The sequence below is a fragment of the Ovis canadensis genome, chromosome 21, assembly GCF_042477335.2.
Source record: "Ovis canadensis isolate MfBH-ARS-UI-01 breed Bighorn chromosome 21, ARS-UI_OviCan_v2, whole genome shotgun sequence".
Taxonomy (NCBI): Eukaryota; Metazoa; Chordata; class Mammalia; order Artiodactyla; family Bovidae; genus Ovis; species Ovis canadensis.
In genome coordinates this window covers 16,836,487-16,980,122 of record NC_091265.1, presented here as the reverse complement: position 1 = coordinate 16,980,122, position 143,636 = coordinate 16,836,487, and the positions used below count along the sequence as shown (strand labels likewise).

The following is a 143,636-nucleotide window of genomic DNA, read 5'->3' as shown; positions in this document are numbered from 1 at the left end:
TTCACCATTGACGTCAAGGACAGACACGTGGAGGGTTATCCTGGGGCCCCTTCCCCTCACCGACCCCCGTCTCCTTTCATTATCTTTCCCTCCAGTTACTCCGGCTCTTTGGCGAAGCCTGATACACCCATTCATTGGCTCTTGGGTGATGATGTTGTAGAAAGGGAAGGGTTTGGACAGCAAAGGGCATGTGAACACTGCCCACTTGTACTCCTCAGTGATGCCCCACACAGGGGCAGCATCCTATGGGAGGCTTATACCCTGGGTAAACCAAGAGCGAGGTGACCCACCTCAGAGCTAGGACGTGGTGAGCACAGGTGGCGCTGGTAGTGTTCAGTCCTTAAGTCGCGTCTGACTCTTTGAGACCCCGTGGGCTGCAGCACCCCAGGCCTCCCTGTCCCTCGCTCTCTTCCTGGGGTTTGCTCATGCTCATGTCTATTGAATCTGTGATGCCATCCTCCTCTGCCGCCATCTTCTCCTTCAGGAGGACAGGTGAGCAACATGGAAACGATAATCCCGGTGACTCGGGGGACTTCAGGGGAGGATCTTGATTTTGGGGTTATAAGTATGGGTTGCAGGTGTGAGAGAAAAAGAGAATTGTCCTAACAAGCCTTTTCAAAAGTTGGCTGAAACTCCCTCCTAGCCCTCACTCCCTGAATGGAAAGAGCTAGATTTAAGGTGACTTGTTTCTCCTGGATGTCTGGTAGTCTACTGCCTGGAAGTTTTCAGAACAGCTCTGTTCAGGAGAGGATGGAGGCCCCAGAAGCACATTGCTCCCCAGGACTTGTGCGTAAACCCTCACTCAGTCACAGGTGGCCAATGGGGTCCACCAGGTGCCCTTCTCTGAGGCCTGTCTGGACTCACAAATGCAAGATCCAGCAACAGCATCCACTCCACAGACACCCAGCCATCTCCACAGCCCTGATCCTGACCATCCGGGAATTAGCAAAGATTTGTGCTGGCTTCCACTGTCCCCCTATTCTTTCTTTCCTCTTTCTATTGCTGTAAAACTGGGTAATCTTGTGTAATGCTGGTCCTCAATAAACCATATACTTTATGTCTTCCATTTTTAGGGAAAAGAGGCAAAGCACAGGTAAACAAGTTAAGATCAGAAATTTATTATTTTAATAATTTTTTCAGGGCACAAAAGAGGGCAGAAATAATACCTTACTTTACAAAGCCTGTGCTTAACAGAATGCTTTCATATCTGTTAGCTCATGGTCTTCACGGTCTTCCAAGGTTAGATGTCTCCATGTAACAATTAAGGAAACTGGGGTTCAGAGAAACTGACAGATTTGTGCAGGCCACGTGGTTGGAAAATGATAAACTGGGCCTCAAATCCAGCAATGTGATTCCATGTTCCACACTCTTTAATATTATATGAGCATTGGTTGAGTACCTACTATGTGCCAGGCTTCCCACTGAAAGTGTGGCTTATTATCTCATTAAATTGTGCATACCTCTCATTACAAACAGAACCTTAAGGTCACATCCAAGATTAGCAGCATTCCAAGAGTGTGCCAGGGTAGCTCCCTATTCAGAAGCTTCTTTTCTAATGGCTCAGGGGAAAGAAACAATGCTAATTATCATGACTCCTGGGCTTTGAAAATCTGTTCTGGGCATAGGATCTTAAAGTTGAACTTGAGTTTAGACTTCAAGAGTTCAGATCAGTGCTGTCCAATGGAACTTTCTGTGATGATGGAAATGTCCTGAATCTGCAGTGTCTAATACAGTGACCACTAGTTCCACATGGCTGTTGAGCACTTGAGGTGTGGCCAGTGTGACTGAGGACCTAAATGCTTTGATTTCATCTGTATATATTGCTTTAAATTTAAATAACCACACCTGACTAGTGGCTGCCAAATTGGATAGCATAGGATTCCAGACTATCAAATCATGCCAGTTCAGTTCAGTTCAGTCACTCAGTCGTGTCCGACTCTTTGTGACCCCATGAATTGCAGCACGCCAGGCCTCCCTGTCCATCACCACCTCCTGGAGTTCACTCAAACCCATGTCCATCGAGTCGGTGATGCCATCCAGCCATCTCATCCTCTGTTGTCCCCTTCTTCTCCTGCCCTCAATCCCTCCCAGCATCAGGGTCTTTTCCAGTGAGTCAACTCTTCACACGAGGTGGGCAAATCATGCCAACTTGGATTCAAATCTCAAATCTGTATGTAACAACTTCTCCAAGCATCTAAGTGCCCTAAACTGAGCATAACAAGATCTGCTTAATAGAGACAACGCATGTAAAGTGTCCAGGAGAAAGCCTGGCACCTAGGAGGTGCTTTTTATTTGTAAAGAGTTGCAATCTTCTGGTTAATGTCTTTAATCCCTGCCAGATGGTAAACTCTATGAGAGCAGTGACTCTATCTTATTAACATATGCATCCCTAGCAATTAGCACAGCCTGAAATAATAAAAATAAATTTTGGTGTTTCTTCCTTTAAAGCTCAACATTCAAAAAACTAAGATCATGGCATCCGGTCCCATCCCTTCATGGCAAATAGATGGGGAAACAGTGGAAACCATGGCTGAGTTTAATTTTGGGGGCTCCAAAATCACTGCAGATGGTGACTGCAGCCATGAAATTTAAAGACACTTACTCCTTGGAAGGAAAGTTATGACCAATCTAGATAGCATATTAAAAAGCAGAAACATTACTTTACCAACAAAAGTCCGTCTCATCAAGGCTATGGTTTTTCCAGTAGTCATGAATGTATGTGAGAGTTGGACTATAAAGAAAGCTGAGTGCCAAAGAATTGATGTTTTTGAACTGTGGTGTTGGAGAAGATTCTTGAGAGTCCCTTGAACTGCAAGGAGATCAAACCAGTTCATCCTACAGGAAATCAGTCCTGGGTGTTCATTGCAAGGACTGATGCTGAAGCTGAAACTCCAATACTTTGGCCACCTGATGCAAAGAGTTGACTCATTTGAAAAGACCTTGATGTTGGGAAAGATTGAAGGCAGGAGGAGAAGGGAATGACAGAGGATGAGATGGTTGGATGGCATCACTGACTCAACGGACATGAGTTTGAGTAAACTCCTGGAGTTGGTCATGGACAGGGAGGCCTGGAGTGGTCCATAGGGTCTCGAAGAGTTGGACACGACTGAGTGACTGAACTGAGCTGAACTGAACTGAACCATGGCTGCTGACTCAGGGCTCCTGAAACCCTTGTAATTAACTTCTTAAGTGTTAAGAACCCTGGTGGCTCAGAGGTTAAAGTGTCTGCCTCCGATGCAGGAGACCCGGGTTGGATCCCTGGGTCAGGAAGATCCCCTGGAGAAGGAAATGGTAACCCACTCCAGTATTCTTGCCTAGAGAATCCCATGGACAGAGAAGCCTGGTAGAGAAGCCTGGTAGGCTATAGTCCACGGGGTCACAAAGAGTCGGACACGACTGAGTGACTTCATTTTCACTTTCACTTTAAGAACCCTGGGGGCATATTTTGTTCTAGTATTTGGTGTCTGGCCCTGTCCTGACGTACAGCCCCTAGATCCCACATGAATTCCTAAGGGAAAGGAGCAGAGCACTGGGTCCATATTTTGCTCTAATGGGCAAAATATGGGTGGGTTTCCAGATGGCTCCTGGTTGGGCACTGGTCACTAGAAAGATCAAGTCACAATTAGAAACTTGGAATTTTTAGCCCCTTCCCCTCTCTCCAGAGAGGGCAGAAGGGCTGGAAATGGAGGCAACAATAGACAGTGTTTACATGCGCAAGCTTCATTAAAATCCCAGTGGCATAGGGTGCAGGGGACTTCCAGGCTGGGAACAGATCCATACCAAGAGGGGAACAAACCCCAGCTCCATGGAGACAGAAGCTCCTGTGCTCAAGGCCCTCCCTGACCTCACCCTTCCCACCTCTTCATCTGGTTGCTCAACTGTATGCTTTATCACGGGCGTCCCCAAGCTACAGGCCACAAACTATTATCTCCTGTCAGATCAGCGGCAGCATTAGATTAGAAATAAAGTGCACAATAAACATAATGCACTTAAGTCATCCCGAAACCATCTCTCCAACCTCAGTTGGTAGAAAAGTTGTTTTCTGTGAAATCAGCCTGTGGTGCTAAAAAGGTTGGGGACTGCTGCCTTTTCATATCCTTTAATAAACTTATAAATGTGCTTCTCTGAGTTCTGTGAGCTGATGTAACAAATTAATTGAACCTGAGGAGGGGACAAGGGACACTCCAATTAGTAACCAAGACCGATAGAAGCTGTGGATAAACTGGAGACCTACTACTCGTAATCAGCCTCTGAAGGAGGAAGGGAATGTTCTTGGTGGCCTGAGCCCTTAGCTTGTGGGATTTGACACCATCTCCAGATGGAGAGGATTAGATATGGAGTTAACTTGTAGGATACCCGGCTGGTGTCTCAGAGAATCACTTGTTGACAGGGAAACCCCACATAGTTGGTGACCTGAGGCGTCAGCTCAGCTCTGAGAAGGAAGACTCACTGGGAGAAGGGAAAATTGTAGGTTTTTCTAGTATATACAGTATACATAGTTGATTGGGCTTCCCAGGTGGTACCAGTGGTAGAGAATCTGCCTGCCAATGCAAGACATAAGAGATGCAGATTCAATCCCTGGGTCAGGAAGATCCCCTGGAGGAGGGCCTGGCAACCCACTCCAGTGTTCTTGCCTGGAGAATCCCATGGACAGAGGAGCCTGGCGGGCTACAGTCTATTGGGTTGCAAAGAGTCAGACACGACTGAAGTGACTTAGCATGTGCCCCCCGCTCCACACACACACACCAATGTCCAATAAATATTTCTTGAAAAGAATTGAACACAGAATGTTAAACTGGGCTGAAGCAAGGCCACTAAAGGGTGATTGGTGCTCTCTGTCTCCTTTGCCTTCAACATGCATTTTTCCTGGGCTGCGCTCAAGGTAACACCATCTGCCAGTATCGGAAGGTATTACAAGAAACGATGCTATAAAATTTGCATTCTGCTGTTGTAAAGATGGAGCTGAGGATGTTGTTCACTCTGTTATGGTAAACTGTGAGATTTTATGAGGATATTCAGGATAAATCTCTGCCTTAGTAGACTATCACTTCTTGCATAGTCACATTCTCTTTATCTCATGACTCTCTCAACTATACAATGATGAAGCTTCCATGTTCACACTGGCTACCATAGGGTGTCTGAAAAGTCTGGGAATCTAAGATAAACTTATTTTTAAACCGTGTGTTAGTCATTTTTAACTAATATGCTTACTAATATGGATATATGTCCAAAATAAATGCACCAAAATTTTTCAGATTGTTCACCTGAAAAAAAAAGGAGAATAAATACATTGTCATCCCTTTGTATTGAAACCTTTATTTTTGACACTCTGTTTCATATTTATTGCACATTTTTCTGATTAACGATTGGACCCACTGCTTAAAATTTAGAGGTACTTCATTTACAAAGATGTCTGGAGCTTAAGCATATTACTTGAAAAAGTAGTTGACTTGCTGTATAAGAATAAGCTTCCTCTGCATTTCCCGACTTTGCACCTGCTATGGAAAGCTTGCCTCGGAACTGTGGGCCACTCGTGCCCTGCAAGTAGGACAGCCCCTGCTTGCAGAAACTGGAGAAAGCCTGCAGGCAGCAACAAGACCCAGAGCAGCCAGAAATAACTAATCAATTGATTGATTGATTAATTAATTTAAAAAATTTTAAACTGTGGTCTGGCTTATCAAGGATTTTGCTGTTGTTCTTGTAAAGAACAGAGAACACTCAAAATCATTTTTGTTGTAAAATGAAAGTATTTTATTATAAAATAAAATTTATAAAAATTATAAAGAAATAAAATATAATACATAGATAATTTATTATTTTATTACAACATAAATAAATATCAACCCTGTGGACTGTAGCCCACCAGGCTCCTCTGTCCATGGGATTTCCCAGGCAAGGATACTGGAATGAGTTGCCATTTCCTTCTCCAGGGAATCTTCCTGATCCAGGAATTGAACCTGTGTCTCCTGCATTGCAGATGGATTCTTTACTGCTGAGCCACTGTGTGTGAAGTCGCTCAGTCGTGTCTGACTCTTCGCGACCCTGTGGACTGTAGCCCACCAGGCTCCTCTGTCTAGGAAAATCCAAATAAATAAATTTATAAAAATATAAATAAATAAGTTATTATTTTATGATGAAATAAATATCCACATAATCCACTCAAACTAACTAAACCAAGAAAGAAGAGTTTCTAGAAGGAAGTGGCATCGCAGTGACACTGAGAACTGTCTCAGGAGAGTCTGATTAGCCCTGAACCCACAGCACTCTCCTGGCCCAATCAGCAGCGGCAGCAGAACAGGGTCCACCGCAGCACAAAGGTGGCTACAGCAGGAGAAAAGGGAAGAAGCGGCTGAGACTGATTTGTCCTTAAACGTTGTCTCCTCCATTCTCTGTTTAAGGCGTCCTCCCTCATAAGCTATCTTCAATATTTTGGGGAAAAGATGGAAAAGAGAGGTGGCAGGAGGGACTGAGGATTTGGGGAAGCAATGATGCAATTATCATTTATTTAACAAATATGTACTGAATGCCTACAATGTAAAACTGTATAAGACATGGTCTTAGCAAACCCAGGCAAAACTTACTCTCGATGCCAACTTTGAAACAAGTCAAAGGTTACAGCACCTGCTCTTCAGTCTTCATCCTTTCAGGCCAGGATGATAAAAGCCAACATTTGCAGTGATAACTCAGGAAGCCCAAGAGCTTCTATTATCACAGAAAGATGAACTTCTATGTTCATAGGACTGTCTGAGGACAGAAAAATGTCCTTGCTCATTTGGAAATATTTTCAACAAATCTGGACAAAAGAGGCTTCATAGTTAATTTTAAGTTAACCTTCTAATAAGTAGAACATGCCACCCTCCATCTAAGCCCTTTCTGTAAAAGATCCATGTCAATGAGAGTAGATAAGTAAAGAGCTGGGGAAAAAAAAAACAGAAAGGGACTCCATGGAGGAACATCATTTGAGGGTAGATATAATCTGAGAAAATGCTGCCTGCATGGTTTGTAGATTCCTGTAAAGCGTATGAAAGATAGGCCAAAATAGGGAAACATCAAACCGAGCCCACATTAGACTAAGAAACTTCAGGAAGATCTTACAGGGAGCTGCTGTTTGGTAATTACAATGACAGATAACACACCAGATACTACTATGCTAGACACTCGGTATGCATGCAAACTAAATCGCTTCAGCCATGTCCAACTCTGCGACCCCATGGACTGTGGCCCACCAGGCTCCTCTGTCCATGGGATTCTCCAGGCAAGAATACTGGAGTGGGTTGCCATTTCCTTCTCCAGGGGATCTTCCTGACCCAGGAATTGAACCCGTGTCTCTTATGTCTCCTGCATTGGCGGGTACGTTCTTTACTGCTAGCACCTCTAGAGTACAGGATCTTATTTAAATAAGATATATATGTATACACACACACACACACACACACACATATACACATATGCCTTGTATATAACTCTGGGAAGTAAGAGTTATTATCACTCTGATTTTATAGATGTGGAAACAGTCTCAGAGTGAATAAAGCCTTTTGATTTCTCAACCCAGTCTCTTTTTAAGAAATTTGCGGCCTAATTTAAAGTCTAAAGAGCAGAACATAACGTTGAAAGTATTTTAAGTAATTAGTTAGTAGTTGTCCAGAGACTCAATGCAGATAATTCTGCACTGGAAATAGATTCTGGCCCTAAATTAGTGATTTATCTAAGTGGGTTTTAATTCTACGATTTAAATCACCAACAACTTCCATCCAAACTCATGCAGAGTAGTCACCACCACTTATAAAAATCCATAAGGAGTCTGACTCATGAGTTTAGTTGTGGAACTCAGCCAAGAGGCTTTTTAACTCAAGCACACATGTGGTGGGGTAGTATAAACACACTGAGTCAAGACCAAATCTGACAACACAGAGGTCATCTATTAAAGAAAATCATTCAAAGATCACAGTAGAATTGTTAAAAATGACCATAAATCATGATGCAAATATTGCTGCTTATTAATGTTTTTATTATTGTCATTTAAAGTGAATGGCTTAGCAAACCATTTGTTTGTCTGGGGACACCCCAACTTGCCTCTAATAAGTTGACTTTGTAAAATTAGTGAAATCAACTTTGATATGGTAAATATTCATGGTATGTGAAGAAGTATGATACATAACTCTTCTCTTTTAATTACATAAAAATGGATGCTTAGTTGTGTAAATACACAAATAAGACCTAGAAGGACACATCAAACAGTAAACTGCTTGTAATTATAGATGACTTTGTTTTTTGCTTTTTGTGTTTTTTGGTTTCCTATTATGCACGTGTTAACTTTTAAGAAATAAATATTATTTTCAGAACCTTTTAAAAAATAAATTAATGAAATCAGACTATGCTGTAAAAACCAGGGCTGAGCGGCCCGGTGAGGGCTTCTCAGCAAAATGAACAATCAACAACAAGGTTGTGTAATGGACCAGGACAATGCATGCGGGACCCAGAAGGAATGAAGTTGCCTTTGGCAAGAATGTAAGATGAGGTAGTTTGGGAGCAACAAGAGAGGAAATAGCACTTGTGTTTTTAGTCTTGCAGTCACCAACGTAGGGGACACTATCCCCGGTACCCTTTTACTTTCTTTTTATTAACTTTATTTTTTTTAACACACACAAAAAATTTTGTATGGGGGTATAGCTTATTAACAATGATGTAATAGTTTCAGGTGAACAGTGAAGTGACTCAGCCACACATATACATGTATCCATTCTCCCCCAAACCCCGCTCCCATCCAGGCTGGCACATGACATTGAGTAGAGTTCCATGTGCTTTAGAATAGGTTTTTGTTGGTTACCCTTTCACTTTCTAGTTGGGTATTTCCTCCTGGCCTTATAGGCCTTTGCTCCACTCTTAAACAGAAGGAGTCTTTCCATTTCTCTACCATTAACTCTTGAGCGTGTTACGCTCCTCTCTCTTGGCTCAGTTCAGCTCAGTTCAGTCGCTCAGTCTTGTCCTCTTGTCCAACTCTTTGCGACCCCATGAATCGCAGCACGCCAGGCCTCCCTTTCCATCACCGTCTCCCGGAGTTCACTCAGACTCGCGTCCATCCAGCCCGTAATGGCATCGTATTAGTGTGATTCGGCGTTACCTTGCTTCACCGTGGTCCGCCCACTAGTGGGCACTCTGCCCCCCGCTTCCCGGCCTGGCGTCCTGTAGGTTCCTACTGCTCAAGTTCTCACACCAGATGTGCCCCTACTTGTGAGCAGCTGGCAGACACATCATCCGACTCGCTGTGACAGTCCTGGAGGTTGTCCCCAAAAAAGGATAAAAGAGAACATATTCAGTTAGTTTTTAATGCAGGCTCAAAGGACAAGGGGATATTATGAAACAGGTTTTCATAGGCTAGAACATTTAGAATATATAAGAAAATGGATATGGTGATGGCCCCTTAGGAGAGAAACCAAGACTGAATGGAGATGCATAAATCCTCTCAGACATTTTTGCTATTGTATCATTTTTTAAAAACAAGGTGTTTTTTTTTAATGAAGTATAGTTGATTTACAATGCTGTGTTAGTTTCACACGTTCAGTACAGTTCGGTCGCTCACTGTGTCCGATTCTTTGCAAACCCAGGGACTGCAGCACACCAGGCTTCCCTGTCCATCACCAACTCCGAGAAGTGGAGGTGGAAGTCACTCACTCGTGTTCAACTCTTTGCAATCTCATGGATTGTCCATGGAATTCTCCAGGCCAGAGTACTGGAGTGGGTAGCCTTTTCCTTCTCCAGGGGATCTTCCCAAACCAGGGATCAAACCCAGGGATCAAACCCAGGTCTCCCACACTGCAGGTGGATTCTTTACCAGCTGGCCCACAAGGGAAGCCACCAGCTCCTGGAGTTCAGTCAAACTCATGTCCATTGAGTTCATAAGGCCAACCAACCATCTCATCCTCTGTCGTCCCCTTCCCCCACCCTCAGTCTTTCCCAGCATCAAGGTCTTTTCAAATGAGTCAGTTCTTCGCATCAGGTGGAAAAAGTATTGAAGTTTCAGCTTCAGCATCAGTCCTTCCAATGAATATTCAGGATTGATTTCCTTGAGGATTGACTGGTTGGACCTCCTTGCAGTCCAAGGGACTCTCAAGAGTCTTCTCCAACACCACAGTTCAAAAGCATCAATTCTTTGGCGTTCAGCTTTCTTTATAGTCCAGCTCTCACATCCATACATGACTACTGGAAAAACCATAGCTTTGACTAGATGGACCTTTGTTGGCAAAGTAATGTCTCTGCTTTTTAATGCGCTGTCTAGGTTAATCATAGCTTTTCCTCCAAGGAGCAAGCATCTTTTAATTTCATAGCTGCAGTCGCCATCTGCATGATTTTGGAGCCCAACACAATAAAGTCTGTCACTAAAGTCTGTCAGTAAAGATTGTTTCCCCATCTATTTGCCATGAAGTGATGGGACCAGATGCCGTGATCTTAGCTTTTTGAACATTGAGTTTTAAGTCAGCCTTTTCACTCTCCTCTTTCACTTTCATCAAGAGGCTGTTTAGTTCTTCTTTGCTTTCGGCCATAAGGGTGGTGTCATCTGCACATCTGAGGTTATTGATATTTCTCCTGGCAATCTTGATTTCAGCTTGTGCTTCATCCAGCCAGGCATTTTGCATGATGTACTCTGCATATACATTAAATAAGCAGGAAGATAATGTACAGCCTTGATGTACTCCTTTCCCTATTTGGAACCAGTCAGTTGTTCCGTGTCCAGTTCTAACTGTTGCTTCTTGACCTGCATACAGATTTCTCAGGAGGCAGGCCTGGTGGTCTGGTATTCCCATCTCTTGAAGGATTTTCCATAGTTTGTTGTGACACACAACAAAGGCTTTGGCATAGTCAATAAAGCAGAAGATGTTTTTCTGGAACTGTCTTGCTTTTTCAGTAATCCAGTGGATGTTGGAAATTTGATCTCTGGTTCCTCTGCCTTTTCTAAATCCAGCTTGAACATCTGGAAGTTCACGGTTCACATATTGCTGAAGCCTGGCTTGGAGAATTTTGAGCATTACTTTACTAGCATGTGAGATGAGTGTAATTGTGTGGTAGTTTGAACACTCTTTGGCATTGACTTTCTTTGGGACTGGAATGAAAACTGACCTTTTCCAGTCCTGTGGCCACTGCTGAGTTTTCCAAATTTGCTGGCATACTGAGTGCAGCACTTTCACAGCATCATCTTTCAGGATTTGAAATAGCTCAGCTGGAATTCCATCACCTCCACTAGCTTTGTTAGTAGTGATGGCCCACTTGACTTCACATTCCAGGATGTCTGGCTCTTGGTGAGTGATCACACCATTGTGGTTATCAGGGTCATGAAGATCTTTTTTGTAAAGTTCTTCTGTGTCTTAATATCTTCTGCTTCCGTTAGGTCCATACAATTTCTGTCTTTTACTGAGCCCATCTTTGCATGAAATGTTCCCTTGGTATCTAGTTTCAGGTGTATAGCAAAGTTATTTAGTTATACATTTTTTCCATATTCTCTTCCATTATAGGTTATTATGAACCTGTGCTGTACAATAGGTTCTTGTTGCTTAATTTTATAAGCAGTAAAGGAGGGCATGGCAACCCACTCCAGAGTTCTTGCCTGGAGAATCCCCATAAACAGAGGAGCCTGGCGGGCTACAGTCCATAGGGCTGCAAAGAATTGGACACGCCTGAGTGACTAAGCACAGCACAGCAGAGTGTGCATCTGTTAATCCTAAACTCCTGATTTATCCCTCCACCACTCTTCCCCTTTGGTAACTATTAGTTTGTTTCCAATGTCTGTGAGTCTGATTCTGTTTTGCATAGTAAATAAGTTCATTTGTATTGTTTTTTAGAGTCCACATATCAGAGGTATCATGTAATATTTGTCTCTCTCTGACTCACTTCACTTAGTTTGATAATCTCTAGGTCCATCCATGTTGCTTCCAATAGCAATATTTCAGTCTTTTTAGGCCTGAGCAATATTCCATTGTATAAATATACCACAGCTTCTTTATCTATTCAGCTGTTGATGGACACTGAAGTCACTTCTGCGTCTTCGCTATTGTAAACAGCACTGCAATGAACACTGAGGTGTATGTATCTTTTCAAGTCAGAGTTTTCTCCAGAGATATACCTGAGAGTGGGATTACAGCATCAAATGGTGGCTCTGCTTTTAGTTTTTTAAGGACCTTCCATACTGTCCTCCATAATGGTTGTACCAATTTACGTTCCCACCCACACTGTAGGAGGATTCCCTTTTCTCTGCACCCTCTCTAGCACTTATTTGTTGATTTAGTAGGTTTTAAAAGACCTAGAGAGTCACCTAATTGAAGATGAGACATAAACCTGATTTTTTAATGGACTCCTGGACAGCTGTTGACCCGCTTCTCCCACAGGCCGTACTGGAGTCCATGACTGAGAGGCGACCCGTTCTCCTTCTCTGATATCTGCCCTCAGCCTGAAGGGAGTCGGGGGCACGTGTCGGTAGTGTTCATATTTCTTCTGAACCATTGCTCATGTGTCTTTAAATAAGAAACACTTCTTCAGAGCTCTTTCCCACCAGGCAGTAAATGCTAATAATATTTACCTTTATTGAGCTTTTACTGAACATATGGCGTTCTAAGTGCTCTGGATGCGTAATATAATTTTTTCCCATTTCAGGTGTCAGTGCTGTCATAAGAGAGGTCTTCCCTGGTGGCTCAGAAGGTAAAGAATCTGCCTGCAAACAGGAGACCTGAGTTTGATCCCTGGGTTGGGAAGATCCCTGGAGAAGGGCAAGGCAAGCCACTCCAGTACTCTTGCCTGGAGAATCCCACGGACGGAGGAGTTTGCAAAGAGTCGGATACGACTGAGCGACTAACACCTTCACTGTCACAGGTGCTTGCAGGCCTGCCGTGCGCTGACGCTGGGATTAGACCTAGCTTGTGTCTGAAGCCCACCCGGAATCCCACCCTCACTCTCCCCTCCTCCCCCTGTGTCACCCCCACAGCCACTGAAAAGACACGGTATCTGCAGCCACTCCTCACCGCATCCTCATCCTGGGGCTAAAGGAGGAAGCTAGCAAGGGCAGGTAGGGAAGCTTAGAAGGTCATTCTGGGGCTTCCCTGGTGCTCCAGGGGTTAAGAATTTGCCTTGCAATGCAAGGAACATCGGTTTCATCCCTGGTTGGGAAGATCCCACATACGGGGGGGCAACCAAGCCCAAGTTCTGTAACTAGAGAGTAGTCCCTGCTTGCTGCAACTAGAAAAACTCAGCACAGCCTCAAATGAATCAATAGAATTTTCACTAAAAAATGGTCACTCTAGGTAGGGACGGGGGGACAATCTAAACCATCAGGAAAAAAAAATAATCAGGGCGATACAAGCACTGACTCCTCTTCATTCTCTGTCACCACATCTTTCCCTCACACACACACTCACTCACTCCTAAACATAAACACACACACACACTCACTCCTAAACATAAACACACACACACACTCACTCACTCCTAAACATAAACACACACACACACTCAGTCCTAAACATAAACACACACACACACTCAGTCCTAAACATAAACACACACACACACTCACTCCTAAACATAAACACACACACACACTCACTCACTCCTAAACATAAACACACACACACACTCAGTCCTAAACATAAACACACATATACACATACTCACTCCTAAACATAAACACACACACACACTCTTGAATACACACACACACTAATGCTTGACAGTTATAGATCCCACCGTTGAGAATTTTGTCTTCTAAGAACCTTAGGTTTTGGCTTTTCATCTTTTGTCAGTAGCATCACTAGAAGAGTCATCAGAAGGGAAGTTAGAAGGACCTGCCTGGCGGGTGCCCGCTGAGTTGACAGAAAAGCAAGCCACTCTGTGGGGCAGCACAGTTCTCGAGGAGCAGGGCGTGGGGCTGGGCACAGCGGCCAGCTGCGGTGGGCGGGAACCCGAGAGAGGAGAGCGGGGCCACGGGCGCTCAGGAGGGCTGAGAGGAGAAGAGAGGATTTTTGTTTTCTGTTTTGAAATTTACAAAGCAGTCGTAGAAATGAGAAAGCTAATCATCTCCCTTCCCCTGCCCCTGGCTGGTGCCTTTGTGTCTTTGCAGTTTCCTACAGCTTGTATCCCAGGCAGAAAAGATGTTGTTTCAAGTTCTGACAGGGGACTGGCTTGAAAGAGGAACTCCGAAGGATTTAAACCACTTTCTGAATAAGGGAAAACTCAAACTGTCAACAGTTTCATATTTTTTTATTTCCCCTCACTTTTCTTCTATTTTTTTTCTTTCATTTCTCTCCCTTGATGCACCCCGATCTTTTCCTTTTTCCTGCCCTCCTTCCCCTTTTCCCCTTCTTCACAAAAACCATAAAGATGGAGCAGCCAATTAAGAGTGCTTCACGGTATCACAGCGTTTGGAGAATTAGGAAGAGTAAATGTCATGCCTCATTAGAAGATCGACAGCCCAGTGGGAAAATCCAAATAAAAGGCCTGGAGCAGAATTCCAGAAGCAGCTGGAGAACATCTCATCAGCAATAGAATGAGGAGAGGCGCATCTTTGGGGCTGGTTTTATAAAATCTGCTGCACTGACGGTGATTTTCACTGAGGTCAGCACCATAAGTACAGGGCCAAGCCTCCTTCAGTTCTCAGTAAATATTATCCCCTAGGATACTTTGGTGGAACATATCAGCAAAGTCTCTAGCATTATACACTGCCTTGCAGGCCAGTGTGACCCTTGCGTCAGAAGCATGGTCCAAAAAGGACGTGGGTAACTGTAGAGATGTCACTCCTAAGTGTTTGCGCTTCCACCTGGACACCTCAGGGGGTCAGTAAAGAACCTTGTACTAGGAGTTGGATAAAGCAACTAATGCCTACTGTGTGTCCAACCTAGGTAGGTAAGCTTAGAGCCTCTACCCTGGAAGCCTCCAAGTCTGCTGGGCGGGTAACACGAAAAAAAAATTACATATACCTATGTATGTATGTACATATATATATATATTTACACACACACACACACATGCACAGAGATTAATCCAACAATAAGGCTAAGAATATATATGGAAGGATTTACTCTGCTTTAAAAAATAGAAACAGCTTGCTAAGAATCTATAGCCTCTATTTTCCTTTCCCTTATCAGTGACTTTTCCTTCTCACCTCTCAACTCACATCTAGGCTCATCCACCCACCCAAATGTTGACCTTATTCCTATCAAGACAGCTGCCAAGGGGAGGTGGGGGAATAAAAAGAAAGCCAGCTGCCAACATTCCTCACCTCTCTGAACTCCTCGTCTGACCCTGACCTCGGCAGCTAAGAGGGTCATGGCTCTTTGTGATTCCCCAGCCCTCTCACTTTTAGCCTATTTCTGATCAGAAAATTAACCCATTTTCTCCCTGGCTCCTAGACTTCTGAGTCACCTGACTTCTGTCTGTTCCTGTCCACTGATATCCCATTCCCATGGGTCTTTGGCTCACCCTCACCCAGTGGTCTAGGTTAATGCCTAGACCCAGATGTTCCAGACTCTACCCTTCCCTTGGCCTGATGGAGTCCTACTCTGTGTCTTACTGAGTGGAAGGTCAAGATTCAGCATTCTTTCCCCAGTTGACTGAGCTACACTATAATAATGGAAAAACAGGGAAACAGTAGATTTCCTCTTGCTATGATGGATTAGCCTCACCTAGGTGAAGTGAACCAAACAGTAAGGCATGTGATCCAGAAGAGATCTCTGTGGCTCTAAGGGGCCAAATAAAGGATCACTATATCAGAGTGAGCCCCTTCCCCTTTCTCTTCATAAAGTGAACCCAGAGAACACCACAGAAGTTGTCAAGCATTATCACTACCTTGAAGAGCTCCAAAAAGTGCTGTAGCTAAACCCTCTCAGTGTCAGGAGGTACCAATAAGCTAGGTTTCTTGCAATCTGCTTCCTTATGTGGCTCAGGTCTCAGGAGGAGGGAGCCATGGAGAGCTAGCAAAGTGCATGCCAGCTACCTCCCTTCTCTTTCTCTTGATCAATAGCTAGGAAAATACTGCTCTTATTTTTCAGGGGAGGCTGAGGAAATATTGTGAGTCTTCCTGCTGGATTAGACACCTCTAGGATGAAGGTACCAGCAACTTACTTATCTTCATACCCCCATCTTTAGGTCAGAACCTAACACAGAGTAACAGCTTGGTTAATGTTTGATGAACATATGATTAGTCCCTGATCGCTCACTTGGTAAAGAATCTGCCTGCAATGCAGGAGACCCTAGTTCGGTTCCTAGATCAGGAAGATCTGCTGGAGAAGGGATAGGCTACCCACTCCAGTATTCTTGGGCTTCTGTTGTGTCTCAACTGGTAAAAAAAAATCAGCCTGCAATGCAGGAGACCTGGGTTCGATCCCTGGGTTAGGAAGATCCCCTGGGGAAGGGAAAGGCTATCCACTCCAGTATTCTGGCCTGGAGAACTCCATGGGCTGTATAGTCCAAGGGATTACAAAGAGTCAAACACGACTGAGTGACCATCACTTTCACGTTTACTCCATTTTGCATCTTGTAGTTAAATATTCTTTCAGTCAACAGTTCTTGAATTCAGTTCAGACATCATTCACAAAGGTTAAGGGACCTTCCTAAAATGTTGGCTTACAAGATCCAAAATGTTTAACTGAAGTAATGATTCTCCTTCTGCTTATGCAGCATATAATCTTTGGCTAAAAACAAATTCACCTGGACCCAGTCGAATCCAGATCTTAAGGTTTCCTTTCTCAAGGTTGGTGTCATTGAGCTAAGACCTTTAATCTGATATTGAAAGGTTGGAGTCTCAGGTTCAAGGAAGGTTGAGAGCAACCAGTTGAAGGCAACAGACTAAGAATTTTGCATTTGGGTAAATTTCAAACATTGTTGTAAAAATTGATACTGGGTTTTCTTCTAACATGGTCTGAATACTCATAGAGAGATGCAAGTCTCTCCCCACGCCTTTCCTTACAGGACTAATTCTGAAGCACTTAATTGTCATCTTAAATAATAATGATAACTTGGACGTGGCTTCTGGAAGCAGTGCAAGTGCCCAGCAATCAGTTTCCCTGAGGCTGAAACCTATGCGATGCTGCATGTGCACACGGGGCTCACTGAGGCCTAGAGGAGCCAGCAGCCAAGCCAAGGAGGAAAATGTGTTTCCCTCAATATACAAATCCATCCTCCCAGAGACCACGCTAGGCCTCAGGGAGTTAAGGCGTTTTTTAGCCTCTTAAGTAGAGAAGGAAATGGCATCCCACTCCAGTACTCTTGCCTGGAAAACCCCATGGAGAGAGGAACCTGGCGGGCTACTATCCATGGGGTCATAAAGAGTCAGACCTGACTGAGCGACTGAGCACGCAAACCTCTGAAGGGAGTGGCAGAGGATAAGACGGTTGGATGGCACCACAGACTCGATGGGCATGAGTTTGAGCAAGCTCTGGGAGCTAGTGAAGGTCAGGGAAGCCTGTTGTGCTGCAGTCCATGGGGTCACAAAGTGTCGGACTCAACTCAGTGATTGAACAACAAAAACTTCTTGATAATCTCCCAGTTGCAAGGCTACCCCCTATACAGTCTGGCCTGAACGATCACAGCTGCTTGCCAATGCTTGACTGCTTCCTAGTGCAGACTGACTCCAGGTAAAACTGTGAAGGTGTCCAAGTTTGTCTCTGTGATCCCCCAGCCCAGCTTTCTGGGCCTTCCCCTCCCCACTCTGCCGCCTCCCTCTGACCCGTCACCTGGAGCTACAGGCCCTCGGGCACAAGTTCTCAAGAAAGGCTCGACATGGACATTTAAATGACTAGACTCCCTGTTCTAAAAAGTGTTCACTGTGGAATGACAGTGTTTTTCCCTCCTAGCGTGCATTAGAGGGATGGGGAGAGATGTGTGTGGATGGATGTAGTTCTTCCCCAGCACCCTCGCGTTCGGTGGATGTGTTTTGAGCACTTCGGGAAGGCAGGATAGCGCTGGGCAGGGACTCTCAGCCTTGACTACCTGTTAGGGTCTCATGGGAGGCTTTTGAAACATAATGATGTATTGCCCTTTCTCCAGTCCAGGTAATCAGAATCTCAGTCAAGGCTTTTTTCGCTTATTTCATATTCTTTTCCATTAAGTTTATAACAGGATTTTGACTGTATCAATAGTTCCCTATGCTGTACAGCAGGGCCATGTTTCTTGTCTGTTTTATAAATAGTAGTTTGTTTCTGCTTAAGCCCAAACTCCTAATTTATCCCTCTGCCATCCCCTTGCCCCTTCAATAACCATAAGTTTGCTTTCTATGTCCGTGAGTCTGTTTTGTAAATAAGTTCATTTGAACCTTTTTCTTTTAGATTCCACATATAAGTGACATCGTATGATATTCATCTTTGTCTGACTTACTTCACTTAGTATGATACTGTCTGGGTCCATCCATTTTGCTGCAAATGTCAGCCAGGGTTTAGAACCATCAGCATGGCAGAACACATTTGGGCTTTGGCACTGACAGATACATGCGCTTCCCAGGTGGCGCTAGTGGTAAAGAACCTGCCTGTCAATGCAGGAGACAGGAGACCTAGGACCAATCCCTGGGTCAGGAATACCCACTGGAGGAGGGCATGGCAACCTACTCCACTATTCTTGCCTGGAGAATTCCATGCACAGAGGAGCCTGGTGGGCTACAGTCCATAGGGTTGCAAAGAGTCAGACACAGCTTAGCATGCATACGCTTGACAGATATGGGTTTAGATCCCATATCTGATACTTACAAGTTGTATGATTTTGCAAGAATTACTTAACATTGGTATGTCTCCATGCCTTCCTCTGCCAAATGACATAATATTAGTGATACCAGTCCTACTGAGGTATAAGGCAGTTAGATGACCAACAGAGCACCTGACCCATAACAGGGATGCTGTAACTTCGGTTTCCTACCCCCTCTACCTGGTCTTGAACGAGGTACCAGAAATCACACATACGAAGAACCAAGTACTACGACTATATCTATCGCTTCATAAACAGATACCTCTCTTTGACCAAAAAAAAAAAATATATATATATATATATATATATGTATATATATATATATATATATATATTTCCTCTAGCAGTTCCCAAAACCTATTCCTGTGAATTGACTTCTCACTTCTGGAGGCACATTAGAATCACTCTAACAATTTTTTTAAATGCAGATGGATTTTGGCTCCATCCCAAAGATTCTGACTTAGTTGATCTGGGATAGGACCTGGACACCAGTATTTTTAAAAAGCTTCTAATGTGAGTATAGGGTTGAACAGATATCTTTCTAGAACAAAGACCGATATATTATTGTGGAAAGAGCAATAAAAAAGTAGTCAAAAGACAGTTCTGCCTTCAAGATCTGCTCCTGCCAGTATGACCTTGGGCACATCACATAAGCTCTCCAAAACTGAAAATGAAGATAATATTATCTGGCTTAAAGCAGAGTCATAATGATCAGATAAGATAATGTAAAATTAAAGTGCTTTTTAAACCATAAAGCACTGTGCAATTTTGACTTATCATTCTGAAGATGACAGAGCCTGGGATTAGCGGCATGGTTGGCCTACAACCCTTCCCAAGATTGTCCTATGCCTAAGGGGTGGGATGGAGAATTTGGACGTGGAATACAAATGAATATGGTGTTGACCATAACAAGAATTTTGCTTGCTTCCTACAAATGAGGAAAGAGAAATTTTTTCTCTAGGCCCAAAATCCATCAAACTTTAAGGCAAATAGAAACAGCAAATTTCTTGCCATCCCAAGCAACAATTTATGTGACAATGTAAACTGTTGGTGGGACTTTTTAAAACTTTTTATTTTGTATTGGGGTATAGCCAAATAATAAACAATGTTTTTACAATTTCAGGTGAACAGGGAAGGGCCCAGCCATACATACACATGTATCCATTCTCCCCCAAACTTATATAGCATCCAGACCACCACACAACATTGAGCAGAGTTCCATGTGCTGTATAGTAGGTCCTTGTTGGTTATCCATTTTAAATATAGCAGTGTGTACATGTCAGTTCCAAACTCCCTAACGGTCCCTCCCCCCCATCCCTGCCAACAACCATGAGTTCATTCTCCAAGTGTGTGAGTCTTTTTCTGCTTGGCAAGTTCATTTGTATCATTTCTTTTCAGATTCTACATATAAGGGCTGCCATACAATATCTCTCCTTCTCTGTCTGACTTACTTCACTCAGTGTGACCGTCTCTAGGTCCATCCATGTTTGCCACAAATGGCATTATTTCCTTCTATTTAATGGCTGGGTAATGTTCCACTGTACATGTGCACCACATCTTTAGCCATTCCTCTGTCAGTGCACATTTAGGTTGTTTCCATGTCTTAGCCATTGTATCAGTTCAGTTCAGTTCAGTCGCTCAGTCGTGTCCGACCCTTTGTGACCCCATGAATCGCAGCACGCCAGGCCTCCCTGTCCATCACCAAACCCGGAGTTCACTCAGACTCACGTCCATCGAGTCAGTGATGCCATCCAGCCATCTCATCCTCTGTTGTCCCCTTCTCCTCCTGCCCCCAATCCCTCCCAGCATCAGAGTCTTTTCCAATGAGTCAGCTCTTTGCATGAGGTGGCCAAAGTACTGGAGTTTCAGCTTCAGCATCATTCCCTCCAAAGAAATTCCAGGGCTGATCTCCTTCCGAATGGACTGGTTGGATCTCCTTGCAGTCCAAGGGACTCTCAAGAGTCTCCTCCAACACCACAGTTCAAAAGCATCAATTCTTCGGTGCTCAGCCTTCTTCACAGTCCAAATCTCACATCCATACATGACCACAGGAAAAACCATAGCTTTGACTAGATGGACCTTAGTCAGCAAAGTAATGTCTCTGCTTTTGAATATGCTATCTAGGTTGGTCATAACTTTTCTTTCAAGGAGTAAGCGTCTTTTAATTTCATGGCTGCAATCACCATCTGCAGTGATTTTGGAGCCCAAGAAAACCAAATCTGACCGTTTCCACTGTTTCCCCATCTATTTCCCATGAAGTGATGGGACCGGATGCCATGATCTTCATTTTCTGAATGTTGAGCTTTAAGCCAACTTTTTCGCTCTCCACTTTCACTTTTATCAAGAGTTTTTTTAGTTCCTCTTCATTTCTGCCATAAGGGTGGTACCATCTGCATATCTGAGGTTATTGATATTTCTCTTGGCAATCTTGATTCCAGTTTGTATTTCTTCCAGTCCAGCGTTTCTCATGATGTACTCTGCATATGAGTTAAATAAGCAGGGTGACAATATACAGCCTTGACGCACTCCATTTCCTATTTGGAACCAGTCTGTTTTTCCATGTCCAGGTCTAACTGTTGCTTCGTGACCTGCATATAGGTTTCTCAGGAGGCAGGTTAGGTGGTCTGGTATTCCCATCTCTTTCAGAATTTTCCACAGTTCATTGTGATCCACACAGTCAAAGGCTTTGGCATCGTAAATAAAGCAGAAGCAGATGCTTTTCTGGAACTCTCTTGCTTTTTCCATGATCCAGTGGATGTTGGCAATTTGATCTCTGGTTCCTCTGCCTTTTCTAAAACCAGCTTGAACATCAGGAAGTTCACGGTTCACGTATTGCTGAAGCCTGCCTTGGTGAATTTTGAGCATTACTTTACTAGCATGTGAGATGAGTGCAATTGTGCGGAAGTTTGAGCATTCTTTGGCATTGCCTTTCTTTGGGATTGGAATGAAAACTGACTTCCAGTCCTGTGGCCACTGCCGAGTTTTCCAAATCTCCTGGCACATTGAGTGCAGCACTTTCACACCATCATCTGTCAGGATTTGAAATAGCTCTACTGGAATTCCATCACCTCCACTAGCTTTGTTCGTAGTGATGCTTTCTGAGGCCCACTTGACTTCACATTCCAGGATGTCTGGCTCTAGATGAGTGATCTAGCCCTGTATACAGGGCTGCAATGAACACTGGAGTGCATATATCCTTTTGAACCATGTTTTTCTCTGGATATATGTCCAGGAGTGAGATTGCAGGGTCATATGGTAGCTCTGTTTTTAGTTTTTTAAGGGGCCTCCATACTGTTCTCTATAACAGCCTACTAATTTACATTCAGTGGGAGGTATTTTTGAAATACAGTTTCCACTTCCCAAATTTGTCTTCTTCCTACTCCTACAGTACTTTGTACTGACAGGTCTTCCAGGGAGACTGAAATAGTTCATTGTTTTAATCACGCATGTCCTGGGGATTGAGTTTAATTTAACTGTTTGTGCAGTAGGATGCTAGGATATTGTCAAACCTTTAGCCCCTGGCGCTATAAATCAGTCTCAATGTCAGCCAAGGGAAGTGCTAGGGTGTGAGTTAGCCTTGTGTCCGCAACTACCACTCATTACTTCCATAATAAGAAAATATAAAAAATAAATCTATTTATACACTGCTCTGCAGCAGATCTTACATATGAATCAAGGAAGCTCTACAAATGCTGCTCTGATTCTCTCACCCTTCAGTGTTCGGACACTCACAGGTGCCTGTGGCCACTTGCTGGCCCAAGATTTCTTTAGACAGTGGTTCTCAGCCTGGGTCCCATCGCTTGAGAGTTTGGTAGAAATCAGATTCTCAGCCCTGGCTTCAGACTTAGTCATTCAGAATCTGTATTTTCAGCTGCCTTTCCCACAAGTGATTCACATACACATTAAGGTCTGAGGAGCCCCCGTGACAGAGCCTCCCTTCACATCCTCCCAGATCAAAGTGGCTGTTACTATTTCCCCATCACACGGAGGAAGCAGCTGAGACTCAGATGGAAGCATTTACTCAACTACATCAGGACCACACAGCTAGTCCCTGAGAGATGGAGACCTAATCCCGCCCCCGCTCTGCTGGTTCCAAGAGCAGAGTGCTGCCCCCAACCCCCACCCCGTGATATTGCCCTTGTTGTAGGAGCTGTTGGTTTTTCTTTTTTAAGTGTCATTGAGGACACAGGGCCTGTAATTTATTTTATATTCTCTTCTGCACAAAACAGCTTCTCAGGGATTATTCTTAACAAATTAATTGCAAGAACAAATAAAACAGAAAAGCGGTGCGAGACACACCATCCAGAAAACAAAAGTGGAGAAAAGTCAGATTTCCACTGACAAGGACTTTTACAAGAAAGCCAGAGAAAAGCTTCAATCTCTGGATTTCTGGTAACCCTGGAAACCTGCACCTCTATAGAACAGGGATAAAAGTCCTCAAAAGACTAGGATGAAGATTAATAACATAATTAGGTACAAGGCAGATGGAACCCTTTGAGAAGGAAGTCAATACCCACACAGATGCAGAAAACCAATATAGAAAGCAGTCCCTGTCCCTCCACCTCCAACCCCACTGCTGAGCTGGAGGAGGCCACACACCCCGGGCTCTGACTGATGACACCACCCCTACCATTTTGCACTTTGGCCCTGCCTGACCCAAATCCCAAGTGCCTGCAGTCCAGGTAGTGCCAGATGCTGAAAGAGCAGCACTGCATGAAGGACATGCACTGGAATAGGTATGGGGAGACCAGCTGTGTGACCTTAGAAAAGTTACCTAATGTCTCTGAATCTCAGTTCCTGCATCCATTAGATGGGAGCAACAAACCTGCCCAGTCCCCATCTTGCACTTTTTAAGGATCAACTATATTAATCCATGGGCTTCCCAGGTGGGAATCCACCTGCCAAAGCAGGAGATACAGATTCGATCCCTGGGTCTGGAAGATTCCCTGGGGAAGGAAAGGGCAACCCACTCCAGTATTCTTGCCTGGAAAATCCAGTGGACAGAGGAGCCTGGTGGGCTGCAGTCCCTGGGGTGGCAAAGATACAACTTAGCGACTAACATGCTAATCTGTAAGAAAGTGCTTAAGAGATCATGATTTTCTTGTTGTGAAGCCTGATGTTATGTATGCAGTTATAATTACTAGTTTCTTCCTGGCCACAGCACTTGAAATTCAGTCTGGCTGGAGGTAGCCCTGTACTGTGCAGAAGCCAACAGCGTCCACGCTGCTTGAATTGTGTGTCAAGCTGGGTGCCAACAAATGAGGATGTGATAAACACAGGTCGTTTAGAAGGGACTGGGAATGATCCAGAAATGACCCCCCTAACAAAAAAGATCCTCCCCAGGCAAGCCACACTGCCTCATATTCCACTATTATGGCACTATTTGTTTAGTCAAAGTGTTTTCCTGGGAAAGCTTTGAAATGCAAATATTTCTGGAAAAGGTTAACCTGTTAACTGATTACAGTCTCTTATACTTTAGTATGAATTAGTCTATCTACAGATTCCTTGGGTATTGCCCTTAAGCAAAGTCCCCAAACAAGGGAACTGAATGGACATTTTGATAGTGGAGAAGAGAGAATGTTAGAGACGAGACCCCAGCTTGAGAGGGTCTACCCTGGGTCTACTCTACCCAGCAGGTCTGAGTGAGCGGTGCAGGTCACATAAGAGGGTGCTGGGGGAGGAGGGCAAAGTGTCTCCAACTCGTGAGATGAACACTAAATACAGGAATGGTAGACAGTGCTGAACCAAACTCACTTTCTGCTTTTTCTCAAGGTCTAAAAGGCCAGTCATTAGATCCTGTTTTCCTCTCTCTGATCTGACTCCCTGTTTGCCTTTCCTTCTTTGAGCAGAGTATACCTTGCTATTGCTCTAGGTAATGGAAAAAGAAACAAAGCTCACAATCTTGATTACTGCTCATTGTAAATCATTATTTATCACAGACATGTTACTATCTACAAGTCTTTCCTAATTGCACCATCTTTTTGGGTTTCCCTGGTGGCTTAGATGTTAAAGAATCTACCTACAGTGCAGGAGACCTGGTTTGATCCCTGGGTCAGGAAGATCCCCTGGAGAAGGGAATGGCTACCCACTCCAGTATTCTTGCCTGAAGAGAAAGGAAGAGCCTGGCAGGCTACAGTCCATGGGGTTGCAAAGAGTTAGACGCGGACTAACACTTTCAGTTTATCAAAAACCCTTTAAGGTGAGTTGGAGCTCTCTTTATACATCATGTTGCTGCTGCTGCTGCTAAGTTGCTTCAGTCGTATCCGACTCTGTGCAACCCCACAGATGGCAGCCCATTGGGCTCTGCCATCCCTGGGATTCTCCAGGCAAGAACACTGGAGTGGGTTGCCATTTCCTTCTCCAATGCATGAAAGTGAAAAGTGAAAACTGAAAGGGAAGTCACTCAGTCGTGTCTGACTCTTAGTGACCCCATGGACTGCAGCCTACCAGGCTCCTCCGTCCACGGGAGTTTCCAGGCAAGAGTACTGGAGTGGGATGCCATTGCCTTCTCCGTATACATCATGTTACCACTAACATAATGTATAAAGGAAAAAAAATGTAAGGTTCTAAAAGGACCCTTTAAGGCTGTAGACATGGGGAGCGTTCTAGAACCCATCACTTGTGTAACAGTGTGCTGCCTCAGTTCCTCCAGGGTGATCCGTGTCTACAGAGCTGAAGACAAGACCGTGTGAGGGCAACTCTAATTTAGGCCAGCAAAATGTGTGGCTCACACTGCCCTGATGAACCCTAGTGAGTTCTGCTCCCCAGGCCTGCACATTCATCCAGTTCATCCATGTGCCACCCAGTCACAGGTCAGTGGATAAAAACCACCCAGGGTATCTATGGTCACCACCCTTGGGTCACCTTTGCTGTGAGTTCCTGTGTTCTTCCAGTTTTGGTGGAGTCCAGCTTCACTGGTCTTCCCTGCTAATTTGGCCTCCACTTTTACCCATTGCACATGGCTTCTGATTTTAGATCCGAATATGTCCCCTAGAAGTCTTGACTCATTGTAGTAGACTGATAGACTCATCACCAAATATTCTGACCCTTCTCCCTGAGAGGATTATAAAAGCCTGTCCTGTTGAACTCCAGAGCAGCTGTGGGCCCCCTCGGCCAACGGGAAGCGGGCGGAAATGACAGTAAGGACATAGTTTGCCATCTTTCTCTCCCTCTGTCTCACTGACCTGAAATATTCCCTGAAGAGGCTACTTCAGAAAACGCCTTTCCCCTGGAGAACCTGGTTTCAGTATGGAGAACAAATTGGCAGCTGACTCGTTTGGGGACATAGGAGTGAGAAGTAAGTCTTTATTATCATAAACATTGAAATTTGGTAGTCTTATTTGTTACTGCGTGTAGCATGTGCTAAGTCGCTTCAGTCATGTCTGATCTGTGCGACCCTATGGACCATGGTCCACCAGGCTCCTCTGTCTGAGGGATTCTCCAGGCAAAAATACTGAAGTGGGTTGCCATTTCCTCCTCCAGAGGATCCTCCCAACCTAGGGATCGAACCTGCATCTCATGCCTCCTGCACTGACAAGCAGGTTCTTTCCTGCTAGTGCCACCTGGGAAGCCCAAAGTTATGGGCTTCCCATAAGTTTCCAGTAGTCCCAGAGTTTTCCAGTAGTCCCAGAGTTTTCCAGTAGTCATGTACAATGTGACATGACTCACTGGAGAAGCAGTCGAACCCTTCCCAGCCCAGGGATTGAACCTGTGTCTCCGGCATTGGCAGGCAGATTCTGATTCACATATTCTTGGATTTCTACCACTTTCACCAACTTCAGACAAATAAACAGACTGACAGCCTGCTAAATTTAATTCTAGCCCCAACATACCATGATGTTCGGAGTGGGAGGATAGACCCACCAGCCAGGGTAATACAACATACTCAGGTGTTCTGTGACAACTCAGCCCCTGGAGAGAGCTGTGTGGTCTTGAGTCCCTTGATTTTGTCAGTGTTTCTGGGTTTAAGGCTCTAACAAAATCTCATCCCAGAATCTAGCAGTCTAGGGACTTCTCTGGGGGTCCAGTGATTAAGACTCCACACTTACAATGCATGGGGCAAAGGTTTGATACCTGGTCATGGAACTCAGATTTCACATGCTGCAGCCAAAAAGTAAAAATTAAAAACAACTCCCCCCCCCAAATCATGGCTGCTCACAGTTAGCACATTTCCCAGGGCCTGGATTTCTTGCTTATTGATGACATATATTCCAGGAAGAAATATTAGGGAGAAGGATTTCCTTCATTAAGTGAATGTGCTAAACTTGTTTATTTTTGTTTTCCCTCGTGTCCTCACCCATCTCCCCCAGGAGATTGTGGTACCTTGAGGATAGAAGACATGATAGACTCAAATACCTATCAAATGGCCTGGTGTGCGATAAAGGCTCAATCAGTTCAGTTCAGTCACTTAGTCGTATCTGACTCTTTGCCACCCCATGGACTGCAGCACACCAGGCTCCCCTGTCCATCACCATCTCCCAGAGCTCGCTCAAATTCATGTCCATGAAGTCAGTGGTGCTCAATACAGGCTATTAAAATAAAATATAGGCTATTAAATAAAATAATGAATGATTAGATTCAAAATAGGGGGTCAGAGAAAGACAGACATTACATGATATCACTTATACATCAGTTCAGTCGCTCAGTCATGTCTGACTCTGCGACCCCACAGATTGCAGCATGCCAGGCTTCCCTGTCCATCACCGTCTCCCAGAGCTTGCTCAAACTTATCTCCATCAAGTTGGTGATGCCATCCAACCATCTCATCCTCTGTCGTCCCCATCTCCTTCTGCCTTCAATCTTTCCCAGCATCAGGGTCTTTTCTGATGAGTCAGTTCTTTGCATCAGGTGGTCAAAGTTTTGGAGTTTCAACTTCAGCGTCAGTCCTTCCAATGAGAATTGAGGATTGATTTCATTGAGGATTGATTGCTTGGATGTCCTTGCAGTCCAAGGGACTCTCAGGAGTCTTCTCCAACACCACAGTTCAAAAACATCAATTCTTTGGTGCTCAGCTTTCTTTGTAGTCCAACTCTCACATCCATTCATGACTACTGGAAAAACCATAGTTTTGACTAGATGGACCTTTGTTGGCAAAATAATGTCTCTGCCTTTTAATATATTGTCTAGGTTGGTCATACCTTTTCTTCCAAGAAGCAAGCATCTTTGAATTTCATGGCTGCAGTCACCATCTGCAGTGATTTTGAAGTCCCCCAAAATAAAGTCTCTCACTCTTTCCATTGTTTCTCCATCTATTTGCCCTGAAGTGATGGGATTGGATGCCATGATCTTAGTTTTCTGAATGTTGAGTTTTAAGCCAACTTTTTCACTCTTCTCTTTCACTTTCATCAAGAGACTCTTTAGTTCCCCTTAGCTTTCTGCCATAAGGGTGGTGTCATCTGTGTATCTGAGGTTACACAGATGAGGTTAAATATTTCACTTATACATGGAATCTTTAAAAATGATACAAATAAGCTTATTACAAATCAGACTCATAGACTTTGAAAACAAACTTATGGTTATCAAAGGGTGGAGACAAATTAGGAGTTTGGGATTAAGAGAAATGAACTACTCTCTCTAAAAAAGATAAGCAACAATGTCCTACTGTATAGTTCAGGGAACTCTATTCAATATTCTGTAATAATGTATATGGGAAAGGAACCTGACAAAGAATGGCTATATGAATATGTATAACTGAATCACTTTGCTGTATACATGAAACTAACACAAGAAGTAAATCAACTATACTTTCATAGAAAATAAAAATCAAATTAAGAAAAAATTTTGTTGATTGGTGGGACTATGTTCCCTCCCTGTTGTTTCAGCTGAGACCAAACTATGGTGGAGGTGATGAAGATGATGGCAACCTCCTTTAAAAGGTCCCGTGCACACGCTGCTGCACTCGGTGCCCAGACTCTGCAGCAGGCCACCACCAACCCACGCCTCTGCCCGAGACTCCTGGACACGCACAGGCAAGTCTGGCTTAGTCTCTTGCGGGGTCACTGCTCCTTTCTCCTGGGTCCTGGTGCGCACAAGGTTTTGTTTGTGTCTGCCAAGAGTCTGTTTCCCCAGTCCTGTGTAAGTTCTGTAATCAAATCCCACTGGTCTCCAAAGTCAAATTCCTGGGGTTCCCAGTCCCTTTGCCAGATCCCCAGGTTGGGAAATCTATTGTTCATTCTAGAACTTTCTTAATCGTGTGAGGATTTATTTGGTATAATTATTCACAGTTTGTGGGTCCAGCTGAGACCACCATAGTCTGGTCTCAGCTGAGACAACAGGGAGGGAACACAGCCCCACCCATTAACAGAAAATTGGATTAAAGATTATCTGAGCATGGCCCTGCCCATCAGAACAAGACTGACCCAGTTTCCCTCATAGTCAGTCCATCCCATCAGGAAGCTTCCATAAGCTGCTTGTCCTTATCCATCAGAGGGCAGACAGAGGAAAACCACAATCACAGAAACTAATCAAACTGATCACATGGACCACAGCCTTGTCTAACTCAGTGAAACCATGAGCCATGCTGTGTAGGGCCACCCAAGACAGACGGGTCATGGTGGAGAGTTCTGACAAAACATGGTTCACTGGGGAGGGCAATGGCAAACCACTTCAGTATTCTTGCCTTGAGAACCCCATAAACAGTATGAAAAGGCAAAAAATGCAACACTGAAAGATGAACTCCCCAGGCTGGTGAGTGCCCAATATGCTACTAGAGATCAGTGGAGAAATAACTCCAGAAAGAATGAAGAGATGGAGCCAAAGCGAAAACAGCAACCAGCTGTGGATGTGACTGGTGACAGAAGGAAAGTCCGATGCTGTAAAGGGCAATATTGCAGAGGAACCTGGAATGTCAGGTCCATGAACCAAGGCAAATTCGAAGAGGTCAAGCAGGAAATGGCAGAGTGAATATCACCATTTTAGGAATCAGTGAACTAAAATGGACTGGAATGGGTGAATTTAACTCAGATGACCATTATATCTACTACTGTGGGCAAGAATCTCTTAGAAGAAACGGAGTAGCCATCATGATCAACAAAGGAGTCCAAAATGCAGTATTTGGGTGCAGTCTCAAAAACGACAGAATGATCTGTCAGTTTCCAAGGCAAATCGTTGAATGTAACAGTAATCCAGGTCTATGCCCCAACCAATAATGCCGAAGAAGCTGAAGTTGAACAGTTCTATGAAGACCTACAAGACTTTCTAGAACTAACACCCAAAAAAGATGTCCTTTTCATTATAGGGGACTGGAATGCAAAAGTAGGAAATCAAGTAGGAGTAGCAGGCAAAGTTAGTCTTGGAGTACAGAATGAACCAGGTCAAAGGCTCACAGAGTTTTGCCAAGAGAACTCATTTGTCATAGCAAAGACCCTCTTCTAACAATACAAGAGAAGACTCTCCACATGGACATCACCAGATGGTCAATACTGAAATCAGATTGATTATATTCTTTGCAGCCAAAGATGGAGAAGCTCTATACAGTTAGCAAAAACAAGACTGGGAGCTGACTGTGGCTCAGATCATGAACTTTTTACTGCCAAATCCAGACTTAAATTGAAGAAAATAGGGAAAACCACTAGACCATTCAGATATGAGCTAAATCAAATCCCTTGTGATTATACAGTGGAAGTGACAAACAAACAGATTCAAGGGTTTATATCTGATAGACAGAGTGCCTGAAGAATTACGGACGGAGATTCATGACATTATACAGGAGGCAGTGATCAAGACCATTCCCAAGAAAAAGAAATGCAAAAGGGCAAAATGGTAGTCTGAGGAGGTCTTACAAATAGCCAAGAAAAGAAGAGAAGCAAAAGGCAATGGGGAAAAGGAAAGATATACCCATCTGAATGCAGAGTTCCAAAGAATAGCAAGGAGAGATAAGAAAGCCTTCCTACGTGAGCAATACAAAGAAACAGAGGAAAACAATAGAATGGGAAAGAGTAAAGATCTCTTCAAGAAAATTAGTGATACCAAGGGACCATTTCATGCAAAGATGGGCTCAATAAAGGACAGAAATGGTATGGACCTAACAGAAGCAGAAGAGATTAAGAAGAGGTGGCAACAATACACAGAAGAACTGCACAAAAAAGATCTTCACAACCCAGATAACCACAAAGTGTGATCACTCACCTAGAGCCAGACATCCTGGAATGTGAAGTCAAGCAGGCCTTAGGAAGCCCCGCTATGAACAAAGCTAGTGGAGGTGATGGAATTCCAGTTGAGCTATTTCAAATCCTGAAAGATGATGCTGTGAAAGTGCTGCACTCAATATGCCAGCAAATTTGGAAAACTCAGCAGTGGCCACAGGACTGGAAAAGGTCAGTTTTTATTCCAATCCCAAAGAAAGGCAATGCCAAAGAATGATCAAACTACCACGCAATTGCACTCATCTCACAAACTAGCAAATTCATGCTCAAAATTCTCCAAGCTAGGCTTCAACAGTATATGAACTGTGAACTTCCAGATGTTCAAGCTGGATTTAGAAAAGGCAGAGGGACCAGAGATCAAATTGCCAACATCTACTGGATCATTGAAAAAGCAAGAGAGTTCCAGAGAAACATCTACTGCTTTATTGACTATGCCAAAGCCTTTGACTGTGTGGATCACAACAAACTATGGAAGATTCTTAAGGAGATGGGAATATCAGACCACTTTACCTGCTTCCTGAGAAATCTGTATGCAGATCAAGAAGCAACAGAACTAGACATGGAACAACAGACAGTTTCCAAATTGGGAAAGGAGTACATCAATGTTGTCTATTATAACCTACTTATTTAATTTATATGCAGAGTATATTTGTCAGATGCTGGGTTGGATGCAGAACAAGCTGGAATCAAAATTGCTTGGAGAAATATCAATAACCTCAGGTATGCAGATGACACTACCATTATGGCAGAAAGCGAAGAACTAAAGAGCCTCTTGATGAAAGTGAAAGAGGAGAGTGAAAACGTTGGCTTAAAACTTAAAATTCAGAAAACTAAGATTATGGCATCTGGTCCCATCACTTCATGGCAAATAGATGAGGAAGCAATGGAAACAGTGAGAGACTTTATTTTGGGGGTTCCAAAATCACTGCAGATGGTGACTGCAGCCATGAAATTGAAAGACCCTTGCTCCTTGGAAGAAAAGCTATGACCAATCTAGATACTATATTAAAAAGCAGTGACATTACTTTGCCACCAAAGGCATGGTTTTTCCAGTAGTCATGAATGGATGTGAGAGTTGGACTATAAAGACAGCTGAGTGCCAACGGATTGATGCTTTTGAACTGTGGTGTTGTAGAAGACTCTTGAGAGTCCCTTGGACTGCAAGGAGATCCAAGCAATCAATCCTCAAAGAAATCAGTCCTCCATTCTCATTGGAAGGATTGATGCTGAAGCTGAAACTCCAAAACTTTGGCCACCTGATGTGAAGAACTGACTCATTGGAAAAGACCCTGATGCTGGGAAAGACTGATGCTGGTAGGGAAGGAGACGACAGAGGATGAGATGGCTGGATGGCATCCCCAACTGGATGGACACGAGTTTGAGTAAGCTCCGGAAATTGGTGATGGACAGGGAAGTCTGGCATACAGTAGTTCACGGGGTTGCAAAGAGTCGGACGTGACTGAGCAACTGAACTGAATAAAAAATTTAATACAGAGTGTTACAAATAATTCACTACTATTTATTCTTCCCTATTCCTCTCTCTTAGTTCCCTTTCTGTTCGTATATCTATCCTAGGTGCACTTGTAGCAGTGACCAAATAACAGGAATATGAGTATGCATGTGTGTGTGTTACACCAAGGTGTGTTACACCTTGAGCTTTTGGAAGAAGAGGGTATTTCAAAAACACACCTATGGCAAAAAATGAACCCTGTTGAAATAAAATAGGAGACAAGAGCTGCCACGTCTTGTGGCAGGTTATTTGTTCATCATTCTTTAACTCTGCCACACCCCAAGGGGTTCGGCAGTGAACAAACTGATTCTGCTGTGCTGGCTGATTTTTATTGTGTTCAGGGTGTACACAATTTATTAGCAAGAGTTACAGCCATCTAGCGATCTAAATTATGCATAATAAAAATTCTAAAAGGTAACCAACATCCCTGCCTGCATCCAGTTTTGTAGACTGTGAAAAATAGCAAGCTTTTGGGTTGTTTTTAAATTGATTCTGGGTCTTTCCCCTCCCTGGCCTCAGGATCTGTCTGGTACTCAATCAACCCTTATCCACCTGTGGTGGGAATCCTGAATGCTCTCTCTCAAAGTACTGGAGTGGATTCCAGGGGCTTCCAGGGAATCTGGGTCCAATGAGGTAGGGAAAGTCTTTATTACTATCAACCTAGTATGCATTTTGAAGTGCTTTGGAAATACAGGGTGGTTTCCTCCCCCAAAAGTACATTCAGAAAGCCTAGTAAAATAAGTGAGAAATAAACAACTAAAAATAAATAAAGAAAGTATAGTAAATGCTAGTGCTTTGCTAATTGTGCTCTGTGACTACTTGCCTCGAAATCCCTCAGATGAGTGAGCTAAAATGTTGATTTCTGGACGCTGCCACAGATGGGCTGCTGGTGGGAACGTAAATTGGTGCAGTCACTATGGAAAAGAGTATGGAGATTCCTCAAAAAGTTACAAAGAGAACTACCATACATTGTGTAAATTATGGATATTTACACAAAGAGAATGAAATACTAATTCAAAAAGATATAGGTACCCTTAAGGGCATTGCAGCATTATTTACAGTAGCTAAGACATGGAAGCAACCTAAGTGTTGGAACCTATTGATGGAATCAATAGGTGAATGGCTAAAGAAGATGTGGTATACACACATATAAATATACATATACATATATAATGGAATATTAACCAGAAAAAGAAAGAAATATTGCCATTTGCAACAAATGGATGAACCAAGAGGGTATTATGCTAAGTGAAACAAGTCAGACAGAGAAAGACAAATACTATATGATTTTATCTATATGTGGAATCAACAAAACAAAACAAATGGACAAGCATAACAGCACAGAAACAGAGTTATAAATACAGACGGACAGGTGGTTGCCAAAGGGGAGGGATAAAGGGAAAGGAAAGAAATAGGTGGGGGAGATTAAGACGTACAAACTTCCATTTGCAAAATAAATGAGCCACAGATATTAAATGTATACTGTGGGAAATACAGTCAATAACTGTGTAACATCTTTGTATAGTGACATATTGTAACTATATGTTGATACATATAACTATCACCACCAGACATCCTGGTGATCATTTTGAAACGTACAGAAATATTAAATCACTATGTTGTGTAACAGGAACTAATGATACGTCACTGTACGTATGTACGTAATGTCAATTCTACTTCAAAAACAAACTCCGATTTTGTGGTTACCAGTGGTGAGGTCCAGGGAAAGGAGGAATTGGGTGGAGACAGTCAAAAGGCACAAACTTCCAGCTATAAGATAAGTTAGCACCAGGGATGTTATGCGCCATGTGATACATATAATTAACATTGCTGTATGTTATGTATGAAAACTGTCAAAAGAGCAAATCCTGAGTTCTCATCACAAAGGAGAATACATTTTTTTCCTGTTTAATTTTGTATCTATACGAGTGCTCACGAACATTATTGTGATAGTTGGCAAGAATGTAAAGTGATATAGCCACTATGGAAAGCAATATGGAGTCTCCTTGAAAGACTAAAAATAGAGCTACCCTGTGACCCAGCAATCTCCCTATTGGACATATACCCAGAGAAAACCATAATTCAAAAGGACACATGCTCCCCAATGACATATACCCAGAGAAAACCATAGTTTAAAAGGACACTTGCACCCCAATTTACAATAGCCAGGACACGGAAGCAACCTAAATGCCCATCCCAGAGGAATGGATAAAGAAGATTTGGGTGACTTCCCTGGTGCTCCTATGGTTAAAAACCTGCCTTGCAATGTGGAGGACAAAGGTTCGATCTCTGGTGGGGAAGCTAAGATCCCACAGGCCGTGGATCAGCTAAGCCCACATGCCGCAACTAGGAACTTCAGGCACCACAAGAATGTTGTGGCACCACAGTTGCCACAATGAGTCACCACAGCCAAATAATTAAAAAAATATTTTTTAAAAAAAGAAGATGTGGTACATACACACAATAAAATATTACTCAGCCATGAAAAGGAATGAAACTGTGTCATTTGCAGAGATGTGGATGAATCTAGAGAGTGTTACACAGAATGAAGTAACTCAGAAAGAGAAAAAAAATATCATATATTAACATGTATATGTGGGTCTCTTGAAAGGTAGAGATGAACTTATTTGCAAAGCAGAAATAGAGACATAGGGAATGAATGTATGGATACCAAGGAGGAAAGGGGTGGGTGGGAGGAATCAGGACATTGGGATTGACACAGATACACTACTGATTGTTGTTGCTCAGTTGCTAAATCATGTCTGACTCTTTGCAGACCCCATGGACACGGATATTTTATATAAAATAGATAACTGCTGGGAACATCCTGTATGGCACAGGGAACTCTGCTTATCCACTGTGGTGACTTAGTTCAGTTCTGTTCAGTTCAGTCGCTCAGTCGTGTCCGACTCTTTGCGACCTCATGAATCGCAGCACGCCAGGCCTCCCTGTCCATCACCAACTCCCGGAGTTCACTCAGACTCATGTCCATCGAGTCAGTGATGCCATCCAGCCATCTCACCCTCTGTCATCTCCTTCTCCTCCTGCCCCCAATCCCTCCAAGCGTCAAAGTCTTTTCTAATGAGTCAACTCTTCACATGAGGTGGCCAAAGTACTGGAGTTTTAGCTTTAGCATCATTCCCTCCAAAGAAATCCCAGGGCTGATCTCCTTCAGAATGGACTGGTTGGATCTCTTTGCAGTCCAAGGCACTCTAAGCGGGAGGGAAATCCGAAAGGGATGGGATACATGTATATGTATAGCTGGTTCATACATGCAGCAGAAGCTCACACAACATTGTAAAGCAACTATATGCTAATAAAATCAATAATAAATAAATTTATTGTGATAATCATTTCCTGATGTATGTAAGTCAAATCATTATTCTGTACACCTTATACAGTGCTATAACTTATGCACTGCTGTATGTCAACTATATATTTCAGCAAAACTAGAAGAAAAAATTGGCATGGCAAGTGTGGAAAGATGTAGAGACTAGCGTTTTTTTAAAATTCTGATCATCCATTACATTCACTTGTGGAAGCATGAAAGGATTAGTTGCTCAGTCGTTTCTGACTCTTTGTGACCCCATGGTCTGTAGGCCACCAGGCATCTCTGTCCATGGAATTCTCTAGGCAAGAGTACTGGAGTGGATAGCCATTTCCCTTCTCCAGGGGATCTTCCCCAGAGAATGAACCCAGGTCTCCCACGTTGCAGGCAGATTCTTTACCATCTGAGCCATCTGGAAAGTGCCTTATAATCACCTATGGTGCTTCAACAAATGCAGATGGTCTGGGCTCCCATGTCCAAAGATTCTGACTTTAGTATCTGTAAGGTGGAGCCCAAGAATTTATGTTGTTAAAATCCCAAAAGTGAGGCAGGGTTGAGAGCCATTGGACCTAAAGTAATTAATATATTGGATGAAATTTGTTTTATAGCCACTGAGAAAATGTCAAAATGTATCCCAAGTATAAAACTTTTAATCACCATTGATGGTAAATGAATATTTATATCTTCCTCAAATTCATAATCCTTGGAGGGTATTTGAAAGTGGGCCTTTGGGAGACGATTGGCTCATAGGGGTGGAGCTCTCATGAGCTGGATTAGTGCCCTGAAAGAAGAGGCCCCAGAGAGCTCCTTTGCCCCCTTCCACAGTGTGAGGACACAGCAGAAAAACAGGCATCTGTGAAGCAGAAGAGGAACTTCACCAGATAACAAATCTGCTGGCACCTTTATCTTGGACCCTCCAGCCTCCAGAACTGTGAGAAATAAATGTCTGTCTATAAGCCACCTAATCTATGGTTATTCAGAGCATCCTGAACGGACTATAGTGTACTGGAATGGCCATGAAAAGAGAAAAGAGAAAACTTTGGTCTGAACCCCGAGACAGCTCTGACCACTCATTATGGGGCCAGTCTCCATTGCTCTTCTGCCTCTTACTGCACAAAGAAAGAAGGGTTTCAAGAGGTGAACACCATGGGGAACCCAACTCCATCACTGATTAGCAGTAGGATCTTAGGCATAATAGTTTAACTGCCTGCTCCTCAAATGCCTCAGCTATAAAACGGGGATGACATTTAGCCAAGGAATCTCATAAGGTTGTTATGAGAGTTAAATGAATACTCTAACACCCTGATACTCAAAGTATGGTCCATGGACCAGCAGTATCAGAATCACCTGAAAGTTTCCTTGAAAAGTAGAGTCTCAGAACCACTGAATAAGAATCTGCCTTTTAAGAAGACATCCCTCCCCATGGCCACCCAGTGATTCCTATATAAAGTTTGCAAAACACTGCTTTACAGCACTAAAAAAAATTGTAGGGAAGTGTTACGAGGTGAAATAATCCTCGTCCTTAGAATCCTACAGTCTCATTGGAAAGAAGCAAGCCTTATATTAAACATGAACAGTTAAGAGATGGGGACAAAGCCAACAAAATCAGGTGCTAAGCCATGTCCACAGCTTTTCCATTCAAAAAAACAGCAGTAACAACATTATTTAACATTCTTTCTAGCTCTAATTATAATAATCAGTGCTCTCCAAATGTTTTCACAATCAAAAAACAAACAGTAATAATCTTTATACATCACAGTTATTGTGATAAAGGATAGGACTGTTCAAAACCAGAGTCCACTGGGCATAGCCTCTGAGGCTTAAATGAGCAGACAATCACTAAGGCATCTTGTGAAAATGCAGATTCTGAGATGAAGGCTGAAATTCAGCAGCTCGCAAAAGATGCTGCTTATCCATGGACAATTATTTGAGGCATAAGAGTTGGGGGCTCAACCTCAGGCACTGTACCAGCAGCCCGGTCCAGGAGGGAATAAATACCTCAGGACACCTCAGCACATCTGCAGCACTATGAATGTGAATTGCCATCCTCACTCACATTGAGTGAGCTCGTCATTTATATTGGGACCAGTGTTGTTTCTGCCCCAGGGATATCTTTAGTGCCTGATGCACATAGGATGAGGGCAGATGGGGAGACACCTGCTTCTGTGTATAAATATAGCACCACTTTGTGTTGAGGCATATGTCAGCCAATACCGCTTGCTGACAAGGAAAGGGAAATAGCTGGTGATTAAATGGCCCTGCAAGCAAGGAAACCTGTCAAAGTAACACTTTCTGAGTCTCCAGAACTGCGTATGTAGTTCTGTTCCTTTGCAGGAGCAGAACTGTGTGAGCTCACAGCTTCCAGGAGCTATGCAGTGTTCTTTTTCTGGGACCTGCTTTATGAATAGATGTTTAACAGCTGTAGTCAGTTTGTCCTTCCGTGAACTTCCTGGGGAACTGACTTTGTGGCATTTTGTCTTGGTATAACATTCCTTTACCCAGATTCCTGGAACCACATGTCTGATGGGCCAGGTAGTCCTAAACCATTTCCTTCTACCTGGACCCATGATATAATACTTTGGTGGGAAATTTATCCACAAGAAAAGAATATACTTAGTAGACATGTCCAAGAAAGCCTGAGCAAGCTCAATATAACCATATTCTTATTGGAGAAATAAGAAATCACCAGGGAAAAATGAATAAATCTGACTGCATAATACATTTTTAAATTTTCTTTTGCAAAAACACCAAAAATGAGGTTGAAAGACAAAAGAAAAACTGGGAAAAATATTGTCAATTCAAACAAAGGTTGAATATACAAAGAACAAATCAATAAGGGAAATAATCATAACAGAAAGGCAGACAAAGAACTTAATCTGGGGATCCACACAAATAATGCATGTGCAAATGGTCAATAAGTCTAGGCATAAAAACATGCAAATAACCCCAAAATGCAAATGAAAAGAAAATATTTTGCCTAAAAGATGACTAAAGATGAAAAGCATTGACAAAATCCCTTTTGGTGAGCATTGGTCAATAGCGCTATCACATACTCTGCTGACGGGAATATCAATTGTCAAATGTGTCAAATATGTCTTTAAAATTCATAACCTGGGAGTCAGCAATCCCCCTCCTAGAAATCTACCTGGAGATCATTGCCCTGGAAAATGAATATTCATTCATTCGCCAGATGTGTATTGAGCCCTGATAGGTGCCAGGCATTAGCTCAGGAGTTAGGCGCACACTGAGAACAAAACAAGTACAATGCTGGCCTTTACAGAACGCACATTATAGTCACGGGAGACGAGCGACAAATACATTGTGTGTGTGTGTGTGTGTGTGTGTGTGTGTGTGCGCAGGCATACGCACACGCAGTGATGATGGTAAGGACAATTAAGCAGAGTAAGGGCAATAGAAAACAGAATATGCTGTTCCCAATAGGGTGACTAGGAAAGCCTCACTTATAGAGACACTGAGCAGGGGTTTGAAGATGATTCCAGGCAGAGGGTGGGGTCTGGGAGGCGACCAGTGACACTGAGCTGAGTGTGGGGTTGGGTAAAGTGGTGGGAGCCAAGGGGCTTGTGTGCTGAGACCACACAGGACCTTGTCAATCACTATAAAACCACTGGATTTGACTGTCAGGGAAACAGTCAGGGTTGGAGGGCTTTGAGCAGAGCAGTGGTGGCAGACGACTGGAGTTTATAAAGGTTCTCTGGCGGCTGGTGGAGAAAAGGCTGGAAGTTGGCCCAAGCCTGAGCAGGAAGACCACTTGGGGTGAGGTTACAGTAATCTAGGTGGGAACTAACAGGGGAGGGGGACACAAAGTGGTTGAGTCATAGATATGTTTTGAAGGTAGAGCCAACAGGATTTCCTGAAGAGCAGATGTGAGTCATAAGAAAAATAAGGGAATCAAGGATGACTGAGATTTGGGGCTGAGAAGTTTGATATTTACTGGGGTGAGAAAGCTTGTAGGAAGAGGATGAAGTGAGGTCAGAGAACCCAAGGCTTTCAACCTGTCAGGTTTGAGATGTCTATTAAATGTCAAAGTAGAACTGTCAGGAAGGCACTTGGCTATGAATCCAGAGTTCAGGAGGAAGTCTGGGCATACACATAAGTATTTAGTCCTGAGACCAAATGAGAGAGAAGAGGTTTACTATCTGGATACTGGGATGTTCCAAAATTTGGAGATCAGGAAGACAAGGAGAAACAAGCAAAGGGGACTACAGCCAATCAAATAGGAGGAAATCCAAGAGAGTGATTTCCTGGAAGGCAGGCGAAGCGTTCTGAAAAAGGAAGGAGTGGCCAGTATGTCAAATGCTGCAAGAAAGATGAAGATGAAGGGCAACCACTGAGTTTGGCATCATGACAGTCACAGTGACCTTGACGAGAGCTGTTTGTGGAGGACTGTGAGGGAAAACCTGATTGGAGAGAAAGTGAGTTTGACGAGTCTAAACAACTCTTTCAGGAATTTTAGGTGTCTGGGGGAACAAAGAAAAAAGACAAAGGAATTTAGGGAGATGAGATGGGATCCAGTTAACAAAAGAAGGGGGAGTTTTGGAGACACGCAAACACAAAAAAATTGCTACAAAATTGTTCTAATGGAAAAAACTGAAAATTAATGAAAAGTTTATCAATAGGAACTGGATAAGTGATTTAAGGGGTCTAAATACAATAAAATAAAACACAACCATTAAAATTGATAGTTAATATTCTGTATTTACATGATAATGTGCACATGCAGCTACATGGATGCATAAAAAAATCATAAAACCAAACAAAATAAAAACAATATCATAGGAGCCTAACTAACTATGGTTAAAAATGCTTTATCTAGACAATAAGATCAGAAGGCAGTTTGTGCTTTCTCCTTTAGATATTCTGTGTTGAATTTTTTTTTTAATGGTGAATATACATAATTTGTTTAAAGGTATTTTCTCCACTTACAGTGGCTAGCAGAGGACAGTGCCCAGCCCTGAAGCCCTCTTAGAGGCTTTGAACAGTAATTTCCTGCTTAATTTCAGGCCATTTTGAGACTCCCCCCTCTTTTCCCATTGACCCCCTCCTTCACAAACATCAGCTCAAACTCGGTCTCTGTCACTTATTATTTACTTGCTTTAGAGCAACATATTTAACAAGTATATCTCTTCCCGTGTCGTGATCTTAAAAATGCGCCTCAGAAGGCCCTTGTGAGGCTCACAGAAGATGCTGTGGGTAAAATGCCTAGTAAGCTGCCTGGCTGCTGCTGCTGCTGCTGCTCAGTCGCTTCAGTCGTGTCCGACTCTGTGCGACCCCATGGACGGCAGCCCACCAGGCTCCGCCGTCCCTGGGACTCTCCAGGCAAGAACACTGGAGTGGGGTGCCATTGCCTTCTCCTATAACAGGCACTAAACACCAAGCTAGTATCACCCGGACGCTCCCTGTTTGTGGCCACAGGGCAAGTCCAGCGCGCGGCACACACAGAGAGGAGGAGGAGGACCGGCTCTTATCAGCAGCAGTTGCGCTGCCTTTGCTTTTTCCTATTTCTGATGACCTTGGTCCCTCTTCTCTTGTCTAATGGGGTTTGGGTGGGGGGTCGGAGGGTGGAGGGGACGTGAAACAAAAGTCCCCACAGCGTCGCAATGCCCCGCACGCATTTTAAATTTGAGCAGTCTGCCCTCTAGCGGTAGACATGATAATTTCCACCCCTTTCCCCTCAAGGGAAGTGAAGTCGCTCATTCGTGCCCGACTCTTTGCGACCCCATGGACAGTGGCCTGCACCAAGATCCACCGTCCATGGGATTTTCCAGGCAAGAGTACTGGAGTGGGTTGCCATTTCCTTCTCCAGGGAATCTTCCCGACCCAGGGATCGAACCCAGGTCTCCCGCATTGTAGACAGACGCTTTACAGTCTGAGCCACCAGGGAAGTCCCCTTTCCCCCCAAGTGGAGTTGAAACAGAAAACACCCATAAAGGCATAAAGGACAGCATCTGAGGTGTCGCCTCACCTCTCACTACTGGTCCTGCTGCCGCCATGTAAAGAGAGAAAAGTGACTAAAAGTTGCCCCATCGCTCACCTCCTTGTGTTAAGACTTTGAAGGGCCTTCTGAAAACGCACATCCGTGCCTTTGCCTGGGAGGAGTGGTCCGCCTGAGAATCCTTTAGCTTGAATGAAGCCAGCTTGAGGAATGAGACTCAGAGGGATGAGGTTAGGAAATCCCATGGGAAGTAAGCCCAAAAATGAGCCATGAAGGCGTCCCCTGGCTGTTCCAAATGTAAAGAACAGAGGCCAAGATGAGTAATACAAGCACACGCGTTCCCATCTGTAGCATGGGCATGATGCTGATAATTCTGCGGTCAGCGAAACACTTGCTAAACACAGATGATGTAATAGTTTCGTTATTTTAAGTCTCCCTGGACATAGCATGTTGGAACTGGTGTTGAAGGTGAAAATGGTGTATGTATGTAAAAAGACACCTTTGTTTTGACCCGGGCTAGATGACATCAGGGCATGAATCATGAAGTCATCAGGCTCTTTAGTAAAAGCTGCCGAGAGAGCGCAGGGTGAGTAGACACCGAATGGAAGGTTTGAGGGAAGTTCCAGCTGTGGAGTTCTAACAGTGAAGTCACAGGAACAAAGGTGGGAGGGTAGGGAGAGAAAAGGGAGGGGGAGAGCACAGAGATTTGACATCTGGGAAAGGCTGTTGGAGATGAGAGACAACTCAGAGAAATAGGACAGAGGCTCTTCCTTTTTAAAAAACTTTTTGGTGTGGACCGTTTAAAAAGTCTTTATTGAATTTGTTACAATACTGCTTCCGTTTTATGTTTTGGCCCCAAAGAATGTGGGATCTTAGTTCCCTGACCAGGAATTGAACCCACACCCCCTGCATTGGAAGGCAAAGACTTTAACCACTGGCCCATCCCCAAGGGGCTTTTTCTAAAGGAGAAAAGTCAATGAGTCCTCATGATCTAATCACCTCCCAAAGGCTCCACCTCCAAACACCACCACAGTGGAGGTTAGGATTTAGTATATGAATTTTCAGGGGACACAGCCATTCAGTTTATGGTTCACTGTCTGCTTGGTCATCTGACCACAGATGGGCTCTGCATCTTGTTTTTCTTTATTCTCATGGTCTAAATCCTCTGGAGATGGGCATGGCAATCCACTCCAGTATTCTTGCCTAGAGAACCCCATGGACAGAGGCACCAGGTGGGCTACAGTCCACAGGGTCGCAAAGAGTCAGCATGACTGAAGTGACAACACAAACTCAAGAAAGAACCTGGGCACAGCAGGTGTTCATTAAATGCTGAGTTAATGCATATAACTGGGTAATACAATCATATCATGATACAATAGTTAACCTGTGTGACATCACTCTAGGTATAACATTTCATAGGTAGGAGAAAACCTTCTTCAATAGGAGAGAAGACTTCATGAATGAGATAGGATGTAAGCTAGAAAAGGAAGATGTGACGTAGTCAAGTATGAAAAGCGCTTGCTACAACAGCGCCGCGAGTGATGTGATGTGCCAAACGTTCTAAGGGCTTTACCCCGGGAGCCCATTCAATCCTCACTACAACCTTGAGGGCAAGTGCTGACCCAGACCCCAAGCAGTCTGGCCTCAGTGTCTGCTCTCCTCCTCACCGGCCTGGGAACTCACATAAGCCCCAACTCAGAGACAAGACAGATTACAGCACATTGTGGTCCAGTTGAAGGATGACATGAAATAATGCTGGATGGATCAAAGCACCAACATCACAATAGCACCAACATCACAATAGCACCAACATCACAATAGCACCAACATCATAATAATCACATTTGCACAGTAACACTACACTGGTGGTTTGCAAAGTGCTGCTAGATGCATCATTTTGTTTAACACTGACACAGTCCTGTGAGTTTGATATGGTGGATATTATTATTCCTATTTTACAAGAAAACAAACAAACAAACAAACAAGGCTCAACATGATTAGTGATAAACTAAAACCCTGAGCTCTGCTCTCTTCAGTGCCATATTTTGGAGGTTCTGGAAAGCTAATAAGAGACATTAGTGTTGATGTAGTCTGTAAAAAGAAACACCGTAGGTTTCCAGCAGGGCGGGAATGCTTATAGAGGGCTGTTTGTCTCAAAGATTGTCCCATGCCACCACTTTCTAGAATGCTGAGGAGAAAAACAAGTCCAAATATACAGAGATTGAAGCAAGCACAAATTTGTTCTCTCAGCTGTGCTTGGCAGTATTATAGCAGTTCAGAATTCCCTTCAATATGCCTGTTTCACCACATTACAAGCATTTAAATAAAATATTTTACCCCATCAACACACAGTGACACCATATGCATTGTATTATCAATACACTGCTCCCTTTAAAATTGCTAGAATATCTTAAATTCCCACCTGTCTTCTTCCTGGTGCCAAAGATCTATAGCTGGAGTTCCTCTCTCTAGAAAGCATAGAGCGCTCACTATATGTGCTGGGTCTCTGGGGTAGCAGACACATCAATTGTATCCTCAGGAGTCAATGTTTCCTTCTTTCTGCTAATTCTTTCTGCCAATCTGAGCCTCAAGAAACCCATAGACTTCTGATGGCTGCCTCACTAGTTCACCGGTTATGTGGCAGCCCCATTTTTGGCTCAGACAGAGCTCTGGCTGGGAATGAAAGCGTGTAAAGAACAAGCAGGCTGTTGCACTTAATGTGAAGTATTGTGAGAGCCTGTTCACATGTCTGCACTGCCTTTTTGAGGGTAGGATAGCGTCTGTCTTGTGCATTTGTTGTATCCTCAATATCTGGTTTATCACTGTATCCTCAGCCAAAATGTTTGGTTGGCACTTAGTAATTGCTCAATGAATAGTCAATGAATGAATGAAAACAATGGAACCAAAATGGTTATAACTGGATGATTACTATCTTGGGGGGCATATGCCTCATGGCATATGGGATCTTAGTTTCCTGACCAGGGGATTGAACCATGTCCCCTATGCTGGAAGGCAGAGCCTTCATCATTGGACCACCAGGAAGTCCCCAGACTTCCCTGTCTTTTTAAGTATATAACTCATAGTCTACACCCTCATTGCTTAATAAATATCAGTAATATTAATAAAAATCATATCAGCTGAAACAGATTTAAAAGATGAAACAAAATCAATTCATTTTCCTATTCTCCTCTCAATTTTCACTCTCCTTAAATAAATGGCCCAATTCCTCCCCACCTTCAGATATACCCATACACATTTTAAAGAAATATTTATAGCTTTTAAAAGCCTTTCCGAGCCCATCTTTCCTCTCCTGCTGGGCACTCTTAATCTCACTTCTGTTAGCAGCTGTAAATTACCCTGAGATCCTATCACTTGTTAAGCCTTTTTGGTGTTTATGCCAGAAAGAGAGAAAGGCCAGTTGGCAGATGGCAGATGGAAATCTGATTACTTCTGTTCTTGCAATGATTCCCTTTCATCAGGACTTTATACATGAGAATTATTGAGGGTCCTCCCCCACCTCGACTTTAATGCCAATCTCTCGTACTGAATGTGGATAAAGATGAAGGGAACTCAGAGCAGTGAAATGATTCCCCATCAGAGAAACATGCTAACTGCTCCAATCCTGAATGGCTTCCATTGCAGCTTGAGGGGCAGCACTGCATAGTGACTAGTCACGCTAGCGCTGTTACTGCCTAGGGAAAATTCTTCTTCTTGACCGTTGCTTATTAATGTTCATTCCTAGTTAGGTAGCAACACTAGAAACTAAGCCTATACACCTAGCCCTAGGCCAACAGAGTACAAAGGGACCCAATTAAAAATTAAAAACTGAACACCAATAAACACATTTAAAAGGTGTTTTGTGTTTGTTTGGTTTGGTTTTGTCTCCTGCAGTCTGAAGTGAGTGTATTAAAATAAAAGCCACAAAAGATTCCGTTTGGAATATGTTCCTATCCTTGGGTCAATCTCAACAGCAAAGGAGATAAATAGAGAACTGTGATTTGCCCAGTCTGGGTCACATGCCTACCCTTGCGGCCTGGAGGGCTGGGCCTGTAATGAGAAGAGGAGACAAAGGTGCTTATATATATATAATAGCTTCTAATGTATGCCAACAAAGGTCTGTTTAGTCAAGGCTATGGTCTTTCCAGTAGTCATGTATGGATGTGAGAGTTGGACTGTAAAGAAAGCTGAGCACTGATGAATTAATGCTTTTGAACTGTGGTATTAGAGAAGACTCTTGAGAGTCCCTTGGACTGCAAGGAGATCCAACCAGTCCATCCTAAAGGAAAACAGTCCTGTTGAAGTTGAAACTCTAATACTTCTGCCACCTGATGTGAAGAACTGACTTATTTGAAAAGACCCTGATGCTGGGAAAGATTGAGGGCAGGAGGAGAAGGGGACAACAGAGGGTGAGATGGTTGGACGATATCACTGACCCAATGGACATGAGTTTGAGTAAACTCCAGGAGTTGGTGATGGACAGGAAGGCTTGGTGTGCTGCAGTCCATGGGGTCGCAGAGTCAGACACAACTGAGTGACTGAACTGAATGTATCTAACATGGTTTTACTCGTGCTCTTTATGATTCATGACTTTGAGTTTCACAAGCAGCCTGTGAAGAGAGCAGGTCAAGTATTACTAAGGAAATGGTGGTGAATTAAAGATGGCTGCAAATTCTTTGTCGCTTCACTGGGAGATGACTTTTTCTCCTTCACTTGAACTTGGGTTGGTCCTATGATACTTAATCAAGACAGTGTGGCAAAACTTCCCATTTCTCAGCCTTGCCTTTAAAAGGATTTGCAGCTTTCACGTTCTTGCCCTGGAAATACTCATTCTTTGGACATTCTCTCTTGAATCTCAGCTAGTAAGAATTCCAACCCACATGGAGAGGCTGCTTGAAGGCACTGAGATATGTCTGGGACCTGGGACCCTTGGCTGCAGTGCTGAAATATTTGCCCCTGGACAAATACCTCCCTGAGTAACAAAACACAAAGAAACTGTATGGGACTAAAAATAACTGCGGGCATACACAGTTGGGGCAAAATTATGAACTGATGCAAAGAGACCAAAAAACCAAACTGTGATTTTCTTTTTAATAGCTATACATTTATTTTTATTTGTTTAGCTGTGCTGGGTCTTGGTTGCGGTACATGGAATTTTTGATCTTTGTTGAGGCACGTGGGATCTAGTTCCCTAACCAGGGATTGAACCCCGGCCCACTGTATTGTGAGCACAGAGTCTTCGCCACTGCACCACCAGGGAAGTCCCTGAACTGTCACTTTTGAAGAGCCTGGAGCAAAAGCAGAGTACTGCAAGTACTGCACATGCCCTCTGCACGCAAGACCACAAAGCGCTGGGCAAACCACCTAAGCCATGCCTCTAGCCTGACCCCTACATGCACCCCTACCCTCATCCCCACATAAGGAACAAGCTCACCCTCCTTGAAGAGTGAGCAAGTAAGGGAACCGGTGGTTTGTTCTCACTCCACCCTGCTGCAGAAGGGACCCCAGGAGAGCTTTGCCTGAATTTCTTGTCTGGCCCCTGATAATTTTAATTGATTGAGGAGGCCAAGAACCCTGGTTGGTAACAGCACTTCACTCAATAGTTCCAGCAAAGTTTCAGCTGACAATCAGAACCAATTGCTAGTCATAATGAGTGAGCCATTCTGGACACTCTGAGGTGGTCTGGTTGGCAATAGCAGAGAAACAAATCAGAAACCAAGGCTCGTTGGCTTCATGTCCAACAGTTGGAAAGTCTCAGAGTTGTGACAATAGACCAAACACTCTGATTCTAAGCTCACTGAGTTTTCTTTGATTCCTCACTGCCTCCTATCAAAAAAAAAAAAAATAGCCTTAATTCAAAATCTCCAATTGTAAGATATCTGCCCAGGATGCAGGTTGGGGAAGTGATGCATATAATTCATTTATTTATTCATTCATTCAACAACCATTTCAAAAGCTCAAAGTGGCAGGTGACTGAACAAAGTGCACTCCAGTTCTTGAGAATTCAGTCTAGTCAACAAAGAGCCTAATCAACAGGTCATTTCAATAAGAATTGATAAGTGCTATGATGGGGAATGTGCTTGGTGCTTTTGGAAAACACAGTGGGCACCAAAATTAGCCTAAAGCATGAAATAATGGGCACATCTTTTGTTCAGTGTGGGAGAGTACCTATGGGTCTGTGTTGAGGATGTTGAAGAGGTTTGTTTAGAATATGTACAATTATTAAGATAAATGTGATCACGGACAGGGAAGCATGAAGGAAGAATCCTAGTATTTGGGATAAATACATGAATTCTAGTTTCGGTTTCACCTTTCCATGTGCTCTTGGCCAAGTCACCAAATTTCTCTATAATGCAGCTTCTTTGTCTGTAAAACCAAGGTGGTGGTTGTTCAGTCACTCAGTCGTGTCCACCTCTTTTCGACCCCATGGACTGTAGCACACCAGGCTTCTTTCACTAGGTCACTGCCTTCTTCAGGTCCATCGAGTCAGTGATGCTATCTAACCATCTCACCCAAGGTTGGTCCCACTATTTCTTCTTTGTATACTTGACAATTCCTTTCTCCACTTACTTTTAAGTGTTGATGTTCCTCCGAGTTTGGTCCTTAGCTCATTGCTCTTCTCACTCTGTTAATTCTCCCTAAGTGATCTCATCCACTTTCATAGCTTTGGTTGGAACCCATATGGAAATGAAACCCGAGTCTATATGCTAGCCCAGTTCTGTGGACTGTCCACCGTTGTATTCCTCTGCTTACCGTACATCCTTCCACAGGCATGTGAAGCTGAACATGTTCAGAGCTGAGCTCATTGCCTCGCCCACTAAAATGACTCCCATTTCTATTTCTCCCTTGGTTATTGGCACTACCATCAGCAGTGTTCCACAAGCCTGTGAAGTTAATTTCATTCTCCCTTTTCCTTCAACCTTCCAAGCAATTGTTAACTACTGCTAATTTTGCCTCCTAAATATTTCTGGATATTGTCAAGATATCCCAGAAACAGATCAAATTTAAAATATTCAAAGCTTAACTTTCGACTTCCCCCTCCCAAACCTGATCTTCTTTCTGCGTATTCTAGGAGAAAGTTATCCACATCCACTCAGTTGCCAAATAGAGAACTTCAGCATCGCCATTTATTTCTCCCTCTTTTTTTGTCTTCCGTAAGCAGAGAAACATCAATTCCGGATTTGCCTCTTAAATCTACCCACTTCTTTCCATTCTTGTTGTAATCGTCTTTCATTTCCTGCAATCGAATTCTAATTGGTTTACGTGCCTTGTCTTAGTTTTAACTTAGAGAAGACTCTTGAGTGTCCCTTGGACTGCAAGGAGATCCAACTAGTCCATTCTTAAGGAGATCAGCCCTGGGTGTTCTTTGGAAGGAATGATACTAACGCTGAAACTCCAGTACTTTGGCCACCTCATGCGAAGAGTTGACTCATTGGAAAAGACTCTGATGCTGGGAGGGATTGGGGGCAGGAGGAAAAGGAGGGGCAGGAGGAAAAGGGAAGACAGAGGATGAGATGGCCGATGGCTTCACCGACTCGGACGTGAGTTTTGAGTGAACTCGGGGAGTTGGTGATGGACAGGGAGGCCTGGCGTACTGCGATTCATGGGGTCGCAAAGAGTCGGACACGACTGAGCGACTGAACTGAACTGACCTCTTCTCTACAATGAAGCCAGAACTAATTATATCGGTAACTTCCCTCTCATCCACTCCCCATTTTGTAATGCTTTGATTCTTGGTATGTTTCACCCTCTAGACCAGCAGTTCCCGAACTTTTCAGCATCAGGGACTGGTTTCGCGGAAGACCTGTTTTCACAGACGGAGGAGAAGCAGTGAATGGTTTCAGTAGGATTCGAGCCCTCCTATGAGGCTCTAACCCAGGGCTGACAGGAGACGGAGCTCAGGCTGTACTCCCAGGGGTGAGGGGCTGCCATAAACACAGATGCAGCTTGACTCCCTCACCGCCTGCCCACTTCCTGCTCTGCAGCTTGGTTCTTCACAGGCCACAAACCTGTTCAAGACCCCCGCTCTGGACTACAAAATTTAGCATGAGGCCGTAAGCCACTCACCCTGGTTTCCGCTACACCTAGCACATTGTGCTTGGCACATAATAGGGGCTCAGTAAATATGAACCAGCTCTCACTCCCTTTCTGATTGTAGGTTATCTACAGCGGATAAATCCTTGACATGTTCTAGATGGTGCGGCCCTCTGGAGGCACAGCATTACGATACGGTTCCCTGTTGAGTGAATTGAAAACTATCAGAAAATAACTGCAGTGTGAGGAAAGTACCAAAAGAATTGTGTCCTCAGACAAGAAAGGCTGCAGCTCCCAAGGCATTTTCACAAAGACGCTTGAGACTGAAGCCACCCGGGTGGGCTGTGTTAAGTATCTTTCCCTTCCTGGACCTCCGTCTCGGATCTGTAAAGCGAGCCTGTCGGGAGACGTAAAGCAAGACCCCCGAGCCACGCCCAACACGAGAAATAATGGGCCCCGCGTAGGGGCGGCGCGCGCCCCGGGAGCGCTTCCGCCGCGGCCGTCCCGACGGCCCCCGGGGCGGGGCGGGGCGGGGCTCGGCGCTTCCCGCGGCCCGGCCGCGCCACTGGCGAGCGGTTTGAATGACGGAAGTGACGGCGGCTCGGAGATGGCCGCCTCGCTCACGCCCGAACGGCTGTTCGGAGGCAGCTGTGGGGCGGGCCGCCGGGCCTTCTGTGTCTGAGCCGCGATTCCTGAGGCCGGGCTCTCCTCTCCCGGGTGAGTGACGGAGGCCCCTGCCTCCCGAGGGCCCCGAGCGTGCACTTCTCCGCGAGGCGGGGCGCCGGGGGTGTGCTGCGGCGGGGGGCGCACTCGCAGCGGCCGGGGGCGCACTCGCAGCGGCCCGCGGCTCTCCACAGAGGCCGGGCGCGAGGCCGGCGGGGCGCGCGTCCCCTCACGGGCTCGCCTGCGCCGTGTGGAGGCCGCCCCGGGGCCTTCGGCGCAGCCGGCCGTGCGCGTTCCCGTGGGGTCGGGCCTCGCGGGGGCCCTGAGCTTCCAAGGCCCGGCGGCCTGAAGGGTCTGCGGGGTCGCCACTGCAAAACTCCTGGGTGCGTCCTGCCCCCAGGTCACCCGCGGAGCGGCCTCCTGGGAGCCGTTTAAGAGCCCAGCTTGGAAATCGTTTCATGCGGAGAGCATGCTCTCTTTTGGTGTCTCACCTTTAATTTCTTAGGTGCTAAGTCCTGCCGCAAACGTCTGCTTCGTAAAACAATGGGGAACGGCAGTCATTAAAATTTAGAAAGTATCTGGCAGTTTGTATTTACTAAGACAGACAATCAGAACAACCTTGGAGAAGATATTATGACTCCTTATATATTTCAAGGAAGTGAGACCAAAGTGATTTTAAGTGTCTTCCTGTTTCAAGTGGAATTGGGCCTTGAAGCCACATCTTCCTAATATAGGTGATTAAGAGGTGCCCGTTGCCATTTAATCCTCAGAACAGTCTTGCAAGATAAGTAGTATCACCTCTATTATTTGTCAGTAACAGTACTTAGAATTTGAGAATCTGTATTGATATGAATAAGTACTAAAGTGAGGGAGATGGTGATGGACAGGGAGGCCTGGCGTGCTGCGATTCATGGGGTCGCAAAGAGTCGGACACGACCGAGCAACTGAACTGAACTGAACTGAGGGAATGGGTGAAACTTACAGTAGGACTCCAGTTGGTAAGTGTAGAAGGAATAATGTAAGCAGAATATACATTGTTTCAGGTAGTCATCAATGGATACTAAATTTAGTTGGTAAATATGGTGGGGAACATGGTATTTACATAGCCTCAATTATCTCTCCACCAAATACTTTAAAAGAAATAGTGTCTATAGTGGGGGAACCTGTTAGGCACCTTCTTAATCAAGGGATCAAAACTCATTCTGGTGTGATGTGCTGAGAAGAGTACGTCGTGACTGCTGTGGTGGTCTTGCCAAAAATGCATAACCTCAGTCTTATAGGAAGGGATTAAACACATCCAGATAGAGGGATATTATGCAAAATAACTGGCTGGCATCTTTTTAAAATGTCAAGATGGGGGAAGGGGTGATGGGACTGAGGAACATATCAAGTTGGAGGAGTTGAAGGAGACAAAACAGCCTAGCCATTAGAACATGATTCATAGACCCTCAGCCCCTGTGTTCTGAAATCTGTTTACCTGGATGCCTCCCATAGACTGCTCCTATTAATGACAGCATGGGGTGGATGTGAAGGCAGGCCTGTTCCTGAGACACATGGGATTTTGGCTTAAGGACTCCCCAGCAATCTTCCTGAAGCTTCCTTAGACTCTACAGTTTAAGGGTCATCTACCCAACTTTGCCTTCCTCCTTCACTCAGTGACAGATTTGCATGAAAGTCTGAAACACTCCTAGCTTTCACCAGCTCCCTCCCCATTTTCCCTCACACAGGCATTTCCCCTAATAAAATCCTCATAGGTTTCATCCCATTTTGGCATCTACTTATTTGAGGACCCAGAGTGACACAACAGTCAAAGGATAGGTTTTCCTTGGCTTGGGACCTGGTCCAGAAAATGGACATTAGTGGGACAGTTGATGAAATTTGAATAAGGTCTGTAGATGAGCTAAAAGTATTGTGCTAGTGTTAATTCCCTGGTTTTGGTTGTTGTACTGTGGTTGACATTTAGAGAAGCTGGGAATACTAAATCAGATTATTTCCAAACAAGTGTAAAAATTAAGATAATAATATACAAGAGAAATCAGTTATTCTGTCACATCTTAGGTAAAAATAACAAATGTATACTTGTTCCTGTAATCCTCTAGGAAAGGAAATTGAGGATTACAGGATTACTTGTTTTCTCTTTGTTTAGTTCTTGTCAATCCCCTCTTGCAAAAAATACTGGCTTAAACAAAATTTTCCTCGCTTCCTATATTTTAGCATTTCAGAAAGTTAGGAGCCATGTATAAGAAACACCAGATTCTTCTTTTATCTGTCTGCTCTGCCAGTAGATATTGTCACTCAGGTCAAGTCCTTTAATCTAAGAGGCCTTTGATTCTTGTCTAAAATAGAGAATGGTTGGTTGGCACTTTCACAGAGTACATTACCAAAGCCTTGTGAATATCAGCTGAGTGGGTTGCAGCTGGAAAAGATTTTTCACAGTAAGCAGTTATTCCTTTTGTCATCAGGTTGTAACAGTGACCACATATACCTATCTGGCACTTAATATGAATTAACTCATTGAATGGGTCATTCATTCAGTCAACACACTGAAGGACCTACTTAGGAGCAAAGCAGTTTTTAGGCTCTGCACATACAACCATGAATAAGATCATTCCTGCCTTCTTTTTGATGGAGAGTTCAATGAAAAAGTTTTAGTTTCCATTTTTGTTTGTTCAGTTGATAAGTCATGTACCAACTCTTTTGCAACTCCATGGACTGTAGCCTGCTAAGCTCCTCTGTCCATGTGATTTTCCAGGCAAGAATAGCAAGAATACTGGAGTGGGTTGCCATTTCCTTCTCCAGGAGATCTTCCCAACTTAGGGATCGAACCCAGGTCTTTGCATTGAGAGGTAGATTCTTTACCACTGAGTCACCAGGGAAGCCCTTAGTTCCTATTGCTGCTGCTAAGTCGCTTCAGTCGTGTCCGACTCTCTGCAACCCCACAGACGGCAGCCCACCAGGCTCTGCCGTCCTTGGGATTCTCCAGGCAAGAACACTGGAGTGGGTTGCCATTTCCTTCTCCAATGTATAAAAGTGAGAAGTGAAAGTGAAGTCGCTCAGTCGTGTCCAACTCTTAGCAACCGCATGGATTGCAGCCTACCAGGCTCCTCCGTCCATGGGATTTTCCAGGCAAGAGTACTGGAGTGGGGTGCCATTGCCTTCTCCGTAGTTCCTATTAGATAACCTCAAATTCTTCTGGCCGCTATTTGTACACCTGAGTGAAAACAGTATTTATTCTTAGTGTGTGACATACTGCCTGGTGGTTGTTATTTGTGGTTAATTTGGATATTAAAACAAAACAAAAGAAAACCAGAGCCTCTGTCCTTATTGTTAAGGAATCTAACTAGAAAGGGCAAGTTATTGATGAAAAACTAGAGGAAGGTAGTATCCAAGGCAGCATAGGTTAGTCCTCATATGAATGTGGGGGTAACATTTCTTATGGACAGGCAGGTGGAGCAAGAATCACTGGAGGGCAGTTTCACAGGGAGGTGCTGCTTAAACTGGTTGCAGAAGGGGATTCCCTGGTGGTTTAGTGATAAGGACTCTGCACTTCCATTGCCGGGGGCCCAGGTTGACCCCTGCTCAGGGAATTAGGATTCTCTCAAGCCAAGTGGGGCAACAACAACAACAACAACAAAAACTATCTTCAGAAAGATTTAAGTGTTCAGTTACCATATTTGCCTTCCTGGTCATTGTAAAGAGACTGATCTCAGATGAAATCATGGTTATGTACTGATTTGAAGTGTCTAATTTTTGAAAATGGCAATAATGGGAACAAGGAGATACAGAATCACCTGGGGAAGGTTTTTAAATTTTATAAAAACTATAAATTCTTAAATTCTTTCTTTTTTTCCCTGCCAGACTTCCCCAAATTGGGGCGTGTTATAATCTAGAGACGCGATTGAGAACACCTGAGTGTAAACAGGAGCAATAGAATCTTAAACCCTGGACTGAACCTAAAAACAGAACTTTGTTCTAAGAGGAGTTTTGTTTAATGATTTCATTTAAAAACCACACCACCAATCACTGAAGAGTTGTTTTACTGTAGAGGGGTTAATGTGATTCCCTAAGAGACAATGACACTTGGGATCATGTTATTTATCACAGACTAGGAGCTGCACTACGAGCCAGGAGCCCTTGCAGTGCAGTAGTCTCGCTGGGTATGAACAAGTTATCAGAGTTCTAGTGTTAACCTGCAACTGCGAAGCATTTATTCTGCACTGACACACCTTTTGAAATCTTTGTGGTTTTCTATATTTAAGCTGGGTAAACTCTGGAAATCTGAAATAGGAGTTAGTCAGGTCCCAGATACTACAGGTAAACAATAATCTGCCACAGATGAGGAAGCATTTTTTCAAGTAATGCTTGAAATGGTTTACTCACCACTAAACTGCTTTCTCCCCATCTGAGAACTACCAATTTAAGTGCTGGATTAATGATTACTATTTATAAATAAGTTGAACTTAGTTTACTCAAATCATTTTATTTCATGTTTATAGCCCTTTAAAAAGTGTTCTAATCTTTACTGCCTTATTTTAATATATATATTTTTTTAATGCAGAACCTTCATATTTAAAGTACTATATGAAAATGAAAAGAAAGGGAGTGAATGCTGGCAAGCTGAGATTGAGTCCTAATGAGGAAGCCTTCATTTTAAAGGAAGATTATGAAAGAAGACGAAAACTAAGATTGCTGCAGGTGAGATTTATTTGGAACATAGTGTCAACTTCTTTGTGTCCCCCAAATTATTAGTATTTTCTACATTGTAGTTATTGTTGTTAAGTCACTAAGTTGTGTCTGACTCTTTGAGGCCCATGGACTGTAGCCTGCCAGGCTTCTTTGTCCGTGGGGGTTTTCCAGGTAAGAATATTGGACTGGGTTGCTCTTTCTCCCGCATCTCCTGCATTAGTAGGTGGATTCTTTACCACTGAGCCACCAGGGAAGCCCATTTTTAACATTCAGTTCAGTTCATTTCAGTCGCTCAGTCATATCTGACTCTTTGCAACCCCATGGACTGCAGCACGCAAGCCTTCCCTGTCCATCACCAACTCTTGGAGCTTGCTCAAATCACAGTGATAATGGCAGTCCCCTTAGGTCTCTGGGGAGGAAACATAATGGCTTATCAGGGAACTTTGTAAGTAGTCTTATTTTTGGTTTTTCCTCCATCACCTGGATTTTCTGCTTTAAATAGGCCTTATCTAATATCTTGTGAATATTCTGGAGAATTGATATATCTAATACTTGAATTCATTTAGGATCCTGTTTCCAAAGAGCTTTTCCAAAAAGTTGAAGTAAGCCTCTTTTCATATAATCTTAAATATTCATCCTTTAGGTCCGAGAACAAGAAAGAGATATTGCTTTACAGATAAGAGAAGATATAAAACAGAGGAGAAATCAGCAATTCGCTCGTTTGGCAGAGGAACTAAGGACAGAATGGGCAGAATCACAAACTCAGAAAATCAAAAACTTGGAAAAACTGTATTTGGCAAGTTTAAGAAATATGGGAGAGGGGCATCAACAAGCCAAAGAAAATGTAAGTGAGCACTAATTTGACTACCTGTCTGTGGTAATGATACTTGTTAAAAGTAGATTAATGTTATTAGACAGACTGATAAAAATGTTTTCATGTATAGAATTTGCTGTGGGCAGCCTGAATGTTTTTGTAAATTTAATATAACTTAAGAATCCTACTTGATTCATTTCCTGGTAAGAGTCATGTCAAGGGAAATCTGCTTTCTATGATGTTTAAGTTAACATTATTCTCTAACAAACTTAGGGTTACCACAGGTGGGTGGTAAGGGATAATACATTAGGAGAATGGGATTAGCACACACACTACTCTATATAAAATAGATAACCAGCAATGACCTACTGTAGAGCACAGGAAACTGTACTCAATATTTCATAATAATCTACAAGGGAAAAGAATCCAAAAAAGAATAGCTGTGTATGTGTATGTATAGCAGAATTGCTGGCCATGCTGTATACTGAAACTAACACAGCACTGTAAATCAAACTATACTTCATGAAAAAAGCAAACATTATTCTTTTCCAGTCAGTAACAACTGGGTAGATAAAATAGTAACCTTCAGAATTACAGGTTGTTACTCATTTCAGTCAGTTTGCACAAGTTCGGTGGGGTGAATTCAGATTTCTCATTTCATTATCACTCCTTCCTCATACCTCCAAAATGTGTAGTTACATGTGTATACACTTGAGTTCATCCTTTCACAAATGCAAAGTAGTACTTAACTCAGTATTTAAGACTACTCCCTGACCTTATTTTGTTTCTTCTGATTTATGGTTGGAAAATCCTAGATTGTGGTCCCAGAGATAGTCACACAAAATAAACAAGCTGGATTCCAAGAATGCATGTCTTTGTTACCAAACTTTTAGTCAGGAAGAAGAACTCTTTAAAGAGTGTGTCAATCAAAATATTCTTGGTCCCTGGTTTTAGTTTGTGTTTATGATTTTTGCCCTGACAGAGTACCACACATATTATATATTTGGCATTTTAGTCTTGTTTAACATGACATTTTAAGTAATATTTGTTTTTAGGAGCCTGATTTAAATGCTCTGGCACACCGGGCAGCAGAAAGGAAAAAAAAGGCAGAAATGAGACATAAAGAGGCCCTGAAAGTACAGAAAAATCAAAAAGAAATGTTACTGAAACAAAAAACCTGGTAAAGTAATAGTAATTTTTATTGTATTCTCCACTGAAACTGATATGGCTGGAATTAAAGGGTACATTGTATACTTTTTTTTCTGGAGAAGGAAATGGCAACCCACTCCATTACTCTTGCCTGGAAAATCCCATGGATGGAGGAGCCTGGTAGTCGACAGTCCATGCGGTCGCAAAGAGTTGGACATGACTGAGTGACTAAACTTTAAAACTAAAACTTGGATACTTTTTAAAAGTTATATAGTATATCCACGGTGTTTCTTAAACTTGGTTTAAAATAATGCAATGAGGGGAGTACGTACTAACAAGTGAACTTTCTTTTCTGTTCTGACTTTAGCAGCAGTTACTGAGTTTCTGAAGAAGTGTATTACTAGTTTAGAATGCAGGTCAACCAAAATCTGTCTACCTCTGATATAAAAAGAAAAAAATCAGTGCAATTACGAACATTAAACGAGGTTATAGACTCTGCAAGTCATTGATGAGATTTTTGCATATTGTAAAAATGAAAGAACCTATTAGCTAGTCAGAAGTGGTCATTTTATACAGTGGCCCCTCTTTATCATTTTTAGGTTTTTTTAATTCTAAATTATTTTAAAGAACATTAGGTGTTTGCTGGGTCAGTCTACATGGTGGAGCTTTATGTGTAGTTACACCTCTTTTACTCTTTATTTTCTCACATGTGTATGCACTCTTCATTAAATAGCATTTGAGCCTGTGGGATCAGGCTGTGAAGGATTTCTTAAGATTGTAATGGCTTTTATATTTTTAACTTTGAGTTGTACTGTAACATTATTTGAGAGATTAATTTATGACATTTTATTTTTTAAGGCATATAAAAGCTCGAAAAGAAGCTCTGCTTGTGGAAAAGGAGAGATCTGCCAAAATCGCAAGTCTGCCACCCCCTCCTCCAGCTCTCTTTGAGGTGAATTACTCTGGGTATGGGAGCTCGGATATAGTAATTCTTCTTTGCTGTTAGAATTCAGTGCACATCCAAATGCCATTTGTTTGAACTTAGTTTTTAACTGTACAGGTAATACACATCTAGAATATTTTAAAATAATTCTAGATAGCATTTTACCCACAAACGCTTTAGTTTGTATCTCTGATGTTTAAGGACTTTAAAGCACAATAGTAATATAATGTTGTTCCCAGTATAATCTGATACCCAGTCTGTGTTCAGTTTTCTCCAGTTGTCTCAAGAGATTTTTTTGTTGTTGTTTGAAAAACTGAAACCTTTTTTATTTTATTGGGAAAGAAAAGGATTATTTGCCCTAAAGACTTTCCCACATTCAAAATTTGGCTATTGTAAATAGTGACCATTTTATAGACACAGAAATTAGGTCCCGATAATAACTTCACATAAGATTATGTGAAATGGTGAGAAAAGTCTGTTTCTTTGTGAAAGTAAAATGTGTGATTTTGTGATTTGAAGCTTTAAAAAAAAAAAACATTTAACTTATTAAGTGGAAGTTAATTTTGAAAGGTATTGCTTCTCCTGTTCAGATTATCTTGTTGTGGTTATTAAAATAGCTCATTAGGATCATTGTCAAAATTACATAGGTGTGTTTATCAAAAAAGTTAAACAGAAATTTTAAAAATACAAATACAGGATATATTATTTTGTTGTATAGACAAGAGTATTTTATGTATGTGTGATCAGCCTCAGTACCAGATAGTCTCATCTTAAGCCTCTGGCTTTGTCAGCCTTCCTACTTTTATGTTAGACATCTGCCATGTGACATTTGATCCAGTAAGATCCAAACAGAGAAGTCAGATTTCAGCCACTCCCCTGGTACCTTGTTAAAAGCCAGGCAGTGTATTACCCATTTTAAAATTATTATTATTACTTTTGTCATAATTCTTAATGTTTCTAACAAGCTGAAAGTGAAACTGGCTCAGTCTTGTCCAACTCTTTCTGACCCCATGGACTGTATAGTACATGGAATTCCCCAGGCAAGAATACTGGAGTGGGTAGCCATTCTCTTCTCCAGGGATCTTCCCAACCCAGGAATCAAACACAGGTCCTCTGCATTGCAGGCAGATTCTTTACCATCTGAGCCATCTGGGAAGCCCTAACAAGGTCAAAATTTTAAACTGACCAAAACATTGTCTGTGTAAGTGATTTGGCAAATATGAATTATATGTTAAACTGTGGTGGTACTTTTTTCCCCAACATTTTTGTTATGAAAAATTATTAAATACAGAGAAGAGTATAAGAAATAGCTTGTGTGTAGATTTCGTTTTGCATTATGTGTAGATTCAAATGGTCGTGTATACATTTGAATATATAAATGTATACATTTGAATGTAGGTTTATAGGTTACATTGCACCCCATATACTTCAGCGTACCTCTGCTAAGCATAAAGACATTATCTTTTTTCTAACAAAGCTCTAGGTTTGTTTTTGTTTTTTTAATTTCTTTATTTTTTGTCGTGCTGGGTCTCTGTTGAAGTGCGCGGGCTTGTCATCGTGGTGACTTCTCTTGTTGTGGAGCACCGGCTCTAGGTGCATGGGCTTCAGTAGTTACTCCTCATGGATCAGTAGTCACGGCTCCAGGCTCTAGAGCACAGCCTCAGTAGTGGTGGTACTCAGGCTTAGTTGCTCCGTGGCATATGAAATCTTCCCAGACCAGGAATTGAATGTATCTCCTGCATTAACAGGCAGATTTTTACCCACCATACCACCAGGGTCATCCAGGACATTCTCCTATGTGGCCACAATATCACACTAAGAAAAGTAACCAGGATCCAGTCAAGGTTTACCTCTTGCTTCTGTTTGCTTTGTGTCTTCAAAGTAAAACATTCTCTCCCCAACCCTGGCCAAATTTTTCATTTCAGAATTTTTGAATAGACTAGTTTCTTGTATTCTGTATTTGTCTGATTTGGTTATGTGGCTACAAGAGATCTCAATTATATTGGTAAATTTTTCTCTTTTCAATTTCCAAGTAATCTGGGAGATGATACTTAGCATCACAAGTATCTATCATCCTTCTGCATTTATTCATTGGCCTACTTCCTTTAGACAGAAGAGAACTTTCTCTTATCAGTGATTATGAAACGTCATAACCAAATGAGCAAACTTAAAATCAGTAATAGAGGCACACCTTGCCATTATGTGCCTCCTGATGTCATACAGTAAACTATAGAGCATCACCTATTCATTATTCTTACTGAAATATAATCTGACTTTTAAACCTAAATTCCGGATTAGTGGAAATACAGTGCATGCTCTCATGAAGAAAAAAAATAAAGAATAACTGATTAAAATACAAAATTACTTTCTTCATTGGATCCTGCTTCAAATGAAAATGAACACTTTCAACTTTAACAATCTATTTTCTGTTTCCTTTTTCAGAATGTTGAAGTAAAGAAAACTAATGTGAAGACAAACAGTTCTACCTACCATCATCTTTGTACTTTTGTGAATAGAGAGGTGGACACAAAGCAGGTGATTGATTGACTTTTTTCATGACTCTCGCTTTATTATTTCTCTGTCCATTGAATTGAGTTATATATTGTTCTACATATATTGTTCTCAGATATCAAAATTTGAACAGCTCTACCAACTGTCTTAGGGTAATAGTGATTAAAAAATCTTTTAAATATGCTTTAAATTACAATGTCATGTTGAATGTGAATGGAATGTTGATATAATATGAATGAAAGGAATTGGCTACTTAAATGGATATATTTAATTTTCTTAACCGCAAAAGTTTTTTGACATAAAAATAATACATACTCTAGAAATTTGAAACTAGCTGCATGTAAAACACTTAAGTTTTCATCATGAAAAAGTAATCGGTTAATACATCAATGGATTCATTATAGTATTTTTAATACATTTTCATTATTTGTGTCTAAACATATACACATGCTTTTTAAAATATGATTTTTAATAGCTACTTAAATATTTCATTATAGAGTTTATTTAACCATTCTATTGTGGAGGGTTTTCTTTTGCTTTGTAAATAATGCAAACATAATCATCTTGTAGATTTTTTATAGCTTTAAAAAATTTTTTTTGTTTATTTCCAGCTGCGCTGGGTCTTCAGTATTGCCCGTTGGCTTTCTCTAGTTGTGAAGAATGGGGGCTCCCCTTAGGTTGCAGTCCTCGGGCTTCTCACGGTGGTGGCCTCTGGTTATGGAGCACGGGCTGTGTGGCCCGTGCGCTTTAGTAGTTGTGGTGCATGGGCTTAGTTGCCTCACAGCATGTGGGATCTTCCTAGACCAGGGGTCAGACCGGTGTCCCCTGCATTGCAAGGTAGATTCTTAACCATAGGACCACCAATAAAGCCACGTTGTGTACATTTTGTGTACAGCTCTGATTGTATGTTTAAAACAAATGTCTAAAAGATAAATTATAGGTTCCACAGTGTATAACATTTTATCACAGATACTTGATATAGATCTTTAAATTTCCTTTTACAAAGTGACTGCAACATGTGAAAATGGCCGTCTTACCATACCCATGGGCTTCCCTGGTGGCTTAGTGGTAAAGAATCTGCCTGCAATGCAGGAGACCCTGGTTCGATCCCTGGGTGGAGAAGATCCGCTGGAGAAGGGAATGGCTACCCACTCCAGTATCCTGGCCTGGAGAGTCCCATGGACAGAGAAGCCTGGCGGGCTATGGTTGTTAGGGTCGCAAAGGGTCAGATGCAGCTTAGGTGACCTAGCACACATGCACATCATACCCTTGTCTGTAGGAAATGATATGGCTTAAGAATTAATTGTCTGTATTAAGAGTGACAATGGTTACTCCTTGTTATAATTGCTGTTTCTTTGTAACAGTGAATTTTCGCCTTTTTCACGTTAGGTATATTTATCTAGTAGATATATATATACTATTTCACAGTGTAGCATTCATGTGGAAGTTAGAATGCAACAAATTCTGTAATAGCAAGTGTTAATATTTGATCAAGACACAAGATGAGTATTACCATCATAAAGTTAACTTCTAAGAAAGGAATAAATCTTGAAGCTTGTTTAAAATTGTAAAATACTATTATAACTTCAATACCTTATATTAGTATTAAACATATTTTATACTAAGATTGATGAAAGACATTTCTGTTTTTAGCTGTCATATAGGGTATCACTGATGCTGTCACAGTAAATTTTTAAACCTTTCTCTTTGACAGTAACTAAAAGACCTACCTTCCCTTCAGTTTCTGGACTTGAAGATTAGATTAGTAGTTATAATGCAGTTTTATAGAAACTGTCCCACAAACTAAAGCATTCTGATATTTTCTTCCTTACACCATCACTTAGGAAAAATCTGTCCGTAAACCTTGGGTTTAAAATGTGATAGTGCAGTAATGTGCTTGATTACCCAGATAACAAATCTCTGTATTTTCATCTGCATCTAAGCTTATTTCACATGTGCAATAATTTAGAATCTTTCTTTGAGCAGAATGATAGGATCTTTATAGGAGGTATCATATAAAAACTACTTGCATTCTTGGCATATATTTCAGTTACTCCTTCAGCTGCTTTCTCCAAATAAGCACTTTCATTTTGTTCAGTCAGTCTCTTAGCATGTGAGAGTTGCTATCATGTTTTGTTTGAATATCTTGATAAAGTAGTTCTACTTGATAGAGTCTCTTGTATGTTATAAAGTTTGTCTTTGACAGAATGACGACATTGACCTGCTGTATTCCTATTTAGAGCCAGTTATTCTCTAAATTTTGTGCTACATTTACGTTCTGTACACACAAAACTTCATATGCTTCAAATTCCTAAATTACTCCTGCTCTTCATCCTTTATATTAGTATTAGAAAGTTGTTTTATACTTAATGATGTTTTCATCTGATTTATTCCTTTGTCAATGACTGTACGCAGTACTTGTTGAAATGGATTTTTCATCCTAGAAATATTTTTCTAATCAGATCTGCTGTCCTGTTTGCTGTAAGATCCAGAAATGTCAACAGACAATCAGAAAAGATTTCCACCTATATATGTCTTGGGTAGAAGATGCAGAAGTAGCATATTTAATCACTTACTGTTTTGTGCATTGCAGATTACAATTCATTTCATAAACATGTTTTCTAAAAAGTATTTTTGCTTTGGATTTACACTTTTGCATATTTCACATATATCTTTTGAGTTCAGCTGGTAAAAATAGAATCTTGCAATTATTTCAGCCAGTACTTGTTTAAAATTTTAATTGCATTGACACAAAGTTTTAGCGGATTGTCTTCTTAAAGAAGATAGTTACTTGTAAAACCTTGTTTTGACATTGAGTGGTCAGATTACATGGTAAAGAACCCATCTGCCAAAGCAGGAGATGTGAGTTTGATCCTAGATCGGGAAGATCCCTTGAAGAAAGAAATGACAACCCACTCCAGTATTTTTGCCTGGAAAATTCCACAGAGGAGCCTAGCAGGCTACAGTCCAAAAGAGTTGGACACGGCTTAGCAATTGAACAGCTGCAGCAGCAGTCAGATTAAAACTTGTTTGGCATGTCTAATGTTTCTCTGACCCTTTATTGATACTCTTTATATATCTTATTATATCTGGACTCAGTCTGTTTATTATACATGTTGTGTGTTTTGAAGTTTTTCCTTCTCTTCAAATTTTGGTTTATCACAGTTGACATCAGTTTAGTTCAGTCGCTCAGTTGTGTCCAACTCTTTGCGACCCCATGAACTGCAGCACGCCAGGCCTCCCTGTCCATCACCATCTCCCAGAGTTCACTCAGACTCATGTCCATCGAGTCGGTGATGCCATCCAGCCATCTCATCCTCTGTCGTCCCCTTCTCCTCCTGCCCCCAATCACTCCCAGCATCAGAGTCTTTTCCAGTGAGTCAACTCTTCGCATGAGGTGGCCAAAGTACTGGAGGTTCAGCTTCAGCATCATTCCTTCCAAAGAACACCCAGGGCTGATCTCCTTTAGAATGGACTGACTGGATCTCCCTGCAGTCCAAGGGACTCTCAAGAGTCATCTCCAACACCACAGTTCAAAAGCATCAATTCTTCGGCACATAGCTTTCTTCACAGTCCAACTCTCACATCCATACATGACTACTGGAGAAACCATAGCCTTGACTAGACAGTCCTTTGTTGGCAAAGTAATGTCTCTGCTTTTCAATATGCTATCTAGGTTGGTCATAACTTTTCTTCTGGCTTTTAATTCACCCTCACATGATGTGAAGAATTCTCAAATAACTTTTTTTCTTAAAAACTTCATGGCCTAAATGAAATGTTGCTCCTAAAATTCATTTTAATATTTTACATGTTAATACACTGAATAATTTTATAGAGGTTATAACTTTGATTTAATCTGACCTTTGTTAATAAGGATTTATATAAATATTTATTAGCTCAAAGGGAATATAATATTTTTCATACACTTATTTGGCCATTACACTCTTTCTTTCTTTCTTATTTTTTGGCTGCATTGAGCAGCTTGCAGGATCTTAATTTGCTAACCAGGGATCCAACCACATCCCCTGCAGTGGGAGGGCAGAGTCTTAACCAGTGGACTGCCAGGGAAGTCCTTACTCTTTCTTAATTCATTAGCTATTTCTTTACCTATTTATCTCACTACTTGAGAGTTATAAATAATTTTAAATATACGATTAATAGCTTTTGTGGTTATTATTTCATTAACTGATAGATTATCACCATGTAAAATATTTAAGATTTTTACTTAAAGTTATATTTGAAATGCTTACCTGTATTTGAAAGTGAATGTTTAGGTATAATAGGAAACCCTATTATACCATTCCCCCCCCCAACACACATGCATACGTTTAATATTGCTATGTTAATGAAATAATGGCTCACTGTACAACCACATGATCATTGATTTGCACAAGTTCTAGGAAGCCAGAAATTATGTTAAAGAAGGTGTTTTGATTATTTGGCCTTCCCGAGGTGCAAGCCAAGCAGCAAATTTTGGCTGAAAACCAAAGGCAAATCTTAGTGCTAATGGCTTTCATGACCTTTGATGTTTGTGGTTTCTTAACTATTATTTGTTTACCTTTCAACACTGTTGTTTTAGTAGAATTTCTTAATAAAAATATGTTGGAGGAATTATTTGGATGAGTATAGTGTACTTTCCTTTAAAATGAACAAGTTGTAAAACTGTTTACACTAACAATTTGACCTTTTTTCATACATACATGCTGTTGATAATTGTGGGCATTTAAAAATATAACGAAAAAATACTTAGCTGGTTATCATTTGATATAAATAGAAAAACATGATTTTAGGGTTGTTTTGCTTTTTAGTTACCACTTTGTTTCATACTTTATTTGTCTAAAATGTTATTGATTGACTGCTAGCCAGATCCTCATTTGGCTGCTGAAGAAGAAGCTAAAAGATTGGAAGAACTACAGAAGCAGGCAGCTCAAGAGAAAATGGAACAGAGTGAGAAGGCACATGCCCGGGGATTCCAAGCAATGAAAAAGATCCATTTGGCTCAAGTAAGCATTCAGTTCTGGCTGTGCCCATGGCTGATGGCCTTACCGATGGCACTATAGGACTTAACTGATGGTAAACAGTCTCAAAGGACAGAGTCCGTGGAGAATGGGAAAATACTATCTCTGATTCATGTTATTCCAAGTTTTCTGACTTGCTTTTACCTCCTCGTTTCAAATTCAGGTTGGGTGAAACTGTTCTCATTTTTCTTCTGAAATTTGTACTAATGATTATATTAAAAGTTTAATGTATTAATCAGTTTAAAAATAGCCCAAGAAGAAATTAACCACTTTTCTAGTTTAGTTATTTGAATTACATTTGTGCTCTGTGGATTTTCAGATTCGATTCATTAAATATTTACCAAGCAAAGGACTTGTTGGCTTTGCAGAATATTGATTCAGAAATAGTCACAATCCTTGCTGTCAAGAAGCACTGAACTTTGTTGCAGAGCTGTGAAATATGTGTGGTGAAAGCTGGCTTTGTAGTTACAGCACTGCATCTGTTGTGCTTATTATTCGGTGTTTATTCTTGAAACAGCATAGAAATGAGTCCTCTTCTTAGAAGTCTGATTTTCTTTTCTGAATTTGACTAATACATTTGGATTTTTAAACATTCATCTGAAGAATGAGTTTTTATGCACTTCTATGGTAATTGGATGCCACAGAATTAGATGCCTTAAAGTTTGTATAATTTGAACTGAATTATGACTTCCTGCCTTAAATTTTTAGTTTTTATCACTGGGACTTCCCTGTTGGCTCAGACAGTAAAGAATCTGTCTGCAGTGCCAAAGACTGGGTTGGATCCCTGAGTCAGGAAGATCTAGAGAAGAGAATGGCTGCCCACTCCAGTAATCCTGCCTGGGAAGTTCCATGGAGAGAGACTACAGTCAAGTTATGATTATGATAATCATAACTTACCCCTAGTTTATAAAAGCTAAAAGATGAATTTCATCCAAGTTTTAATCTACAGGCAAAAAAACATGAAGAGTAATATAAACTGAGGGCATTCTTGCATAAATTAGTAGTGTTTAGTGGTTAAGAAAGTGGACTCCACAGTCAATCTTCCCAGGGTTTTCCTCCCTTCTTTACTACTTAGCTGTTTAATCACACGCATAGTGTGGAGTAACAGGAAATATTTGTTAAGCCACAGTGTCCCTGACTCTTGGTGCTCACTTGAGAATGGTGTCTGCTGCTGGCAGCATGGAGAACTGAAACAAACTACATTACAGGAGCCGTGACACCTTAATTAGAGTGTAGCTTTGTGACTGTCCCGAGGAAGGAGACCTGACAGACACGTTTGAAGCTTTGTGGCCTAACCAAAACCATCTTCTCATATTAGTTACCAGCATAATAGAGTTGACCCTTGAAATGTGTGGGTCAGATTACACCTGCGTATTTTTTCGGTGGTAAATACTGTGGTGCTGCATGGTCCATAGTTGGTTGAATCTGCGGATTTGAAAGAACTGTGGCTATGGAGGGCCAATTCGTAGTGTCTTGTGGCATTTGATCAAATGGTAAAGGAGGGGATGGAACTACAGCCCCTGCCTTCATGATTTCTCCACTTTTAATTTCCTTCATGATTTCCTCACTATTAATGTTACTATCCAGAGTGTGTGACTCAGTTGTTAATTATTTTCTTTATTCTTGGAAGAATCAAGAGAAACTAATGAAAGAACTCCAGCAGCTCCAGCAAGAGGACCTGGCACGCAGGAGACTGATGGTAGCACAGATGCCACCACAACTAGTGGAACTTCCATACAAACGCAGTGAAATGAAAGAAGATTGGCAGAGAGAGCTAGAATTTGCCTTTGAAGACATGTACAATGCAGACAGAAGTAAGATATTTTCAGTAAACTTTCAAAGTTTACTGTGAAATGTTATTCAATATCATTAAAATGTTACTTATTAAATGTTTTTGTGGAAAAATACATTTATCTTGATGAAGCAGTTTTTGTTTTGAAAGGAGTTCTCGTTTGAAAGAGGTGCTCATATTTTAGACTTGAAACTGTGATGATCTTTAAAATTTTATGTGCAAGTTCTTTTTAGTCATTTTGTAATGGAAACATGTCTGTGTATTTCTTTATTGAGAGGTGAAAGGAAACCTGATTTTGCACCTTGAACCAGAGCCTCTGCCTGCTGTGATTGATCAGATCCAAGATGAAGAACTGGACCTCTCAATGGAACACGAAAGTTTAGGGGAGACTGAAAACATCCCAATGACAGAAGCTGAAACAGTACATTCTAGTGAAGCAGACGGTAAAAACTTCTGACCTGAATATTGCTGTATTTTATAGGAAAAAATGTTAATCGTTTGCCAGCAGTTAGGAAAGGCTGGTCTAATTTAACTACAAACAGTGCCTAATACTAATGGGAATGATGAGAGGAGAAAACTTCAGATTTTCATCACTAAAGATCCTTTTCATATACATAGGAGGAATGTTTTATATATATATATATATATATATATATATATATATATATATATATGTAGTCTGAAGATTTTTAGGTTACTTAGGTTATTTGATAAACTCAATTCATTTGAAAGGTCAGCATTTTTTTGTTTTTGTTTTTTAGACTTTGTGCTTCTACTGTGCTTCTAGGCACTTCATGTATAATGATGAACAGCACAAACTTAGGTTTCTTCTAAACTTCATCTCTGTCTCCACCTTCTGAATTTTTTCACTTGACAGTGTCTTAACAGTACGTTTTTCATCTTCTCTTGCCTTGTCTTTCTGTCTTCCTCATGTTAATGATGATACCGCAATCTGCAGTAATCCAGGCCAGAGCGATGAGAGGCATCAATACCTCTAAAAAGACAAAGCTGTCTCTTACTACACATCTCCTTAGAGACCAAGTCTTCTTCCTTTTAACTTCTTTTCTCCCCATTCCTATGAGTATTGCCTTAGTTCAGAACCACTCAGCCTTTCTTTTCATCTTCACCATACACTGTGGATAGGTAGTCCTTGGGGGTTTCCATTTTATGTGGATCTCCTCTAAGACTCCTTGGGGTAGGGCTTTAGGCATTATCCCTGTTTCCTGTGTTCACACTGCAGTCTGAACAAAGTATAAGGTTACTACGATTTGGCATAAATTTCAGAAAAATGGGTTCAGGGCTCAATTGCCATGAATTCCCCTTTAAACTTCATTTCTGGCCTCTGCAGAACCTTTTATTTTCTTGCAAACCTTATAGCACATATTTTGAATGCTAGTCTTAACCACAGATTAAGAGATACACATTCTGTCTTCATTTAGCAAGTGGAATAAGCATCTTCCTGATACATTTTTAAGCTTGCTGCATGCCGATCATTGAGAAATACAGTTGACCCATGAACAAGGGGTTAGGGGTGCGAACCCTCCATATAGTCCAAACTCTGATGTAACTTGGGCCTCAGTATCCAGTATATCTGCAGATTCAACCAACCCTGGATCATGTAGTCCTGTGATAACATATTTATTTGAAAATAATCTGCAAATAAGTGGATCCCAGGTGGTGCTAGTGGTTAAAAATCTACCTGTTAGTGCAGGAGATGAAACAGATGTGGGTTTGATCCCTGGGTTGGGAAGGTCCCCTAGAACATGGTATCCCACTCCACTGTTCTTGCCTAGAGAATCTCATGGACAGAGGAGCCTGGTGGGCTGCAGTGCATAAGGTTGCAGAGAGTCAGACATGACTGCAGTGACCTAGCATGCATGCACGTGCAATTCAAATGCATGTTCATGGGTCAGCTGTAATTGAATTTTGGTGTCCTTATTTAAATTTAAGTTGAAAAATATTATACCTGGTTACAAAATTGTGTTTAATTGTAAATACTGAGGAAAATACAGTTGTACTTTTGTTTTAACCAGTGGTAGTTGTGGTGACTAAGTGTAAAGATAGACTAATTTACCTTATTTGTAATAGGTGCTGAATAAATTTTATTTCCTTTTCTTTTAGTTCCCTCAGCAGTGAAGACCCACCAGATTCCTTCAAAAATTCTCTTTAAAAAATTATTAAATAAGATCCGAAGCCAAAAATCTCTCTGGACAATTAAATCCATGTCTGAAGAGGAAAGTGAAATGATTACAACTGTCAGTGAAGCTGAAAGTAAAGCCCTGACAGTTGAATCAGGACCAACTGTGAGTGAAGACAGAACATTATCCTCTCGGCAGGAACAAGGTAGATTTCTCCAGTCTCATATTGTAGTACATAAACCCTTTCCAAGTTGTTCAAAGATAAGCTCATTTCTGAAAAATCAAAGAACAGAGGTCAAAAGGAAGAAAAATGTTTCAAAGCCCATAATGCTGCCACTTAGAGGCAGTGAGTGTTAGAAACCTTACTGAATCCCCTTCCAGAGCACTTTCAGTGTAGTGAATTATTCATAGATATGTTTCCAAAGACATTGATGAACCAGAACTAGCCTGTTCCTTATGTTGAGATGTACAGGCTGTTTCTAATGTTTCTTATTACTTTTTTTGCGCTGTAATGAGCATCATTTTAGCAAAGTCTTTGCCTACATCTTTTATTATTTCCATAGGAACAAAGGAAAATAATTCTTGAATCAAAGGATATGAACACATTAACAGTTTTGAATGTACAGTATTGTGTGTTTATTTTACTTTCCCACCAGAGATTTGGTTTCTTGTTATTTTTTTTTAAAAAGTTTTGGTAGATAAATAGGCTATTTAAATATATTCCCAGAAGTTACTAAAATCAAACCAGTAGTATTTCCTTGAATTACATACTAGCAAACAAGAATCACGATATAACTCTTCTTTGATTTGCTTTTTGTCTTTGAGTTCTATCTTCTAGATTTTTTTTTAAACAAAGTAATTGGATTTAGGTGGAAATGTTTTGCTGCCAGCCTTCTTAAAGAAGTGCTTAAAGAAGTGCCTTGTACATAAAAGGTGCTCAGTTCGTATTTATTAACTTAATTGACCTGCTTAAAGCAAAGAGAGAGAAGTTTGGAAGTCAGACATATGATATTCAAGCACATGGGCGTGGAATAACTCTTAGTGGAAAGAATTCAATGAGAAAAGGGCTTATAAGACATCCAAGGAACTCAGGCATTTAGAAGATGTCTAGAGAAGGGGCAAGCAGTAAAAAGGAGTGAGAAGTAGGAGAGAGAATATGGCATTGGCATTTAATACAAGGCGACACTTTCATCTTTAATCCATAACCAAGTAATTTTGGGAAAGGGCCTGGGTAGTAATCTTTCTCTAGCCTCATTTGACTGCATTCTTCCCCTATCTGAACCAAGTGTTTTGTTTTCTTTTTTAATCCTCACAGGGTCCTTAATGTCTGCTGACCTGTCTGGAAAGGTCTCTTGTCCATCTCACACTCTTTACCTGGTTGATTCTTCCTTACCTTTCGAATGCCCACTTAAGTGCCATTTCCTAAGGGAAATCTCATCTGAGCTCCTAGTCTAATTCAGATTTGTCTGAAATACTCTCTTGTATAACCCCTCTTTTTTTTTTTCTTATATAGTACTTAGCACTGTTTCTAATTTTATAATTTTTTTCTAAGATGATTATATAACGTTCCACTCCCACCTGCCGCATAAAACCCACTTGGAGGCCTTTCCTTCCTGAGCAGGCACACGTGCATGCAGCGCATACGTACGTGCTGCATGATTGTGTGGGTGATACTCCGTGCAGTTTCTGGCTACCCTGGTATGATGAGCGTATGCTGCTTTAACTTAACTTTCTGCTCTGGTTTCATAGATAATAAAAATCCTAATATCTAAGTATGTTGAAGATACATTTAAGTTTCTTCAGCTGTTTTCTTTTTACACTTTGGTACCTTACTTCCTCTATTCTTTTTATGCTTTCCCATTGTGTTTGAAAATGTTGTAAGCCTGTCTTTAAGTCAGTTGTCTTTCATCTTTTCCTTTTTTGTTTACAATTTTAGTCTTACATCTTCTTGTATCTTCTTTATTTTCTTTTTGTGTTTGACTTGAGTTTATCAGATAAAATATGTGATCATCTGGAAGGTGGCTGGATCTTAACTAAATAAGACATTCAGGTGGACCAGTGATAATCTGAATGTAGATTTTTGTTACATTGTTCAGATTTAATTTTGACAGTGATAATGTGTTAATAATAATATATCTGTTACAGTTGTTGAAAGTGACATGCTAACGATTGACTCTGGACCACTTACAAGTGAAGATAAACCACTTTCATTTAGTACAGGCTCTGAAAAGGAACAAGGTATTTCTTTTTTTACATTCTTAAACGAACTTAATTCATCACATCTTTTTCCTAATAAAATTACATGTAATAAATGAACAAAGGACATTACAGTTGTGTTAAATTCTAAATTAGTGAAACTAATTTTTGCTTTGGGAATTCTCTTAGAAATGAAGACCACTCAGCCTATCATAGCTGTAGCTCCAAGTTCAGTTCTACTTCATCCTCAGGAAGAAGCAGTCAGAGTTAGAATGGCAGCGAGGCAGAAACAGGTAATTTGAAATTTTTATTTTTAAGTTTCTTTCTTCCCCTGGGTACTATAGTTTTGTTTGACCAGTTAGATTTATCTTAAAATCTGGCTACTTTTGATATCATTTCTTCTATCTTACACATTCATTTGATAAAGGCAGAGATTGTCTTTTTTAAAAGTCAATTTACCCTACATAGTTTCTTGTACAATGCCTTATATATAGTAAGTACTCAATAAATATTTGTTGAATAACTGAGTCCCTGTCATGATATTAAACATTTGGGCTTTGTGATCACAACAGTTTTTTTGAAAGGCTGCTTTTGAAAGAAAAAATTTTAATTCAGTTTCTGTAACTATAATATTGGTTCCTTCTACTTTAATGAAGAATTTTTCTTACTACAAATTAACTTGATAGAGGCTAATTGTTACTAAGCCAATCAGTTTATAGTCATAGCTTTTATAAAAATGCATCTGAGGAAAAAAAAATGCATCTGAGGGTTGATAATCTTATGAGCCATTGTTTTTTCTCAGATAAATGGTTCCTAATCTGTGTTGTAAAGCAGTATTTTCTAATAGATTCTTCCACAGTAATGGAAATATTCCATATCTTTGTCAAGTATGGTAATTGTTAGCTATGTGAGCTGTTGAATATGAGTAGTGCAACTGAAAAACTGAATTTAAAATTTTGTTTTGTATTGCTCTAAGTTTTAATCGTCACATGTAGCTAGTAACTACTATATTAAAGAAAGGTAAAGATAGGAACTCAGCTATAGTCACTCTTGCTTGATGAAGAATAGGTAGTATCAGGTTGAGACATTTTAAATTTTGAAAATTAGATGATATCTAGCAGAAGTGTGCCACCTAATAAAGCTTCACATAGATTCCCTTTTCTGTTTATTTGTTATTTCTTATGTATGTTTCAAGGACTAGAAGTTGTTGGATTTAGCAGGCAACCAGTTAGACTAGTCCTTGTCCTTATGAATCGTAGTTACTTTAACATAGATGTTTTTATTTCTTGGATTTGTGTGTGTGTGTTGGTATAATTTTAGAGTTTATCATCCTCTGCCATTGTCTTCCCATCTGTTTCATGCCTGACAGTAAAGACCGAATGTTGCTCAGTGTACTGTTACTTAGCTTCTAGATAACTGCACCCTTTTACAAGTATGTCTAAGAAATCAAAGTGTTGTGGAGGTCTTGATATTTAATTCCTTAGGCATTATCCTTACCGAGAACAAGACAAGAGCTAAAGATGTTAACAGAATTTGCTACTTCTCTGGAGGTGGTGCTTCAGTGGTGATCAAGGTTTCCCTGTGCTCTCAGGAAATAGAAATAGTTAATATGTTTATTTTTAAATTCTCTCCCTTCTCCTTTCCCCTTTCTCCATCTTGCTCCCTTCCTCCCTCTGGCAGTGGCAGTAACAGATAAAATATCACCACTTTCTTCTTGGAGAATTGCTACTCTTGGGGATGAGACCTACTACTTTTCAGTGTAATGCATGTAAACTTTGGTATGAGTTTGTTGTTAATAGATCAGTAGTATTTTTGTTACTTAGATAATGGAAATAGAAGAACAGAAGCAAAAGCAGTTGGAATTGCTTGAACAGATTGAGCAACAGAAGTTAAGATTAGAAACTGATTGCTTCAGAGCTCAGCTGGAAGAAGAAAAAAGAAAAACAACTCAACAGACTGGGGTAGGATGCAGGAAATCTCATCCCTATGTAGATTGTTGGAGGATAAGAACAGTCAATCTTAGTGTTCAGAAAAGCAAAACGCCTTTCTAAGTTGTTTGATTATCTTTTTTTAAATTATATATGTATATGTTTATACAAACCTGATTGATACATATAAATATGTATATACATATAAGTAAGTTTATGTAAACCTGATGACTTTCATCTTTCAGTTTCTAGACAGTGCTGATATGATGACCGTGACTTGTATGCAGTGTGTGTGTTGAGCTTTTGAACTTCCTTGACACTAAGCAAGAGTGACAGATTACTTCATTTCTCGACAATGGACGTGCCAGTCTTTTTTATTAAAAAAAAAAAAAAGGCTATATGGAACTATATGGAAGTTTACAATTATAGAACTTCAGTTTATGTAAAATACTCTAGTACTTGTTTCTGTATTTGCCTTTTGATTAGTAGCTTTGTCTTTTACTAGGTCAGCACTGCTCCAGCATCATACACCATACGTTCTGATGAAGATAGGCACAGACAGATGATTCGTATTTATCAACAACAGCTATTACAGCAAAACAGGTATTAATTAGGGTACAGTTTTTATGTGATATTGTATGGCTACATTTTCAGGGTGTATTATTTGGTGTATATGAAGATCTTACCAGGATTCTCTTTAGAACTATGACATGTGGATTTCTCGATTATGGCCACCCCTAGATTGAATGTAATGTATAAATACTTGAGAATGTAGGTTGTTTTTGTTTTCATCAAAAAGGAGTAACTTTTGTTTGTTTTGGGTAGGTTTCACAAGCAGTCTGTTGAAACAGCCAGGAAACGATTACTCGAATATCAGACAATGTTAAGAGGAAAGTACCCGTCCATGTCAGCTATACCAGTGATACCTGGTTCTGTTACATCAGTGCCACCACCAAAATCTGAAAGACCCAGTGTTCCATCAGAACATGAGGATCAAGGTCAGAGACCCAAGCTGAGTCCTAACAAACAACCTGTGCAAATCTCCAAATTAGAGCAACATTCTCAGGTTTCAAGCCAAAATTGCTTTCCACAAAGACAGGTAGAAACAACTGAAGTATTAGTCACTTCAGATGTTTTAGCCAAGCAAGCTTTGGAATCGCAAGAACACCAAAAGCAACTCTCACAGACTGAAGTACAACAGAGAGACTACAAATTGATTGCTACAGATTCTCAAATGCTTTCAAGGGCTTTATCACATGATAAGCCACTGACAGTACAGGATGCTAGAGAAAGAGCTGAAACATCTGGGGCAACAGCTTTTCAAAGTTTAGACTCCCAACAAGTGTTCTCAGAGAACAGTGAAAGTGTATCTTCTAAGTTAATTGAACCATCTTCATTCCTACCATTGGTAGCTGAGCATTCTTTCAGTTCTCTGCCTACTAAAGTCGAGTCTGGAGAAATCCAGCAACCCTTTTCAACTGTGAGCAAAAGTATAGTTTCTGTAAGCCATTCTGTAGCTGGCCAAATGCAGGATAAGTCTTTGCCATTCTCAGAAAATATCATAGCCCAGCAAAGTAATTTGAAGGCTCTCCAAAAACAGTTAGACCTACAGAAGGAAGTTCTTCGGACAAGACAGGAAGCTCAGGAACAATTACTTTTGTGTAAACAGAAAGAGTTAGAAGGGCAAACTGGCCTTTCTATATTCCTTCCATTAATACCTCTGAATTCATTTGCTTCACTGCCTTCAGCCCAAGCTGAGTCAAGGAGAATCCAGGAATCTTCTCCAACCAAGAAAGAGACTGGAGTTTTCTCAGGCCATCCTGGGGTCCCACAGCTTCAGGATAGGCTTAATTTTAAATTTTTCGAAGAACAGTTAAAAGCGCAGAGGGACAGCCTTCAGGCTAGGCGGGAAGCCCAGGAAGTATTATGTGTGCATAAACAGAATGAGTTGGATGGGAGAGTATGGGCTGAACAGACTGGGTCCTCTTCTCTCCCACCTCAAGTAGCTCAGCATACATTTACTTCACTGCCTTCTGCTGGTCCTCAGTCTGGAAAAATCCAGGACCAGTATTCATCTAAGACTGAGAAGGAGCGTCCCTCAATCCAGACTGAAATGCCTGCATCTCAGGATGGGTCTTTAGGTTTCCCACAACAGTTCCAACCTTTGCACGATTGTTTGAAGTTGCTCCAAGAGCAGCTAATTACACAGAGGGATGCTCTCCAGGCCAGGCATGAAGCCCAAGTGGAATTACTTTCACGTAAACAAAGGGATTTGGAAGACGCTAAGTCTGTGCAGATGAGTTCTTCATTCCTGCCAGTGGTCGCTCAACATTCACTTGCTTCACAAGTTTCAGCTAAAACTGAGCCTAGGAGAATTCAGAACTTTTATTTCTCTGAGAGGGATAGTGTTATTCCCTCAAGTAATTTGGTAATGCCAGCATTTCAGGATGCATCTCTTAGTTTTCCACAGTATAGTCTGCCACAGCAGGAAAATTTTACAGCACTCCACAATCAGTCACACCTTCAGAGGGTAATATTTGGTGATAAACAAGAAACTCAGGAATTTGTACACAAACAAAGTGAATTAGAAAAAAATTTCCCTTTTGAACAGACTGGCACCTCTTTGTCTCAGGGAGCTGAATCTGAAAGATGCCAGGAATACATGTCATTCAGGAGTGACAGTACTGTTCCCTTGAGCCACTGGAAGATCCCAAAATCTCAGGAAAGACTTCTGGGATTTTCAAGATATACACAACCTCTGCAAGGTAATTTGGAAGGACAGCAAGAACAGTTAGACAGAGAAGAGGAGGCCCTTCAGTTCAGCCAGAGATCCCAAGGGAATATATCTTCTGAACAGACTTGCCCCTCGTTCACATCCCGGTTAGGGCAGCTATCTCTCACTTCGTTGCCTTCTGCTGAATCTTGGGAACCTCTTTCAGCAGAGAGTGAGAGAACTACTTCAAGCCGTTTTCAGATCCCAGCATTGCAGGATAGACTTCGGAAGTTATCACAGCTTATCCAGCCTCAGCAAGATAACCTGAAGTCACTCCAAGAACAGTTAGCTACACAGAGGGAAGCCATCATTCAGTCTAAACAGGAAGCTCAGCAAGAATTTCTTTTGCACAAACAGGGTGAGTGGAAGGGGAGAGTGTCTCCCGAGCAGGTTGGCACTTCCTCCTTCCTACTCCAAGTCATACAGCCTCCTTTTGCTCCATTACCTCCTAGTGAAGCTGGTAGAATCCAAGAATCTTGTTCAACTAAGAGTGATAATATAGTCTCCTCAGGTCATTCTGAGATACCAAGGTTGCCTGATAGACTTTTAGGTTTACCACAGCCTGTTTTGCCTCAACAAGATTATCCAGTCACATTGCAACAAGAACTTTTGTATGCCCAGACAAACCCTCTTCCATGTAGTGAGAAAATCCAAAGAGAGTTGGTTTTGCCCAGACAATATACACTTGAGGGAAAGTCACCTGAGCATTTTCTCCAACCTCACCATGGTGATTTAAAGGCCTGTCAACGGCAGTTAGATATACAAAGGGAAGCTCAAGAAGAATTCCTTTTGCAAACACTAAATAAATTGGAAAAAGGGGTCTCAGCTGAGCAGACCAGCGCCTCTTCATCCTTATCCCATGTAGCACTGCCTGTTGCTGACTCTGAAGGAATGCCAAAGTGTTTTCCAGCCAGAAGTGACCTTGCTGTTTCCTCAAGTCATCCTGAGATTCTGAGACCTCAGGAGAGGCCTTTGCATTTATCCCAGGCTGTTCTGCCTCAGCAAGACCATGTGTCCACACAGTTGGGCTTCCACGGTGAAGTGCTGCGTTTTAGTGAAAAGGCCCAGGAAGAACTGCTTAGAGGCAATCAGACAAAACTGATTGAAGGTGATGCTTCTGGGCAGCCTGTTCCCTCTTTGCTTCTATCCAAGGAAAGAGAACATTCGTTTATTCCACTACCTTTTGCTGAGGTAAAATCTCAAAACGTTTGTGAATTGTATTCAGACAAGATTGAATGTGCAGCTCCCTCTAGTGCTTCTGTGTGCCCAAGACCTCAAGATAGAATTTTGAGTTTTTCACAACCCATCTTTGCTCAGCAAGATAACTGGGGACTTCAGAAGCAGTTGGAGCTACAAAAAGAAGCTCTGCATTTGAGTCAGAAAGCCCAAGAGGTATTGCCTGTACAGACACAGACAGCCTTGCAGCAGCAGACACAGAAACATTGGGAGACTCTGAAGGATTTCTTCAAAGACAGCCAGGTATGTATTAAACTTGAATATCTAAGAATTAAACATCACCAGTAACCCGATGACTCAGGTAACTCAGCCAAACTAAATACTTGTTTTACTCCTAGGCTGAAATAAGTTCTTAGTTATTGAGAATAAGTGGTTTGAACTTAACTGGGCTTTAATTTTCTACCTTAAATAACATGGGAGTTAAAACATAAAAATTCATCTGCCTAGTATGGTGTTTATGAGGTTAATAGTTATTTGAAACCCAACTAATTTCAGCCAATAGTTTGATACAACCAAATGCAAACATCATTAAAAATGTAGGCTTTGTTTTAAAGTTTTGTTATAAAGAGTTTTGAGCTTACCACAAGATTGAATTGTAAAATAACTAGTTAGCAGAATTTCTCTTAGGCAAATAGCAGACTTTGTGCTTTCTCTATAGCACTTTGTTGACATTTGTATAGAATCAAAATGAGTACCGTCTTTTTCTTTAATTGACAATACTAACACCTGGTATAAAAGTGGTGTGATTTTAGGCTGATGAACATTTGGACCTGCTGCTTGTGACTGAATTGTTGAGAGGACTCTGGTTTCTATTTATAGTTTCTCTATATGGGAGACAGTAGATCCCCCTATATATGAATGTGTCTATTGTCTTTTAAAAGAGTGTTTCCTAAATTTATGAGTTAGCCTGAACAGAATTCTACAGATCCTTTGATGCTCAGGAGAAGTTTGAATTCATGAGAATGTGAGGTCTGGGGATACTCAAATCTAATCTCAAAAGGTGCAGTGGAGGCTGTTCTTGAGGTTCAAGGCTGTGACTGGTGGTTCTTTTCAGTGGAATTACTACCCTTTCAATATTAGAAGTCCTTCTCATTTTTTTAATCTATAGATAAATTTGTAATAATGTGGTTGGAGCTGTTTGTTTGCTTGAGGTACTAATTGAAGAAAGGAGATACAAATCTAGTAACTTCTTCACGTGATCCTTCATCCTGTGTCATCCCCACCCTCATCTATCCTCTTTTTCAGGAAAGTAAGCCCACAGTTGAAAATGATTTTGAAACCCAGAAGCTCAAAGAATGGCTTCCTCATCTCCACTATCAAGAAAACATTGGTCCTGCAGACAGGAGCAACTGTGATGATGATCAGCTCCTTTCAGAAGGTAGTAATGCCAAACAAAGTGGTAAGATACTAATAATTGCATTCTGTTGCATTCATTATCCTGATGTTGATTCTTTGCTTTCACCTCCTACACTTGCTAGTTGAAGAAGTTCATTGTGTTAATGGATCTGTATTGTGCCCAACTTTGTCTTTTGACTTGATAGGCGTGCATCAGGACAAAGAACTGAGTAGGAAATCCTCAAAACCACCTGTAGCAAAAATAAGAGGTGGATTGGACTTGAACCAACATGAACTTAGTGCCATACAAGAGGTAGAATCACCAACAAGTGGCAGAACTTCTATACTAGGTAAAAAGATGATTTGATAAAATGATTTTTTAATAGTTTGCTAGTTTTCTATAGTTATTTCAGGATGCTAAATATTTTGTGGCTGTTGAAGAAACCTAGACTATGAGTACTCATGAAGGGGAAAAAGTGGTTTATATAAACAGTATTTAAAATGTGGACTTAAAGAAATACATCATTAGGTAACTAAATTCTTTATATATGGGAGAAAGCAATTTATTGTAGACAAAAATTCTTTGTCTCCTTATTCTGACATTCTTGCTTCCCTCTGCTGCTTGCTGCTGCTGCTAAGTCGCTTCAGTCGTATCCGACTCTGCGACCCCATAGACGGGTAGCCCCCCAGGCTCCGCCGTCCCTGGGATTCTCCAGGCAAGAACACTGGAGTGGGTTGCCATTTCCTTCTCCTCTGGTTCCTTCCTAAACCAGTTTCTTTAGGATATAACTTTTTTCTTTTTTTTCCCTCTCTCTCTTTTCCTGTACTGCTCTTTCACCTCAGTACCTTCACTGCTCTTTTCTTATATCTTTCACAGGATAATTATGGTGTTTAAAATCCTGGCTCTAAAGACTGTTAGAACATGTATGTTTCTTTTCTGTGCTTCTTCAGAGATCCAGTTATCTGGAAAAATTTCTTCTGTTGATCCTTAATAAAAGTTTTATTTTCGTTTTATAGTTGTTTTTAGATTTTACACTCAACCAGATAGTTTTATTGATCAAATTTATCCAAGCAGACTCTTTGAAGGGGGAAAATAAGCTTTGTTAATAGAAAGGTACAAGGAAGTTTACTATTGATACTAGCTATTTAGGTCTTGTGAAAGTTGCTCAGTCATGTCCGACTCTTTGCAACCCCATGGACTGTATAGTCCCTGAAATTCTCCAGGCCAGAATACTGGAGTGGGTAGCCTTTCCCTTCTCTAGGGGATCTTCCCAACCCAGGGATTGAACCCACGTCTCCCGCATTGCCAGCGGATTCTTTACCAGCTGAGCCTCAAGGGAAGCCCATTTAGATCTTAAGCCATAAAATATTGTACTTTTGTTTCTGGCTAAAAGAGTTTAAGAAGGTATAAATTCTGAATAACTCTTAAGAGTCATTCCACATTTTGTTTTCTTCTTATGTCTTATGGAAATTATAATGTAAAGTAAGTGTTCTGTTTATTAGTAGGCTTTGGAAGCTTTGCTTCATTTTGCACTATTTGGTAAACACAACTATTCAGGAATAGAATGGTGATTTCCCTGATTCAGATTGAGCATTGGGAATTTCTCACCATTGATTCCTGTAAATTAATGAGTTGTGTTTGAGATTGCAAAAATGTCGTCTTGCTTAGAAGGGAAAGCTGTATATTCCCTCACCTACACTTCCTTACCCTTTAGCCCTTTTTCAATGAAAAGTACCCGATGTAAGTCTTGACAGTTTCCTTGTCTGTACCTCTCCAACACCCAACAGATTACCAGTTCTTTTCAATTCTAGATGATCAACTCTGTTTGCATTCCCACTGCCATTTCTAGTTGATTCACTTGTTTCCATTCCCACAACTACCCTTTTAATTCAGGCTGTCATTTCCTTCTTGAAAGACTGCTGCAAACCCCCATGTCTCCCTGTTTCTAGCCTAGCATTACTTTCGTTCATTTTTCCATGATGTACTCAGAGTAATTTGCCTCTATTGCCCTGTGTTTAAAACTCTTCGGTAGTTTCCCCTTGGCTGGAGGGTGAGTCTAAACTAAGTCTTAAGTCCCTAGCTTCATCCACCAGGGCCTTCATAGTCTTGCTCCCTCCCTTCAGGGTTGAGTTTGGTGCCACTTTGTGGCATAAACTTTGCCTGGACTATCATGTGACCTTCTCGTGTGCTCTTTGGGAGCTTTCATCATAGCCTTTATCACACTTCTTTGGGAAGTAATTTAATCACATAATTAAAGGCAACTAGTGCTAAAAGATTACAGCATGAAACAGCATTTCTTCTTGCCCCTACACACCCCTCACCCCTTAATCCTACTCACCAGACACAGTCACTGTTCAGGCCTCCTTGGTGGTGCTTCTTGTATTTGCTTCTTTAGATGGCAGTGGATTTTAGTAAAAACTAAGCGAAATACTAAACACCACTAAAATAATTTGAGATCACATTTTCTCTATTTGTGGGAACACCTTTCTTTAAGTTGGAAATTAAATGATACATTCTTTTTTTAATTGAAGGATAATTGCTTTATAGAATTTTCTTGTTTTCTGTCAAACCTCAACCTGAATCAGCCATAGGCACACATATATCCCCTCCCCCCTGAACATCCCCCCACCACCTTCCCCCATATCCCACGCCTCCAGGTTGACACAGAGCCCCTGTTTGTTTCTTAGCCATACAGAAAATTCCTGTTGGCCATCCACCCCACATATGATAATGTAAGTTTCCATATTTCTCTTTGCATACATCTCACCCTCTCCTCCCCTCTCCCCATGTCCATGAATCTATTCTCTATGTCTGTTTCTCCACTGCCACCCTATAAGTAAATTCTTCAGTACCATTTTTCTAGATTCCATATATATGTGTTAGAATACAATATTTTATCTTTCTTTTTCTGACTTACTTCACTCCGTATAATAGGTTCTAGCTTCATCCATCTCATTAGAACTGACCTGAAGGTGTTCCTTTTTATGGCTGAGTGATACTCCATTGTGTATATGCACCACAACTCCTTTATCCATTCATCTGTTGATGGACATCTAGGTTGCTTCCATGGTCTAGCTATGGAAAACAGTGCTGCAATGAAAAATGGGATACATGTGTCTTTCAGTTTTGGTCTCCTCAGGGTATATGCCTTGGAGTGGGATTACTGGGTCATTGGTGGTTTTATTCCTAGTTCTTTAAGGAATCTCCGTACCATCTTCCATAGTGGCTGTACAGTTTAATCCCCACCAACAGTGCAAGAGTGTTCCCTTCTCTCCACACCCTCTCCAGCATTTATTGTTTGTAGACTTTTTGATGAGGGCCATTCTGGCTGGTGTGAGGTGATATCTTCTTGTCGTTTTGATTTGCATTTCTCTAATAATGAGCAATATTGAGCATCTTTTCATGTGTTTGTTAGCCATCTGTATGTCTTTGGAGAAATTTCTGTTTAGGTCTTTTTCCCACTTTTTGATTGGTTATTTGTTTTTCTGGTAGTGAGTTGTATGAGCTGCTTGTATATTTTGGAAATAACTCCTTGTCAGTTGCTTCATTTGCTGTTATTTTCTCCCATTCTGAGGGTTGTCTTTTCACCTTGCCTATAGTTTCCTTTGCTGTCCAAAAGCTTTTAAGTTTAATCAGGTCCCACTTGTTTACTTTCGTTTTTATTTCCATTACTCTAGGAGATGGGTGGGTCATAGAGGATCTTGCTTTATGTCACCAAGTGCTCTGCCTATGTTTTCCTGTAAGAGTTTTACAGTTTCTAGTCTTACATTTAGGTCTTTAATCCATTTTGAGTTTATCTTTGTGTATGGTGTTAGGAAGTGTTTTAATTTCATTCTTTTATGTGTAGCTGTCCAGTTTTCTCAGCAACATTTATTGAAGAGGCTATCTTTGCCCCGTTGTATATTCTTGCCTCTTTGTCAAATATAAGGTACCCGTAGGTTGATGGGTTTATTTCTGGGCTTTCTATCTTATTCTGTTGGTCTGTGTTTCTGTTTTTGGGCCAGTACCATACTGTCTTGATAACGGTAGCTTTGTAGTATACCCTGAAGTCAGGAAGGTTGATTCCTCCAGTTCCACTCTTCTTTCTCAAGACTGCTTTGGCTCTTCAGGGTCTTGTGTTTCCATATGAATTGTGAAATTTTTTGTTCTAGTTCTGTGAAAAATGCCGTTGGTAATTTGATAAGGAGTGCATTGAATCTGTAGATTGTGTTTGGTAGTATAGTCATTTTCACAACATTGATTCTTCCTACACAGGAACATGGAATATCTCTCCATCTGTTTGTCATCTTTGAAGTCTTTCATTAGTGTCTTACAATTTTCTGTGCACAGTTCTTTTTGTCTCCTTAGGTAAGTTTATTCCTAGATATTTAATTCTTTTTGTTGCAGCAGTGAATGGGATTCCTTAGTTTCTCTTTCTGATATTTCATTGTTAGTATATAGAAATGCAAGTGATTTCTGTGTGTTGATTTTGTGTCCTGCAACTTTGCGAAATTCACTGATTAGCTCTAGTAATTTTCTGATACTGTCTTTAGGGTTTTCTATGTACACTATCATGTCATCTGCAGACTGAGAACTTTACTTCTTCTTTCTGCTCTGGATTCATTTTATTTCTTTTTCTTCTCTGATTGCTGTAGCTAGGACTTCCAGAACTATGTTGAATAATAGTGGGGAAAGTGGGTACATAATCTTTTTTTATTAATATATTTCTACTTTTATTTGTAGATAATGTGTGTATTTGTAAAAATAGTTTCATTTAATATTTGTCACCTTTTGTAGTTTCATACTTTGTGAATACTATCCCTTGTCTTTGAAAACAGAGCTTCTGAAACTGTCTTTGAAGGACCAGGGTGTTCTCTGTTCCTTTCAGACCAATATTTTGTTAAGTTACAGACCATGTAGTTGAATGTCAAAGCAATGTTATACTGGTATTAAAGTTTCAAAATGTTTACTCTTCCCCCCAAAAAAAGATATACAGGATATATATATAGTTATTAAATTTCATAGAGTTGGGAAGCCATTAGGGGAAAAGTCTTTAAAAGCCTCCTTCCTTAGGTGGGTGACGATAAAGTTGAGAAAATCTGAGCTAAATTTCTTCTCTGTAGTTTATTTATTTTGCCTTTACCTTCTAAGAGCATTGTCTCCGCTTTTTTACTAACATTTCTTAGAAATTTTTATATTGGCTCTCAAAGTATAGTCTCTAAAAGCTTGTCCTCTTTTCTGTTTCTTTTCATAGCATCTTGCTCTTGTTCCATGGATTCAGGATACTACCTACACTGAATATTTATAGGATTTTGTTTGTTCAGGTTCCTGTATTTTCTGTCTGGGTCCTTCCTTGTTTGTTTGTTTTTCTCCTGTGTGAAATTTTAGAATTTTTAAAATCTAAAATCTTGCTTATTTCAGTGGAACACTGAATGGCTAATTGGAAATTCTATAGGTGGGGACCTTATTTACTTCCGGATTTCATTGAAAAGGTGGCTTTTCATTGAGGACTGTCCACTTAGTACCTGTGGTTATTTTACCTGAGCAATTTACAATTTAGTTTCTTCAAAGAAAGGTCCTCTAGCTTTGATACAAGCCTGGCTGTTGGTGCTATGGAGGCAGACCTGAGGGACCTGAGAAGAGGATGTAGACTTTCTTTCAATACCCCTGATTTCCTTATGCCATTCTTTTTCTTCCCTGCACCCTTGCCCCATTCTGTGCCTGTTCCCCCTGATTTCAGAGTGTAGCTGTGGCCACATGGCTAAGAGGATAGCGGGAAATCCATCAGGGTCTCCCCACACAGGCGTGAATCCTGTCCGCCGTGGCGCTGGTGCTTTTCCCCTTAGAAGGTGACCCTTTGACACTTTTGCAGTTTGAGGGTCTGCGATAAATTTGATCACAGATCTGTAGCATTCCATTTCTCCAGAGAATAAACCTTTCGTCTTCCCTGGGGATGATGTTGAGAGACAGGAATCTCCAGTGATGGGAGGGCTCTTTTACAAGTACATGTTTTTAAACCTTCTACCTGCTTTCAGTTCCCTAATACACACCTTTATTTTGTAATACATCTTGCCTCTTAATTCTCAAGTTTTTCTGGAGTTGCCTCCAGTAAATTAGCTTCTACTTCTGAGTGTCTCCCATTCCTTTGTTTCATAAGTGTTTATTTCAGTCATAAATATTAATAAGTACTTTGAAAATCACCCTCAGGTAGACACCATCCAGGTCAGGAATTGGAATGTAAGAGAACTCCATAAACTCTTCCTTTGTACTCTTGATAGTAACTCTTCTTTCTCAACATCATCCCCAGGGAAGACGAAAGGTTTATTCTCTGGAGAAATGGAATGCTTACACACTGTGATCAGATTTATCGCAGACCCTCAAACTGCAAAAGTGTCAAAGGGTCACCTTCTAAGGGGAAAAGCACCAGTGCCACAGCTGACAGGATTCATGCCTGTGTGGGGAGACCCTGATGGATTTCCCGCTATCCTCTTAGCCATGTGGCCACAGCTACACTCTGAAATCAGGGGGAACAGGCACAGAATGGGGCAAGGGTGCAGGGAAGAAAAAGAACGGCATAAGGAAATCAGGGTAAACACCTGAATTGGTCCCTTATACCACAGATTAGCTGTGGCAGTTTTTGAATTTTACATTATGAATACATATTATACCTTTACAATATTAATGGTTAGTAAGTTCTCCAGGCATATTAAAAACTTAATAAAATTGAAGTAAAACAATGTAAAGGCTGTGTGAAAGTTAAGCAGTTACTTTTTCTTGAGACATTGATCAAACCTTTTAAGAGTTTAGATTTTTACCCTTTTTAGTTTCAAGGAACATAGGTTTCTAACATTCAGTAAGTCAGTTTTTTTTCCTCCCAGGTAAACCTGATTTTTGTCAAGACAGAGACCCCCTGAGGGTCTCAATAAGCCGAGAACAAAGTTTTCTTGGGAGCCCTCTGGACCGTGATCCATTTGGTTGTCTTCACCCAGTTGCTCAGGAGAACATCTGTGGTGATGACTCTGATAAAGCAGGTGAGAGAGAAAGGAATCAAAAGTGGAATTGCTGTGCATAAGAGTATGTGGGCAGAAGATAATTATTGTAGCGTTGCGTGTAATGAAAAATGGTAAATAACTTCAGTAAAACTGCAGTTTTGTGAAAGTGTTAAATGAGAGGAGAAAAGTCTGTTCATGCATTTGAAAACTGTCTGAAATAAGAATCAGCGTGTTAGTACAGGTTAACCCTTGTTGGAGATTGGGTTTCACTGTCTATTTCCTATGTTTACATACTGTAAAATTTTTTCCCATAAGAAGCCTATATTCCATAAGCAAAAAGTTGAATAAGGAAAGTGAAGCTTATTTAGATAATAAGTAATTTCACATCTGTGGCATTCTAAATGAGCTGCTTTATGTTTAGTTTTAAATGCTGAAAAGTATTAAAGAACAAGTTACAAGGAAAAAACTTTAAATGACTAAAATCTGCCACTCAAAGACAACTGATGTTAATTTTCTTGCTTTTGAATTTATGCATGTTTATAACAGGCTGTTTTTTATGTGTAATGTTGATCCTACAAAGCATAGTTCCAGTACTGCTTCATTACTTCTAAAGTATCTTTTTAAAAGTTGCCTTTTTCTAACCAGATTTCTTCTTATTTTAGCTATCACTTAGACTTGGATAACTGTTACCTTAGTTGTAGCTAGTGTTTAATAGAATGAGAAAAGAGCGAGACCTATTTTCTATATGGGAGTTTATAGAGAAATTGACTTCAGTATCTCCTTTTTAAATTGGAGATTGAAATAACTACAGATATAACTTCCGATGAATTATAGTTTTTGAAATTTTGAAATAAAACTATTAGCATTTTTTTTTAGATTTAGCCAGTGAATACTTAAGGGCTTCCCTGATAACTCAATTGGTAAATAATCCATCTGCATTGCAGGAGACCTGGGTTTGATTCCTGGGTCTGGAAGATCCGCTGGAGAAGGGATAGGCTACCCACTCTGGTATTCTTTGCTTCCCTGGTGGCTCACCTGGTAAAGAATCTGCCTGCAATGTGGGAGACCTGGGTTCAGTCCCTGGGTTGGGAATATCCCCTGGAGAAGGGAAAGGCTACTCACTGCAGTATTCTGACCTGGAGAATTCCATGGACTGTATAGTCCATCAGATCGCAGAGTTGGACATGACTGAGTGACATTCACTCACTCACTCAGTGAATACTCGGATTCCTTTTTATTCTACCTGTCAATGTCCTCTAGCCAAAGACTACCAGAGGACACACCTACATAAGAAAGCTGTGTGCTTTGACTTGCTGCAGTGAGAGAGCACGCACACCATGGGGAACCAAAAGTGAGTTAGTGACAGGGTATCAGAAAGGACTTACTGTAAGACTTGGGCTTTTATTAGGTGATTTTGGGGAGGGTTCAAGGAAATAGGGATTTGCTTATTTTAGTATTGGATACTATCAGGAAGCAAGTGTGATTCTATTATTGGATACCTACAAAATTCCTATCTAGGAGGTAGGAATAATGGAGTTAGGCAAAGTAAAGCTGTAATTGGTTAAGCAGCAGTCACTCACGTCAGCCAGGATAAGGAGATGGTTGTTTTTGTGGTTTGGACAGTATTCATGGTTTTGTCTATGTTCAGACATGAGAACTGATGGTCTGATTTTTGTGTTGACCCATCAGTCACAGAGTGTGGCCTTCTCCAATATTTGTATTCTGTAACACTGTACCTGTTTACCAGGAGAACTCCAAGGCATAGCCAGTAGTGCCAGGTCTGCTCCTGGCTGTCAGAGGCTGCTTGTCTCTTTCTCACAATCATCCTGAGGTGGTGTTGTTTCTACCTTGGAAGGGAGGGTCTTAGTGTTGTTACTGTCTTTTCCCTCCCTACCGCTTGATTCAGGTCATCACCTCACCTTGGTTTCTCAGCTTTTTAGGTGGTACTCCCTAGCTTTGCACTCTGTACCCTTTGCTTTTGTAGGAAAGCAGGAAATGGTGCTTTGCTTCTCAGGAAAGCAGAAAATGTTGCCTTCCTGTAGCAATATGGGAAGATTAATCTCTTTAAGGCATTGCTTTAATGATGTAACTTCCCCTTTTTAGGAACCTCTCACTGTGTCCCTGTTAATCAGTGAGCTGTTTTCAAACCAGTGATACTTCTCTTCCAGTTACTTTCAGGGACCTGTCCATTGAATTCTTCAACATCTTAAGTAACTTGACCTTGCTTCTCTGTCTCTCATTTTTATTTTTCAATTCTTATCACTACCCAAATGCTACCCTGGGCCACCCATCTCTAGGGGAATCTTTGGTTTGTTATAGATAATAACAGTTATAGAATTGTGATTCTGAATGAAAAATCCCTAACTTCTCATCTCAAAACTGGCTTTTGAGATGAGCTGCTTAAAAAAAAAACCTCTATTAAGTTTCTTACTTTCTTCACTTAAAATCTTAGTGTATATAGAAGCAACCAAGTAACAGTTTAATGGTTAAATTATGTCACAATATTTTTAATTCAACTAGGAGTCAAAAAATGTATTTAAAAACAAATTATATTTAAATATAATATTTTCTGTAGTTTTACTTAATTATCTATAATATAGATATCATTTTATGAATATCTATCTACACACATATATAGATGCATATGTGCCTGGGATATGTGACCTCTTAGAAAACATTTCTTACATAAACACTTAAGAAACATTTAATTAGCATGATCTCTTAATATCATGGTGATAATGAGATGAAAATTTTATTTTATATTTGGTGGAACAGTTTTAATTTTATTCTGTTTCAGAGCCACAGATGACATATGCTTTGGCCAGCTTTCTCACAAATGTTGGCTATTGAGAGTAAGAAAAAAACTAACTCAGAATACCCAGATTACTAATGGTGAGATAGTATAATTTGTATGTGTTTTTAGTATGTCAAATGTAATTAGGAATGATAATTCATAGTAAAGGCAGTACATGCTCCTGTGATTTTAGACAGCACTGCAAGTTATGAAGAAGTCAGATTTCTCCTTGTTCTACACTGGTTGCACTTTCTTTAATGTACATTTTTCTCAACTTTGAGATGAAAGTTGTACTTATGATTGAATATTCTTGCTTCTTTACTTAAAATGATGATAGAAGCATTTCCAATCACACTGGCTCTTTTTTAAAGGGTTTTTATTCATAGAATAATAACAACTACAATTTTTCATGAAAAAGTACATGTGCTAGCTATAAATATTATTAATGAATAATATGAATTTTTTTTCTTCTTAGTCAAAAAAAGAAAATTCTAGGAAAGCAGGAAATTATGCCTTCTGGTGCTAAGAATTTGATTTGTCATAATCCATTCCTTCCTCCTCCCTCCCCCTTTTAGTCAAAGTCAAGGAGGCTGTGGTTGAGAATTATGCAGTATTAAGCTATGCTGTGGAGAGAGAAGGCCATACGTACCTGGATCCAAATGTTAAGGTTAGTAATGTCTTGATGTGCCCTGCATCATTAGAGCTGCTTGGCTTCGTCTGTGTTCTCTGAGATCTGCTCTTACTGAAGTGGATCAGTGATGAAAGTAGCCAAATCTGAGCATCAGAAGACCACTCAGTGTACCTGATGCATGATCTCTATAGTTCTGAGAAGCAAAAGAATAATTTAAAATAAGGGGTGTGAAGGGGTGTGTGTGTGTGTATAGGTGACTGGATAATTAAGGGGCTGGTGGGTAAGTGAGATACTGGTGGGTAAGTGAGAGTTGCTTGTGGGTGTGCTTGTATGAAAGGCTGATGAGTTCTGAGCAATGATGAAAAGATTTTACTGCGGAACTTTATATAACTATGAAGGTTTCTACACTTGATCTGAGCTCAGAATTAATAACTGCTACTGTTGGCAATTTGGGTTTTTTCTAGCTATTTCTTCCTACACAGTGACCTAATGTTCTCCTTAATTTTTAGGCTGAAACACAAGAAATTTATCATGAGCCATTATCTTCAGTAACTGTTTCCACTGGGAGTTTTTTAAGTTACGAAAACATAGATTTAAGCCTTACAGAGCCAGGTATGAGTATCAAAACGTTTATAAACAAATTGAAAGTCAAACACCAATTGAGTTGCAGTACAGTGATGAGAGCTAACCTTGTTTTTCAGAATGTGCTGAGAGGGATTGTTTTTTAAATCTCAAAAGTAAAGTAATCATGCCTTTAGAATATTGGACAGTATGATATTCTGAACATGTCTGGAAGTCACAGTGATGCTCTATCAATCTCCAGTAGCACATTGAGCAGGGTCTGCTAATATCGGTGGGAACTACCAAACACGTTTCTTGGTTGTACTGATTCCTTATCAATGTATGTTGCTATGTCTGTCTGCTAAAATCTGTGTCAAAGGAAGTACCCAGCCATTAAGTATTTTCATTAAACCCCATTTTCAGAGTCATTCCCAGAGCATGTGGACCATAGGGAACAAGAACCTCCTGCTGGTAAAGAACAGGAAACAAATGTTTTAAGTTCTAGAGTTCCTTCAACACAAGATATTTTTCAAAGACAGGACTCTCAGGACGTCCATAAACCTCTTTTATGTGCAGTGGAAACACTGACATCTGGTCAGACACACATTCAACAGATGAGAGACAAGTACATTAACGAAACAAATTTGATGACTGAAAAAACAGACTTTCGGGGTAAGTTTTATTTAAAAGTAAGACTTTTTAAATAAATATGTCTATGTAAACTAAGTGTTCTTCATTTTTAACCTGTCATCCTTTTTAGTTGGGAGAAATTGGGAGCTTTGTGTTTTGATGGCTTGCTGTAGCAATTATAACGTGGAAAACACTGAGGAGGGCACTTAGTGAAAGGAGCTCTGGAATCAGACTGAAGACCATGTGGAAGAGATGAGCAGGTCTTCCTTCACCTTTGCAAAGTTACCTACAGCAGTGGAGGCAGTACTGCCTGTATTGAGCACATAAACTTAAGTCATACAGACCCTGTGACTGTTTCCTGAGACCACAGGCAGCTTACTCTTCATCTTCTGTAGAAGAGGTGTTGGAAATAATACACATAAAGTGAAATAATACATATGAAGTTCAGTGTCTGGCCCATGGTAGCACTCAGTATAGTGAGCTTTTCTTAAGTAATTGATCCCCAAATGACCTGAGAGTAACAGAGCTTATTGTAGCAAAGCAGTGACCCTAATGGCATCTTATTCCTAACCCCCTAAAGACTTTGAGGCTAGTAGAAATGGAAACTTAAATTTGTCAAAGGGTTTGGAAACCCCCCACCCCCCACTTTTGCATCAGAAATAATGATAGGGCTTAATTTGACAGCATCTGCTGGTAGTGAGAAGAATGCAAATAATTTTGTTGAGTTGCAGTTACCTTAAGATAACCTTTATGAATATGTTCTTAGTACTCCTTTTCTAGGCTTTACTTTTACGATAAATGTCTTTGTCTTTTTATTTTTCCTTAAAATTCCAACAGTTGACTTAGACTTTCCAGAATTGGAGCACAGTTTTCCAAATCTGCATCGTCAGCTATTTAAACCCTTAGAACCACATCCAGATTTTGATTTGTTATCATGTTTCTCTGGGATTTCTCAAGACAGCAAAGACTTTAACCAGGTAAAGTAGATGCTTCTTTGCAGTGAATTTCAAAACACAGTCTGTCTTTTCTTCTGTTAGAACAGAAGAATGATTCTTAGCCTTGGCTGCCAACTAAAATCATCTGGTGAGCTTTTAGCTACCAGTGCCCAGACTGTGGCAGTGGTGGTTTGGTCACTAAGTCGTGTCCGACTCTTGCGACCCTGTGGACTGTAGCCTGCCAGGCTCAGACTATACCTCTGACCAGTTAAATCAGAAAATCTAGGAATGGTCAGATAAAATGGTTACAATGTGGAACCAAGATTGAAAATAGGTGCATTAGAATTTGGTCCCAACCGCTTTATTTCTAGGTATTTTTTATGGGTCATTCCATAAAAACTTGAGAACATTTTAATCGTTAGTTTTCAGGGTTTTTTGGGGGGAGTTACTTTGATGGAATTTAGTCTTAGTCAGGTAAATAGAATGTTGTAAAATTTTGAAAGTCTCCTACAGAGTAAAGGAGCTAAGATTCAAACGTGGGTCTTTCTGTTTCCAGGCAACTCTGCATAGTTCCTGCTTATCAGAAAGTGATTGTCATGTTCTGAACTGTGTCTTGTTAGTTAATACAGTTTGTTTTCTAAATAAAAAGTCTCTTCCGTATTTCCTAAAGTGAAAGAATTGGGTTTGAATAAGCAAGTTGTTAATATGATAGTGAAATGGTAATTAAGGAAGTGCAATAGCAAAGAAACATGAGGATTTGTTGATGCAACTGGTAACACAGCCTTTCCCTGTTTCCCATCAGAGGTCAGGTTCTTCCTGTGAAAGCCTCCATGCTACTCCATCCCCCAAAAGTATGGCTTCTTTTACAGCACTGAGGAGGGCCAGCCTGCATTCTTCTAATACCAGTCTGAACCAGCAGCCTGACCCTATTTTGGCTTGTGACACAGCTCAGAGTTTTGCTGCAGAAGATATTGAGGGTATGCAGAAGTTCGGGAAAGTTAAATAAAACTCAACAGTTTCTCATGGTTGTTCATATCATTTTTCCTTGGAAATTGTGCCTAGTAGCTCTTGGTTTGTCTCCACTTACACCCTTATTCCTTTTAAGGGTAGTAAGTGCTGCCTCTTGTTCAGCTTCCCTACCTCAGCTCTTCCAGTTAAAGTATCCTTCTAAAACTTTTTATACAAATTATGTGTGTGTGTATATATATATGTACACATATCACAACATACCCATCTGTGAGATATGAATGTGTTAGTCTGTCTTTCAGTTATAAAGTCAATATTCTGTTATGGGGGGAAAGTCCTCATTGTGTCTAATAGCTGTATTTCCTTTATTAAATATTATAGGAGAAAATACATGGTGTGAGCAGTTATTATTTGAAAATCAGTGACCGTCCTTTAGCTTCCTGTTCTTGTTTGTGTACCTCAGTTTTTGTTTCTGAACTTTATTAGTAACCTGGCTTTATTTATAATTTTCTCAGAAATTGTTAGAGACTATATCCAAGTTTTACAACACCTAATTATGATCAACTGATCTCTTACAGGGTCTGAACAATCTTTTCGACAACTTCAACCAGAATATTCTTCACAGGAAGGGAGCCAGCATGCCGATCAACCAAGCGTTTTTAGCATTGACGCTAGAGCTTCCCAAAATGTGGAAAATCAGAACTGTTCGACTGAACAAAATGAACCGTTACAAAACGAGCAAAAAAGTGTTCATTTCCAGCTCTCAGTAGGAAATTTGCCAAGTTTGGTCTTCAGTTCATCTGGTGAGGCTGATGTATTTCATCAGTTAAATCTGCAGCATAGCACTACATGTGGTTCTACCTCTAGTGAGTGGTCAATAAAAGACCAACCAGAAGAAGGCAGAAAAGAAAGACTGGGCTTTGAAAAACTATCAGAAAGACTTGATACAGTGTTACAAGGTCAAGGACTCACTGATGATAAAAAAGAAACCTGTGATTTAAATCCACAGGTAGAGGAAATTGACTCTCATTTATGTGTAAGGACAGTAGAGATGGGAACTTCAATTCAAATACCATATTCACTCACTGTTCAGAATGAAAAATGTCTTCAAGACTCAACTATGGCAGGAATTCCAACAATCGTAGAACACCCATCTCAACTTGGACAATCAGAGCTCTTTGTAAATTCTGGATCATTTTCATTACAGAGATCTATTCCAGTCTGGGTAAGTGAAATCTGTGCTGTATACTTGAATTCATTTTCAGGAAAGACTTTGAAAACAAAATTGCAGGACATGCAACAAAGCTACTTTTTCACATTCCTATCTGAGATAGTCTCGTAATCACTGGAAATCTCCAATGAAATGCAGAAATGACAAATTTTTTAACTTGACCTCCCTCTGAATTTTACATATCTCTCTTTCCAATTTACATTTCTCTTCTCCAGCTTACTTGAAAAATTGTAGCTAAGCCTGTGCTTCAGCAGTCACCTAAACATAGCTTTTACCTTCTAGTACTATTTGTCCTGCCATGGGTAAAGCAGAAAATAAGGTGTTTTGGTCACCTTTTGGATTTTCTTATATTCTTGTTAAGTATTAAAGGTTGTTCTCTTACAAAGGATGCTCTAGCATCCTACATTTGGCTGCAGCCCAGTAGCCAGCCACTGCTCCATTTAGGTAGGATGCAGACTCTGATGCTGTACAGCCCCTACTCAGTCTGGCCACCTAGTCCTGTGAGCGTTTGGCTTTATAATGCAGAGTAGATCTTCTCTGGTGTCAGTAGTTGAACAACCTGTTCTTCTATAATGTACATTATTTTTTCCCTTCTGAATGTGGTTTCCCTTTTGTTACACAGGAAACAGAGTCTGGCCATGGTATAATGGAAGAACCAGAACTTACATTGACAAGCACCAGTGATATCAGTATTGCTGAAATGGATTTTGCAAACTTAACTCTAGAAGAAAAGAGAGAAGATGAGGCAAAGAGCTGTTTTCAGGTAAATTTCACAGCTCTCATTAATAAACCTCAATTATATAGCAACCTATTGTTGACATTTAGGGGGTAAGGGTATTTTTACTTTGCTTTGTACATGACGTTTCTTCTTACAGTATCACCGTATGAATGTGCTCACAATAGAAAACTGACAGTGGGTAAGCTGATAGGACTGCTGCTGCTGGTGCTTAGCCTTCAGTCATGTCTCCCTCTGAGCCACTCCCACCAGGCTCCTCTGTCCTTGAGGACAGACTCTTCTGTCCAGGCAAGAATACTGGAGTGGGTAGCCTATCCCATCTCCACGTAAACTTCCTAACCCAACAATCGAACCAGGGTCTCCTGCATTGCAGGCAGATTCTTCACCAGCTGAGCTATGAGGGAAGCACATGGTAGAAAACAGTGTTAACAAAGTGCTATTCAGTTTAGTCACTCAGTCATATCGGACTTTGTGACCCCAAGGACTGCAGCATGCCAGGCTTCCTTGTCCATCACCAACTCCTGGAGCTTGCTTAAGCTCATGCCCATTGAGTTGGTGATGCCATAAAACTAACTTGTCCTCTGTCATCCCCGTCTCCAGCCTTCAGTCTTTCCCAGCATCAGTCTTTTCCAGCGAGTCTGTTCTTTGCATCAGGTGGCCAAAGTAGTGGAGCTTCAGCATCAGTCCATCCAATGAATATTCAGGACTGATTTCCTTTAAGATTGGATCTTAAATGCAGTCTTAAATGGTTGGATCTCCTTGCAGTCCAAGGGATTCTCAAGAGTCTTCTCCAACACCACAGTACAAAAGCATCAATTCTTCAGCTTTCTTTGTAGTCCAATTCTCACATCCATACATTACCAGAAAAAAACATAGCCTTGACGAGATGGACCTTTGTCGGCAAAATAATGTCTCTGCTTTTTAATATGCTGTCTAGGTTGGTCATAGCTTTTCTTCCAGGGAGCAAGCATCTTTTTAATTTCATGGCTGCAGTTACCATCCACAGGGATTTTGGAACCCAAGAAAATAAAAGTCTGTTTCCATTGTTTCCATTAAGTGATAGGACTAGATGCCATGATCTTTGTTTTTTGAATGTTGAGTTTTAAAACAGCTTTTTCACTCTACTCTTTCACCCTCATCAAGAAGCTCTTCATATCCTCTTCGCTTTCTGCCATAAGGGTGGTGTCATCTGCACATCTAAAGTTTTTGATATTTCTCCTGGCAATCCTTGATTCCAGCTCGTGCTTCATCTAGACTGGCATTTCACATGATGTACTCTGCATATAAATTAAATAAGCAGGTTAACAATATACAGCCTTGACGTACTCCTTTCCCAATTTGGAACCAGTCCATTGTTCCATGTCCAGTTCTAACTTGATTCTCAGGAGGCAGATTAGGTGGTGTGGTATTCCCATCTCTTGAAGAATTTTACACAAGTTTGTTGTGATCCACACAGTCAAAGGCTTTGGCAGTCAATAAAGCAGATATTTTTCTGGAGCTCTTTTTTCTATGATCCAATGAAGTGAAGTTGCTCAGTTGTGTCCGATTCTTTGCGACCCCATGAATTGTAGCCTGTCAGGCTCCTCTGTCCATGGGATTTTCCAGGCAAGAATACTGGAGTGGGTTGCTATTTCCTTCTCCAGTGGATGCTGGCAGTTTGACCTTTGGCTCCTCTGCCTTTTCTAAATCTAACTTAAACATCTGGAAGTTCTCTGTTCATGTACTGTTGAAGCCTTGCTTGGAGAATTTTGAGCATTACTTTGCTAGCATGAGATGAGTGCAATTGTGCTGTAGTTTGAACATTCTTTGGCATTGCCTTTCTTTGGGATTGGAATGGAAATTGACCATTTCCAGTCCTGTGTCCACTGCTGAGCTTCCCAAATTTGCTGGCGTATTGAGTGCAGCACTTTAACAGCATCATCTTTTAGGATTTGAAATAGCTCAACCTGGAATTCCATCACCTCCAGTAGCTTTGTTTGTGATGCTTCCTATGGCCCACTTGACTTTGCACTCCAGGATGGTTGGCTGTAGGTGAGTGATCATGTTATTGTGGTTATCTGGATCATGAAGGTCTATTTCATACAGTTCTTCTATGTATCCTTGCCACCTTTTCTTAACCATCTTCTGCTTCTATTAGGTCCATACCGTTTCTGTCCTCTGTTGTGCCCATCTTTGCATGAAATGTTCCTTTGGTATCTGTAATTTTCTTGAAGAGATCTCTGGTCTTTTCCATTCTATTGGTTTCATCTGTTTCTTTGATCTTTGGAACTCTGCATTCAGATGAGTATATCTTTCCTTTTCTCCTTTGCCTTTCTCTTTTCTTCTCTGTAAGGCCCCCTCAGACAGCCATTTTGCTTTTTTGCATTTTTCTTCAGGATGGTCTTGATCACTGCCTCCCATGCAGTGTCCTATAGTTTTTTAGGCACTCTATCGGATCTAATCCCTTGAATCTATTTGTCACTTCCACTGTATAATTGTTAAGGATTTGATTTAGTGGTTTCTAGTGATGTTTCCTACTTCCTTAAGTCTCAATTTGGCAATAAGGACTTCATGATCTGAGCCATAGTCAGCTCGTCTTTGTTTTTGCTGACTGTATAAGAGTTGCTGCATCTTCGCCTACAAAGAATATAATCAGTCTGATTTTGGTATTGACCATCTGGCGATGTCCATGTGTAGTCATCTCCTGTGTAGGATTAGGGTTGGAAGAGTGTGTTTGCTGTGGTGGTGGTGGTGGTTTAGTTACTAAGAAAGTGAAGTTGCTCAGTCATGTCCGACCCCATGGACTGTAGCCTACCAGGCTCCTCTGTCCATGAGATTCTCCAGGCAGGAACTGGAATGGGTTGCCATTTCCTTCTCCAAGGGATCTTCCCAACCCAAGAATTGAACCCAGGTCTCCTGCATTGCAGGAGCTATGAGGGAGGTTTCCTGTGTACTCTGCTTCATTTGGTAGTCCAAAATGAAACGTGCCCATTACTCCATTTCTCTCTTGACTTCCTACTTTTGCATTCCCTGTGATGAAAAGGACATCTTTTTTGGGTGTTAGTTCTAGAAGGTCATTTAAGTCACAGAACTATTCAACTTCAGCTTCTTTGCCGTTGCTGTTTGGGGCATAGACTTGGATTACTGTGATAATGGTTTGCCTTTGGAAACAAGTAGAGATCACCGTTGTTAGAGACTGCACCCAAATACTGCATTTCCGACTCTTGTTGACTATGAGGGCTTCTTCTAAGAGAGATAATGGTCATCTAAGTTATATACACCCATTCCAGTCCATTTTAATCCATTTAGATTCCTAAAATGTTGATGTTCACTCTTGCTATCTCCTGTTTGACCACTTTCAATTTATCTTGATTCATGGACCTAACATTACAGGTTCCTTTGCAGTATTATTCTTTACAGCATTGGACCATCACCAGCCACATCCTACATTTTTACTTTGGCTCCATCTCTTTTGCTGACCTGAGGAGTTCCATCTTTCAGTGTTGTATTGTCTTTTCATACTGTTTATGGGGTTCGCAATGCTTCTCCAGTGGGCCATGTGTCCTCAGAACTCTCCACCATGACCTGTCTTGGGATAGTTTCATTGAGCCTTTCATCCTCAAGGCTTTAGTCCATGTGAGTTAGTTAGTGGCTGGATAACTAAATTAAGTGCTATTGCTTTGTAAGTTATCCTTTACGTTTTTCAGTTCTTGCTTGGCTCATCCTTTCAATTTTTGAAGGTCATCTGCTGTGGTCAACTCAGAATAACTTTAGGACTGAATTTTCTAGAAAGGCAGTTGCAAAAGAACTACAGTAAAGTCTATAAAAGTCTTCTCTGAAGTGGTAAAGTCTTCTATGACTTTCTTGCAATTAGGTGAGTGAATTTCTGCCTCTTCTGTCAGAAACAGAAAACTCAGATTATCCAGCTATGTCAGAACATCCACTGGAGAAACCAACTGTGTCTGCAGGTATGTGCATCAGATTGGTGAACCCACACCCATTCATGAGAACTTGAATTTGTGTACTGCTGACATACTTTTTAAAAATATTTTAAACAGAAACCTTTTCAAGGTGTACAGCTGCACCAGAGAGCTTACAAGAAGCATTCATAAAAAGAAAAAAGGCATTTATAGAGAGATCCTCACAGAGACATAAAGAGATAAAGGACAAAGTTCATGCCTCTGGAAATTCTCAAACCAAAACAATAACGGAGAAAACTACAGGTATCTGTTATCAAAAAGAATTATGTATTTGCTTAGTGGTTTTACTCAGTGGCATTATGTACTTTACTCCATGGCTTGTTCTCCACTCAGGTTCCTTTGTGAGTCACCTAAAGGGTATGAGTAAAGTTAGGGTGTCTCTCCCTGAAGATATGAAGACTGCAACCGCCCCATACACACAAAGGGACACTAGGGTATGTATATGGATTTATATATATTTGATAGACAAAGGAATGGCAACCCACTTCATGGGCAAATCCCTTGTCTACAGCTCATGGGGTTGCATAGTGAGATGCAACTTTAGTGACTATACATGTATCTGTCTTTAATTCCATACAAATTTCTTATAGATTAGAGCAAAGCAAGATGCACATGCCCAAAACAGAGCAAGGACAAAAGAATTTCATAAGGTAAGCAGCATCCCATACATACCCCCAACTTTTCATGTCTAAGGCACATTCAGAGCCTGATATTAATAACTGATATTATTTCCTCCACAGAAAACATTAGAGAAGCTTCGAGCCAGAAATATATGCTGACTTTCTGCACAAAGGTTTCTTTTTATTCATAACATAGGCCAAGTTATTTAAGTCAATAAATTTTTAACAATTTTCACACTTCCTGATTCTTTGCACTGCCAGTCACCATAGCTCCTCCATAGTTGCCATCTTCAAGTTAGCCCTGAAGAAGAGTAGATACTGGTTAAATTTGGAAGACATTTACACTTTCCCACATCACCAGTCATGGATATGAGTAGCTTGTATCTCCATCAGGAAAACATAGCCCTATCGAGTGACTATTATATCCAGTGGAGAATTCAATCTTTGGTCACAGCGTTGAGGGCTCCAGGATTTGGTCCCATCAGCCCTCTTTGAAATGACCTACAAAAATTATTTTCCCTAATGTGTACATACCTTTCAAAAAGTTCTGCTCAATCCACAGCTGTGATGCCTGCATAACAGAAATATTAAAGGTTTCATTTTCAGAGATGCTCATGCAAAGTTCTGAAGCCAGCTTCCCCAGTAATAAACTAGAAAACAACTCCAGAAATCCAGGCATAGACTGTGTTCAATGCTAGGCATAGACTAGCAATGTCTGGGTATTATAAAACCTAATTAGAAAAATGGTTGTGTTCTATTTATACTAGAATGGTGCTGACCTTCACAAGTTGTTAATTAAGGCTAATAAAATGTTCCCAACAGGCTGAATGCTAACAAAGTAGCAGGAAGAAAAACCTAGTTGGGATTTGTTTTATGGTCATGTCCACAGCAAATGAGAAACTGCATTCTAAAAGCCTTGGTAATGACCATGAAAAACTGACATAAAACAAATTACTTGCCACAGTTGTTTTAGTTGGGCCTCTTAGATCTTCAGTGGAGTTCACTTCAAAGTTTGCCACCTACAGAAAAGGATTTTAACAATAACTGAGACTGATTCAGTTCCGCTTTCATTCATACCTAAACTTTGTTGCAAAACATAAATGTTCTCAGGCAACTTTAATCTTAGAGCTTTCATGTTTTAAGATATAGTTTAATACAGATGTTCAGAAAGGCTGTTTTCACTCAGCCCATTCAGAGCAGTTGAACAATTTGCCCATCATCATAACATCACTGAAAAAACAGTAAAACACCTAATAGGCTGTTTAACGTCTACTTTTTTTTCATTAAATCAAGGAGGGGAAAATGAAAATCTTACTTGTAATCTTCCAGATCCAATTTCCTCAAGCAGTTTATTATAGGATCCTAGAAGTAAAATATAGCAAGTATTTTGGTTTTATTCCTTCATCTTTCCTAATACTGAAAAGCCATATTATATCCAATTTTCACTCATGAGCCTAGCAAAAAAAAAAAAAATGTTACAGGTCTCATTGTCACCACTGCAATAAAATTACAGTGATGGAAGCAAAACCTGTGTTTTCAATGTAGCCGCATTAACAGTTTCATGGACCCCATGAACAAGTGCCCATTTGCAGTAGAATGAGGCTTTATAAGTAAGTTTCCCAAGCTAAGCGAATGTGCAGAAGGCTGCTTCTGCACCTGTACAGCTCCAATACTCTTGCCTGGAAAATCCCATGGATGGAGAAGGCCAGTAGGCTAGTCCATGGGGTTGCTAAGAGTTGGAAACAACTGAGCACACTTTTCGTTTTCATGCATTGGAGAAGGAAATGGCAACCCACTCCAGTGTTCTTGCCAGGGGGAGCCTGGTGGGCTGCCGTTTACGGGGTCACAGTCAGACATGACTGAAGTGACTTAGCAGCAGCACCTGTATAGAAGTTCCACTTTGCTAAGCATGCTATCAGTAAAGGAAAGCTGCTAAAAGCAACAAAGTGAAAAGTGAAATACCTGTTTAGGGTCAGGAGATGGGATCTGTCTAGTTTCTGACAACGATGGGATCTGTCTAGTTTCTGACAACCGTAGGAAAAAAAGTATTAGTTACTATTGAAGATTATGTCAAACTGAACAGTATCAGAAACTAAAAGGATACTGTATCAGTAGAAATACCAGGTCTAACATGCACAAAGCAAAAAAACCAACGATGCCAGATACTGAATTTATATCGCACTGTCTTTTGAACAGCCAGCAGGAACAAACTGCTGAATGCAGATACCATGCAGTGCAATTATGACTGAACTGGAACCACGCCAACCTCACTCTGTAATGATACTATCTGAGAAATTTACTTTCACACACCTTTAAAATTTTTGTTAACATGTGAAATAATTTTTTCCTATTTGTCATTACAGCAAGACAACTACATTAACTCTTATCTTAAATTATAAACTTAGTCGTTACCTTTTTACCCTCTCTATACCTATAAAACTTTCACATAGGAAACTATCCAATCATACTTGATATTTACATGTTTAACAAAGGGACTACGGCATTTCCATGCCCTACACATGCTGTGTCTTCATTTTTTTTCCAATTCTGTAAGTACAAATATTACAGCAAGTTTTTGGCCAAAATCTTGCTAATTCTGTTTTACACCTAAACAACTAGCAGTCACAACAGTAATGGAATGCTATACTCAAAATTTCATTGTCGTCAGAACTTCTGAATCCTACTTGAATAGAAATTAAATAGTCTACTTACCTCTAAAAACTTACCAAGTTCAAATCATATTAATTCCTGCAGATACCAAATAAAAGACTATGGGTTACTTACTCATGATTAAAAAACAAAAACCTAAAATATATGCTTATTTAAATGTTTTGTTATACTCAGCTCTATCAGAATTGAGTTTTAGTTCATATCTGTATCATTCAGCAGTTGAACATTAAATTCATCATCTGAACTGGAATGGTAACCCCACTCCAAATTAGTCACTAACTAAAACTTACCCAAGTTATCACACCCTAAAACTTGACAGAGATCACTGGGATGTGCCAATACCTAAGATTAAAAAAAATTTGTTAGGTTTTTCATAGTTTAATTGGCAGCTATGTCTTGTAGTTCTTTCCCACAGATCTAACAGGTAGTTCTATGAGTAAAGGAAACTACAGAGTTACTCTATGAGGCGTTTCCAACGACGTAGGTTTATAGAAAAAGCCCCATCGGGATAGACCTCAACTGTTACTTAATCAGTTTAATTAATTTTAAATTAAGTAATATAAGGAAATCATACTATGAATTAATCACATGACATGTATTTTTAAATCAATGCTTAGGAAACATAGTACAAAGTACCAAGTAGTTATTACAGCTGAACCAAAACATTACATACGTAAATTTAAACTTGACTATTAAGAACCACATTACTACAATGTGTTTAACCTATGCAGTGCCCAGATTACTACAAAACTATTTAAATGAATTTTTGGCTTTAAATTGAGAACTAAAATGTAAAATATTTTCTCATTGATAACAATTATGAAAATACAGAAAAACGTTAATATGCCTGATGTTCTGACCATTTGGGGATCACGAGGACAAATTTGGCATTTGTATATCATTCAGATTTATGAAATTATGTTTCCTGTGTAGTCATTTCTAGCATTACACTATTAAATTTTCTACTTCATTTTAGTATATGCATCCCTTAAAAAATAGTGGGACTTCCCTGGTGATTTACTGGCTAAGACTCAGCACTTCTGCTGCAGGGGCTGTGGGTTCTGCTCAACATCACTATTAGAGAAATGCAAATCAAAACTATAATCAAGTACCATCTCACATTGGTGAGAATGGCCATCATTTAAGAGTCTACAAATAAATGCCAGACAGGGTGTTGGAGAAAAAAAGGAACCTTCTCTTACATTGTTGGTGGGAATGCAGATTGGTACTGCCACTACAGTAGAGCTACCACATGAGGAGCAATCCCACGCCAAGAAAAACATGGTTGGAAAGGATACCTGCACCTGTGTTCACTACAGCACTATTCTAAGATATGGAACCAACATAAATGTCCACTGAGAGATGAACTGAACTGAGATGAAAAGACGTGTGGGAGAGGTGTATGAAAATGGTGACATTTGTAGCAACATGGATGGACCCAGCAATATACAAAGCAAACTAAGTCAGAAATAGGTATCACTTATATGTGGAATCTTAACTACCACACAAATGAACACATCTATGAAACAAACAGATAAGAACTTGTGGTTGGACAGGAGGTGGGGGTGTGGGGGAGCCATGGACTGGGAACGCTGGATTAGCAGATACAAATTCATCAGATAAACAAGGGCTTACTATATAGCACAGGGAATTAATATTATGTGATAGCTCATAAAAGGAAAATTACATAACTGAGTCACTTTGCTGTACAGTAGAAATTAGCATTGTAAATCAGCTATACTTCAATAAAATTTTTAAAATAAATTGTATAGGGGGTGTTAGGAGATTAAAAATTCATATGCTTGAAGAGGGAATATCCAAGATTCTGATAGCTTATAGTTCTGGGACCCTTTCCTGAAAGCAAATCCTGGCACAATGTCACTGTAAAACGTGCCAATTCTGAGATTCATTGTCTGAAATTACATGATGAATAGAAATTTAAAGTTGGCAAAAATGCCTTTCAAAAATTAAACCTCTGGAGAACTTCTGACAATGTTACCACATTTACACAAATCTGAACCAAACTCACCTAAAGCATTAGACATATCTTTGCAAAATCCAGACACTGTATTCCGAAGATAAAAGCCTAAAAAAAGAAGCCCATCTTTGTTTTATGTCAACATGAAAACTGAGTACTAGGATCAATACAGCTGGTAATTCAGAAGCTTATTTAACTTCACAGCGCTGGAAGCAATCTTTATGCTCATCAATACACACCCATTTTATGGATCATGTTCCTTCTTATCTGTATCAAAACTCATACTGAACAATGAGTTGTGGGTTGCAAAAGAGGATTTACTTTCGCACTTGTTTGTTAAGTCTTTGTCCACAAATTAAACAAAACCAAACACAAGTGCTACTGTAAAATACATTATATACAGTGGTGATGAAAATGATATTTGAAATACAGGTAATTAGGAAGGGAAAATTAAGTTATAGTACTCAGCATTTCACACTAAACTCATCTAAGTAAAACAAAAACAGGAAGTTGTAGGTCCCCTAAGGTGAAAAAAAAACCTTGTTTATGCAAACTTTTCAAGATTACAATCTGTTCTTTGATTCAGTGCTCAAATGGTACCTTTAAGTTCTCTTACCTATAAATAAACCATCATAGGCAAAAACAGTAGGGACTTTTATTATTTGTCAAGTCAATCTCTGCAGTAACAGCTTCAATTTTTTCTACATAATTTTTCTTATTACTTCAAGAGTTTCACAAATCTGTTTAAGTATTCTTTATTTTCTTACAGGGTTGTTTTTTTCCAAGGCTGGCAATATATAGACACTTTATCTTCGCTTTTATTCTGTTTACCTTGTCTGGTATTTATAATCCTATCTCTCTTCAGGCCATTTTGTCCTCTGTCCAGTGTTTAGATTTTGATACTCTCTTTTTAAGCAAAGCAGTTTCTTCAGTATATTCCTCTTGATCCAGATATACATTCTTATTCTTTGGAAATTCAGAGCTTATTATGAAATAACTATTCTCCTGCATGAGAAATATTTGTAAGACATATGACCAATTTCACTGCACTAGTATTTACATATAACTAGGTTACTTAACCTGAAAATTCCATTTGGATTTTTAAAAATTTGATATCCTAGTAACAATAAAACACATTAAAACTTACAATACTACTGACCCAGTACTGCTAATTGATGTTCTCAGTTATCTACACGATAAAAATCTCCCTTTGTCAACTCCTGCCCTCCCAAAATGAAATGGAATATGTCACTTACCACCAACTTAATATCACATTCATCATGTTCAAGGTTTGCTGCAATCTCCTCCTCTGCTCTGTAATATTAAAAACATTATCACTCAGTTGACAATAAATTCATAGCATACTGTTATGACATACAACTGAACCAGCAATACCAGTTGATCATCACTATTAAGTATGAATACTTATTTAATATTAAGTAACATGGAATGAGGTTTGTGACATTGTACAGGAAGCAGGGATCAAGACCATCCCCATGGAAAAGAAATGCAAAAAAGCAAAATGGCTGTCTGGGGAGGCCTTACAAATAGCTGTGAAAAGATAAGCGAAAAGCAAAGGAGAAAAAGAAAGATATAAGCATCTGAATGCAGAGTTCCAAAGAACAGCAAGAAGAGATAAGAAAGCCTTCTTCAGCCATCAATGCAAAGAAATAGAGGAAAAGAACAGAATGGGAAAGACTAGAGATCTCTTCAAGAAAACTAGATACCAAGGGACCATTTCATGCAAAGATGGGCTCGATCAAGGACAGAAATGGTATGGACCTAACAGAAGCAGAAGCTATTAAGAGGTGGCAAGAATACACAGAAGAACTGTACAGAAAAGATCTTCATGACAGATAATCATGGTGATCACTAATCTAGAGCCAGACATCTTGGAAAGTGAAGTCAAGTGGGCCTTAGAAAGCATCACTACGAACAAAGCTAGTGGAGGTGATGGAATTCCAGTTGAGCTGTTTCAAATCCTGAAAGATGATGCTGTGAAAGTGCTGCACTCAATATGCCAGCAAATTTGGAAAACTCAGCAGTGGCCACAGGACTAGAAAAGGTCAGTTTTCATTCCAATCCCAAAGAAAGGCAATGCCAAAGAATGCTCAAACTACCGCACAATCGCACTCATCTCACATGCTAGTAAAGTAATGCTCAAAATTCTCCAAGCCAGGCTTCAGCAATACGTGAACTGTGAACTCCCTGATGTTCAAGCTGGTTTTAGAAAAGGCAGAAGAACCAGAGATCACATTGCCAATATTCGCTGGATCACGGAAAATTCAAGAGAGTTCCAGAAAAACATCTATTTCTGCTTTATTGACTTCTGCCTTTGACTGTGTGGATCACAATAAACTGTGGGAAATTCTGAGAGAGATGGGAATACCAGACCACCTAACCTGCCTCTTGAGAAATCTGTATGCAGGTCAGGAAGCAAGTTAGAACTGGACATGGAACAACAGACTGGTTCCAAATAGGAAAAGGAGAACGTCAGGCTGTGTATTTTCACCCTGGTTATTTAACTTCTATGCAGAGTACACCATGAGAAACGCTGGACTGGAAGAAACACAAGCTGGAATCAAGATTGCCGGGAGAAGTATCAATAACCTCAGATATGCAGATGACACCACCCTTATGGCAGAGAGTGAAGAAGAACTAAAGAGCCTCTTGGTGAAAGTGAAAAAGAGTGAAAAAGTTGGCTTCAAACTCAACATTCAGAAAACTAAGATCATGGCATCTGGTCCCATCACTTCATGGGAAATAGATCAGGAAACATGGAAACAGTGACAGACTTTTATTCTCTTGGGCTCCAAAATCACTGCAGATGGTGACTGCAGCCATGAAATTAAAAGATGCTTGCTCCTTGGAAGAAAAGCCATGACCAACCTAGACAGCATATTAAAAAGCAGATTACTTTGTCGATAAAGGTCAGTCTAGTCAAAGCTATGGTTTTTCCAACAGTTATGTATGGATGTGAGTGTTGGACCATAAAGAAAGCTGAGCACTGAAAAATGCTTTTGAACTGTGGTGTTGGAGAAGATTCTTGAGAGTCCCTTAGACTGCTAGGAGATCCAACCAGTCAATCCTGAAAGAAATCAGCCCTAAATATTCCTTGGAAGGACCGATGCTTAAGCTGAAACTCCAATACTTTGGCCACCTGATGTAAAGAACCAACTCCTTGGACAAGACCCTGATGCTGAGAAAGATTAAAGGCAGGAGAATGGGATAACAGAGGATGAGATGGTTGGATGGCATCACCGACTGGAGAGACATGAGTTTGAGTAAACTCCAGGAGCTGGTGACGGACAGGGAAGCCTGGCATGCTGCAGGCCATGGAGTCCCAAAGAGTCAGACATGACTGAGCGACTGAACTGAACATTTAATATGAATTTTAAACATTAAAAGTATTAAAATCTAAACTGATAGTATAATGTGGAGCAACATGAAAATTTAAAAGCATACTAATGTTCAAAGTTGTTCCAATGTCTGAACTTACGCTGACTCTTCAATAGGAGAGAGAGATCCATCATCATCCAAGTATCTGTATCTTCGACTATCAAGGTCTTCTTTTTCTAAATCTTCAGCAACATTCATCTGTTTCAAGGATTCCTTGAGGTAGTATTCATACTTCAGTTTTTCAAGGTAGTTAAAAAATCCTCTTGCCACTGCTTGCTATATACCAGAACAGCCTGTTGTAAGTCACGGACTTGGAAAAAAATTTTTTTCTGCCACAGCTTAGCAGATAGATGCTTATGTTCTAAAATAACAAGGAAGCTCTAACTCTGCCATATGGCGATCACCTCTATCAAACAAACACTGCTTATAAAAAGAATTCACTTTTCTACCAAGCAAGTTACCAAAGTTGGTACACCAAGAAAAACAAGCACAAATCTTGTATATGGTTTGGATGCTTCTAAAGATTTTTTTTTAATGCAAATTGAAAGGTCTGTTTTAGTCACTTTTAAACATAAAAGGTTAATTACTAATCCTTTCCAATAAATCAGATTTTAGAACAAGTGACTACAAATTCTGCTGCTGCTGCTAAGTCACTTCAGTTGTGTCTGACTCTGTGCGACCCCATAGACGGTAGCCCACCAGGCACCCCCGTCCCTAGGATTCTCCAGGCAAGAACACTGGAGTGGGTTGCCATTTCCTTCTCCAATGTATGAAAGTGAAAGGTGAAAGTGAAGTTGCTCAGTCGTGTCCGACAAATTATGTAGTCACTTAAAATTCAAATATTTGAGTCTACTGCTATGAACTGGCTGATCTGTCAGGTGATTCTGTCAGAATGAAATCTACTAAAGCCACTGAACACAAAAGTCAGGTGTGGGTTTGACTTAGGTTATAGTAAAATAACTAGACATTATTTGAGTTTTAGGAATGATGTTTAAAACCTGTTTGGGTAAGAGCAAGGTACAAAAACATCCTTGGATTTACATGCAGATATATCCACCCAATATACCAGTAAAGATTACATCCAGAAGCCCAAGTCAACTTTGAACTGAAGGATGGAGGTGGCATTTAAGTGGCAGTATAGTCAGGATAAAGAAGTATTATCAAAGTTGCAAATTGCATGTTCCAGGTGTTACCTAAATTCTAAAAGTGACCAACAACTCACTTCACACATTTAAGCTGTGTATGAGCATATATAAATAATGACTCACCTCAAAGGTTAAAATTTTTCTCCAAGGTAATGGTTTTCTTCCATTTTTTGATTCTAAAAATGGGAAACCAGGTCTTTTGTCTTTAAATTGTTTCTCAGTAATTTGTGAGTATCTAGTGGTTCTCCTTCCTTTTGGTCTTCCCACTGATCTTCCTGTTGGCTTGTATTTCCTCTTTTTACGTTTATGTTTCTTATTTTTGAATCTTTCAAAAATAGCCTTTAAAGTCAGTGGTCTTGGCTCTATAGATGAGTCACTAGATGTCTCTGTTGCCTGTGTACTTTTGGGTATGTGAACGAATTTTCTGATAGTGTTTCTTTGCCTCCGTTTAGGTGGGACAGGAACACACTGAGTTTTAAATAAGCTGCTACCAGAGGAAGAGCTGTCACTAGAAAACAGGGAAAGATTAATCGCACCCTCTCAAATTACTGAATGTTTATTACCAGTAATGTTTTAAAAATCAAAGCAGGAAAACATGCTTAGAATAATTTCTTAAAAGATGGGCTCAGTACTAACAAACTGAAGTGGGCCATAATGCCACTGCCGTGGTGATCTTCCTTTAAGTTCCATAAAGGCATCCTGTTCACTGCTAGATCCTAAGTGAAACAGGACAAAGCCTCCTCTAAATAAAAGTATCTTACTAGAGACGTATCTGATGAATATACTAGAAATGCTCATGTGAGATCAGTGATTTAGACTAGATACCTTTCATCTTAACACATAAGCCAGCATCCTTGCTAACATGAAATAAGAACAAATTGATTTTAAAGCAAGACTAATACCCATCTTCTTAGTTCAAAAACTTCAAAGGCCTGTCCAAACCAAGTTTTCCTTTTCTGTTCCAATTCTTATGCCTTCCCAGTAATTCAAATACAGTAAATATTACCATCCAGTCTCTTATCCACGAAAAATCTTTTTTTTTTAAAGGCACTTACCTTTGATTCTCAGTTTCCACAGCTAAATCAGATGCCGTTGTATAGTTAAGAGAATCCATTCTTGAACCAAGTCCCTCTCAATTATCTTTTGCTTTCAATAGATTTCTGACCATATAAAATCTGGTAAATGTGGTGTACTTTCCTTGAACAAATTAATGCCAACAGTTAGTAATCAGAGTAATGCAAATTTTGATGTAGCTGTGAGTTATGTAAATAATATGTAAACTAAGACCATATCACTGACAAAGCCTTTAATATTTTCTGGTAGTAACTGTAAATTCAGATCAATTCTAAAATCTAGAGATTTGATTCACGGGTTGTTTCAGTTTTGCCTCCTTCATCTGTCCAATGGAATAAGATTCCAGAAGAGTAGGTAATTTCCAACAGTATCAAGGAACTTTCCCAACAGGAAAAAATGTAACTTTAACCCTTAGCCATAGTAATGTACAATGAAGAGTATCAGTGTTCAACAGAAGTTAACTACTATGTGTGGCCCAGTATAGCAGGGAAAATAATCATTAGGTCTTACTACCTCAATCCAAACTCCTGGTCTGGGATTTACTATTAGGGTATTAAAAGTTCTAAATTCTCCAAATTCTCAATAAAAGGCTTGCAGATAATGCCCGTTGTCTTTTTTTCACTTCCATGGATACAGTGTTTTGGGCAAAATTTTTTAAAGGATAATAATGTCTTTACTTCTCAACCTCCCTTAGAGAGGATGCCATCATTCTCCCACTGTTCGGTTTTAGCGTTTTAAGAGAGACATATTTCAAATACAGGAAGACAATAGGTCACAAAAATCTCAAGCTTTGCAAAATCTAAGTCATGGAGTGAAGTCGCTCAGTAGTGTCTGACTCTTTACGACTGTAGCCTCCCAGGCTCCTCCGTCCATGGGATTTTCCAGACAAGAATACTGGAGTGGGTTGCCATTCCCTTCTCCAGATCTTCCCAACCCAGGGATTGAATCCGGGTCTCCGGCTTTGTAGGCAGATGCTTAAGTGGATCCAATGGCAGCGATGGGTATTATCAAAACTAAAGCTAACACAAATCTTTTCCGGAATTTGGAAAGCAATCCTGTGGAAGTACTGCTTCCTAGTCGGGGACTCTGCTGACCGGACCACGCGGCCGCGAACAACTCGCCCTTGCGCGATCCTGGGGCAAGCGTCTCCAGGAGGCACCTACGTCGAGCGAGGATGGCGTCAGCAACGGCTACCTCGCACTCAGCCGCCATTTAGAGAATAAGCATTGTTTCATGCTCCATTTTAACATCCACTTCACGGGCCACGCTCAGGCCACGGTCGCAGCGCAGCCCTAGGCCCGCAGTCCACAACCACCGCGTGCCCTCCGCCATCAGGGCTCGACCCCCGCAGCTGGACCGCAACCCCGCCCCGCCCCACAGGGCCCGGGAAAAACCACAAGGCGACCCCTCCGCCGACCCCAAGGCCCGGACGCCCGTGTCCTTTCCGACCTCTCCAGAGACAGATGGCGTATACCAACCTGCGCCGGCTCGGCACGGACCTCTGCTGCGGACAGCAACCTACCCGACCATAGCACCCCGAAAGAAAGACTGGAGACAACAACCGCCGCCGCCGCGCGGGAGGAAAGGCTGGGCGCGCCGCGCGCCCAAGCTAATAGTGGGGCGGAAGTCTCGCGATAACAACTGGACTCCGGGATGAACGGGAGAGCTGGGAGGTGGCGTGACGCGGCCGCCATGTTTATCCCCGCGAGGGGAGGTCCGATTCCAGTGGGCGGAGCCTTGGACGCCCTAACCCTGGAGAGGCGGAGTTGAGTGAGGTCAGAGCAGGCGTCTGATGCAGGCTTGTCTAACCGACTGCTGCTGCTAAGTCACTTCAGTCGTGTCCGACTCTGTGTGACCCCGATAGACGGCAGCCCACCAGGCTCCCGCGTCCCTGGGATTCTCCAGGCAAGAACACTGGAGTGGGTTGCCATTTCCGTAAGTGGAATAGCCTGGGACGGTTAGGCCAACGTTTCGGGAATAAATTGTGGGGTCAGGCGGGTGGAATGCACGTGAACTCCAAGGAAACAGGCACTCCGCCTGACTTTCTCCCAGTGGCCTCGCCTCTGCTGAGGTTTCCTATAACTGTCCAGAGTCACCGCGGGTCTTATGGGGGATGTGCGAGTGTGTGTCTCTGGCCAGGTGTGTTTTGTCGTGTTGTGTCCGCTTTTGCCTTCAGAAATCGCTTCTCCGTTAACTTGTGAGAGGATCGTACCTTGACCGTGACTCAAAATGTGTAACCTTTGTACTGGAAGCCTCTGTTACGCAACTACTCCCAGCTTCCCGCTCCACCTTCGAACTGTCCTCCCTCAGAACGAAGGGTCAGCCTCCCAGGAGTTGATTAACAGATCACAGGAGACACCCGCGGCTGATTTTTGTTGTTCGTTTTCTCAGTTCCCTAAATGGTTCAGTTCAGTTCAGTTCAGTTCACTCAGTTGTGTCTGACTGCGAATCGCAGCACGGCAGGCCTCCCTGTCCATCACCATCTCCTGGAGTTCACCTAAACCCATGTCCATCCAGTCGGTGATGCTATCCAACCATCTCATCCTCTGTCGTCCCCTTCTCCTCCTGCCTTCAATCTTTCCCAGCATCAGGGTCTTTTCAAATGAGTCAGCTCTTCGATCAGGTGGCCAAAGTATTGGAGTTTCAGCTTCTACATCAGTCCTTCCAATGAACACCCAGGACTATTTCCTTTAAGATGGACTGGTTGGATCTCCTTGCTGTCCAAGGGACTCTCAAGAGTCTTCTCCAACACCACAGTTCAAAAGCATCAATTCTTCAGCACTCAGCTTTCTTTATAGTCCAACTCTCACATCCATACATAACCACTGGAAAAAGCATAGCCTTGATTAGACGGACCTTTGTTGGCAAAGTAATGTTTCTGCTTTTTAATATGCTGTCTGAGTTGGTCATAACTTTCCTTCTAAGGATTTCATGGCTGCAGTCACCATCTGCAGTGATTTTGGAGCCCAGAAAAATAAAGTCAGCCAGTTTCCACTGTTTCCTGAATGGTTACTGTGTAAAAAGCTAAAAGTTTAAACTAGTTTAGTTTTGATGTTTTTAGTTTTTCCCAAAGTACTTACAAAAAGGAATGAGCTGAAAAAAAATTTTTTTAATTAAAAATTAAAAAAAAAAAAGGAATGATCTGGCTTGATCTCTAGTCCAACTCTTTGCCAACCCACGGACTGTATAGCAGCAGGCTCCTCTGTCCATGGGATTTTCCAGTCAAGAAAACTGGAGTCAGTTGCCATTTCCTCCTCCAGGGTATCTTCCTGACCCAGGAATCAAATCCTCAGCTTCTTGTATCATATAATAAAACCAGGAAAGCAGTCTAGTCTTATTTTGTGGATAGTGTCATGTTGGGATGAAATAGATCTGGAAGGTAATCTAGCCTCTTTACTCAATTTTGCTCTAAATGTTGAACAATTCCAGGCACAGATAGTCAAGTCTTGTAGGGTTTGTGAAGTACAGTAAGTTCCAGAACAGGGATTGCATGCCTTATCCCCTGCCATATTTCCAGAGTGCACTTGCCTCTAACTTGTGAGGCTCAGTACCAAATGAAAATGCAGTGTCCCTTGTTCAAAATGCAATGGGAAAGTGCCATTAAAGCTACTAAGATATAAGCTGTCTCATTTCTTCTGTAGTATCTTTTTCAACTTGTCATGATGTTTTAACTAATAGCATTAATTTGCTATTATTATCAAGGGCATTATTAATCATGCTATTTTATTAATTATTAATCACTAATTATATTATTAATAGTAGCATTAATTTACTCTTTATTGTTGAGAAATTAAAACGTTAATTCATTAGCATGAGATTTACCAGTCTATATTGTGTAATACCAGTTTTAAATACAAACATAAGATTTAGCTTATATGTAGAATCACTGAAATTTCAGTTTGTATTTTGTAGTTCATACAGGCTTATGTATTTCTCATTCTAACACTGAACAAAACTAACACCCTTGTTTTTATTTCACTTCTTGATGACACTTCTGTATTTATTTTACTTCTTGATGCGTGCTCATTCTACCGACTCCATGGAATCCAGGGAATTTGATTCTCAGTGAACTCTCTTGGATTGTGGGTCCAACAGCATTTTACATTCACAGGACTTAAATAATTTATGTGAATGGGAAGCAAGAATTTGTTGCCAAAATCTTGACTCTCTGTGCACTGATGCCAAAGGACTTAAATGATTTATATGAATGGGAAGCAAGAATTTGTTGCCAAAATCTTGACTCTCTGTGCACTGATGCCAACCAGAAACATGGAGACAGTTACGGCGAAGGAAATAGAGGCTTGCTTTCTTTGGCAGGCATAGAGGGAACACAGTAGGCTAGTGCCTCAAGAACTGTGCTCCTCTCCCTGGGTATTAGGGAGAGGTTATGCTCCACTCCCTGGAGAAGGGAATGGCAACCCACTCGAGTATTCTTGCCTAGAGAATTCCATGGACAGAGGAGCCGAGTGGGCTACAGTCATGGGGTTGCAATGAGTCTGACTGAGTGACTAACACACAGTGTAGTCAAGTCTCGAGTATGTGACTTGTTATATCATGGCAATAGCAGTCTTGCATTCTTCTTCTGCAGAGTTTCAGAAAGGGTGGGGTTCCTGGCAAGATTAGGGTGTATGCAACTGAGACCCAACTCATCCAAATAAATATTTTAGAAAAAAATAAAAATAAAATGACATTTGCTTTCCATTTTAGAATAAATCTTTTAATTCTGTATGATAGCCATTTATTTTAATTATTATCACCAAGTAAACTGTTCCTGGATACAGAGAATTAAATTTTGGCTATCATCTGATATATATATATATATATATATATAATTTAATAATGCTATATTTGCTAAATAAAATTAAATTTAAATTAAAATATTTAAATGTTACTATATCTTATTTCCAAGTATTTATAAGTGTGTTAATGTATATGTATAAATATTCTATATTGTAAAAGGAAACAATGTTAAAAAATAAATGATGGGCAAGAAAAAAAAATTTTTTGCACTTTTAAAATTTTATTTGTTTATTTTTTAGTTTGTTTATTTTAATTGGAGGCTAATTACTTTGCAGTGTTGTGGTAGTTTTTGCCACACAGTGACATGAATCAGCCAGGAGTGTACATGTGTCCCTCCTCCAGAACCCCAACCCCCCCGCCCGCTTCCCTCCCCATCCCATCCCTCAGGGTTGTCCTAGTGCACCAGCTTTGAGTGCCCTGTTTCATGCCTGGAAATTGGACTGGTGATCTGTTTACACATGATAATATACATGTTTCAATGCCGTTCTCTCAAATCATCCCACCCTCGCCTTCTCCACAGAGTCCAAAAGTCTGTTCTGTATATCTCTTTTGCTGTCTCACATATAAGGTTGTTGTTACCATCTTTGTAAATTCCATATATATGTGTTAATATACTGTATTGGTGTTTTTCTTTCTGACTTACTTCACGTGTACCCCAGTGTTCATTGCAGCACTGTTTATAACAGTTAAGACATAGAAACAACCTAGATATCCGTTGGTAGATGAATGGATAAGAAAGTTGTGGTACATATACACAATGGAATATTACTCGGCTATTAAAAAGAACACATTTGAATCAATTCTAATGAGGTGGATGAAACTGGAGCCTATTATACAGAGAAAAATAATTTGTAAAACAAAAAAAATTTGTAAATGTGTATAAGATGATGGTACTTCCCTGGAGGTATAGTGGTTAAGATTCCATGCTTCCACTGTAGGGTGCTTGGGTTCTATCCCTGGTCAGGGAACTAAGATTCTGTGGCTTGTTCATGTGTGCTAAGTCACTTAAGTTGTGTCTGACTCTTTGTGACCCCATGGACTATAGCCTGCCAGGCTCCTCCATCCATGGAATTCTCCAGGCAAGAATACTGGAGTGGGTTGCCATGCACTTCTCCAGGTGATCTTCCCAACCCGGGGATCGAACCCATGTCTCTTGTGTCTCCTGCATTTATTGACAGGCAGGTTCTTTACCACTAGCACCACGTGGGAATCCCTTGCATGAAGTGTATACAAGATTGTATGTACTTTCTTTCTTTGTATGTTTTTCTGTCCATCTGAAATTATTTCAAAAGTTAAAATGGCTTATTCCTAAACAATTATAGTTTATTTCAATTTGAAAATATATTTCAGGGAATTCCCTGGAGGTCCACAGGCTTCCCAGGTGGCACTAAAGGTAAAGAATTCACCTGCCAATGCAGGAGACACCAGCACGTGTCAGAGATTCACGTTTGATCCCTGGGTCAGGACGATTCCTCTGAAAGAGGAAATGGCAACCCACTCCAGTATTCTACCCTGGAAAATTCCATGGACAGAGGAGCCTAGTGGGCTACAGTCCACAGGGTCACAAAAGAGTCAAACATGACTGAGCATGCACACACCTAACCACCAAACTATGTAAGGGGATGGATGTTACCAAGATGTATTAGAGTGCTTTTTGTTTGTTTTGCTTTATATACATATATAGAATGACTTATGTTGTAAACCTGAGACAAAGGTAATTCTGTGGTCACTTACATCTCAGCACCGTGGGTGGGAATGTAGACTGCTGCATATTAAGTAAATAAAGGGCTTCCCTGGTAAACTCAGTAAAGAATCTGCCTACAGTGCGAGAGACCAAGTTCCTTCCCTGGGTAGGCAAGATCCCCTGAAGAAGGGAATGGCAACCCACTCCAGTATTCTTGCCTGGAGGTCCAGTGGTTAGGACTCCAAGCTTCACTTTCACTGCTGAGGGCTCAGGTTTGATGCCCTTTTCAGGGAACTAAGATTCTGCAAGTGGCATGTTGCTGCCAAAAAGAGAATATATTTGAGGTAATTAAAATATGATGGTATAGGGTTTGGGGCCCAGTATCAACAGTTTACATTTTATTTGGGAGACCAAATTATGCATATTAAGTAAATAAAGGGCTTCCCTGGTAAACTCAGTAAAGAATCTGCCTACAGTGCGAGAGACCAGGTTCCTTCCCTGGGTAGGCAAGATCCCCTAAAGAAGGGAATGGCAACCCACTCCAGTATCCTTGCCTGGAGAATCCCATGGACAGAGGAACAGGGTAATAAATTTTGGTATTTGATCAAGTACTAAAGAAGTGTCGGGTCTTAAATATATGTTTGTGAAGGATGTGGTGTTTGAAACTATTGTCATAATTAGAAATCCAGTTTCTAAGAAAATTATGAATCTTTGGAAAATTAAAAAAAAATTTGGAAGAGTATTTCAAATGTTTCCAAAGGACCACCTTTCACTTAGTAAGTAATGATATGTCAGACATTATTCAGATTAATGAGTATTCATAAACAATTTTAATGAGAAATCCAACAGTGTTCTTAGAAACACCCTTAAGAGTTTTGTCTTTATTCCTTGCTGTGATTGGCCTAAAGTGGGATTTCTCCACCCACCTAGTATTACTTTTGTTTGTTTGTGCTTTTTGGCTCACATTTTATTTAACTCTGTCTGCTTGCGCACCTCATCACCTGTACACTTGAGGTAAGGTACTAATCTCTGCATAAATGTCTAATTATTGTAAAATACTTAGCATATATTTTTTAAAAATCAAATTCTACGTCATTAGTTATCAGCATAGTTGAACATTAAAGTTGTTTACCAAAAAAGAAGTTTATTTGTAAATGAAATGATTTGAATATCAAAAGCTAATCATTTGTAGAAATTTCCATTTTTCTTAGTAATTTAAATTTTCTCTTGTAAAAGTGATAGTGTAAGAAACTCATGTAATTTTTAGCCTAATTGTCAAATACAGAATAGAAAACACAAGTAAATGATCTATTACAGAAGTACCTGAGCATCCTACAACCAACTGTTATTCTACAAGCACTTGAACACTCATAAACCTTAGCAACTAACTACCTTGGCTTCAGCATCTATCTTCCTTAAACCAACTGTTAGAAAGCTGCATGTTCAGTCCAGGTACATGACTGGAGAAAAATGAATCATGTGCCCTCTTGGTTTGGTATTCCTTTTGTCTATTTAAATGTCAGCTATTTAAGGTGTTAGTATTAAAAGAGGTTACTTGGACATTTCTCACTCTGATTATTAAATTCTAAAAGCTGTGGTTACCTTTCTGTGAGGACAGACACCTAAATGCCCTTTTGCCTTCCTTGCATAACTGAACTCTTTCATTTCCAGAGCTTTAGATGTTCATGCTTGGTGCACTGTGAACTCTTGCAACCATTAAGCTACACTTGCTTTATCTTGTAAATCCTCATGAAACCTCACAACTCAGGTTGGGACTTGAACCCACTGTCTTTTGAGATCACACACTCAGGACTTAATGAAGCTCAAGTCTTTAGGTCTTATCTAAAGAAAGTATTCAGTGAGAGACAAAGTGATAGGAAGTAGATTTATTTACAGAGATATTTCAAAAATACACAGAACTGCACAAAAAAGATCTTCATGACTCAGATAACCACAATGGTGTGATCACTCACCTACAGCCAGAGATCCTGGAATGCGAAGTCAAGTGGGCCTTAGGAAGCATCACTGTAAACAAAGCTAGTGGAGATGATGGAATTCCAGTTGAGCTATTTCAAATCCTAAAAGGTGATGCTGTGAAAGTGCTGCACTCAATATGCTAGCAAATTTGGAAAACTCAGCAGTGGCCACTGGACTGGAAAAGGTCAGTTTTCATTCCAGTCCCAAAGAAAGGCAATGCCAAAGAATGTTCAAACTACTGCACAGTTGCACTCATCTCATACTCTACACTAGCAAAGTAATGCTCAAAATTCTCCAAGTGAGGCTTCAACAGTACATGAACCGTGAACTTCCAGATGTTCAAGCTGGATTTAGAAAAGGCAGAGGAACCAGACATCAAATTGCCAACATCTATTGGATCATTGAAAAGGCAAGAGTTTGAGAAAAACATCCAATTTTGCTTTACTGACTATGCTAAAGCCTTTGACTGTGGATCACAACAAGCTGTGGAAAATTCATCAAGAGATGGGCGTACCAGACCGCCTGACCTGCCTCTTGAGAAATCTGTATGCAGGTCAAGAAGCAACAGTTAGAACTGGACATGGAACAACAGGATGGTTCCAGTTCGGGAAAGGAGTAAATCAAGGCTGTATATTGTCACCTTGCTTATTTAACTTACGTGCAGAGTACATCATGAGAAACGCTGGGCTGGTAGAAGCACAAGCTGGAATCAAGATTGCCGGGAGAAATATCAATAACCTCAGATATGCAGATGACACCACCCTTATGGCAGAAAGTGAAGAGGAGCTAAAAAGCCTCTTGATGAAAGTGAAAGAGGAGAGCGAAAAAGTTGGCTTAAAACTCAACATTCAGTGATGGACAGGGAAGCCTGGCATGCTGCAGTCCATGGGGTTGCAGAGTCAGACACGACTGAGCAACTGAACTGAACTAATTTCGTAAACAGAATGCCGTCTGTCTCAAAAAGCAAGACGGCCTTGGAGAAGAGATGGACAGTGTGGGCCAGCTCAGAAAGCTAGAGGTCCCAAAATGTAGGATGGTTAGTATTTATGGGCTGGGTAACTTCATAGGCTAACAAGTGGGAGGATTAATCCAACTATTTGGGGCAGAGATTTTCAGGAATTAGGCCACCACCCACTTTTTGGCCTTCTATGGTTATGGTGCTTATGGGTGTGCCATTTAGATGCTAATGTTTTACAAGGAGGCTCAAGGTCTACTGGAAGTTGAATCTTTTGCCATCTTGGACTTAGTTGGTTCAGACTAATTTTTCCCCAACAGCTATGTTATTCTTTTAAAGGTTGTGCCTTGTCCCCTAAGGAAGAAAGAAGATGGCTTGTGCTGAATATTCTTTTCATGTGCCAAGTCTAGAGGAGCTTGTTGGAGGTAAATACTATACTGAGTCTTTTTTATTATCCTAAGAGAAAAAAATAAAACATTCTAAGATATGAGAGTCCAAATCTCTGCCTCTCAAAAAAACCTAAATTCACCATTCAAATAGTCTTGATGAGATACTAACTTTACAGAATGAAAATGAATATGATAATCCAAGATTTAAATGTATGTGGTGCCCAAAGAGTACACAGTTTTGCTTTATTAACTTTTTACCAGTTGCAGTACTCTTGAAATAATCTACTGTGATACATTAATCATGTTCCCAATCTACTACTTTTTCCCCCCTCTCCTGATATGACAGACTGCCAGTGAACCTTGCTTAGTTTTTTCTGTCTGTGTATATTTTTAGGTATCTCACCTTATTTGAACAAGAATTTAAGGAGTGTCAGAGGATTAATTCAAGGGAAGGGATCTACTAATAAGTAAGAAAAAGAAAGTGAAGCCAGGAGAGAGAAGGAATATATATATATGTATTTGTATAAAATATATATATTTGTATAAAATCATGACAGATTCAAGTTGATGTTCGGCAGAAACCAACACAACATTGTAAAGCAATTTTCTTCCAATTAAAAAATAAATAGATCCAACATGCCTCAACTAAGACCTGTTGCAGTCAAATAAATAAATATTTTTTTAAAAAAAAGACTCTGGAGGGGTGCACAGATCCTTGATCGGGGAACTAAGATCGCACATACCACCCAGCATGGCCAAATAATAAACTTTTTAAAAAAAGGTATAAACTGTTTCCAGTATCCCAGAAGACTCTTCATACTTTCTTAGTCAATATCACTTTAAGTGACCATTATTCTGACTTGTGTGACTTTAGATTAGTTTTCTTTGTTTGAAATGCAGATAAGTAAAGTCATATAGCACATACTTTCATGTCCTCTTTTGCTAAACACTTTGCCTGTAAACATTAATGAAGGTGTGGCATGTAATTGCTTACTTTCTAGCAGTTTAAATATTTACATTTCAATTCCTGGAATCCTTTCCCTAAAAGAAAATAAGTGCAGTGTTTATCTTCAGTGGTTTATAATCACTACAGCTTACAGTGGTACTTATGAAAGTATTTATGCATAGTAGTATTCATATCTTATGATTAATTATGTGTCTAATTATGTGTCTAAATAAGTCCATTAGCAAGATTGTTCCCCCCCTTTTTGTTTTATATGATTTTTTTGGCAGCGCAGCATGCAGGAGCACCCCCTTCAGTAGAAGCATGGGGTCTTAATTGCTGGCCTCCAAGGCTCCTTTTAAATTACTCAAGTTTAGGAACTTCCTGGCACTCCAGAGGGTAAGACTCCTTGCTTCCACTGTAGGTGGCAAAAATTCCATCCCTGTTGTGGAACTAAGATCCCACATGCTGGGCGGTGCAGCCAGAAATTAAAAAAAAAAAATTTACACAAGTTTAGGTTGGAAATAGGACACACAAAAAAATCGGGGGAAGACTTGATATGTGGTGGCAAATTTCTACCTAATGTTAACCCTTTCTTTTGTCTTCTTTAGTTCTGCAGAAGGGGCTAAGGGATAACTTTGCTGAAGTCCACGTCTCTGTAGTTGATTGCCCTGATTTAACTAAGGAGCCATTTACCTTTCCTGTAAAAGGTAAGCAGTCTTTGCAATTAGCTTTTCCTTTTCAGACCAAATCTTTTCCTGAAACCAAAATTATTTTTAAGGATTATCTTAAATTATCTCTAGATAAAGGATATTGCCCCAACTTTTAGATTAAATTGTGCGTCATTTCTGTGTTTTCTAATATTGGTCAAATTTCATTTTATACCTTTGTAGGAAAATATGGTGTTTTATGTACTTCTGTAACTTTCATAGGTTATATAATAGCTATTCAGTAGGCTAGCATCTGACTATCACGTGAAAATTTTATTTTTAATTGTTCAAGTGACTATTTTGGAAACATAATTTTTGTTTCATTTATTCAATATCTGAAGGCTTTTAAGAAAAAGCCTTGTATTTATTTGAATCATCTATTAAATATTTACATCCCTTCAACAAATTTGTCAACTGATTACCAATGTTCAAAGTGAGGAGGGACATTAATATTGATACTGAAACAGCCTCTGTATAGCAGCGTCAAATTGACTCTCAGAGACAAAGAGTTTTCCATGAAGTAGAAAAGAATAGCTTTATTACTTTGCCAGGCCAAGAGAGACATAGCAGACTAATGCTCTCAAAACTGTGGGTCCCAAACTGAAGTGGGGTTTGGAGAGTCTTAGGGAGGAGTTAGTCATGGGGAGGGGTTTCTCATAAGGATCAGGGTACTCGCAAGGCTTGCATTTGTTCAGTATAGAGATCGTCTCGGGCGGTCCCATGATCTGTGGTTCTCAAGGTTATTGAACTGTAACTTTCTCTTTGGAGTGAAGAATGTTTCATCAAGTAGTTAACATCTTCCATTTGGTGGGGGTTTTAGTTCTGCAGAAGGGCTCAAGAATACTGTTCTGTATGTCCCTTACTGGAAGGACCCATTCAAAAAGACCCTGATGCTGGGAAAGATTGAAGGCGGGAGGAGAAGGGGATGACAGAGGATGAGATGGTTGGATGGCATCACTGACTTGATGGACGTGAGTTTGAGCAAATTCCAGCAGTTGATGGACAGGAAGACCTGGCGTGCTGCAATCCAAGGGGTCACAAAGAGTCAGACACAACTGACCGACTGAACTGAACTGGTATCACTTAAGGAATAACCTGCCCCAAGGCTACACTGTTTATTTTGGCTGCTCTGGGCCTTCGTTGAGGCTCGTGAAATCATCACCATAGCATGTGGATTCTTGGTTGTGGAATACGTATAGTTCCCCGACCATGGATTAAACCTGGGTCCCCTGCATTGGGAATGTGGAGTCTTCACCATTGGACCATGAGGGAAGTCCCCTTAAAATATAATGTTAGCTAAAGCCCTCCACTCCCACAAAAAAAAAAAAAAAGACTTTTAAAGGGCTAAGTCATTACAGACTAATATAGAAACTTCATCCAATCCAGACATTGGCCCCCATTCTAGCCCTTGCCTTACCATTAATTCCATTGCCTTTATGTTACTAACTATATCAAGTCATACTTGGTTATGACAGTATTAGAAACACAAATAGGGAACTCCTCAGCAATCCAGTGGTTAGGACTCCTAGTCAGGGAACTCAGATACCATAAGCCAAGTGGCACAGCCAGAAAAACAACAAAAAAGGAAAAAAACACAGGTAGTTAGAATAGGACAGGGGTCCTAGCTACTTTTAGGTTGGCCAAAAGATTCGTTTGGTTTTTTCCTTAAGATGGCTCTAATAGCACTTAGTTGCCTTTAGCTTCATTCAGACAATTTTGTTAGATTATATTCTGACAGCTGTCATATCAGCATACGTTTTTTAAAAACTTATCAAAATGGATAAGTTTTGTGTAACCATTTTATTTTTTTAAATATAATTTCACTTATTTTAATTGGAGGTTAATTACTTTACAATATTGTATCAGTTTTGCCATACATCAACATGAATCCGCCACAGGTATACACGTGTTCCCCATCCTGAACCCCCTCCCTTCCTCTCTCCCCATAGCATCCCTCTGGGTCCTCCCAGTGCACCAGCCCCAAGCACCCAGTATCATGCATCGAACCTGGACTGGTGATTCGTTACATATATACTATGATACATGTTTCAATGCCATTCTCCCAAATGATCCCACCCTCTCTCTTTCCCCCAGAGTCCAAAAGACTGTTCTATACATCTGTGTCTCTTTTGCTGTCTCGCATACAGGGTTATTGTTACCATCTTAAAAACCATTTTAATATTGAAGATAGAAGAAAAAAAGCAACATTTTCAGCATATTATGCTTTTATTACTTGACGAAAGGTAAAAACACAGTTTCAGTTTCAGTTCAGTCGCTCAGTCGTGTCCGACTCTTTCCACCCCATGAATCGCAGCACACCAGCCCTCCCTGTTCATCACCATCTCCCCGAGTTCACTCAGACTCAGGTCCATTGAGACCGTGATGCCATCCAGCCATCTCATCCTCGGTCGTCCCCTTCTCCTCCTGCCCCCAATCCCCCCCAGCATCAGAGTCTTTTCCAGTGAGTCAACTCTTCTCATAAGGTGGCCACAGTACTGGAATTTCAGCTTTAGCATCATTCCTTCCAAAGAAATCCCGGGGTTGATCTCCTTCAGAATGGACTGGTTGGATCTCCTTGCAGTCCAAGGGACTCTCAAGAGTCTTCTCTAACACCACAGTTCAAAAGCACCAATTCTTCGGCGCTCAGCCTTCTTCACAGTCCAACTCTCACATCCATACATGACCACAGGAAAAAACATAGCCTTGGCTAGACAGACCTTAGTCGGCAAAGTAATGTCTCTGCTTTTGAATATACTATCTACGTTGGTCATAACTTTTCTTCCAAGGAGTAAGCGTCTTTTAATTTCATGGCTGCAATCACCATCTGCAGTGATTTTGGAGCCCCCCAAAATAAAGTCTGACACTGTTTCCACTGTTTCCCCATCTATTTCCCATGAAGTGATGGGACCGGATGCCATGATCTTTGTTTTCTGAATGTTGAGCTTTAAGCCAACTTTTTCGCTCTCCTCTTTCACTTTCATCAAGAGGCTTTTTAGCTCCTCTTCACTTTCTGCCATAAGGGTGGTGTCATCTGCATATCTGAGGTTATTGATATTTCTCCCAGCAATCTTGATTCCAGCTTGTATTTCTTCCAGTCCAGCGTTTCTCATGATGTAGTCTGCATAGAAGTTAAATAACCAGGGTGAAAATACACAGCCTTGATGTACTCCTTTTCCTATTTGGAACCAGTCTGTTGTTCCATGTCCAGTTCTAACTGTTGCTTCCTGACCTGCATACAGATTTCTCAAGAGGCAGGTTAGGTGGTCTGGTATTCCCATCTCTTTCAGAATTTTCCACAGTTTCTTGTGATCCACACAGTCAAAGGCTTTGGCATAGTCAATAAAGCAGAAAGATGTTTTTCTGGAACTCTCTTACTTTTTCCATGATCCAGCGGATGTTGGCAATTTGATCTCTGGTTCCTCTGCCTTTTCTAAAACCAGCTTGAACATCAGGAATTTCATGGTTCACGTATTGCTGAAGCCTGGCTTGGAGAATTTTGAGCATTACTTTACTAGCATGTGAGATGAGTGCTATTGTGCAGTAGTTTGAACATTCTTTGGCATTGCCTTTCTTTGGAATTGGAATGAAAACTGACCTTTTCCAGTCCTGTGGCCACTTCTGAGTTTTCCAAATTTGCTGGCATATTGAGTGCAGCACTTTCACAGCATCATCTTTCAGGATTTGAAACAGCTCAACTGGAATTCCATCACCTCCACTAGCTTTGTTTGTAGTGATGCTTTCTAAGGCCCACTTGACTTCACTTTCCAAGATGTCTGGCTCTAGATTAGTGATCACATCATCATGATTATCTGCATCGAGAAGATATTTTCTGTACAGTTCTTCCGTGTATTCTTGCCACCTCTTCTTAATATCTTCTGCCTTTCTTAGGTCCATACCATTTCTGTCCTTTATCGAGCCCATTTTTGCATGAAATGTTCCCTTGGTATCTCTAATTTTCTTGAAGAGATCTCTAATCTTTCCCATTCTGTTCTTTTCCTCTATTTCTTTGCATTGATCACTGAAGAAGGCTTTCTTATCTCTTCTTGCTGTTCTTTGGAACTCTGCACATTCAGATGCTTATATCTTTCCTTTTCTCCTTTGCTTTTCACCTCTCTTCTTTTCACAGCTATTTGCAAGGCCTCCTCAGACAGCCATTTTGCTTTTTTGCATTTCTTTTCCATGGGGATGGTCTGATCCCTGTCTCCTGTACAATGTCACGAACCTCATTCGATAGTTCATCAGGCACTCTATCTATCAGATCTAGGCCCTTAAATCTATTTCTCACTTCCACTGGATAATCATAAGGGATTTAATTTAAGTCATACCTGAATGGTCTAGCGGTTTTCCCTACTTTCTTCAATTTCAGTCTGAATTTGGCAATAAGGAGTTCATGATCTGAGCTACACTCAGCTCCTGGTCTTGTTCTTGTTTTCTGTACAGAGGTTCTCCATCTTTGGCTGCATAGAATAGAATCAGTCTGATTTTGGTGTTGACCATCTGGTGATGTCCATGTGTAGAGTCTTCTCTTGTGTTGTTGGAAGAAGGTGTTTGCTGTGACCAGTGCATTTTCTTGGCAAAACTCTATTAGTCTTTGCCCTGCTTCATTCTGCATTCCAAGGCTAAATTTGCTTGTTACTCCAGGTGTTTCTTGACTTTTGAAACCCCAAAAAAGATTTGTGCAATGTATGGAGAAGGTGCTATGACTGAACAAACGTGTCTAAAGTGGTTTGTGAAGTTTTCTGCTGAAGATATACTGGATGATGCTCCATGGTCGAGTAGACCAGTTGAAATTGATAGCTATCAAATTGAGACATTCAGTTCAGTTCAGTTCAGTTCAGTCGCTCAGTTGTGTCCGACTCTTTGCAGCCCCATGAATTGCAGCACACAGGGACAGGCCTCCCTGTCCACCACCAGCTCCGGGAGTTCACTCAAACTCACGTCCATCGAGACCGTGATGCCATCCAACCATCTCATCCTCGGTCGTCCCCTTCTCCTCCTGCCCCCAATCCCTCCCAACATCAGAGGCTTTTCCAATGTGTCACCTCTTTGCATGAGGTGGCCAAAGTACTGGAGTTTCAGCTTTAGCATCATTCCTTCCAAAGAACACCCAAGGTTGATCTCCTTTAGTATAAACTGGTTGGATCTCCTTGCAGTCCAAGGGACTCTCAAGAGTCTTCTCTAACACCACAGTTCAAAAGCACCAATTCTTCGGTGCTCAGCTTTCTTCACAGTCCAACTCTCACATCCATACATGACTATTGGAAAAACCATAGCCTTGACTAGATGGACCTTTGTTGGCAAAGTAATGTCTGTACTTTTGAATATGCTATCTAGGTTGGTCATAACTTTCCTTCCAAGGAGTAAGCGTCTTTTAATTTCATGGCTGCAGTCACCATCTGCAATGATTTTGGAGCCCAAAAAAATAAAGTCTGACACTGTTTCCACTGTTTCCCCATCTATTTCCCATGAAGTGATGGCACTGGATGCCATGATCTTTGTTTTCTGAATGTTGAGCTTTAAGCCAACTTTTTCGCTCTCTTCTTTCACTTTCATCAAGAGGCTTTATAGTTCCTCTTCGCTTTCTGCCATAAGGGTGGTGTCATCTGCATATATGAGGTTATTGATATTTCTCCTGGCAATCTTGATTCCAGCTTGTGCTTCTATCAGCCCAGCGTTTCTCATGATATACTCTGCATAGAAGTTAAATAAGCAGGGTGACAATATACAGCCTTGACATACTCCTTTTCCTATTTGGAACCAGTCTGTTGTTCCATGTCCAGGTCTAACTGTTGCTTCCTGACCTACATATAGGTTTCTCAAGAGGCAGGTTAGGTGGTCTCGTATTCCCATCTCTTTCAGAATTTTCCACAGTTTATTGTGATCCACACAGTCAAAGGCTTTGGCATAGTCAATAAAGCAGAAATAGATGTTTTTCTGGAACTCTCTTGCTTTTTCCATGATCCAGTGGATATTGGCAATTTGATCTCTGGTTCCTCTGCCTTTTCTAAAACCAGCTTGAACATCTGGAAGTTCATGATTCATGTATTGCTGAAACCTGGCTTGGAGAATTTTGAGCATTACTTTACTAGCATGTGAGATGAGTGCTATTGTGCGGTAGTTTGAGCATTGTTTGGCGTTGCCTTTCTTTGGAATTGGAATGAAAACTGACCTTTTCCAGTCCTGTGGCCACTTCTGAGTTTTCCAAATTTGCTGGCATATTGAGTGCAGCACTTTCACAGCATCATCTTTCAGGATTTGAAATAGCTCAACTGGAATTCCATTGAGTTATACCATGCAAGAGATTGCTGACACACGCAAAATATCCAGTGCTGAAAATCATTTGCAGCAGCTTGGTTATATTCATTGCTTTGACGTTGGGTTCCACATAAGTTAAGCAGAGAAAACCTACTTGACTATATTTCCACATGCGATTCTCTACTTAAATAACATGAAAACATTCTTTAAAAAAAAATTGTGATGGGTGAAGAAAAGTGAATACTGTACAATAATGTGGAATGGAAGCGATTGTGGGGTAAGTGAAATGAACCACCACCTACCACACCAAAGGCTGGACTTCACCCAGAGAAGGTGATGTTATGAATATGGAGAGATTGGAAGGGAGTCCATTCTACTATGAGCACCTTCTGGAAAATCAAACAAGTTAATTCCAAAAAGTACTGTTCCCAATTAGACCAGCTGAAAGCAGCACTTGATGAAAAGTGTCCAGAATTAGTCAACAGAAAATGCATAATCCTCCATAATGCAAGGCTACATGTTTCTTTGATGACCAGGCAAAATCTGTTTTAGCTTGACTGGGAAATTCTAATTCATCTGCCATATTCACCAGACATTGTATCTTTGGATGTCCATTTATTTCAGTCTTTACAAGATTTTCTTCATGGAAAAAATTTCAGTTCCCTAAAAGACTGTTAAAGGCACTGAGAACAGTTCTTTGCTCAAAAAGATAGAAAGTGTTGGGAAGATGGAATTATGAAGTTACCTGAATAATGGCAGAAGGCAGTGGAACAAAATGGTGAATACTTTGTTCAATAAAATTCTAGGTAAAAATGAAAAATGTGTGTTTTATTTTTACTTGAAAAACTGAAGGACACTTTTGGCCAACCCAATACAGATTCTGACCCCTGCTATTTGTAAAATGATGAGAATGGAAAACTTACATACTCTTTAAAAATATATGTATAGTTGATTTACGATGTTGTGACAATCTCTGCTATAGAGCAAAGTGACTCAGTTATACACATATATACCTTCTTTTTCTATATTTTCCATTATGGTTTATCACAGGATATAGAGTAAATTGTGTATACTCTCTTAAAAAATATTTATTTATTCATTCATTTATTTCGCTGCACTAGGTCTTAGTTGTGTTATGCAGAATCTTTAGTTGCAGCATATGGGATCTAGTTCCCTGACCAAGGATTGAACTCAGGCCCCCTGCATTGGGAGCTCAGAATCTTAGCCACTGGATCACCAGGGAAACCCCAAAAGTTATTGTTGTTCAGTCGCTCAGTTGTATCCAACTCTTGGCAATCCCATGGACCTTATACAGCATGCCAGGCTTCCTTGTCCATCACTGTCTCCCGGAGTTGACTCAAACTCATGTCCATTGAGTTGGTGATGCCATCCAACCATCTCGCCCTCTGTCGTCCCCTTCTCCTCTTGCCCTCAGTCTTTCCCATCATCAGGGTCTTTTCCATTGAATTGGGTACTCACATCAAGTGGCCAAAGTATTGGAGCTTCAGCATCAGTCCTTCCGATGAATATTAAGGGTTGATTTCCTTTAGGATGGACTAGTTTGATCTCCTTGCTGTCCAAGGGACTCTCAGGAGTCTTCTCTAGCACTATACTTTGAAAGCATCAATTCTTCTAAAAGATACATACTCTTAATAAGTGTGTTCTGGTATTTTATACTTAGATGTAGATGTTCACTTATTTTTAAGGTCTATTTTCTTTTTAGGCATCTGTGGAAAAACTAGAATTGCAGAAGTAGGAGGTGTGCCTTACTTACTGCCTCTTGTAAATAAAAAAAAAGTAAGTGTATTTTTACTTTTCACATTCACATGAAGATTATGGAAACTGATTCCTGTTTTTATTCTTAGAAGATCCACTGACCAGTGTGACAAGCAAATGTTAATGGACTCAGTAACAAACAGTAAACCTGGGAATTTACGTAAGTCAGTTTTAAATAGTATGCTGTTTCTCTTACTTAGGTTTATGATTTAAATAAGATTGCAAAAGACATCCAGCTTCCTGGAGGTTTTATTCTTGGAGCAGGAGCAGGCCCATTTCAGACTCTTGGATTCAATTCTGAGGTCAGCATATTATCATGTGTTATATATAATATGTAGTATATATTAATATAATTATTTTTATTTATTGATTTGAGACTTTGTTTGCCTTTTTCCTTTTACTGCCTTATCAGAAATCTTGTCCTCTGAATGAATTGTAAATGGTTGATATCATACCTCTCTACAGATTTGATACTGTTTGATACTGATTTAGAGTGTAGAACATGCTACAGTTAGTTGAACTGAAATGGAGCACTAATCTCTAATTTAGATTTTCTTAAGATATACATTCAGTCATAGATGAGTCTATCAAAGGTCCTGTTGTGATTTGCCGAGGACTCTGGACTGTGAAAGATTTTGGTCCATACACATCAGAGGATTCCTAGCTTCTCTGACCTTGGCTAGTTCAAAGACAGCTTTCAATCAGAAGATGCATGAAATGTTTAATGACCTAGTCAACTCCCTCCTTCAGACCAATACTAGCGATCTAGCCCAGTAGTATGATTATTATTTATAAAAGGTAATCTCCATCACTGTGTATGTCAACACATTTCCAACATAAAAATATCAGTGCTTCTTCACATCTCATGAACAGAGAGTGAATAACCTCCTCAGTTTGCATATTCTCTCTCACTGCCTCTTACAGATGTGACTGTTAGTCAATAATCATACAAGTCCTTTTAGAGAAACATTAATATAAATTTCCTAGTGTTCAAGATAGAAAAAGTTAAAAATTGTAAATGAGAAATTTTAAAGCAAATGTCACAATCTCATAGAAACACCATAATACTGTAAACATTTTATAAAATGTTTTTTTCCAGTTTTTTGATATTTGTAAATCTTTAACATTTTAATCTAACATTAAATATTCTATTTTTCATGTTTTATTATTAGATCTTAAAATAAAATGTCTTAAAGTCTAGGGCAAAATATTTTGTCACATTTTCAAGATATTCTGTTTTGCATAGAGATTCTAGGATTGACTAAATACCTTATTTACTTTTCTTTTCAGTTTATGCTACTTGTTCAGGCAGAAAATGAACACAAACCTCCTGTGAATGGAAGTTACTTTGCTCGGGTTAACCCTGCAGATGGAGGGTGTCTACTAGAGAAATACAGTGAGAAATATCATGATTTTGGGTGTGCGTTACTGGCTAATCTTTTTGCCAGTGAAGGCCAACCTGGGAAGGTGATGTTGTTGATAAATGCAATATTCTCCAAAATTTCTCAGAGAGCTAAAAATCTGAATGCTTATTGCTACTGTAATTTTCTTAAGAAAATCCAAAGCTACCCAAGTCAAAGCTCTTTAAATAATCCAGTTATGAAAGATTCAGAAAGTACTGCAGGCAGAGTGAAAGTCTCATTTAAAACTAAGGTTAAGAATAATACAATAAACAGTAGCCTTTTTCCAAGGAACTAAAAGGTAATGGGATATTCTTGTGGGGAGTGAGTTAGTCAAATAGATGAACCATGCAGCTGAAGAAGATAATGTCTGCCTACAGTTAGTACATATGTAACTTGCTCATTCCTGACTGATCAGACATTAATTGAGATAGCTAGAAATGATGGGATTATATTATAGAGTATAGAAATTATAGAAAGAAGAGATAAGGAAAATTAATGCCCCACTTCATATTTATTTCCTGTTAGTACCAACAAAAAAAAAAGATTTCATATTCCAAAATTGTAATGATGGTCACACAGCTCTGTAAATATACTGAAAGCCATTCAATTGTTTACTTTAAATAGGTGGATTGTATGGTATGTGAATTGTATCCCCAATAAAGCTGTTTTTTTTTTAAGATGATTTCAGTTTTAGCAGTTGTGAGAACTCTCAGATTTTGTAAAGAGATAACTACTTCAGCCACTTTGAGAAATGAGGTGGTGAAGCAAAAATACCTACTAAAGTGGAGGTAACAGAAGTCCAGAATTTTAAAGGAAATAAGAAAATATAGTCATTTCTCCTCTCTAGTTATCAGAAATTAATCTTTTAAATCAAATAATTCTCAGTCTTATACCATATTGACATATAATAAGAGTCTCAAGAGTTCAGTGTTGAATATAGCTATAAATTTGTAAAATTAAGCTATAACTCTCTTTCTCAGTCTAAGAAAGCATGAATAAGACATTATTAGAGTAAATGATATATATCATATATATATATATATATAATTAAGACTTAGAGGACTGAGATACTTCTGCTTATATCTGGGTGCTCAAAACAAACAATTGAATATTTGCTTGATGGCACTGAATTATATAATGTTTCACTTTGGTAGTTATTTGCATAATATTTTACAGCTTAGAACAATGGTATGTATATTTATATTCTCTCTAGGTCATTGAGGTGAAAGTCAAAAGAAGAACTGGAAAACTTAACTTTGTGACATGTATGAGGCAGACTCTTGAAAAACATTATGGAGATAAGCCTGTAGGGATGGGAGGTGCTTTCATAATTCAGAAGGGAAAAGTGAAGACTCACATTATGGTAAAGGCCTCTGCACGTGTGTGTGTGTGTGTGTGTGTGCATGTGCTTAAGATTGTAGGAGATTTTAAGATTACATTGAGAATTTAACCTTTAAAGACTTTCTGAACAGATCCTTTTACTATGATCATATTACCTTAAAATTTAAATGACAAAGAATACTGTAAAGCATGTTATATGATAAGGTCCTGCTAGAGTCCTTTCTTCATGTTAATAATATTAGAACTTTCTTCTTAGTTTCAAAGATCAAGATAGCTGTGAGTATAAGCCTTGAAAGTGCAAGTGAAAGTTGATCAGTTGTGTCTGACTCTTTGTGACCCCTTGGAATATACAGTCCATGGAATTCTCCAGGCCAGAATACTGGAGAGGGTAGCCTTTCCCTTCCCCAGGGGATCTTCCCAACCCAGGGATTGAACCCAGGTCTCCTGCATTGCAGGTGGATTCTTTACCAGCTGAGCCACAAAGGAAGCCCAAGAATACTAGAGTGGGTAGCCTTTTCCGTCTCCAGAGGATCTTCCCAACCCAGGAATCGGACTGGGGTCTCCTGCATTGCAGGCGGATTCTTTACCAACTGAGTTATCAGGGAAGCCCAAAGTTAAATTGGAGTCAGGCTCTCCTGCCCTGACGCCACCCCAGCCTTAGAAACTGATCATTTCCATTGCTAGAATCCCAACCTCGGTAAATTGAGTTAACTGTTAAGATGGTTGTCAAAAAAAAGATGGTTGTGGTTTTAGGGAAAAAATTCATTATGAAAATTATAATCTTATATGATGCTGTAAAAGTGCTACACTCAATATGTCAGCAAATTTGGAAAACTAAGCAGTGGCCACAGTGCTGGAAAAGGTCATGTTTCATTCCAATCCCAAAGAATGCTCAAACTACTGCACAATTGCACTCATCTCACACGCTACCAAGTAATGCTCAAAATTCTCCAAGCCAGGCTTCAACAGTACATGAACCGTGAACTTCCAGATATTCAAGCTGGATTTAGAAAAAGCAGAGGAACCAGAGATCAAATTGCCAACACCTGTTGGATCATGGAAAAAGCAAGAGAGTTCCAGAAAGACATCTACTTCTGCTTTATTGACTATGCCAAAGCCTTTGACTGTGTGGACCACAACAGACTATGGAAAATTCCTCAAGAGATGGGAATACCTGACCACTTGACCTGCCTCTTGAGAAATCTGTATGCAGGTCAGGAAGCAACAATTAGAACTGGACATAGAAAAACAGACTGGTTCCAGATCGAGAAAGGAGTATGTCAAGGCTGTATATTGTCACCCTGCTTATTTGACTTATATGCAGAATACATCATGACAAATGTTGGGCTGGATGAAGCACAAGCTGGAATCAAGGTTTCTGGGAGAAATATCGATAACCTCAGATATGCAGATGATACCACCCTTATGGCAGAAAGTGAAGAACTAAAGAGCCTCTTGATGAAAGTGAAAGAGGAGAGTGAAACAGTTGGCTTGAAGTTCAACATTCAGAAAACTAAGATCATGGCATCTAGTCCCATCACTTCATGGCAAGTAGATGGGGAAACAGTGGAAGCAGTGAGAGACTATTTTTTGGGGCTCCAAAATCACTGCAGATGGTGAGTGCAGCCATGAAATTAAAAGACGCTTACTCCTTGGAAGAAAAGTTATGACTAACCTAGACAGCATATTAAAAAGCAGAGACATGATTTTGCCAGCAAAGGTCCGTCTATTCAAAGCTGTGGTTTTTCGAGTAGTCATGTATGGATAGGAGAGTTGGACTATAAAGAAAACTGAACGCCGAAGAATTGATGCTTTTAAACTGTGGTGTTGGAGAAGACTCTTGAGAGTCCCTTGGACTATAAGGAGATCCAACCAGTCCATCCTAAAGGAAATCAGTCCTGAATATTCATTGGAAGGACTGATGCTGAAGCTGAAGCTCCAGGACTTTGACCACCTGATGTGAAGAACTAACTCATTAGGAAAGACCCTGATGCTGGGAAAGATTGAAGGCAGGAGGAGAAGGGGATGACAGAGGATGAGATGGTTGGATGGCATCACTGACTTAATGGACATGAGATTGAGTAAACTCTGGGAGTTGGTGATGGACAAAGAGGCCTGGAGTGCTATAGTCCATGGAGTCGCAAAGAGTCAGACACGACTGAGTGACTGATCTGAACTGGACTGGACTAACTGTAACAAAAAAAAGAATATATTTATAAGATATTAATGATGAAATACCACATGAGGACAAACCAGGTCATCTAGGATTTTCAAAAATAATTTTTAGGACTTCCCTGATGGTCCAGTGGTTAAGTATCCACTTGCCATTGCAGGGGACACAAATTCTATCCCTGGTCCTGGAAGATCCCACATGCCACAGGGCAGCTAAGTCCATGAGCCACGACTACTGAGCCCACACACTCTAGAGCCCATGCTCTGCTACAAGGGAAGCCATTGCAAATGGGAGGCCCACACACCAAGCTGGAGAGTTGGCCCTTTCTTTCAGCAACTAGAGAAAGCCCTCATGTAGCAACAAAGACCCAACACAGCCAAAAATAAACAAAAAAGTCATTTAAAAATAATAATTTTTGGTAGGTGAGTGAATGAAGTGTCACTGTTGTTCATTCCCAAGTCATTTCAGACTCTTTGTGATCCCATGGACTGCAGGACGTTAGGCTCCTCTGTCCTCTATTTCCCGGAGTTTGCTCAAATTCATGTCCACTGAGTCAATGATGAACAAAATGTAAAAGTGTTACACTTTAATGTTGTTTTAACAATGAAGCTGTCACAAAATATATTGTTTTAAAGTTTTTAGTCTGATAAATTTAAATGGCAAACCAGCTGATCTCCCATATAAAAACATATTGTGAAACTACTTAATTACTTTTCCAAATTATTTACAACAAAATTATAGGTCAATCCATTTGTAAACACCAAATGATTATAGGATTTTTAAAAAATTAAGTAAACAATACTTCATTACAAACTGTAGTTAACATGATATACATTAGATCTTTAAACTTACTCATCTTACGACTGAAAGTCTGTACCCTTTGATCAGCATCTCCTCATTTCACTCCCATCCACCTCAGCCTCTGACAACCACCACTCTACTGTTTTTCTAAACTGGACTTTTTTAGATTCCACATACAAGTGATATCACCCAGTATTTGTCTGCAACTGGCTTATTTCACTCAGTATAGTATCCTCCAAGTTCATCTGCTGCTGCTGCTAAATCACTTCATTCGTGCCCAACTCTGTGTGACCCCATAGACGGCAGCCCACCAGGCTCCCCCGTCCCTGGGATTCTCCAGGCAAGAACACTGGAGTGGGTTGCCATTTCCTTCTCCAGTGTATGAAAGTGAAAGGTGAAAGTTCATCTACATTGTTACAAATGGTGGGATTTCCTGCTTTTTAAAGCCTGAATGATATTTCATATATATCACAACTAGAAAGATAGGTAATAATTTTTTTGTCCATTCATCCATTATTGTTGTTATTGTTTAGTTGCTAAGTTGTGTCTGACTCTGGCACCCCATGGACTGTAGCATACCAGGCTCCTCTGTCCTCCACTGTCTCCGAGAATTTACTCCAATTCATGTCCATTGAGTTGGTGATGCCATCCAACCATCTCAGTGTCTGTCGCCCCCTTCTCCTTCCCTTGGTCTTTCCCAGCATTAGGGTCTTTTCCAGTGAGTTGTCTCTTCGTATGAGGTGGCCAAAATATGGGAGCTTCAGCTTCAACATCAGTCCTTCCAATGAATATTCAGGGTTGATTTCCTTTAGGATGGACTGATTTGATCTCCTTGCAGTCCAGGGACTCTCAAGAGTCTTCCCCAACACCACAGTTTGAAAGCATCAATTCTTCAGTGCTCAGCCTTCTTTATGGTCCAATTCTCACATCCATATATGACTACTGGAAAAACTATAGCTTTGGCTATATGGATTTTTGTCAGCAAAGTTGTATCACTGCTTTTTAATGCTCTGTCTAGGTTGGTCATAGCTTTTCTTTCAAGGAGCAAGTGTCTTTTAATTTCCTGGCTGCATTCATACATTGACAGACACTTAGGTTGTGTTTCCCAGTCTTGGCTATCACGAATAATGCTGCAGTGAACATAGGAGTCCAGATATGTCTTCAAGATGGTGATTTCATTTACTTTGGATATATACCTAGAAGTAGAATTGCTTGATCATATGGTAGTTTTATTTTTAATTTTTTGAGGAACTTCCATAATGGTTGTACAAGTATACATTCCGACTAGCAGTGTACAAGGGTTGTCTTTTCTCTACATCCTCACCAACACTTTATCTCTTGTCTTTTTGGTAACAGCTATGTTCACTAAAATGAGCTGATGTCTCATGGTTTTGATTTGCATTTACCAAATGAATAGTGATATTGAGTGCTTCTTCATATACCTGTTGCCCATTTGTATGTCTTCTTTGGAAAAACTGTCTAATTCAGTTCTTTGATCATTAAAAATATTTTTTTTGCTCGTGAATTACTTATATATTTTAGATATTAACCCCTTATCAGATATACGGTTTGCAGATATTTTCTCCCATTCCATAGGTTGCCTTTTCATTTTGTTGACTGTTTTCTTTGCTGTACAAAAGCTTTTTAGCTTAATGTAATCCCACTTGTTTTCCGTTTGTTACCTGTACTATTGATGCCAAGTCTAAAAAGTCAAATCCAGTGTCTTAAAACTTTCTCCTGATGTTTTCTTCTAAAAGTCTTTATAGCTTTAGCTCTTATATTTAGGTGTTTTATCCATTTTTAGTTTTTGTATCTGGTATGAAGTAAAGGGTCTAACTTCACTTTTTTGCACATGGACATCAGTTTTCCAAGCATTGTTTGTTAGAACGATAGTCCTTTCCCACTGAATGGTCATGGCATCCTTGTCAGAAACCATTTGACCATATATGCAAGGATTTACTTCTGGGATCTCTTCTGTTCCATTGATCTGTATGCCTGTCTTTATGCTAGTATCACACTGTTTTGATTACTACAGCTGTAGTAAGCTTGATATCAGGAAATGTGAGACTTCCAACTTTCTTCTTCTTTTTCAAGACTGTTTTGACAATTTGAGGCCCCTTGAGATTCCATATGAAGTTTTTGGGTTTTTTTTCTGTTTCTGCAAAAACACCATTGGGATTTTGATAGGAATTGCAGTGAATCTGCAGATCATATTTGATAGTATTGACATGTCAACAATATTAAATTGTCCAATCCATGAGCACAAGATGCCTTTCCATTTATTGGAGTCTTTTAAAATTCATTTCAGCAATGCTTTGCACTTTTCAGTGTACAAGTCTTTAGCCTGCTTAAGTGTATTCCTCAATATTTTATTCTTTTTGATGCTTATACTCCACTTTCAATGCCATGCTTTTTTTTTTTTCTATCTAGCAATAGCAATAATAACATTTAAGACTGGGATGAGGATATGCTCATAGGAAAGCTGAGAAGCTATGAAAAATAAAAATACAGCAATAGACTCCTTTATTTATTCACTCGTATCTTTCAGTGTGTACACACTGATTGGCAGTCCTTTTGAAAACTAGGGTATATGAATCTCCTGGGGCCAAAAATAGCACTAGAATGTATAAGAAAGCTTAAAGCTTTTAACAATGAAATTATATGTAAATTTTTAGCTCAGTAATATTCAGCATGTTTACATGTTTAATGTCCTTTTATTGTAGCCTGCAGAATTTTCTTCCTGTCCATTGAACTCTGATGAAGACGTGAATAAATGGTTGCGTTTTTATGAGATGAAGGCTCCTTTGGTTTGTCTGCCAGTTTTTGTCTCCAGAGACCCCGTAAGTCTGTGTCTGTCTTTTACATTGCAAGATATTACAGTGGTAATGCTTGATTTTTAGAATATTCGTTTAGAATAATTAAGCTCTTTTTGTGTTCTTAATTAAGAACTAAGATAGTTTCTAGAATTACCTTGAAAGGTAAGGAAGCAAGTAGCTGACTACTTAAGATCTAGGCAAAGTAGATTTTACCTTTGGAGAACTGAAGCCACAAACATTTTAAATAGCATCCAAAGTTATGTTATTAAATAGTAGAATCAGGACAGGATTCAGATCTATTTGCTGTTCTTCATACTATTCATTATATTCTAGTTTTCTACCCTTGGAAAGTAATAATATAGACTAATTCCCAAATATCTACCACCGTACTGACTAGCTATATCTTTTGAACTAGTGATTACATGTCTAGGAATTAATCACTAAATATATGCTTACATGATAAAATGATTAGTGAAAAGGGTTATTCATGACATCATTGTTGTAATAGCAGAAGAGCTGGAAATAATCTAAATCTCATTTGGAAAGAATTAGGAAGCTCTCATGATTTGAAAGCTATATTGTTAATTTAAGAAAAACAACATACAGCATAGTAGATGCAGAATACTACCTATGAGTAATAAAAAAATAGATCTTTCTGGCAGGATATAGAAGATACTGCTTACTGTGGTTGCCTTTAAGGAAAGGAGTGGTAATGGCAGGAGTTGGAAAGATACATTTTACTGAATATAAACTTTTGCACCCTCTGAGTTTTGATTCCTGTGACTGTATTACCTACCCCAAAAAATTACTGTAGCCTAAATTAAAAAGATCTCCTATTGCCTAAGTTCTGTGCAGAATAATTGGAAGACTAACAGATGGCTTCTCTGCCATTCTAGGGGTTTGATTTGCGGTTGGAGCACACTCATTGTTTCAGTCATCATGGAGAAGGTGGACACTACCATTATGACACCACCCCAGATATAGTGGAGTACCTCGGATACTTCTTACCTGCCGAGTTTCTCTATCGCATTGACCAACCAAAAGAGACCCATTCATTTGGGCGAGATTAAATCATCTGGTACTTGTTTAGAAAAAGTAATAATTAAGGTTAATTGATTGATTAACTCATTAATTAATACTAATATAAAGTCTAATAGAAATGATCTCACTACTTAAGCCCTATTTTGGGGGCCTTTGAAATGAAAGTTATGTTAACATTGGGTTCTGTGTTATTTCACAGATCTATCTGAGAGGGACTATTGGGAACACAATACACATAATGGAGATGTTCTTCATTATTTTTATTCTAAAAATCATTCTTATGTTTATAATTAAGTACAAACATGATTAAGAATCAAGTGATTATTTCTACTAGCTAATAGTAATTTACATTTGTATAACATTATTCAGTTTTTCAAATTAGTCTCACAACTGCTAAGTGGATGTGTCTGGGTATTAGAAAAATCAGTGTTGGAATATTGATTATTGTTAAATCTTTCTACTGAATTTTAAAAATCCATTTTAGAAGTCAGAGTACACTTTTTTTTTTTCATGGAATAAGGTGGTCAGAGGGAGCACCTTTACTTCTTTTGGTGAAGGGAACCATAATTAGAAGTTTGCAGTTTGCCTTTCACAAATGTCAGTTGTAAGCAGTTTGTATCTTGTTGGTTATTTGCAAGAAAAGGGGGAAAAAAAGCATCAAAATATAACTTTGAAGTGTGTATAATTTATAAATGAAGCTGTTGCTAAATATGACTACTGTCCTTTGTGAAATACAAAATTATACTTTACCAGTTGTAATGGTTGAGATTTTCCTCAGTGTATTTTTATAATAATCATTTGCAAAAAACAACTCTCTAATCTTATAATACCAACACTACAGATTTAGGAGCTTTTTGGTACTAAGCATATAATAAATCATCACGAAATATGTTTTGATTGTCTTTCGATGTTAACTATAATGTGTCCTATGAGTATAAATCCCTAAATATTACTTTTAAGTAAACACTACTCTGTAACAAAAAAAATGAATAAAAATTTTATATTCATAATATGACACTGTGTTTCTATTTTTTAATTTTTATTTGTGTATTTGGCTGTGTTGTCTTAGTTGAGGCACTGGAGATCAATCTTCATTGTGGCATGGCAGATCTTTGGTTGCAGCCTGAGAACTCTGGGCTGTGGCATGTGGAATATGCTTCCTCCACTAGGGATCCAACCCAGACCCCCTGCACTAGGAGCCTGGAATCTTAGCCACTGCACCACCAGAGAGTTCCTGTATTTCGTATTAATACCTTCAGTTCAGTTCAATCGCTCAGTCGTGTCCAACTCTTTGCGACCCCATGGACTATAGCTCGCCAGGCCTCCCTGTCCATCACCAACACCCAGAGTCTATACTCAAACTCATGTCCATCAAGTTGGTGATGCCATCCAGCCATCTCATCCTCTGTCGTTCCCTTCTCCTCCTGCCCCCAATCCCTCCCAGCATCAGAGTCTTTTCCAATGTGTCAGCTCTTCACATGAGGTGGCCAAAGTATTGGAGTTTCAGCTTTAGCATCATTCTTCCCAAAGAACACCCAGGACTGATCTCCTTTAGTATGGGCTGGTTGGATCTTGTTGCAGTCCAAGGGACTCTCAAGAGTCTTCTCCAACACCACAGTTCAATAGCATCAATTCTTCAGCACTCAGCCTTCTTCACAGTCCAACTCTCGCATCCATACATGACCACAGGAAAAACCATAGCCTTGACTAGATGGACTTTGTTGGCTAACTAATGTCTCTCTACTTTTGAATATGCTATCTAGGTTGGTCATAACTTTCCTTCCAAGGAGTAAGCGTCTTTTAATTTCATGGCTGCAATCACCATCTGCAGTGATTTTGGAGCCCAGAAAAATAAAGTCTGACACTGTTTCCACTGTTTCCCCATCTATTTCCCATGAAGTGATGGCACTGGATGCCATGATCTTTGTTTTCTGAATGTTGAGCTTTAAGCCAACTTTTTCGCTCTCCTCCTTCACTTTCATCAAGAGGCTTTATAGTTCCTCTTCACTTTCTGCCATAAGGGTGGTGTCATCTGCATATCTGAAGTTATTGATATTTCTCCCAAGAATCTTGATTCCAGCTTGTGCTTCCTCCAGCCCAGCGTTTCTCATGATGTACTCTGCATGTAAGTTAGATAAGCAGGTTGACAATATACAGCCTTGACGTACTGCTTTTCCTATTTGGAACCAGTCTGTTGTTCCATGTCCAGTTCTAACTGTTGCTTCCCGACCTGCCTATAGGTTTCTCAAGAGGCAGGTCAGGTGGTCTGGTATTCCCATCTCTTACCTCCAGACAAAAATAATGTTAGTATTCTTTTGTTTAATAACTACGTACTGAATGAACAACATAGCCTATCCTCTGGAAACATCGGCTCCATGGCAGGGGCTTTGATCACCACTATACACTGTGCCTTTAACAGAATCTGCCCAAAGTAGACACTCAGTAAATATTTGTTGAATGAATGAATGGGTGAATGACTATGACAGATACTTCACTAGATGCTGGAATTGATCATTCAGTCCTTTACATGGTAGGAGAAGGCAAATAAGCAAATACATATTATATCAGGTGGTCGTGCTCTGAAGAAAAATGAAAGGCTGAAGGAGGATCTGTTTTGTTGTGGGCATCCCACGCTGAGAAAAGGTGAACTCCACACCGAGCTCAGTCGTTGAGAATGACGAAGTCACACACCAAGGGAGTCCAAAAGACTTCATGATTCCCATAATGAGGCTTTCTGGAGTAGCAGGGCAGCTCCTAGGCAAGTCCAAAAACAGCCTGTGAGAACAGGGAGAGAAGACTGGCTTGGGGGTTTTATAATGCTTAGCAGGTCGGGTCAGGGTTGATGGTTGTGCATGCAGTTTGAATTTTCCACAGGTGTCAAAGCAAGCAGGAGTCAGGCTTTTTTTTTTTTTTTTTAATAATTTTATTTGTTTTATTTAGTTAGTTAGTTTTGGCTGTGCTGGGTCTTCATTGCTGCGCGGGCTTTTCTCTAGTTGTGGTGAGCAGGGGCTGCTCTCCAGTTGCAGTGTGTGGCTTCTCGTCGCGGTGGCTTCTCTTGTGCTGCACAGGCTCTGGGGCACTCAGGCTTCCGTAGTTGCGCACGTGGGCCCAGGAGCTGCAGCTGCAGGGCCCTAGCGCACAGGCTCGGCAGTTGCGGTGCACAGGCTTAGTTGTTCTGCGGCATGTGGAATCCTCCCAGACCAGGGATCGAACTCGTATCTCCCGCATTGGCAGGATGATTCTTTATCACTGAGCCACTCGGGGAAGCCCACAGCCAGGCTTTCTTATCACACAAACGTGGGGCAGAAGGGGAGGAAGGATTGGGGTAAGGCTTAATATCTGTCAGCAATCAAACATTAGAAGTGGAATCAGACTCTTACACATTTTATAGAGAGGGATCAGGGAAAGCTGCTGATACAGAGACATTTGAGCCAAGTCCTGAAGAAATGAGAGAGTGAGCCATGAGGTTATTTGGAGAAACATCCATTCTGGCAGATTTAAAGGTTCAGCCAGAAGAGAACTTGGTAGTTTCAAGAAACCGCAAAGAGGCCATTGTGAACAAGGCAGGATCACCTGAACTCCATGAAGCTAACATCTAGTGCATATTCTGAGAAGCAATTTTTAAAATGCTAGCTAAATACAGGTATTTGCAAAATTATGTTAATACCATATTCACTTTAGGAATGTGACAAGGATGCCCAATATCATTAACTATTGGAGTTTCAACCAGGATAAAAGACAAGAAAGAAGAGGTATAACAACTGAAAAGGAAGCAAAAAATCAGTTTTTCAGCAGAAAACATGGTTGACCTCTTGGAAAACGCAAGAGAATCTATAGTTATATTATCAGACTGAGTTCAAAGACTTCCCTAAATATAAATATTATCGTTGTTCAGTCGCTCAGTCATGTCTGATTCTTTGCAATCCTATGGACTGTAGCCTGCCAGGCACCTCTGCCCATGGAGATTTCCAGGCAAGAGTACTGGAGTGGGTTGCCATTTCCTTCTCCAGGGAATCTTCCTGACCCAGAGACTGAACCCATGGCTTCTGCATTGGCAGGTAGATTCTTTACCACTGAGCCACAAGGGAAGTCCAAATATAAATATTATTCAGCCATAAAAAAGATGAAATATTACCATTTGCAGCAACATGGATAGACCTACAGAATATCATAGTATGTAAAATAAGTCAGAGAAAGACAAATATTAAATATCACTTAAATGTGGAATCTAAAAAGTAATACAAAAATCTATACACAAAACAGGGACAGACTCATAGACAGAAAACATACAGTTATTTACCAAAAGGGAAAGGGAGTTGGGGTGGGGTGGGGGAGTGTGGGGACGGATATGGGCTTCCCAGGCAGTACTAATGGTAAAGAACCCACTTGCCAATGCAGAAGATGTAAGAGACAGGGTTCGATCCCTGGGTGGGGAAGAGCATGGCATCCCTGGCAGAGGAAATGGCAATCCAGTCCAGTATTCTTGCCTGGAGAATCCCATGGACAGAGGAGCCTGGCAGGTTACATTCCATAGCATTGCACAAAGTCAGTCAGGACTGAAACGACTTAGCACACACACACATAAAGTAGATAAGCAACAAGAATTTACTGTATAACAAAGGGAACTATAATGAAAAATAATCTGAGAAAAAAATGTATATAACGAAATCACTTTGCTGTACACCTGAGACTAATACAATATTGTATCTATACTTTAGAAATAAAGTTTCTAAATGTAAAAATCAATATACAGTAATGAGTTGTATTTCTGCATACCAACAAAAAAAAATGGTTAAATATATAAATTTGGAAGGAATTCCCTGGCAGTCCAGTGGTCAGGACTCCATGCTCTCAGTGCCAATGGCCTAGGTTTGATCCCTAGTTGATGAACTAAGATCTGGCAGTGGTGCCGCCAAAACAAAAAAGTATATTTGAAACAGATACCAATTGCATGTTACTAAAAGTACACAGCAATATTTTTGTTTAAAAAAAATTACATGTAACCTTTATGGAGAAAATTATAAAATTGTTGAAAATGCAAAGAAATAAAAACAAACGGTTACATCTAGGAAGACATAATCTCTAGAAGTATCAGTTCTTTTCAAATCTATAAATTCAATGTCAGTCTAGTCCCAGTAGGGCTTTTGATAGAACCTCACCAGTTCATTTAAAAATATATGGGAAAGCAAAGGGCCAAGATAAGCAAAGACAATTTTCAAGATAGCAAGGTCAGGTTTATTTGAAAGATAGCAACATCTTTAAACTTACTATTTAAGTAAGACAGTGTGGTTTCAGTACAGTGAGGACAGTCAAACCAAGAGCAGAAGCAGGTCCTCACATGTGCAGATGTTTGATTTTTCTGACACAGCAGATCGATAGGGAAAGGAGAATGTGTCCACAGGGTGCTGGCACA

The 143,636-nt window shown here is 40.4% G+C and overlaps 3 protein-coding genes and 10 non-coding genes across 30 annotated transcripts; 4 read left to right on the top strand and 9 right to left on the bottom strand.

Annotated features, from left to right (window-relative positions):
• Positions 1-50,112: 50,112 nt before the first annotated feature.
• On the top strand, positions 50,113-99,128 carry CEP295 (centrosomal protein 295). Of its 4 annotated transcripts, none has more exons than XR_011251668.1 (30): positions 50,113-50,393; positions 54,898-55,034; positions 55,669-55,869; positions 56,895-57,019; positions 57,847-57,940; positions 60,374-60,466; positions 65,305-65,445; positions 67,091-67,274; positions 67,528-67,695; positions 69,374-69,595; positions 71,536-71,628; positions 71,776-71,879; positions 73,410-73,547; positions 74,020-74,117; positions 74,340-77,766; positions 78,769-78,901; positions 79,065-79,208; positions 85,717-85,869; positions 89,200-89,291; positions 89,765-89,867; positions 90,240-90,488; positions 91,284-91,423; positions 92,184-92,358; positions 92,926-93,572; positions 94,201-94,341; positions 98,168-98,261; positions 98,365-98,516; positions 98,607-98,707; positions 98,864-98,923; positions 99,014-99,128. XR_011251668.1 is itself a non-coding variant. In XM_069565145.1 (30 exons), exons 1-30 carry the CDS (start codon positions 50,258-50,260, stop codon positions 99,050-99,052), a joined length of 7,797 nt encoding a protein of 2,598 aa, XP_069421246.1. In that variant the 5' UTR covers positions 50,113-50,257; the 3' UTR covers positions 99,053-99,128. The 4 variants fall into 4 exon arrangements, 3 of the variants coding, with proteins under 3 accessions (XP_069421246.1, XP_069421247.1, XP_069421249.1); XM_069565145.1 differs by having other exon boundaries at positions 98,352-98,516; XM_069565148.1 differs by having other exon boundaries at positions 50,198-50,393; positions 65,309-65,445; positions 98,352-98,516.
• LOC138427384 (small nucleolar RNA U2-19) lies at positions 89,375-89,454 on the top strand. The gene has a single exon (XR_011251988.1). It is a non-coding gene; the product is annotated as a small nucleolar RNA U2-19 (small nucleolar RNA).
• On the top strand, positions 89,606-89,677 carry LOC138427383 (small nucleolar RNA U2-30). Its single transcript, XR_011251987.1, has one exon. It is a non-coding gene; the product is annotated as a small nucleolar RNA U2-30 (small nucleolar RNA).
• TAF1D (TATA-box binding protein associated factor, RNA polymerase I subunit D) lies at positions 99,054-110,919 on the bottom strand. Of its 13 annotated transcripts, none has more exons than XR_011251674.1 (14): positions 110,638-110,877; positions 109,141-109,282; positions 108,209-108,593; positions 107,041-107,216; positions 104,798-104,855; positions 104,373-104,546; positions 103,593-103,649; positions 101,854-101,905; positions 101,606-101,641; positions 100,856-100,917; positions 100,209-100,347; positions 99,849-99,912; positions 99,428-99,464; positions 99,054-99,194 (listed from the first exon to the last, which is right to left on the bottom strand). XR_011251674.1 is itself a non-coding variant. In XM_069565153.1 (6 exons), exons 2-6 carry the CDS (start codon positions 109,197-109,199, stop codon positions 104,403-104,405), a joined length of 822 nt encoding a protein of 273 aa, XP_069421254.1. In that variant the 5' UTR covers positions 109,200-109,282; positions 110,638-110,877; the 3' UTR covers positions 104,175-104,402. The 13 variants fall into 13 exon arrangements, 1 of the variants encoding a protein (XP_069421254.1); XR_011251684.1 differs by having other exon boundaries at positions 99,853-99,912; XR_011251671.1 differs by having other exon boundaries at positions 100,209-100,255.
• On the bottom strand, positions 99,270-99,396 carry LOC138427376 (small nucleolar RNA SNORA25). The gene has a single exon (XR_011251980.1). It is a non-coding gene; the product is annotated as a small nucleolar RNA SNORA25 (small nucleolar RNA).
• LOC138427381 (small nucleolar RNA SNORA32) lies at positions 99,701-99,822 on the bottom strand. The gene has a single exon (XR_011251985.1). It is a non-coding gene; the product is annotated as a small nucleolar RNA SNORA32 (small nucleolar RNA).
• Positions 100,051-100,123, bottom strand: LOC138427374 (small nucleolar RNA Z40). Its single transcript, XR_011251978.1, has one exon. It is a non-coding gene; the product is annotated as a small nucleolar RNA Z40 (small nucleolar RNA).
• LOC138427378 (small nucleolar RNA SNORA1) lies at positions 100,364-100,497 on the bottom strand. The gene has a single exon (XR_011251982.1). It is a non-coding gene; the product is annotated as a small nucleolar RNA SNORA1 (small nucleolar RNA).
• Positions 100,995-101,131, bottom strand: LOC138427375 (small nucleolar RNA SNORA8). The gene has a single exon (XR_011251979.1). It is a non-coding gene; the product is annotated as a small nucleolar RNA SNORA8 (small nucleolar RNA).
• LOC138427389 (small nucleolar RNA SNORD5) lies at positions 101,738-101,808 on the bottom strand. The gene has a single exon (XR_011251991.1). It is a non-coding gene; the product is annotated as a small nucleolar RNA SNORD5 (small nucleolar RNA).
• Positions 101,953-102,083, bottom strand: LOC138427382 (small nucleolar RNA SNORA18). Its single transcript, XR_011251986.1, has one exon. It is a non-coding gene; the product is annotated as a small nucleolar RNA SNORA18 (small nucleolar RNA).
• Positions 103,794-103,921, bottom strand: LOC138427385 (small nucleolar RNA SNORA40). Its single transcript, XR_011251989.1, has one exon. It is a non-coding gene; the product is annotated as a small nucleolar RNA SNORA40 (small nucleolar RNA).
• On the top strand, positions 110,326-139,235 carry C21H11orf54 (chromosome 21 C11orf54 homolog). 3 transcript variants are annotated; one of them, XM_069565149.1, is made up of 9 exons: positions 110,326-111,094; positions 118,915-119,000; positions 120,519-120,617; positions 128,596-128,669; positions 128,849-128,950; positions 129,939-130,115; positions 131,265-131,414; positions 137,090-137,206; positions 138,079-139,235. In XM_069565149.1, exons 2-9 carry the CDS (start codon positions 118,946-118,948, stop codon positions 138,250-138,252), a joined length of 948 nt encoding a protein of 315 aa, XP_069421250.1. In that variant the 5' UTR covers positions 110,326-111,094; positions 118,915-118,945; the 3' UTR covers positions 138,253-139,235. The 3 variants fall into 3 exon arrangements, with proteins under 3 accessions (XP_069421250.1, XP_069421251.1, XP_069421252.1); XM_069565150.1 differs by having other exon boundaries at positions 110,858-111,064; XM_069565151.1 differs by lacking the exon at positions 110,326-111,094 and adding an exon at positions 116,325-116,419.
• Positions 139,236-143,636: the final 4,401 nt, after the last annotated feature.

Excerpts from the sequence above, each read along its gene's own strand:
- CEP295 (XM_069565145.1), top strand. The coding sequence starts at position 50,258 with ATGACGGAAGTGACGGCGGCTCGGAGATGGCCGCCTCGCTCACGCCCG. Across the intron at positions 74,118-74,339 it reads CAGCTATTACAGCAAAACAG|GTTTCACAAGCAGTCTGTTG; the intron begins GTATTAATTAGG and ends TGTTTTGGGTAG. Across the intron at positions 93,573-94,200 it reads AGAGATCTATTCCAGTCTGG|GAAACAGAGTCTGGCCATGG; the intron begins GTAAGTGAAATC and ends TTTGTTACACAG.
- C21H11orf54 (XM_069565149.1), top strand. The coding sequence starts at position 118,946 with ATGGCTTGTGCTGAATATTCTTTTCATGTGCCAAGTCTAGAGGAGCTT. Across the intron at positions 120,618-128,595 it reads ATTTACCTTTCCTGTAAAAG|GCATCTGTGGAAAAACTAGA; the intron begins GTAAGCAGTCTT and ends TTTTCTTTTTAG. Across the intron at positions 137,207-138,078 it reads TTTTTGTCTCCAGAGACCCC|GGGTTTGATTTGCGGTTGGA; the intron begins GTAAGTCTGTGT and ends CTGCCATTCTAG.
- TAF1D (XM_069565153.1), bottom strand. The coding sequence starts at position 109,199 with ATGGATTCTCTTAACTATACAACGGCATCTGATTTAGCTGTGGAAACT. Across the intron at positions 107,217-108,208 it reads GAAAAATTTTAACCTTTGAG|CAAGCAGTGGCAAGAGGATT; the intron begins GTGAGTCATTAT and ends TCTGGTATATAG. Across the intron at positions 104,856-107,040 it reads TCTCCTATTGAAGAGTCAGC|AGCAGAGGAGGAGATTGCAG; the intron begins GTAAGTTCAGAC and ends TTAATATTACAG.